General features: G+C 36.8%; 3 protein-coding genes and 1 long non-coding RNA gene across 11 annotated transcripts; 1 reads left to right on the forward strand and 3 right to left on the reverse strand.

The window, feature by feature from the left end:
• Positions 1–4,276: 4,276 nt before the first annotated feature.
• SPCS3 (signal peptidase complex subunit 3) lies at positions 4,277–12,112 on the reverse strand. The gene is made up of 5 exons (XM_054823833.1): positions 11,780–12,112; positions 9,198–9,273; positions 6,498–6,572; positions 4,926–5,041; positions 4,277–4,429 (listed from the first exon to the last, which is right to left on the reverse strand). The coding sequence occupies exons 1-5, from the start codon at positions 11,920–11,922 to the stop codon at positions 4,297–4,299; spliced, it is 543 nt and encodes a 180-aa protein (XP_054679808.1). The 5' UTR covers positions 11,923–12,112; the 3' UTR covers positions 4,277–4,296.
• ASB5 (ankyrin repeat and SOCS box containing 5) lies at positions 11,723–54,122 on the forward strand. 6 transcript variants are annotated; one of them, XM_054823826.1, is made up of 10 exons: positions 11,727–11,854; positions 15,353–15,482; positions 21,403–21,535; positions 25,744–26,036; positions 46,571–46,650; positions 47,733–47,840; positions 49,404–49,554; positions 49,690–49,824; positions 51,964–52,155; positions 53,508–54,122. In XM_054823826.1, exons 4-10 carry the CDS (start codon positions 25,841–25,843, stop codon positions 53,633–53,635), a joined length of 990 nt encoding a protein of 329 aa, XP_054679801.1. In that variant the 5' UTR covers positions 11,727–11,854; positions 15,353–15,482; positions 21,403–21,535; positions 25,744–25,840; the 3' UTR covers positions 53,636–54,122. The 6 variants fall into 6 exon arrangements, with proteins under 6 accessions (XP_054679803.1, XP_054679801.1, XP_054679804.1 ...); XM_054823829.1 differs by lacking the exon at positions 21,403–21,535; XM_054823827.1 differs by lacking the exon at positions 15,353–15,482 and having other exon boundaries at positions 11,751–11,854.
• Positions 17,509–25,641, reverse strand: LOC129205737 (uncharacterized). The gene is made up of 3 exons (XR_008576842.1): positions 25,566–25,641; positions 18,292–18,390; positions 17,509–17,954 (listed from the first exon to the last, which is right to left on the reverse strand). It is a non-coding gene; the product is annotated as an uncharacterized LOC129205737 (long non-coding RNA).
• Positions 54,123–57,893: 3,771 nt separating the features above from the next.
• On the reverse strand, positions 57,894–117,482 carry WDR17 (WD repeat domain 17). 3 transcript variants are annotated; one of them, XM_054824763.1, is made up of 31 exons: positions 117,447–117,476; positions 103,589–103,689; positions 95,252–95,380; positions 94,021–94,204; positions 92,045–92,275; positions 87,669–87,920; positions 86,811–86,933; positions 86,276–86,463; positions 84,866–85,034; positions 82,753–82,844; positions 81,502–81,584; positions 80,510–80,596; positions 79,598–79,762; positions 78,811–79,013; positions 78,535–78,684; positions 78,310–78,440; positions 76,551–76,676; positions 74,144–74,299; positions 73,794–73,858; positions 73,270–73,402; positions 71,680–71,771; positions 70,684–70,783; positions 69,522–69,661; positions 67,200–67,220; positions 66,068–66,179; positions 65,209–65,350; positions 65,018–65,120; positions 64,043–64,144; positions 62,362–62,457; positions 61,993–62,176; positions 57,894–60,325 (listed from the first exon to the last, which is right to left on the reverse strand). In XM_054824763.1, exons 2-31 carry the CDS (start codon positions 103,652–103,654, stop codon positions 60,206–60,208), a joined length of 3,945 nt encoding a protein of 1,314 aa, XP_054680738.1. In that variant the 5' UTR covers positions 103,655–103,689; positions 117,447–117,476; the 3' UTR covers positions 57,894–60,205. The 3 variants fall into 3 exon arrangements, with proteins under 3 accessions (XP_054680738.1, XP_054680740.1, XP_054680739.1); XM_054824765.1 differs by lacking the exon at positions 103,589–103,689 and having other exon boundaries at positions 117,447–117,482; XM_054824764.1 differs by lacking the exon at positions 67,200–67,220.
• Between the last annotated feature and the right edge of the window lie 6,930 nt (positions 117,483–124,412).

The raw sequence follows: 124,412 nt of genomic DNA on the forward strand, positions 1-124,412 counted from the left end.
TGGTTCTTCAGAAGGTGTGGCCTGGAGCAGCCCTACGAGCGTAAGGGGATCCAGCTGGAAAGCAGAGGGTAGTGCCAGGTGTCGTGGATGTGCATCCTTAGCACCGAGCGGGGGGAGGAAAGGGTGGGGAGGTCAGGTAGCACTTTTCACCAGATCTGAGTTTTGAAATATTCTCCTAATTATATATTTGGATCTGTTGTTTTTATTTTGAATCAATAGCTTGTAAGTCTGGATAATGCAACTGTATTGATTTAGAGGGGTTTTTTTGTTTGTTCTGTTTTCTCAATAGCTTATGCGTAGAGGGTTTAGAATTTCAATATTAGATTATTAACGTTTGGAAAAAGAAATCATAAATGCAACTCTGTTGGAGTTTGGAGTAAACAGAAAAGAGAGAAAGAGAAAATTCTATCTTTCCACCTGAAACGAAAGTAAATTAAGAATTGCTAATTAAGAACAATTATTAGTGGATAAACTAAATAATAACTTGCATAAAATGAATTATTACAGTGACACATTATTAAGGGAAAAAGAAACTTTAACAATGCAATGCCTACTTTATCTTTACCCGTGCCTCACCTCTTGAAGAAAGTGCAGATTCACAAAAATGGTCACAGGGAAACAGTGGAGGGCACCAGAACAAGATCCAGCAGTAGTTTGGCTTGTTCAAGTTTTGGATTTTTTTTTCTTAATAAAAATATGCCTGATGTGACTACTGTAATACGAGCATTTACCTGTGTGCTTAGAACAGGACTCTTCCTGCTAAAGAGCATATGCCTGTTTGATTGTTTGTTTTTGTGAAGAGTTTTAAATGTTTTTAAAAGTTTTAAACTGTTTTTAATGGAGAAAATCTCAATTTTCTTCCAAAATAAGCCAAGTAAACCAGAAGAACATTCCTTAAATACTAAAGGTTTACATAGTTATTTTGCATGTATTTTCTGACAGAAATTTGGAGTAAGATTGCTCCTCCAATACTTGAATTTTCCATCTAAATAGCTTTCATTTTACAGAACTGTTCCTGCAAAACCTCTCCTGAAATAATTTTCAGAAGCATAAAATTTTCAACATTTGTAATCCCAGGATAATGCCAGAACTCTGTTTGAATCTGGCTGTTAAGCAATATAATAGCTGCTCTAATTTCATTGTTCAGAAGAAACTTACTGAAAGAATAAACAACCAAAAGTTAGAATTCATTCATTTTCTCAATGTCAATTTTTACTATCCATAGCACCAATCCATAAATAAGACTGTATGCGCAGGGGAGCAGAACTTTAAACACAGATTTTAGAGTTATTTTCCTTTCCTGCACAGGGCTTTCTGTGCCATGCTGCGTGCTCTCAACAGTAAATGGAAACCCAGGCCACTTTCAGAGTTTGCATTTCACAGCTCTTAGACAAGAACTCCTGACTCCAGAACCTCATCAAATTGCTGCCTGAAATGCATCAGAAGTGGGTTTAGTTCAAATTTCCTACAAAAGGATTTCAAGCCTTTTCCCATTAAGTCAGTTGCTAGGGAACACACCTTTTGTACACATCACTACATAAAACATCATTATTTAGTTGGTAACACATCTAAGAGAAGAATCATCTGCCAGCAATAATATTTCTTTTTATAAGATGTATCAGAAGAGACAAGAGGGAGTACTGCCATTTGTTTCCAGAAAAGAGCGTTCTTTTTATAAATGGTTTGAGAGTTGCCACAACAAAATGCAGTAGTCGTTTTCCTTTTTGAAAGGCTTTAGAGACCAGCCGAGGAATTTGCCATCTTGCTCCCTGAACCAAGAAGAGAACAGAGCGCATCCTGTCCCGCTTGGTGGGCGAGAAGCGAAGGGCAAGCTCGTGCCATACCATTTTCCAACCCAAACTATTCTATGATTCTATGATTTAAGTGCTCATCTCTGCCAGCCTTTCCCTCAAGATAAAACCCAGTTCTTCTAAGAACTTGAACACAAACTCAGTGACAGTTTCTTCTTCATCCCTCTAAAATGCTTACCTCAAACATTATTTCTCTTCACTGGGAAAGGCTAGAAAAGCTTCAAGCTTCACATTTGAAGCTACAATTTTAGTGTCTTAAAATTCTGCTACCACCTGCTGGGAGGAATGTACCATTTTGGATGAAAGAAGGTGGATTTATCTCTGGTTTGTTTTTTTTTTTTTTTGACAGTAGATCCTTGTCTTTGTAGTTAAAGCATCTCTTTCATAGACAGCCCTTTATATTTGAGTACTGCCAAAGGAACACAGGGAAGTGGTTGAATGCCAAGCCACAAGGAGTAAGTTTCAGTAAACATTTCAGGAATATAATTTATGAATAAACCAACCACTTACTTGGCAATTAACAAAACAACTCCACAACTCTGCCCAATTATCTCTAAATTTGTTTTCCTTCTATATAACAGTATTAAGTTCTCTAAAACAGTTTTTAGAGCAATATATACATTTGATATCGAAGCACAGAAAAAATAGGATATATTTCATTGTGCTGATTATGCTAATCTGTGGAAAACAGCACAAGTTGAGAGAACTGGAATTTATGTAAATATGTTGGATACAAATGAAAAATTGTCCTAAAATATTTCTGTGAATTTTTTTTTTTTTTTTAGTTTTCACACTTGAAAAAATTGTTTGTAAAAAGACAAAGCACTTTTTGGAAATTTTTTTCAACATCTCTTTGATTGATACACCAACACAGAGAATGTACTAAATAGACACTTAGGGATAATTCACAAATATTAAAGATCCCTTTTTAAAAGCAAGTTGGCTTCCTCAAAATCCACCAGCTCTTAGGTGAAATCACAACAAAGGGGGAGACCCTGCTCCAATCTTTTGCATCTCTTCTTTTGAAAAGTTTGTCACACTGCAATTCTCATTTTTCCTAATTTTTTCCTGATTTACAGTATTAAAAAGCTCATAGTTTTAATAACAGATTCTGCTTGCTCTTTGTGGAAGTCCCCAGCACCTTCTGAACATTTGACATCTGGCAATAAATTCACTTCTACCATACTTTGTTTGGATATATGCACATTAAGAACTACATAAGGAAGGTGATAGTGGCAAGTTCTCCTCTTTCTGGATACACAATGGGCAGGAAGCACCGATCGGTACAAACTGTCCTTCTCACCAAGAGGCATCCTGACACCGTTTCTTCTTTCTGTCCCCCCAGCTATGACAAGCATTTGTGGCTGCAGCCGAGTGCAGGAGGACCCAAGGAGCAGGACGTGCAGCCGCACAGGCCACTCTTGAGCAGAGGTGTGACTGAAACTGCTGCTCACTGCTTGCTGCCTTTCCTCGTTGATGCAAATTGGGAAGACTTGCACCTAGACTCATATTCAAGCTGGTAGATCTGTCTAAATTTCTCTGTCTTCCCATGGGAATTTGTCTATTTCTTAAATGCTTTCCCAGACTGTTTTGGATAACATCTGTCCCCTTTCTTGCTATGGAAGGGCCCCTGTAATATTGCTTGTTCCAGAGGGGGCTGGGACAACTATGTTCATTCTTCCTGTTGAGCAGATCCCAATAAAAATCAAGCAGTTGCTCTGTAGACAGTCTTTCTTAAAGCTTTTCCTTTTCTTACTGACTTGTGCTTAAGACATTGAAAAGATTTTTTTGTTGTTAATTCTTCCAGTGAACTGCATTATAAGCAGTTATTAAAATGTTTTATAATACAGAATTGCATGTGGGCTACATCAATGGCACTCCAAACAAGCTCTACAGGCTGAACAACAGATAATGAACTGCAGTTTTCAAAGTAGCTGTTTGCAGGCCTAGAAAGGAGCAAGCTTACAATACTGTAAGACGCTCAGTATGCGTTTAGCAAAGTGCCGTAAAACAGAATGGCCATTTCCTTCAGGCACTCACGGAAACTAAATTCAGAAAGTGTATTTCAATTCTACACAGATTAAATAACTATCACAGTACCTCAAAAAAAACCCAAACCACCAAAAAACCACCACCCAAAAAACCCCAACAAAACCAAACAGTAAGACTATTTTCTGTTTTAAAAATGTTTATTTAAAAGAAAAGGAGATCTATACCCAGATGGGCAGGAGAAATAAAAAAAAAATAATTCCTCAGTTTTCCCCCCAAAACCATTAGTCTGCAATTTACCTTTCCCTTCAGATTCAGCTTCAATGTTTTATCTAAAAAACCTTGAACTTTCATTTCCTTTTCCTATGTTGTTAGGCCTGAGGAAAATAAGTACCTTTCACTGAAGGGTTGCATGGGATGTGAGAAGAAACCGCAATAAAATTTATTCACAATATACAAGTATAAAAATATCTTGCTTAGGATTCAGTATTATAATTTAATAACTTTTTGTTGTTTCATAGGTATCTGGGAAAGGTACAGACACATGTCCTGATCCTGTTACAAGAGGTAGAATGCCAGCATTTGGTACAACATTCCAGGAGAGAGTCAAAGTGACATTCCTGTTTCCCCTGCAAAAGCAACAAAGATTATCAGCACAAATACTCAAGTTAACTAATTTAATTAATAAATGCTAATATTAAATAAATTAGGATACAAATTGTTTTCCTGGTCCAGAAACAGTGGGCTTTTTAATTTTATGTAGTTATTTCATGAAGTATTACCTATTCTCCAGATAAGATTTTTTATTTTTTTTTTTACTGTTGCCTAACTTCTTTGGAGTTGAGTGCATCACAGAACCAATTCTACACAGACAAAAATACTGGAAGCAGAAACCCAGAAGCCTATTGCTCATAATAGCGGTGCATCTTCTAGGCTATAGAAGAAACAGGGTATCTTGTATCCCAAGGTCATCTTCTAACAATCAAACTACAAAGATGCAATAGACTGACAGAATATCAGATAGAACGTAGGTACCTTACCACAGCAATAAAACCACATATAAAATGCAAAGTATGCAAGTAAATCAAGACACCATGTATAATAATAGTAATAGGATTTACTTACTTGAGACCATTTCCATCATCGAAGAAAAAGTACTTTGACTTCATGTCTTTTAAGAACAGCCTTGGATTTTCTCCTCTCAACATGATCTTGTCCCAAAGGACCACCTGGTTTAGAGCCTAAAAATACAATTGTAATTAAGTCAGCTAGGTACCTTACAAGATCACATTCAGTCACTGGCATTTCATAGCATTATTCATCTAAAACCCTTGAAGTTTAAATACATGCTTGCAATCCAAAACTAATTTAACAAAATAATGCTTTACTGGGGTGAGGAGGGGGAATCAGCGCTACTACACACTTAAGTGTGGCACAGAATAAATGGAAGCAACAAAGAACAGCTCAAACATGAGAAAGCCATTTAAAAGTCATAAGCTTGCAAAGACTTACAAAGTATGATGGGTTTTCCTTTTGAATTGCAAAGGTAAGTCGCTTTTAAAGCGGTATTTAGACTTCATTACAAATAAAGGACTTAAATTGAGCTCTCGTGACACTGCCTAGGTATTTAACATTTCTCCAACTTTAATGGTAAAAAAAATTTCTACTTGAATTGCAAGTGTAACCTCAAGAATTGTATGAGCTATTCAAAAGACAGATCCCAAATTCTTAAATATTTGAAGCTTTATACTGTTCTTTAAGTAGTTAGGTGCTAAGCAGTCTTGTTTAGTACCTTTTAGAACAATTTAGGAAAAAATTCTCAATATTTGTGAGAACTAGTGATTTATGTGAAAAAATGTAAAAGATGAAACAAGACAATGAAGTCCCAGACCCTAATAAAGAACCCTAAAAACTATTTTAGTACAAACACAATATCCACCAGCATGTACAAAATAACTAAGGTACTTCAAAAGAAAAAAAGAAAAGTAGGGAGATAGTTTTGTGCAGCAAGTTAATAAGAGAAAACCCCAAGCCTTCACTATATCCTTGCAATGTAACCACAGTAGCTTAAACTAGAATTCAGTGGCACCATAGCAGCATGGTGTTCCATTAAAACATTTTATTTCCATAGGCTGTTACACACAGCTTGTGTCAGATCAGTGAAAAAAGCCTTCAGTTATTCAAAGTGAAATATCAATAGCAACCAATTTAAAAAAATGCAGCAAGGCCAATTATTTTGCGAAGTATGACAAGGGAACATAAATGTATTACCGGGCTACAGTAACTGGTACTGTGGCAAATCCTTCTGTGATCTATGAACAAAAGACCCACCACACCTAGCCAGACAAAAGGCCACTATATCTTGTTTCTAACAGCAGTCAACTGCAGAACATTAGGGAAAAGTAAGACAGACAAAGAGGTGAAAAAAGTAATTTACAGTCCACTACTGTAAGCGAACAAGGCATGTGTTACATTTCTCCCACTCTGCTGGGCACATATTAAGTTAGGTTTCATCAGGGTGAACTTCCCACCCTGCACTTAAACTGTCAAGAAAATAACAATCATGAAGGCCATTAAAAACAGTCCAAGCTAGTAGGAAATGCTGCTGCCTTAACTCTTCCCAGCAGAACTTCAGAATGTTAAAAATAGCTGCAGTACAAAATGGGTAATTGCTTCAACTTTCTTTTTGATACTTACATTGTTTTTCGTTGAATATTCTGCAGACAAATATAGAAACAATTGTTTAACATTCCAGTCGAATATACTCTGCAGATGTATGCAAGTTAAGAAAAATACCATATTGTACTTACATAACCTTGTATTTTTTTTTTTTACTAGATCTAAATAGACTATGATAATTATAGTGAGCTCTTACATTTCAACATACCTCAACTTACTTATAAATCAGAGCACTTCCAGGAGTTCTAACATAGATTTTAATCATATTAAAGCAACAGGTTTTTGGTTTGTTGTTTTTTTTTTTTTTAAACTTATTTATGAAATCTAACAGCTATTTCCTTCAATGATTTAAGAGTTCTATATTTGACAATGCAAGCTAGTAACCATAATCTGCTGCTAGACAATCTACTATAAAACCTGAAACATAAAAGGCAAGACAGAATTCTACAGTAAATACCTTCAAAGTGATTATTTATACTAACAAAGAACCCTGGTATCCAACTGTGGATCAAGATACAATAGCATTAAACAATACATAAATATGAAATTGGCGGAGTGTAGAGAGTTCAAAGAGCCTGTAACACCCACATTAGAGAAGTGAGTAGATGGGAAGTATTTCATATTGGAAGGGACACCAGAAATTAGCAGATTTAATTACCTGTTTACTACAAAGAAAGTCAGCTTATTAGACTGGAACAAAATGCTGCTCAGATTTTTGATCAACAGTAAAGAACTGATGACTGCCATCTGAGACTGTCAGTATAAAGCTGATATTCTAAAAACTTGTGGTTTATTTAGCAATAAAATGCACCATGTGTGACTGCTAACGAAAAGACCTTTTAAGTCACAATAAAGATTAGCTGTAACCTTTTATTTCACTGTCCTCTTTTTTATTCTATTTGCCACTATCTCAAAAAATAAGTGATACAGATTCCCCAACCAGCCTCAAAATCTGTTCTACCTTGTTCCACTCATCCCAAGACTGAAACATGCTTTTCAGCCTCTATTTCAAAAATCAAGTAGGGAAAGAAGTAATTAACTACTGTTGCTGCAAGAATAGCTGGAGCTATTTTACTTGAATATTTTTCATCATTTAAGTCAAAACAACAAACAAGATTCTGAAGATCTCCTTTGTGGGATTTCTTATTACTTGCTAAAGTTAGCCATGAATTAAGTAAGATAAAAAAGAGGTTGTGAAAACTGTCTCCTCCCCTTTCCTTTCTCTATTTTCTTTTTCTAACTGTCATTTTATTTAATTCTTAAGACTAACAACTTGTTTACATTAGTCAAGAGAGCCCATGTACCAGTATCTCCTTAAAGATTTCTTCCAAAAAAACCCCCACCTACCAGAAAGCTGTATTTTGCAACTCTACACACTGCAAGGTTTATTTGTGCCAGGCATGAAACGCTAAAAGTTTTTATAAAAACTGACTTAAAACTATTGCTACTATTAAAAGTTATTAAAACATGGAATCTTTATGTCCACATACTGCAGACTAATCCTTGTATATGAACATTTCTTTTAGAGGTCCTGAACTGCCTTGCTCTGCTTCCCCCTATAGACATTACATACAATTCATCTGCTTTAGAATTTTAGTCTCTCGTTTTAATATGTATAAGCATTTCAGAAGTAAAACTCGAGACTTAGGAGTTCATCTCTCCTGCTTCCAGCCAATAAAAAAAATCCCTTATTCCTGTGCAACACACACCTGCAAAAATCTGATTAACCTGTTTATTCAGTGTTCACAAGCATTCAAGATTTGTATTTTGTTTGGTTTGCTTACACAATGTAGTATTCTTCAAAACAGGGAAAGGGAAACACAGAGGTAAGCAATGTCTTGCTTAATACAGTGACAAAAAACAGCAGACAAGGAAAAATCCCAGGAATCTCAGCCCAGCTGCAAAGCAAGGCTTACTGTAACCACCTGAGGTAATGCATGTTGCCTTATATTTAGTACCAACTCTGCAGAAAAGCACTGATTTTTTTTTTCATATCAAGACCATGCTGCTGTCAAAAAACCTGCCCAAAACAAAATAAAACAAGAAACACCCCTACACAACTCTCTTTCCCCAATAAAACACAAACAGGGAAGCAGAGAAATACAAAAAAGTTACAAAAAGGTAACAGCAATGAGAAAGAGCCCAAAAAGTAATGGGATAAATTTTGTAGTACCTCATATACTTCCCAATGAACTTCATACAATTCAATGTTAAAGATTTGATAGTTTAACATCTTTTTATTTTTAAAGGAAGACAGGTACTTGTATGTAACTATGATGTTGCTAGAACTTAAACTCGCATCAGTTTCTAGATTCAGTACAACAGTCAAAATAGTATGTTACATAAACCCTATAATTAATTCACACCTCAAACCACCAACACAAACTTCACTTAACGATAATACTGTCCAGATGTTAAATGGCACTTCCCATTATTAGATACAGCGCACTTCACTACAGAGCCTGATTTTAAAAACAGGCATTAAAAGAAGAGAAAACAACTTGCCTTGTGTCATCTACTAGAGACAGAACAGCTATTCCAAGTTCTATTTAACTGCCCTAGCTATGTAAAATAGTACTTTCCAGTGCTTTAAATTTTAAAGACAAATTGCTAGCTTTCCTCAAGTCCTGAACACCTGAAGATTATAAAGTAACAAAAATAGATGTCAAGATGTTCTTATTTCAAAGTGTTCGCAAACCATTTTTTTCCATTAAGGATATCTGCAGTAATGTCAAATGTGACGAATCCCAGATCACTTCTTTCTCTAGGTCCAGTGAAATCTTCTACATTTTTTCTAAGACAAAACAAAACACAAGATTATCCTTTCTCATCATTTCTCTTTCATGTGTTGTATAAATTATTATTCTTATTACATATATTCCTCATCCATTTTCTGTAATTTCTTGTAAATACTTTTGGCTAAAATACAATCAACATTACAAAATAAAACCTGCCTTCCAGAAATTATGGAGCCCCAGTTTTGAATGACAGGCCTTGCCACCACAGTAGTCTAAGTTATACAAATAGCCTATAGACTTTTTCCTGCTAGCAAAAATCTGTATCTATCTGTACCTAAACTGCACTACATCTCATTTCAGTAAAGTGTGTGTTAGCCATCCCCAAACGTATAAAGCTGCTTGGACCACCGGCAGCATAGCTGTCTGCTGGCAACCATTTTCAATATTATTTCTCAGCTTTCCATAAAAAAAGTCTCTTGTGCTCAGTCTCATACAAGACACTCCAACCATTCTGATAAAACAGAGTTTATGTTTGTAGCTCACACAAGTTAAAAAGATTTCTCCCTGGAATGTATTTAAGTAGCAGTATAAAGAAAATGCTTATTTTCTTCTACATGATGGAAAATCATATCTTTTAGAAGACTTTATTACAAATCCACATTTGGAGAAATATCTGACATTGCCACACTAAACCACATTAGAAAAAGGAACTGGAAAATAACAGACACATAGCAGATATTTTCATATGTACTCACAAAGCTTATCAATTTACCAAACTTACCCTCTACAAAGTGGAATACCATAAGCAGGTTGGCAATCAGCTATGAACCTTAATTCCTCATGTAACAAAAATTGTAGGAAACATGAACTTACTAGTTACATTTATTCCAGTTTGAAAATTATTCCATTAAAATATAATTTCATTAAAATGAAGTTTAGTAATCTCAAAGAAAAAAGTTTACCAGCAGGAAAAAACACTTTTGGAGCCAGGTGTTAAGAAAAACACCACCAAAACTTCCCAATTTAAGAGTTGCTATGAATTTCCATCCCTTTGCAAAAAGCAACATCTTTAAGTAATAACTCTTATCAAGCACTTCATTTCTGAGTAACTGTCAATCTGGTGCAGTAAAGGGCCTTAAGTCTGGGGTCTGCAGAACTTCTTAGAAGTCCAAGAAAAGCAACGAAGGTGTAACACCTCTCATTAATATCACATCTGTGCATCACAGAAGGGACTGGCAAGATAAATCTTATCCAGATTAGGCATTAGCATGCTACCTCACATATGTCAAGTTCACCAAAGCACTCAAAAAAATCTGCTTTTATGCCAGTTTTATGCTGTTTGCAATCTTCAATCTAGCATAAATATGAGGTTTGTTCTCCTGAGGTATTAAACCAATCCAAAAGGAGACTGCAGTTTCCCACTCTTCATTTGCATTCATCTTCCCTTTCAAATCCTGCTGCTAGCCATCCACTGCCACTTTACCCTGGGGTGGCTCCAAAGCTCCACGAGCTGCTTTGGCTCACTAACCTCACCAAACCCAAACCCAACAAACTCATTAGTTGAGTTAAAGCAGCTCAGTAAAGTATCCTATTAGCCCCATTCCCTTGTGCAGCTCTGGTAAAGGACCACGTTGCTAGAAGCAGGCGCAAAGTCCTCCATTTTTTGGTGGCAATAGCAGCTGCTCAACTGCTTGTGCAACTACAGCCCTCCACATTATACATACTTAAGCTGACGGAAGTTTCCTGTGACAAAGTTTCCTTTTCGAAAGAAAAAAAAAAAAGTAAAAAAGGTTCCCCTGGCACAAGTTTGCATCAGCACATCGTGTCACGTTGGCAACACGCTTTTGATGTGGCATTACATATTCTACACCTGGTGCATTTCACAGGAAGATAAGCTATCCCAGTCAGTCTACTGTCACAGAGCTTGTGAAAAAGAAAATATGTTACCAGTGGAAAAATCTAAGGGAACTAATAATTAAAAAAACCGTGCTAGGGAGATAAGCCGTACGTTCATTTAGGTCTCTGCTCCCCCACAACTGCCAAAAGCAGTTCGTTCGACTCCCCTTAAGTCACCACCCCGTTACAGAGAACGCGACTGGTGTTCGCAAGCAAGCGTGCCTCGACACAACGGCCCCCAGCAGCATCTGCAGGAGGTCAGTAGTTTAACGAGCAGACCGGCAACGAAACGCCCAACGCGGGCGGCGCCGCCCCAGCTCCCGCCCGGCCGGGGCGTGAGGCGGCGGAGCGCCGTCGTGGGGCTGCCTCATTGGCCCAGGCGTGCAGCGAGGGAGCGAGGAGGAAGCCGAGACCTCGGCGGCCCCGGCCGATGCGGCCGGCGGAACGGCAGCGGCGAGAAACCTCAGCTCGCGTCTGCGCCGTCCCGCAGCCGGGCGCTGACTTCCCCCTACGTGCCCCGGCCGTTACCCGTCCCGCAGCGGCTCCTCGGCGGGCAGCCCCGGCAGAGCCGCAGCTCCCTGACAAACGCTTCCCCTCCCCGGCGGGCTGCTGCCGCCGCCCGGCTCGGCCCTCCTCCGCCACTCCCTTCCTTCTCCCCGCACTCACAGCGTGACCCGGGAGACGGCGATGCTGACGGGCACGCTGCGCTCCTTGAAGGCGGTGGTGATGAAGCAACCGAAGGTGAGCGCCGCCATCACGCTCAAAGAGAAGGCGAAGAGCGAGTTGGCCCGGGACAGCACCGTGTTCATCTCCCCGCTCGGCCCGGCCGCCGCGCCGCACAGGCTCCCAGGCTCCAGCCGCTGCTCGGAAGCGGGGGGGGCGGCTCCAGGGGGCCCGGCGGCGCTGGGACGCGGGTAGGAACGGGACGGCCGCGCCTTCGCTGGGGCCGCGGAGGAAGGGGCGCGCGCGGCCGGTGGGGAGGGGCGTGGTCTCGCCGAAGAGCCCGCCCAGCCGGGGCGGGGCCACGCGTGTCCCGCACCGCGCCTGCGCCCCCGGCGGGGTTGGGCCTCTCCCGCTTCCGCCAGGCGTGGGGCTGTGCTGAGGCGTAGTCCCTGGTCGCGGCGTGGCGGCGGGGCTGTAGCTCACAGGTCGCCTGCCTTCCGGCTGTTCCTCTGTCGCTCCCCGTGTCTACTCTTGTCACCTAGCCGTTAGTTTTGCGTCGCGATGCCCTTTGAAACCCCCACCCTCTCAGGCGTCTCTCAAACTTGGGAGTTTGGAGAAATGAATGCGTTGTGCCCTTTGGCTGTCACCTGTCAAAGGGGACTGACTTTCATAAAAGAGCCTGTACAGTGTTTCTGCGTCGGTCTGGTTTATAGAAGAAAATAATAGCTGAAGACAAGACGTACCTGCTTGGTTGTGTCCTGTTTAGCTGTGGGTGGTTTATTTTCCATTTGTGAGCCGGCACCGCCACAGCTTGTCTGTCTCCTGCGTGGCGGTGGGACGGTCTCGGTGCTCACTCACAGCCGTGGCCCCTCAGGGCAGCATGTGCTGAGGCACGTCTGTATCCCCTGGGAGTGGTCCCCGATGGAGGGCTTCTTGGGGCTGCCGTTTGATATTCTCACTGTTAATACTGGCAGTATATAGTCTTGTCCTAGTTCCTTCATAACTTTGGGAAAAAAAGGGTTGTTAAGTGCTGGAGCATTTTTTGTGAATTAATTGTTTGCCACCTGCTGTGTTTCTAAGGCATTCACTTCAGAGGGAAGTTGGTATTTGTAGCTCTGGTGGATTTGAATGGAGAAGGACTTCTGGGTGTTGGTGGATGAGAAGCTCAACATGACCCAGAAATGTGCACTTGCAACCCAGAAAGCCAACTGTATCCTGGGTTGTGTCAAAAGAAGTGTGACCAGCAGGTCGAGGGAGGGGATCCTGCCCCTCTACTCCGCTCTGGTGAGACCCCACCTGGAGTACTGCGTCCAGCTCTGGGGGCCCCAGTACAGGAGAGACATGGAGCTGTTGGAGAGAGTCCAGAGGAGGCCCACGAAGCTGATCAGAAGGCTGGAGCACCTCTCCTATGAGGACAGGCTGAGAGAGTTGGGATTGTTCAGCCTGGAGAAGAGAAGGCTCCAGGGAGACCTTATAGCAGCCTTCCAGTACCCAAAGGGGGCTTATAAGGAAGATGGGGACAGACTTTTTAGTAGGGCCTGTAGTGATAGGACAATGGGTAATGGGTTCAAGCTGAAGGAGGGTTGATTTAGATTAGATACTAGGAAGAAATCCTTTACTGTGAGGGTGGTGAGGCACTGGAACAGGTCGCCCAGAGAAGCTGTGGATGCCCCCTCCCTGGGAGTGTTCAAGGCCAGGCTGGATGGGGCTTTGGGCAACGTGGTCTAGTGGAGGGCGTCCCTGCCCATGGCAGGGGGGTTGGAACTAAATGATCTTTGAGGTCCCTTCCAACCCAAACCATTCTATGATTCTATGATTTTTGCATTTGTGTAATACAATGTAAATAACATTTGAGGTGAAGGCTTGGGTTTTTTACTTGATGTCTATATTTTACTTTCACTGGTATTGTGCCTTTCCATTCACTACTGCATTACCTATAGGATGTTCCTATTCATTTCTGCTTTGTTACATATGTACTCAGTATGTAAATCATCTTGTCTAGAAACCTCATTCAGTAGCAGGGCATGTCACTGCAATCCTTTTTCTTTACCAGATGGCTTTGTGATCCCACACCGTTCGCAGGATGAGGCAATCTTTCACCTTACTCCTCAGAGTTGGTTGAAATTTCACTTCAAATTCGTGCTAGCAAAGCTTAGCTTATGTAGTGAGGTTTCTAACTCCTTTTCCTAGGGCCCTATATGGCACCCATTCCTGCTCCCTGGACCTGCAACATTACAAGTCTGAGAACTGGGGGGAGAGACAGCCTAAAATTTCCCCTGCCCCATATTAAGTACACCAGGCCTGATTAACACAGATTTCTCAGGCAGACAACAGGTGTCAGCAGTGGTTCAGTTAAATATAACTTCCTCTTCCCAGCCCTAAGATTCCAAGGCTGTAAATACCGGGAGTAGAAACAGGAACTCAGAAATGGGGGTCTAAAAAGGTGGAAGGACTCATGGGGACTGAAGGGATAGGGAAAAGAAAGTGCGGACTGTTGGGCCATTCTGAAATACTTACATTCTGTAATGATGGTGCTGTTTCTTTTCCTCCCCTGTAACTAAAAGTCAGGTCTGTGATTCAGGGAAGAAAAATCTTTGCAGATAAAGGTAGGGAATAGAAGAAGAAAAAGATCGTACTAATGCTCTGTGTTTCCACCCAGCTTGAGTATCTGTAGCACAACTCTGTTTAGCACTATTATTAAATGTAGAATATGAAGGTACCTATGTGGACATTCCTTGCAGTTGGGAACCTCTGTTCCACTATACTGTTGATTTTTGTGTGTCTGTGCATTTGCCATAATGAAATCAGTCGCAGGAACAAAAAAGCATAGGCTCTTTAGCAATGTACTAATGATAAACTCTTTGTTGGTTTGCATCTGTAATTCTTGGCCTTCCTGATATTCCAGAAGAGTTCCAGAAACAGAGAGAGTTTCTTGTGTAAAGGTTTTTGTCAGTTTGTTATTATTTTATGTTTTCATTTGCTATTTAAATCATTAATTGTTGTGAAGTTTATGGACTGGAATGTAGTGTTACTGAAACATTGGATAACTGTTACTGAAAATTGGGTACTTTTCCCCAAAATATTTGAAGACTTAGAAGCAACAAGGAAACTTTTACTGCAAACTAGGGAACCTAAATATTTCAGAAGTTGTGAAATCTCTGCTATAATCAAAAAGATAGTTCCAAATATGAACGCTTTTCTTGTATCTACAAACAAAAGGCTCAGTTGTCTTTGCTCTTGCTTTAAGTACTTGTAGGTGCTATTTAGAGTTTTTCATTAGGTATTAAACAGCTCTGCTGTTGGGAAAAACTGAAGTAACTAAGGCAAAGCATGTAGGAGTAAAGTAGTGAAGTTTCCAAAGCAGCAGTCAAGTACCTGAAGAAGACCAAAATCAAAAGATTTAACCAAATTAATGTTAGCATGTATTTATAAGACAAATGAATAAATATGGCTGTTGCTCCTGCAGTTTTGGATTTATTTTATTAGAACTCTTAAAAAAAAGTCACTTAAAAGCACAGTATGGAGGGGAAGACAGATGGTGTAGTTTATTCAAGGTCTGATCTGTTACTGTTTCAGAACAAAGAAACCTTCTGTAGCTTTTTAATGACTGAAGTCTTGCAAAATCAAAAGAGGAGAAAAATTTTGAAACAACAAAAGCAGTTGTGAAGGATGAAGGAAGAGGATTATTTGCAATAGCTGTTTGCTGGTAAGTTCCACAGTGTTCTGTGAAAAACATAAAATCTGTTCTTTTTGTAAAGAATAGTGGCATAATATTAATTTCAGGAGTCACTGTCAGCTAAATCAGTTGTGTTAGTCTGAATGGATCAAATACTATAATTATGAAAACAAGTTTATAGAATCTTGGGGAGGCAGAAAAGTTTGGGAGACCATTTCCAAGATACAGTGGTGTAAGACATTCAGTATGGCTGAGCAGTGCACTTGGTCCCAGACCAGCAGAGCACCTAAGGCATGGCAGTGCTCAGGCTGGTTCTTACTTCAAGAAATTTCATAATTTGTCATTAAAAACTAATTGAGCAAAATGCAGAGGTGGTATTGGGAGCAGGTCTGAAATGTAGAATTCTCCCTTCTCCTGTCCTTCCCCAGAATTATCCTACTTTGGACTTGTGTTCTTATGCACTCTTTGATCTATTAATGATGTGTTCTTTTTTTTTATAGTGTTGGCACTTCAACGGGATTGATCCCAGTCAGCAGCTGATGATTAGAGTAGTCTTCTGAGAGAGAGTGGCTTGCTTGCTTTGGTTGAGATATTTCTCTTCTGATGTTTAAGTTAGTGAGTGATTCCTTTAATCATCTATAAGCAAAATGGCCAGTGTTGACGTTGACCATCAACAAAGATAGCTATGAGTTCTTTGTTTTTCCACTGAAGTCAGTTTGGTTCTAACATGATACACATAGATAGGAGCTTTGAAGTGGCTAACAGTTTGTGGTGTACAGTTTGTGAATTCCAGGTGAAGGGGTGTTAACTTCAGCCCAGGTGGTAGCACCTTCAGCCTTCTTGGGGTTTAAGTTTCTAACTAATTTTACAAGTGGAAGTTTAGGCACCTGTGGCATCTTTGGCACCTAGCTAGTTAGATGAGGACTGTATAGTTAACTTTTTTTGGTCTAAGGCCATGTCTATACTTCCTAAATTTTACCAGAAATGTCTAAATCCTTTATTGAATTTGGTTTTTATTAATTATTGAAATCTTAACTCTTTAAGAGACAGTAGCAATACACAGCCTCTTAGGCAGCCCTGGGTATGCAGATGCAGATTAAAATAAATGTGGCCATGAGCAACTTTGGGAATTTTTGCCTCTATTGCAACAGCCCCCTTTCAGTTAGCACCTCTTTTGGGTATGCTGTTTTTATAACCAGTGTGGAAAGGCTGTGACTAAGAGTAGTAGTCTGTCTTGACATCAAAGGGTTTTTGTTTCTAACTTTCTTCTCACCTCTATTTTTTTGCTTTGGATCTACAAATTACGGAGAATAAGAAGATATTTTCACTTGCCTCTGTATTCTTATTGCTAGTCCATCAGCAAGAAAGTCTCAGGGAATTTTAAATTCCTGATTTCAGAATGAACTTGATATTTTATAACACTGTCTCATTTAGCGGCATAAGAATGCTTCATCGGAGTGGCATATGAATGCTTCATTGGAGATGGAACCAAGTATTCTTGGCTCCAAAACCAACTCTAAGTATGTTTTGGAGCCCAACACAGTTCATTTTTGGCTCCTGGCAGATTTGCTGTTGCCCATTCCATGGCATGCGAAGCCATGTTAGGTAAAGTCCTCTCATACATCACTGATTCAGCTGAAGCTTTCACGCTTCATTGTGCTTTGCATTCTGTGGCAAGAAGCCTGTGTGCTACTGATCCACCTCACTCTAGTTTTACCTCATTCCCTATGTCAGTTACAAGTTCTTCATCACAAAGTATTTTTATGTCTCTTGTAAAAGCACCAAGCAGAGACTGTCATGCCTCGGCTTGAGGAAAAGAATGTTTTGCTAGCTCTGTCATGATGATATCACTTAACTGGTACCAATTTTAGTGGATGGAAAAAACATTTCTGATATGAACACTAGCCATGGGAGTCAGCGTATAGTGACATATGCTTGCAGAATAATCTTTTAACTCTCAGCCCTATCAATTTGTGAAATTGACTTTGTAATTTCCTTTTATTAATACCATTTATAGGCACCAGAATATACTTTACACAGAAAGGAGACAAATGAAACCACTTTTACTTAGTCTAGAAGAAAACCTGGCAAAATTTTGAAGGAAGTCGGTATGAAGTTAAAGAAAACCGATGATTTAATTGTTTTTAGAAACAGATTGTAATGAAGAAAAAAAAAAACAGTTAAACGATTAAAGAAAAAATAGAATACAGACTGTAATGTAGAATAAAATTAACAATTTTGAAAGGAATTCAAATTGGTGACAGAAAACATTCACAACTTAGAGATATTATTTCGAGCAAACTTTTCACTTTAGAATAATTGACAATCATCTCATCTTGATGGCATAATTTAAAGGTCTTACACATAAATAAATAAATTACATAGATCCAAAATAGTTTCATAAGTCCAGGTACTATTAATTCGAACAGCTGAAGAGGCCTGTCTAGGTTTCAAAGTGGCAGAGAGGCATTAGTTACAGGTGCGCATCTGGTCTTTTGAAAACTGTCAGTTGAAACAGAAAATTTCTGTCAAGTTCATTTCTCATGTACTAACTGTATATGTGATGAAAACCAGATCTCTACATCATGGCTGTTCTGGGATTTGAATGTTACCGATTGATTGATTGATTTAGACACAGCTATTTAATAAGAATACATGACATTTTGCAGATCATTAAAGAAAAGATTAACTGTAAAAACTGCAGAAATACCAGGTTCAGTTATATGAATTTAGATTAATAGGGTGGTTGCACTGCCCACTAGGGAAATGAGAAATAGCGAAGTTAGTTTTGTCAAGCTAGTTCAAATATCAAAAGCATAGTAGCTGTGGTACCACTTACCTGAGGAAGAGGGTGCGTTAGTTGCTGAAGAAGGAATGTGTGAAGTTCTATAGACGTGTGGTTGGTGATGAAAATACTTGTTTGGACCCAAGAAAGGAACTATACAAAGGGAAAGAGATGCAAAATGAGGAGACTCTTCAAAGTTTCACTGATGCAGCCGTATTGGTACATCAAGCCATCAAAAATTACAGCTCAATAGCTTTATTAAGAGGCGGCTTGCATATGCATTTTGACATTACTGTCCCCTCATAGTTTGCTACTATATTTTAAAAGGAGGTTACTATCTCTGTAGCAGAATGTGTGGTGGTGGGGTGAGTATATTTTTTCAATGTGAAGTCCGAAAGGTTAGTTTAAACTCATCAGTTTGAACTGAAGTGGCTGGATACCAATACACATTCCTTCCTGTTGATTTCCAGGAAGGGAGAAAGAGGGGCAGGAACCTTTAGCTGAGGAATGGAATGGGCAGCTGGAGGTGGTAACTTTTTAAAACCCCGGGGGGCAAGATTTGCTAGAGTTTGTCTGTCAGCAGTCTGTGTGTGCCTGCTGTCTGACACGTTTCTGGTTTTAGTAATGTCTCCAAGTACACACGTGATTTATTTTGGAATCTTCCTCTGTAATACTTTTAATAATTGGGTTGTGTTAGGTATCCGAAGAGGACTGCAACAAATCTGTAGGACAAACTTACTATGTTTCTTAGTAGAACTCAGATTGAATTTACTGGTAAGCAGGTCAGTTATACCTGCTCCCCTTCTGTACAGAACTTTACTATCAGTGATTAGACAGACTGGTTAAGCAGATCAAGCATGCTTGTATGATAATGTTGCCGATAGCAGGGATTGTTTGATATTAGACATGTAGTTGAAGTGGAATCTATCACCATTGTGAGAAGCAGCTATCCAGTGGGTGTGTAACAAAGTGATACAGCTTTAAAATATCTGTGTATTCTTTCAAAGAACTGAGAGAGTTAGAAAACTGGAATTTCATAAATGCTTAAATATCTGAGTTACTTTTTATGTTTTTAAATACGTCTGATATAGAGAATGTCAATTATGTCTAGATATGCTGATTAATATTTAAATCCTTGACCAGTAAACCATCCTCTCAAAATCCAGATATGCAAGTCTGTATGTTAGAACTATTTTCTAAGATAGGAGTAGTATTTTCAACAGACAGGAAAGACAAAACATCTGAATAAACCCAATTTAAATTAATTTAAAGTTAGCAATAAGCAAACTTTTCATGATGTTACAAATGAAAAGTTGCATCATTCATGCACCAGAAGAACTTGATTTGTACAGAACTTAAACTCTGTCAGAGCACTGATTTTAATACAGTGGAGGAAAAAGAATTACTACCGTATCCACCCAAAGGCATGAATTTGTACTTTCTGGAGTGGTTTGAGAACTAATGGAAACAATGTGCTACACCAGAATAGAGAGAGAAACTATTTATGTAACAAAACTTGTATAAGATAAATATGTGTGTGTGTGTGTGTGTGTTAAAACTTTTTAAATGAACTGTTGTGTTTCATAGTCATATGAGAGAAGAGGAATGGTGTCTACATAGCTGTTCAGTAGAATGAATGTCAGAAGTCAGAGCATGACTACTAAGAGGAGGAGGGTAACATGTTTTATGACACTTACTCTGATTTTCCCCTGTTATGACACTTAAGAGGTCATTGCATTTTGAAAGAGGTTTTTGGTTAAAGTCTTTAGTTGGGTCATCGGGTGACTAGCGTGAATTACGAGAACTGCAGAAATCAAAATGAAACATAACTTTGGATATCAGTTATAACTTCACGCTGCATTGTTTGTGTAGATTCTGGATAAATGTGGCATTAAGGTTCTTCAGGAAGAAAAGCTGTAAAAAGAAAATGTAGGCCTTTCATTTATTTGCTTTACAGTGTTGTGTTTGCTTCAGTTGGCAGCACAACTCTCAGGTTTTTGTGCTAAGAATATGGCTTTGTCATATGGTAAATTGGTAGAATTTTTAAGCATAGCAACAGGGTGCAGTGAAAAAGCAGTTCAGATCTGAACCAAGCTTGGTCTACTCTGGACCAAAGTTTGTGTTCTCTCACTTTTCTTCTCTTCATTCCCCCAGAACAGTAAGACAAAGTCTGTACTTTGGCCACCTCTCCTCTTCATATTTTACAAAGAAAGAATAGTGTCTAGGTTGTGCTACTGGGCTTGAGTTCCTGTTTGGAAAAGGACTCAGCAGCTGTTTGATGTCTTCCAGTCACTCCAATTTCTGAATTTCTTGTAGCTCAGATAAATATGATTTGGGGTTTTTTTTATGCCTAAGCATAGGTGCATAATATCCTCAACTTATGAAGGATATTACTTTAAAGAACATTTAATATCTTTTTAGAAGTTGTTTTTTTGGTATGTCTGTCTATTTTTGCCTTACCTTCAATAAAAACTTAAGGTAACATTTTGCATAACAACATATATGAGCAAATGCATTTTAAAATAGTTGTTCTATATGTAGATTTATTCAGTTCAAATGCTTTGAATAGAAGATAATAGAAAAAATTGCTTAAAACCATACATTAAAGAGGAAATGACATAAACAGCATTCAGTAACTTCAGATGAATGAGATAAAATTTTCAATATTGAGGATTAGCATCCCATACACCTATTAAAATACAGGTCAGCAGGTCACTAAGCAGGTCATTTTTCATTCTGAATTAGACATTGCCTTTTTTAGTAGCTCAGGCTTCTCAGCATTTTTGAGTCCTCTTCAAGCACTGTATGCTTACATCAGAAACTCAGTACTAGAACTAGTGGCTTCTTTACTGATTTTATTTAAACTCTTTCTGTTTTGAGATCATTGTTTTAGAAATTTCTTCAAGTGGGTTGTCTATGTTGTAAAAAATAATGCGTTCTTCAAAGCACCTAAGAGTTCCCATTCCTCTACCTGGCATCCTATTTCATTAAATTATTTTGTTACATTTGTTCTTAGGCAGAAGTTTCAAAACCAGGGTGAATATCTTCTTGTTTATTTTTAGCCTAATCTCATATGTGGAGAAGGACATGCAGGTGAAGTGTCATACAAATAATTCCTTATACTGTATTGCATATCTCATCTTTAAAAAATATTTTCACTTTCAGACATTTAGATGCGTCTCCAAAATACTGAAAAAAACTGTTAAGACTAACTGTAACAGAATTCATGCCATGAGTATAATTCTCTTCTACAGCCTGTATTAATCTAAGGACATTACTTTAAAAGATTTAATGAGAAGTAAGTATATTTTCCAGAACTAAAGACACAGTATATGCTATAAAGAAATCATATTTCTGAGAGTATTAGAGTCTTCAATATTAAAAAATGCCTTCAAAGACTAAATTGTGTAATTTTTCTTGAGAATCTTGCCTTACTGAAAATTCAGCACACTGGTCTTCTAAAGTGTTGAGGAAAAATCACCAGAATAAAATAAAGAGTTTATTAATGTGGTTATGTAATTAATCACAGAAGATAGAGCATACTTTTTTCTAGAAAAGTTACTCACTTAGGTTGTGGGTAGGTTGCACTAGATTTCACAAGCAGTTTGAATTAGCATAAACAGGTGCCGCTGATGAATACTTTCTTTCTGCACTTGGCCACTGCACAGTAAGGCATTAAAGGGCAGGCTACTTTGTCTGAGCGCTGGAGTTTGAAATTAACCACTTTTATAGTCATTATAAATGGCAATATTGCTATCTTAAATATACTGGTTAAGTTCTTCAGAAATTATAACTGACCAAGCTACATTAAAAGGGAATTTAAGACCATAAATTCCAGTGTTTGAAGGTTTTTAAATGGTTTTAAAATTAAAATAGTTGATTGCCAGAAATGGGGAAGGCATGCCAGAGAAATGATTACATTGTTCTTGTTTTATTTGCTGGGAATATGCTAGTATGTCAAGCTGGGGGGATCTTTGTCTGTCACAGTATTACTATGTTCTTAAAACAAAACAAAAATCGTAGTATTGTTTATCTGCAGTGTATCTTGGTGCCATTTTCCCGTGTGCTGTGATAAAACCTTAAATGTTATAATAACTTTACATGCTATTGCTTTTGTGGCCATTAAGTGAATGAGCATTCAATATTTCATTTTATTTAGGTTTGTTATCCAAATTTTGTATTAAAAGAAAAAATATTAGATACCTAATTAGTTTCAGTATTGTTTTCACCAGAATATCTGAGTGTTTTGTTAACAACAATGCAGTCATCTTCAGAATACTCCTCTTGAGTGGTCCTTTTAAACCCATTTTACAAGTGAGAAAACGAGGCAGAGAAATTTCATTCCCAAAAGTCAAAACTATGCAGGAAATGTAAGTGTCCAGATTAAGCCACTGCTCTCTTCAAGTGCTTTGATATTTGTATAACGTTGTATATTTGTTACACATTGCCGATGCATTTCTATTTGGAAGCTCTCAGTATTCTGCACTGCTACAATCGCTTCACACTGCTGTGCAATAGAAAATTTGGAACACTTACATGCCATTTTTTTTCACTCTTTCATGGCATCACATTGATTGTCAGATCCTTTCTTTATTTATTTATGCTTCTACTTTCCAATTTCTGTTACAACATATGTAGCCTTCTGTCCCTGGTTCTCCCAGTCTGTGTGGGCTTGCTCTCAGCGATTTTGTGTTCAAGTCTCAGTATTCACATTGTTGATTCTTCCAAAATGCCGTGTGAGCATTAACATCTGAACAGTTGTTCAGTTTTCATGACTGGGTGCCTGGTAGCATGGGTTTGCCAACAAGCTGTAATGGCAATATCTGCAGAGCTTTAGTAGCCTTAGGTTAGGATAAACATGGTTATTCTGTGCAGTTGGGAGAGTTTCCAGTTAAGCTGGCACATATGAGTTAGAGAGATTTAAAAAAGAAATATTATTAGGAGGGTAATTTTGCCAGCTTATTATGAGCATGTGTGAATGGAATTTCTCAAAACTCTTAATTTCTTTCATTTTTATGTAGTTTATAGCTAAGGAGGGAGATTTTGAGAGGACAGAAGACAAGCTTTGATACAAGAATAACCCTCCTCCTCAACTTTTATGTTCTTTCTAAAAGCAGAAGTTTTACAGATCAATGAGGATTTTTGAAAGATCACTTACAAAATATTACATGCATCCACAGGTTTTTATTATTTTTGTTGACCTTTTACAGAAAAATTCAATCTGAAGAAGACAACCTAACAACTGAGAAATTTCTTTTCAGTGATTTATCTACTGCAGTTATAAGAATCAGGAAAGAGTATTGTAAGGTGACAATTAACTCTGAGCGCTTCTCTTAACTCCAGCTGTTTTTATAGTAATTGTTATTTAGATTGTCACCTCTACAAAGAAAGACTATTTTGTTAATTAACCAAGTGTGGGAGAACTCCAGATGACAAAGCACAGTTACTGGATGACACAATGTGGAGTTAGGGGGAAAAAAAAGGGATCAGGTAAAACACTGTAAAGAAGAAAAGTGTTTTCCATGAGATAATTATGATTCTTCCTTATTCTGCCTGGTAGATTTGCAAAACTTAAGATGGCTGTGGAATTCTGTGGACTGCTTGAGTTAGGCTTAATAATACTAGTAGAAATATGGAAGAAGTAATAAATTCCAATACTGGATGTGTTACTAAGGAAAATATCACTTCTATTAATGATTGAAACGGAAATTGGCAGTGGTGGCTCAGAACATAATGCCTATTTATCCTTATGGAAAACATGACACCTCAATTCAGTGTCAGATAACAATGTGCCAAATATAAAAAGGGATTTTCATTTGGCATTTTAAGTACTCACTCCTGCTTCTAACTATGGTATGAGGAGAGCAGTTCCTATTCTGGCTGGATGAGAAAATGTCTATAAATGAAATTTAGAGGAAAATGCATATATTTTTTTCACAGACTAATATGGTTTACAGTGTCAGCTGCTTTTTAATTGCCTTTTCTACTTACTGTTTTGACTTTTATGCGGATTAATTTTTTTTCAAAGAAAAAGACTGAATGTCTGTTTCTCTCAAGATAAGCACAGTTCAGTTCCTGTCTGTTAAAAATCTTGATATTTATTTCCAAGCACATTCTCTTTTATCATTGTCTTTTCTTCCTTTATATAGGTTTATTTGAATGTAGTTTCCAGAAAACATAGTTTCTTACTCTAATAAATTACTCCTGGAGCCAGATGAAAAGAGGCTCTATATTTTGCCGCTTTCCTTTCACAAATATGATTTTGTATCATGTCCTTAATGTCTGCTATGCTGTTGAAATTGGGGGGATCTGGATGTGGTGACATTTGGATCATACCCTCAGTTTCTGATGGACAGTTGCCAACATTCTAAATTTTTTTTTTTCTGACCATCAAACAAGAGAAGCCAGGGTAGAATAGAAAGGATGTTTCAGTTAAAGATTGCTATGGGTAGAGTATTTTAAACTGTAGTTAAAGACAGTATTTCTTTTATTTAAAAGGAAAGGTACAAGTTTGGAACAGGACCCTTTCCTATGCTGCCACGATGCTTTATTTTAGGGTTATAGCTTGCTTAGGGATCTAATTCTGTCCTGCAGCACCTCAGCTTGTATCATGTTGTGACACCATCATTTACTCAGTAATTACTCACCTTAATGGAACAATTTGTACATAACTGCCGATGACTGAGTAATAACTTTATGGTATATAAGCAAATTAATTCTTAAAAAATCTGAGGAATTTAGATTCCCCTCTCTAAAACTGGCCAAGAAATAAAGCCTGTCATGCCATAGGTTTAAAATAATATGGTGCAGCGCAATTAAATGTGTATCATAAGCCTTAGAAATTTTCCATGTTGTATATTTACCATTGCATTTATTTAATTTTAATTACATTTTAATTAATTTAAGTTTAGATGCTCTGAGACCTTATTTATAAAAATATCTAGGAGTTTGATTTTTATAGTCTGAATACTGGTTTTTGTACAATGCTATAAGGCTAGATAGTTTCATTCAGCCTGAAGAAAATAAGAGACTGTCAAAGTTGGTATAAAATCTCTGTTTCTTTATTAATGTGTATTTCAAGTATTTACTGATGTGGTTCTAGTTTTGTAAGGAAAAAAACAGTGGTCTAACATAAAATGAAGTAGCACAAAACAGTAATTGTACTTAAGAAGCAGAAGTTTTTCAGCAAAAACTGATTACCTGAGTTACCTAGTTTAGTACATGAAATTGTAGTTCTTAATAATAATACTTTTGAGAGCCTATTTTTAAATGTGTATTAATAGGGTAAATAAATCAATTAGAAGTACAGAATTTGGAATGAAACAGACCTTTTAAGTGGAACAAGTACAATCCAGGGTCTTGGAACCTGTGTCTGTTATATTCCGTCCCACTTGAATATCACCAGGCTAGCAGGAGCGGTAGTGAACTCAATACTATGTACAGTATAAATAATCGTCATATTTTGAGCAGCAAGCATCATGACCAGCTGATATTTTCTTTCCTCAGGACCAGTTGTTCCCAAGAGTGCGTGGCTGGAGCCATATGATCTTATCAACACATTTGAGAGCCCTACCCAAACACTGAGAGAGATTTTGCTGCAGCAATGACTGTCATAGAAGAAAGTCGCCCTTTTGCCCAGCAGCTATCCAATGTCTACTTTACTATACTTTCCCTTTTTTGTTTTAAACTTTTTGTGAAGATCAGCCTCGCTATACTTAGTCATTTCTACATTGTGAAAGGAAACCGTAAGGAAGCAGCAAGGATAGCTGCTGAATTTTACGGAGTTCCTCAAGGACAAGGTATATTTGTACTTACTATCTTATCACTACTGTTTGGGGTTTCTGTTGTTACTGTGGTTTTTTTCCAGGTAATTATTTATCTGCTAGTCTCATTTATATTCAGTTTGTCAAATGATATGTGTGGGTGTTTTCTGTAGTTCTCGCTGTGTTTTTTTAAACAAACTATCTGAAGGAGTGTTGTTAGATTGTTTAAGCTTTTTTTTAAAAGGTTATTAAGTTCAGAATAAAACTGAAGCATTACAGCCAATGTCCTGTTAGGAGAGAGGCCTATACTTAAGATGGCTATATTTAAGATTGCCAAATACTTCCCAATCTAAGACAATTTTCCAAATTGCTTCTGTGGTTCCCCAGCTTACCCATTTGTGGTTGAAATTTTCCATGCTTGGCATGTGATTATTTTGCAACGCTTCAGTGAAACTAGTCCAAATATTTCTGAGAGTTATTTCTTGATTAAGTTAAAATTTTCTTATAATAATTTATTTGAGAAGATATAGTCCTTCTGTACTTTGAATTAGTGTCTTGGCACATATCAGGAAGCTTACTGTTTGTCAGGGTGAGCTTTGGGACATCTATGTGGAAATCTGTCAAATTTTACTAGGTTGAAAGCTGTTGTGAAAATTCCTTTTTCTGTTTGCTCAAGCAAAACTTTGGCAGAGCTGGGCACTACTGTTCCCCCAAGCTCATCTATGGTGAACCAGTACCATTTTCATTCTGTTCTTTTTCTGGGTCACAGAATGCAGAAAACATTCTCTTCCCGAATTCGGTGTCCTAGTGCATGACTGAGCCATGGTTTTGCTCAACTTGGGATCCCTGCTGCCTCACTTGTCTTTGATTGTTCTTCCTTGTGTTCTGGGATGACATCAAGTTTGAGTTAGGCAATGAAACAGGAAGACTTGTCTTGCCTCTTACCACCTTCACCACTCATCCCTAGGTACCCTGAACAGCAAGAAATAATCCAAGTTAAATGCAAAGGGGGAATGTGTAGAAACGAGCCAGAAACAATTTCAGATGTAAAGATCTTTTCAATCTTCAATGTTGGGACAAAAGTTAGACATTTTGTATGTATGTATTTAAATTTGCAAACCAGAGAGCGCAGCTTACATCCTAAAGCAGGAATTAGCTTTGCAGAAGATTATATGAGGTGGATCTATATTATGTGTTCTCTGCACAATTTAGAGAGGAAGTTCTGAAACCCAGGGTTTTTACAGCTGAGTATGTTAATCATATAATTTGAACTATTACACGTGTGCGTGTGTGTGTGTACAGATATATATGTATGTGGGGGGTGTGTGTATGTATGTGTACTCATTACAGTAGGATGGGAAGGACTGACTGACTATCCCACTGGCAGAAGTACTTGCAATGAATGTGGTAGCCCTCACTTGAAATCAAGAAAATTTTTTTGTCAAAAACTGCTGGCTAGGTCTAAGGCAGCTCATTCTGGGAAGACTGAGATAGAATCTAAAGAAGGAAAAAGACTGAGAAAAACTAGAGGGAAAGAAATAACATGCGTCAGGTTGGAAAATAAAATAGTCTCTACAGTGTTACCTGTTGCTGAATCCAGAAGACTTTAGTTTGGTCATTCATCAAATATCTGAACTATTGTACCTAAATAAATGTATATTCAGCGTTCTAGTAGCTGGCCCATGCAAAAGAAAATCTATCGCTCTTGCAGGTTACTGTTTTGCTCAGGTACCAGAAGTTTATATTGATTTAAAGGCTCAAACATATGGTAGAGTTTCTGGTTTTCTGCTTGGTTTATTAAAAGAAAATAGTTAATGCAACTATTTTGTTCTTAAATCGTACTTTTTACAACCAGACACCAGTGCGTCTTAATTTTTCACTGCCCAACTTGGCAGTGTTGGGGTCTGGATTTGGAACAGTCCTAAGCAAATATTCAGCTAATCTTATATAATCTGCAAATTCAGCCATTTTTTCATGATTAACAGGACCAATCCTTGCTCTTTGGGATGCAAATAAGGCTGCTCAAAGTTACTATTTTATCTCATCTTTTCTATACCTTTGTTCTATGTTTGTAGAACGGGGCATGATACTGTCTCAGCTCACACCATGTTGTGGGATTTGGTTTGTTTATGTTTGTGAAATACAGTACAGAGATACCTCAGCAGACTTTATACAATATCGTGTACAAAATATCCCGTTCAAAGTAATATCTAGAAGATGCACAATAAGTAATGCGAATGTACAGGTTGTAATGTTAACTGCTAAAATTAAATACTGAGTATCCTCCTAGTTAGTGATCCTGTTCTGTGTTTCTTATTAAATAATAGAGAAGCCTCAGCAGAAAACAAAAAACCCCAAACCAGAAAAATAGCCTATCATTGCCCAATTGAAGTTTATAGTGTTTCAAGAAGTAATTCTAATTAGAGGAAATGTTAGTTTTCATTTTCTAGTTTTAACCTGATTACATACTCTTAAAATTCTGTTAGTGCTGTTATTTTCAGTTTCTGTGTAATACTACAAAATTGCTTTTTGCTATTACAATGACTTGGCTGGGATAGAGTGCTATAGTTTTAAAGAAGAAAAGAGCCTTTGGAAATAATGCGCTACTAGGCACAGGCATTATCTCATGTTTACTGAATTGAGCTCTTGAGTTAAAATAAGCCTTTCTTTTATAAATCCTGTATAATTGAGGACATTTTAAGTACTGAGTACTAGTACTTGGTGGAACTCCTTTTTTCGAACTGAAAATATATAGGTCAGTACAGGATTTGAGGCCCAGGGATCACACATTTCATGGCTGACTGTTTTGTGGCTTGTTCTTTGTTGAATACAAGGAGACAGCTTTACCCGTGACATTTGCCTACTGTGGTCTTGTTGCTAGATATTAGTAGTGAAACAGGTCATATTTTGTTCCCTAATATTTTAGGAATATGTTCTCTCCGGTATGGATAGTCACTGATCTACTGTGTTGAATCTATCCTTTGGATGTCATATGTATGTGAACAGCTGGATAGGGATAGAGTCCCAATAATTAATTAGAAATTATTATACTGTGTATGTGGCATTGAAGTATAAGAACTAGATCAAAGTTCAGCATCAGCTAAGACCAGAAAAGTGCATATAAAATCTCTACTAATTATAAGTCACATTAATTTATTTACTTTTCTTGTGTACAGCTGAAAGGCACCTTGATAGATTAGTTGGACACTCAAGGGTCATATATACATGTGTTTTCTGGCAAATATTTGTCTAATCTGTTTTTAAAATGCATAGTGATTTCTGCAGTGTCCTTATGCAACCAATTACAATTTTTGCTATTCTCATCACTAGAATGCTTCCCACTTTCCCCAAGGCCTACCTAACACTTTATTTCTGCAAACTAAATACATAAAATAGGATTAAGGAATTTATAAGTTTTCTCCATGTGTGAAAAGTAATCCGTTTAAAGACTATTGTCATGCATCTTCCTACCTCTACCGTTTTTGTCTTTTCTAGAATAAATTCTGTCCTCGTAAGTCTTGTTTTTTAGACCTGGAATTACTGTAGTTGCTCTTGTTTGGACTTGTGCCAGTTCATATACAGTTCATAGACATCTTTATTGATGTCTAATTCCCCATGTTAAACAGAGTGCTCCAGCTGAGACTTTATTAGTGCAACCAGTGGAACTATTAGTCATATAAAAGTGGAACAGTTATGTCATGTGCCATATATATGATACCCTATGTAATACCTCCTGGAATGATGCTTGTTTTTTTCCCCCCCCTTTTTTTTTTCCTTCCTGACAGTAAAGTATTAAGGATATAGTCTGTAGCCTGCTATAAACCCCATGTTAAAACAGAGTCGCTGTACTGTGCATTTGGTTTTTCCTCTCTAAGTGTAATACTTTGTATTGGCCTACAGCTAACTTCATGCTCTTGATAGCAGAAAATTTCTCCATTTTACTCAAGTCTGTTTTGAATTTTTTCCTCTGAGCAGTTACAGCACCTGCAGTTTAGTGTCATCTACTGATTTTATAATAATAAATATAATATTCTATCATCCACAATATTAAAAAAACTGAGCAGCACCACATGCAGGACAGAATTCCGCGGTCTTTTACACTTGTTTGAAGTGGATTAAAACCCTATGTCTTAATAAACTATCAGAACTGAATTCTTTTTTCAGTGAAGTCAGTGGTATTACTACCATAAAAGAATTAAGTGAAAAAGGGATCCATTCTATTCTAAGGGTCTCATTTACTGGATTGTTTTTAACTTTGGCACTGATTTGGTAAACATTCGTATACACATACTTGCCCCATTGAATTGAAAGGGACTGATTAGTTGTTTAGAGCTAAGTGCTTTGCAGTCGGGGACTATAGCTGTGTTGTAAATAGGTTATGGTGCCTAGCTTTTCTTCTTTTATTGTGTTGAAGTGAACATGTATTTATTCATTACACTACAAAATTCGCAAAAGTCAACATTTTGTTCATTTATTTCTTTGTGGAAAAAGTCATAGCACATATACATTTATTCCATTTTAAAATTCTGTGCCCTACAAACTGACCTACAACAATGAACTTAATTGCAAATTAGCTTTGCGTATAACCAGCCCCTTAGAAGGCTATCTGCAGTGACAGTAATCTGCACAGTAAGATTTCTTCTCTCACTGTGTTTCCAGACCTGTGAAGAGTTAACAACTCGGCATTTTGTACAGCTGTTGCTGGATACAAACCGGAGGATCCAGAGCAACCTTTAGACTCTTGCTACTATACCAACTAGCTGGTTGTATCGTGAAAGTGCTCTGTATATGCAAGTGCTAAGTTGGAGCTTCAGCTGAGTTTTATAGTTGAGTTGCTTTAGGATGAGGTAGTAGCGCTGTGGTATGAAGTGATTTCAAAGTGTAAGTGTGTATCAAATCTTAAGAGTTAATTCATTGTCAGGTGTTTTGGATCTGTAAGATATAAACTCTACTGACAAATACTGATAAGAGCTTGGAAGAGTTCATACTTTCATAATACAGATAACTTTATAGAAGGAGGTATAGTTCCCATTCATAAACTTTTTGTAAGGCAAAAAGAGTCTATTTTATCAAAATTAAACCTGATACTCAGTAACTGCCAAAATGCCTTTAGCTGCAAGCAGAAGGTGGTATAGAGGAACTTTCTTATGAAAGAATCATTTTGCAGAATTTAATATAGCATAAATGACAAACAACTAGTCATGTACTTATACAGATACCTGAGGTCTGATGCACAAGCTAAGTAGTTCTGACAACATAAAATTCTTTTTCTTTAATATCCTATTTTTTAATTATGTCAACTGTCTTTGCAAAAAACCCCCTATACTATTTAAAGTAGTATTTGAAGGTTATTTGAAAGCCGAATTTGTATTTGTAGTATTTGAGTGTAGCTTCTCAAAATATATTATAGTATTTTTGCGGAACTGGAGAGGTGAATATGCCCTGATTTCTTCTAAGTTTAAAAAAGTCTACTCTTGAATGAACATAGCAAGCTCTAAGCTACCTGTCTTTGCTGTATCTGCCTTGGCCGGGCATGGTAGGAATGGTCAGTGTACTAGTTATTCCTAGTTACCCTAAATTGAGCCATCCATGGGATTGTGGTAGTTCAAGACTGGAGTCCCCATTTCCTTTCATGATTATGAGACTTGAACCCTTCTGTTTCCTTCTTTTTCTTGTACTGCTTGGGTGGACCCAAGAAACTAGTCCATTACATGCAACTCATAAATAGGAGATAATGCTATGGTTCACTGTTAGAGAATCTGCAGTTTTGAAAGCTTGATTACATTTTGAACTGTAGCGAATGATTAGAGCAAAGTTTTCCTATTATTTTATTCTAACAAGTTGCAATTGATAATGTCACTCAGCAACAGTTGTTAGGTAGGGACGATAGGCACGAGGCATTTTCTCAACTTGCATTCCACAGAGATCACAGTTCTATTAATAAAAGCCATAGAAGACCTCTACGAGCTTCCTGGATACAATAGAGATTCGTTTAGTAATGATAGGAATATTGTATGGCATACCTATTCACCGTACCACTTGGTGTAAGGCACCACATTTAGCATTTGTTTTTCATATGCAGCACATAAGCTAATGGTGTAAAAATGCTTAAGTTAGTGGGAATGTTCTTTTTTGAAAGTTCAGAAGGGAGGCTTTTTTGATGGAGCTCATCACCTTCTCTTATATGCTAAATAACTTTGCCTAGTATGACAAATAACTGCCAAAAAAGAGTCATACTTCAAAATAAATCTCAAGAAGACACTTGCTTAGAATGAAGCAAATGACACCACATATCAGCAAGATACCAGAACCATTCTTCTCTGAAGAACATAATCTACTTTAAAGGGATTTTGGTGAGTTATATGATGCAACTATACTGGCATGGCCAGAGCCTATTTGCAGCAACAAAACCCAAGCACATCTGTTGGCAAACATTGACTCTTCCCTCACCTTAAAGAAAATCTCTGAGGCTACAGAAACTTCTAGTGAATATATCTGCTGGAGCCTGTTTGCATACTTGCTTCCCTCAAAGGAACTGAGATACCCTATCATGTGGATTCCTTTGTGTTTGGTTTTTTTTTTTTTTTTTTTTCTTGCTTCTATCTATATTTGTATGCCAGGACCTCCTTGAGAAGAGCATCACCACCAGCTGTATTTTATGGTCAGTGTCCTTTATGTGTGCCTCCTTGAAATGTGTGTTTTCTAAAGATGGTCCTTAACTTGTCGCCAGCCTAGGTCCTTTTGGCTTGCTTGATGTGCGCAGCCTTAAGTTAACTCACATGGAAATCCCCTTCAATTGATTTATTTTTCTGGATTAAATTAATAATAAGCTTTTGTACTGCAAACAAGTACAAAATGAAACATTTTGAACTCTGATGTAGCTTAAAACCTGGATTTTTGAAGGTGCATAGCAATAAGACTGAAACATGATCCTAAAGAAAAGCTGCTGGGAAACTCCAGTACTGGATTGGGGCAAGCTCAAACATGCCATCTGCACTGGTCTTTTTTTTTTTTTTCAGCAGTGGGGCATAAGGCAACAGGGGAAGACCAAAATAGCATAGCTCCCTGAAGGTGATGTTCCTTCCCTCAACCATAAACTTGTTATGGCCAGGGTCCTGCTATTCACACTCCTCTCTTGTAGGGGATGTTCTCAAACATTTGCAATGCAGGCAAGCAGCGAGTGAACTTCTGCCAGGGCTAGATGATGATGGCTTTGGGGGAATGCACTACGTGCCTAAGTACTGAGCTCTATTCATGATTGCAGCAATGCTGGCTGGTTGGTCATAAATCCATTATGACATGCTGCATCTGTTGCACTAGTGGATGTTCCTCTTTGCTATGTCTAGAGTCTTTCTGGCAATAGATATGATCTCTCTCTTTATGGCTGTTCTCTCACAGTAATTGGCTGAAGATTCCCTCTGTGGTGCTCTATACCACTCCCGTGCCGACTACTGGTCTCATGCTTTGTGTCTGTCTTCTCTGTCAGTATCTGAAGCCCAGGCCTGCTTGGTAACTGATTTGGCTAGCTTCATCAGCATGACTGCTTGATTTGTTTTTCTTTAGCCCATATATTAGCAAATACTCTGTGTTACCACTGCCTGTCTGCATGAAGAGCTCTGGCGGGTACACATTGCAAATCCACAAGCCAAGAAATGTAGTAAATGTGTCATTGTTCCATATTTGACTTCTGTGGTGGCTGAGACAGAGAGAATCATATCAGAATTTTAAATCTTTTCTAAACCTTCCATTCTGATTCTCAGCATCCAAGGATACAAGGCCTAACTGTAAAAATCTCAGGGGAAAAGGTAGGAAAACTACCAACCATCCATGCTGTTGCTATCTTAATAATAATAATAATAACAACAACAATAATTTGGATTTCCAGCTAAGAGACAGTAATGATACTGTATAAAGAGCAGGAGTGTGTAACAGGCTTTTTTAGTGCTTATAGTGGCATAGAGAAATGTCATTTTATGCTTAAATATCTAATGACATTTTAAGTATCGTCTGTGTATCTGCTGGCATTTGTCAAGATGTGGACAACAGAGGAGTGGTTGGTGACACCTGGGTAATGCCTAAGCTTCTGGTTGATTGCTAATGACTTACAATGTCATTGTATCAGCCATGAAATATGGCTTGATGCAAGAATTTGGTTTTAACAAAAAAAAAAAAAAAAAAAAAAAAAAAAAAAGCTGTTCCAGTCCTTTCTCTGTCCTGCTGTTGGAGCTTTATCGCTGTACTTTTATGGCGCATTAACCTTCCTTAGCATTGAGCTGGCACTGCAGGATGTAACCGTGGCCACTGCGGCCTTTTAGGATGCTAGTTTTTTGTTGGTAACCATGTTTCTGTAATTATTTCTAAAACTTGCTTCGTCTTGGCTTCTCCTACAGGGAGGAATGTTCAGGATCTTTGCTGGCTCATTTCTGGCAATGTCAAATGACAAGCAACTCTTGGGCTACTGGCACTGAGATCCAGGGAGCCTGTATATTGTTTCAGATTCACGGTTGTGGATCACATCAGCAGGAAAAGGCAACTTCTAATCCTGTTCAAGACTTTAGTCTGCGAGGTTCCGTGCAGTTACTGTGACGCCATAATAATCCTGGTCATAAAAGTAGAATGAATCTGAGAGTACGGAACACTTTGGGAAGCGAGGTGGCTCATCAGTTGGCTAGCTTGAGGAGGGTTGTACACTAAACGCTGATCTGTGACATTTTAAAATAGTGCATTTTTTTGCAGTTTTTCTAAGATAAGTTGTTGTTATTGGAGTTTGGACTGTACTGCATCGAGCTGCATCGTGTATTGAAAGGTGTGTGGGGTTTTTTGTCGTTGTTTTTATTAACACAGTTTTTTGTGTATCGCAATTGCATCTTATTGCCTTAAGAACATTCTTCAAAATAGAATGAGTTCCCCATTGAAAAGGAGGAACAAAAATTTCTTTCCATTTTTATTCCCACCTGTTAAGACCTGCTGCCCCTGTAAACTCAGAGCTATTTACTGACATAGAAATGTTGAAACTGTACGGACATTTCTTTTTATAAAAATCTGGATAAAAAAGATTGTGAAGGAAATCACTTGAAAGTTTCCTTTCACAGTACTTCCCCTGGATTATAAAAGTTGAATAGAACTAAATATTAGTGAAAAGCAACATAGTGGATTATTTGAAGCTCGTCTGCTAAATTAAGTCAGAGTTCCAAACTCATCAGTAAAATCTCCCAGTTTCCTTACTCTGAGACTCTAGTGTCTGCCCCTTCTTCTGGCTGCTTTTTTGCAGGTAGCTGCTTTGCTTCCATGAATAACTAGAATATGAATGCTGTCCTAATAGCTTGAGTACTGAGGCAGGGAAAGTAATGGCCTACTGTGTTTTCTACGTACTTGGATATCTACTTAGATTTCTGTTATAGATTTTCTGGTGGATTTTGGAAGTGTTTGAGTGTCTTCTAGAGAGAAAAACCTGAGGAACAGAATCTGAGTGTCAAGCCTAAGTATTTTCAAATATTAATAGTTTTATTACCTAATGAAGTCAAGAGATACTGATTTTTGTTTTGTAGCTAGTGTAACCGAGTGCATGGATGGCTGACATGAGGAAGATCACACAGCAATTCCATGTCAGAGGTGGAAGTGAAATAGCGAGTTCTTTAGTCTTACTCCACAGTTTTAACTGTATGTTCATCTCATCTTTATATCAACATCTCAATTATATTTTTAAGACATTTCCAGTTGATTTCTGATGTTGGTCTAGCTTTCACTTTTAATGTACTGTTTTAATAGGACATTTTAGTGGCTTTTGCCCAGAGGATGAATAGTTGTGCCTAGCAGAGTTTAGTGCAAAGTTGCTTCTAGACTCCTGAATGGGATAAGCTTTCTTTTCTTTAAAGCATGAAAAAAAAGATAGTGCATGTTTTTATGCATTGCATTCTGATGTCCTCCAAAGTATTCAAAGTAACTTAATAATAATGAGTGGCAAGTGTCTAGGGAATAGAGATACTTTTCCTAGTACCATTGCCTTGAAGGTGGCAGATTTTGGGGGTAGTCCAGCTCCATTGGTAGCTCATTGCTTCCTATGCAGTTCTCCGGACATGAGTAAGCAGGTGCTGCTGACTCCCTTGGGGGTCTTCCGCTTTGAAGGCATGGCAGCTGTCTGTGTATCTGCTGGTTTCCTTGCTCCTGCAAGTCACACTTCTGAGGCTAGTAAAAGAATAATAACCAGGGGGGCTGGAATATTTATGGAAAGCAAGTTGTATGAACTTCCAGGTTTGTTCCACTCCTCTAGAAGGACACAGCTTCATTCTCAGCTGACAACCTCACCCACAAAACTCCTACAAAAACATGTAGGTCTTGTCTTCCCAGCCCACTGTAATTCTAGTATTAAAGTGATATAATGTGCCCTTTTGCAGAAGCTCTGTTCAAGACTTAGCTGCAGAGTCTGATTGGTGGATGTGTAAAAGTGTTTATTTCAGCCTGTGAGATATTCTGGTTCATTCAGCTAGATAAAACCTCAGGGAAAACAACTTTCTGAGAGCAGCATAACGCCTGGGAGAGTGCAGTTGTATTCTCTCTTGCGAGAATAGCAGAAGCCCACCTGCTTCTGTTCTGTAAAGTGTGTAGCACCATTCCAGTAGGGCAGTTCTCATGTGCTGTAATTTCAAGGTGAAATTTGCAACTGCTCCTTCTTCTTCCCCTTACCCCACCTAACTATAAAACCAAGAGGGGTATAGAGAATTTCATTAAATACCTGTGTATTATTTCAACATCTTAGGGATTAATTTCTGTCAGGTGCCTGAAAAGAGTAGTACTAATGAAACCCAGTAATGCTAATTTCCTCTAAAAAAGTTTACAAATGGCTACTTTTTATATCAATAGAAGAGCATAGTGAGGAAATACTAGAAAGAAGTGGCAGGGAGGTAAAGGCAGCATCTTAACATGTTGTTAGTACAGAGAATTCACTGTACTCTTTATGCATGCTGGAATTTTATCACGGATTGCTTCTCCCTGCAGATTTCTGTTGTATAGTATCAGCGTGATACATAGTAACAAACAAAAAAAAATTGATTGCCCTTGTTTTTGTTATGATTTAAAAAAAAATACTGACTTGTGCTTTTTCTGACAAGACTACAGCCTTACTTTGATAATGGGATCAGACTTTCAAAATAACCAGAGAGATTTTTTTTTTTTGTTTTGGTAGTCAGACCATGCTTTTATTTATTCAGGACATAGTTTCTAGTTAACATCTGTAGGCCACCTTGTCCCCTATTTAAAACAAAACAAAACAAAAACAACAGGAAAGAAACCCCACACCACAAAAACCCAGAAATACTTCATAGTTTCATGGGTTCTTCTAATTCCAAAGTCTGTCTTAACTGCAAGTTACATATGAGTAAAGCTTGATGCAGTAATAATTATTGTTTCTATTATTAAAAGAATTGCCATTCTGATAAAACAGTTTTAGTTTTTCTGGTTTAGGTTGCTTCTTATTCAAGCAACAAAGCATCAAATATTTATGTGTTAAGAATCTGTTTCTTTTTTGGTTAAATGATTAAAAAATTAACACCTTCTTTCCACTTAAATCTTGTAAATAGTTAAGACTCATGTCTGTAGCTAAGCTGATTCTTTCTCCGTTTTAAAAATAGAAAATGCTAGAGCAGTTCTTCCCTTCCCCCACTATGTAGTCACTAGTCCAAGCTAGTAAATGTTACTGAATGGATTTCAGTGTTGTAGCCATTCTACAGCAAGTACAGCAAGATCCTTTGTGAAAAAGCGAAAGGAGGAGAAAAGGTAGTAGAAATCCATTTGAGGACGTTCGTCAGACCAGAGTACCTGCACCAATGACAGACAGGCTTTCCTCGAGATACAAATAATGCCAACAAACCCTGCTGCTCAGAGGAGCCAGAAACTCCCCAAAAGACGTGTAGAAGATATAGGGGAGCGTCCTGCGAAACGAAAAGCTAGCTGGGGTGTTCTGACCAGCCAAGGTTAGTATAGCAGCCATTTCAGAAACTGTGTACTGAAATATGCTAAGCTGACCCAATTTATGATGTTCTAGCTCTAAACTGTTTGTTTGGTTTGGGGTATTTTTTTTGTTCTTTTTTTCCTAGCTGTAATATAAATGCATTCTTATGTTAGTGGCACTATTGTTTTGCATGGGTTAACACAAGGGTGTTGAAGCTATTTTTGTTCTTTCTGCACTCTTATCAGCTGATCTAAAATACCTTTTCTTGTTTATCTGCCCTGTTTGTTTTATGCAAGTGTTTAAGGCTTGACTTACCCTGACTTTTGCTGTCCTGTCACAAGGTAACCGGATACTGAAGGCTAATCGTTTACAACAGGGAACTGGGGAATGAAAGGAGGGGGAGGAGTAAACCTTACGCATAACTACATGTAAGGAGAAGTTTAGAGGTAGCTGAAATAGGAGGCAATTGAGGAACTACAGGTGACAGAGTTCTTGTCCTGTGCTCAGATACTAAAGACAAAGATATAACTGTAAGGGTTTGCATAGAGGAGTACTTAGGAGATATTTGAGTTGGTGGACACTGATGTTTTCAGCAGTAAGGAACAAACTCTACTGTAAAACAAGTGTTTAGGACTGCTATTGTCTGTGCCATATTTTCCAAAATTTTTCATAATACAAGTGTGTAAAAGGGAGCTTTGAGTAATTGTGAGAGTCTAATAAGACTTTTTAAAAATAGTGGTCATAATTCCAATTAATATTGACCATATCATAAGGCTTAGACTGAAACAAAAAAGAAAATAAGGAAATCAGACTTGAAATTCTTGATAATATGGTATCAAATGAAAAACTGGAGATGTTAAAATAGTCAAGGAAAGGAGGATACAGGAAAGAGAGATTTGATATATTGTGCATAAAAATAATTATGAATTTACCATGTGAAACGTAGCTATATTTTATAGGAATCAGAGTTATTCTTCAAATACCTTTTCTAATTTCCAGTACTGCCAGTTTTAGAATTAAGCATTATTCAAGAATTTAAGCAACAGTTACCATAGCTTCCCAAGTAGTTATTTGAATGCAATGGTACTGTAAGGTTGTATTTATTCATCAGTCTTAATATGCAGTGTATCTTTTACCCTCATCTTGTTCACCATTCAGGCTAAGATTTCCTGATCTATTGTAACTTTTTTATTTATGAACATTTTGGTTAGTTAGGTTGTTATTTCTCAAAAAACTAGGACATTCTCTCTCAGACAGAAAAGAAGTTTTACAAAAGTTTATCGATGTTAGCACTAGCCACTCCTTGATATGGTTCAGGACTAGACTTGTTTACCATTCTTACAAAGAAATAGCCACAGTTAGTCAAGTTTTGAAATCTTCAAAATCACAATAAAATATGGAAAGTAAAATTTCCTGAAGATTCCATATTAACACAGTCCAGCTGCTTACAGCTGCTTTGTGATTGCCGAACTGGGTGTACACATTTACTGATGGACATCCTGAAGTACTGAGAGACTTCTCTTGGAATTGAGGGTCTGGTTGTTGCAGTTCACTTGAATAACAGGTATATCTAATACCAGTTCTGAAGGAGGCTCTTTTCTTCCCTCTCTATTCCTGTCCATGGAGGTATCCAAACCTGACATCCCCTGCAGAGCAAAGAAAGAGGAAGTCACACAGCAGTGCAGTATGTAATTAAATATGCTGATTAGAAAATGGACTAAAAGTGATGCAGGGGGTGGAATATGTCATAATAAGATTTGGTGGAAGGGAGAAATGATAGAGTCAGGCTAGGTAAAGGTCTTCAGCCTAATGGCATCAAGATCCACAACGCGGCCATTGTACCAAAATTTGGATGTGGCAAAAACGGGCACACTAGAGCTAGCTTTGCTGCCCAGCTGGCTACTGCCTTTAAGACTAGGGATTATACCACGTGCTGCATTCAGTCTCTGGCAGGCTGGGAAAATACTGAGAATACTGGAAAAATACTGGGAAAATTGCTTGCAGTCTGGATTAAGGCTGAGACTGCATTTGAGGTGCAGAATTATTCCAGGCAGAAGTCCTCCAAAGTCTGAACTCAGCTTGGAATATCCATACGCTTTTTCTGTCAGCTTCTACTTGGGAAGGCCACTGAAAAACCCTTACTTTGCTTTAGTGACTTGTCCAAGGAACTGATAACAGCCTGAGTGCTACCAGCTGCTCCGCATACTCAGATTAAATCTGACGTGGGTCTAATGGATTACTTAATTTAGAGGTCAATGTGATTTTACACCTTGGTGCTCTGGCTATGGCACATAGAGTTTGAAGCTACTTTCAGCTGGAAAAAATATCCAGCCAGTTGTTGATTCCTCAAGAAGATGGAAAAAACCCGAATGCGCATGAGCAATGGGCAGGGGAGTTGTGGCTGTGCTTTCACGTGCTGGGAGAAGGGCCTGACACACTTCTTCCTGTGTGTGCAAGGCCCGGCACAGAGTCGGCAGCAACAGCCGCTGCTGCCATTGTCGTTACCGTCGCTTTCACGTAGCATAGCGTTGCTTCTGGTGGGACCCAAATGAGTTGTGTTTGGATATTGGTATTGTGGGTTTTTAGGATTTTTAATATAGTTTAGCGGATCATGGTTCTGTGTGAAAACTGTTAAACCGTGATGCCAAAGCACTCAAAATTTAGGAATTGTTAAAAATAATGTTGCCTGTGCCATGCTGATTTGACCCTCTAATGTTTTATAACCCAGTATTTGACAACACAGTCACATGCTGTACTTTTCCACAAAGCCTGCTTCCTTGGATGTGCGAGATGGATGATGTTCTGAGAATGCATTAAGTTTATACTCAGAAATAATACACCCTGTGTTTCACTGTGTGTTGCAAAGGTTAGAAGGCATGTAGTGAATGGTAGGAAAAAGGGTTAACTTTTTAATGTCTCTAAAAGCAGATTCTATTCATGTCTCTGCTGTGGCACCTGTGTGTTTTAAGACCAACCATCAAACCTAAAAGTTTCTTGACTGATCATGGTTATTATTATCTAAAGCTGAAATTTCAGAAGCTCAAAGCTCTCATAACCGTCATTAAACTATGCTTTCAGTGTACACTCTAATGCTTAAGTACTCTGGAAAAAATAAGCTATTAGATTGGATTTACAATTTAAGCATTAAAACTCTCTGTCTTTTGGTTCCTTAGTTATAAAATAGTATGAGTGGATGATGTTATGAAAATAGATTCAGCAAGGGGTTTGAAGTATACTTTTGTTACTGGAAGAATACCATGAAAAAGGCAATATAAAATTAACAATATTATAGTCAGTTTATGATTTGGATAGCACACCTTAAAGAGTGAGAGATCCTGCTAGATGTGGAGACACAAAATAATTTGAATGCTAACTCATTCATTGAATGCAACACTGGAATGGCAAAACGAATGTGTGGTCATGTAATATGGGCATAGCATAAACAGAACTGTGTTGGGAAAACAAGTTTAGTTTGTATGGTTTTCAAGAGTAGGGATCATTGGCATTTGCATTTGGAAGGAAATCCCCAAATTTTGAAATTCTACATGATGATAAACACTGGAAAGAATATTGCTTTATACCAATTAAAGTTTCATTTTTTGTATGCGAATGTTTATATATTTATGTGTATAAATTGTTATATAATTTTTCAGTCAGATGAAAGCAAAGATTATTTGAAATATTGAAATTAAATATTTAAATGCCACTTGAACTACATCTTCTCTCTCAAACATATTTTAATCATTCTGATTCTTCTGGACTTCTTCAGTGTTGATTGTTGGAATTTCATTTGTTAAAAAGAAGTAGCTTCTGTTTTGCTGGTTATATTTAATCATAGTAGTTAAACTCCACAGATGCAGTCCTTTAACTTTTAAATCCTTGACTTTAAGATGCTTTCCAATAGTTTTTAGCATCAAATATCAATTAAGTAGTTGACACACTTCTTTATCCTGCAAAGGCTTTCGACAAATGGGTAATTTTATAGTGCCACAGTAAAAATCTGTTAGAACTTAATTACATATACAAACTGTCAGGCAGTTGTAACAACTGGAGTGAAGTGAGTCCATTGATCTTGGGACTATAATGTTACAGAGTTTTTCTGTTACAGTTGTTGCTCCTGTCTGTTGCTTCAGTTGCCACAAACTGAAACACTCAGAATGTATCTTAAGGAATAAAAAGGAACAGTGATGAGCTTCATACATAGCATTTGTTGGTTTTGCAGGTGCAACACTTTCCAAATAGTCTGTGTTTGGCATCTCCCAGTAATAAACTGCGGCAGGCTTCTGTTGCAGTTCTTGTCTGATGATACTGCTTCTTCTGAGGACGAGGACACGATCTATTTACCCTTAGAGCAGTATTTTTCTAACATGCGGAAGCCTGGTGTACATCTTGTCCCAGTAAAGTCAGTGAGAAGACTTTCATTCATTTCCAGTTCTGTTTGTTTTGAAAATCCAACTTTTTAATGTACCTTTTATAGTGTTTGGGTTTTTTTAAGACTACACAAAGTTTTGGAAATAATAATAATAATAAAAAAAAAAGGATGGGATGGCTGGAGTTAATGACTTTTAGGAAAATATTTTAACTTAGTATTTTACTACTATGATCATTCCTGATCACAGGAATGACTTACAGGTAATTGCAGCTAGATGTAAAGGAGTGAGGTCTGTAGGAAAACATGAAGAATATAATATTAATGCCTTAGAAAAGGATCAAAGCCAGAATTGTAAATCCCCATTTTAGGGGATTTTTCACTGCTGAGAACAGTTATCAAACCCCAATTTAACAACCAAAGAATTGTTTAGAAGATAACTGAGGCAACAGTGAACTGCTAAAAGGAAAGCATAGTTCACTGTATGGATGAAATAACTTTTGAAACATGTTCAGAATGTCTTTGCTTATTTCTTTTCTAAGTATATTATGACTAAGTAGTAAAATAACAGATGAACATTTGGCAGTGTTTCCCTTACAAATCTATGTACTAATGCTTATTTTTGAGGATACAAAACTATGTGTCTCATTGCATGAGGTTAAAAAAGGAGGAGTTTGTCCTGCAATTCTTACTCAGCTCAAGGTTCTCTTGATTTCACTATGAGTTTCTCTTGTGTTGCAATTCCAGTTAAGCTGTCTTGGAAAGCAAAGGCACAGATACTGGCACTTTAAAAAGTTGTTATGTTAAAAAAAAGAAAAAGTGAAAAATGAACAAAAATGGCCACAGTCCTTTAGCATAAGAAAAGAAACTGGCAACTTGTATGTGCTTATGTCTTCAAAGCTGTGTTTCCTGAAGGGCGAAAGTTCATATTACAGTGAGCTGCTGATGTCCTTCCAAACATAGCTGCAGTGTACTGAGAACAGGCCCAACTACCAAGAACAGATTTTTTTTTTATTTTATTTTTTTTATTTTCCAGATTGAAAGAAATGAGTAGGATTTATAATTGCAATTGGTTGGAAGTGCCATGGGGAGATGGAGATTTAGGTATTGTATGATACTTTGTAATTTTTTTTTAACTTTGCCTGTTAATACAGTGAGTATATTTATTCTTTCTTGTTAGTGTTTACAAAGCAATGTAGGCTGCCCTTCCTGGTAAACTATACACCAGAGAACTTGGAACTAATGTGGCTTCTAAATATAGTTAGAGATACTTTGTATTCAGCATCTGTCAGAGACTACATCAGTAGGGAATTAATGCATTAACAGTTTTGGAGTAGGTTATGCTTGCTAATACTGCTATTACAGACAACAATGAATGAAAAAAATGCCCTTATTTATGTTCTTATTAATGCTTTCTGAGTGAGAGACATAGAGTTTGTAAATTAGCAGAAGGCAGCAATCCAGACAAAGAATTTATTTTGACACCTCTGATGTTTACTTATGATACATATTTATTTTGAACATATTCTTGTCCCTGTGGTATTTAATGATGAATTACTATGTTTATTGATAAATCAGTTGGAATTTGAAAGTTTTTTTCCAAACTTGGTTGCCACAAAATCTTTCTGCAGCATTTTGCTTATAGATTTTATTTCTAGTAGAGATGATACAAGCATTTTGTATTTAATGGATTTAGCAGAAGTAGCTAGCTGCTGGGTGTCTCCACATGAAGATGGGGATATAAGGTGGGTCTAGAGGCAAAACAGCTCACAATGGGATCTGGCATTGTTTGATTCTCAAATGTCACTGGAGTAATGACATTAACAGACATTCTTCTGAGCAATCCAAGAGGAAAGGAGGTGAAGGAAGGAAAGGTTGAAAAAAAATGTTGCTTTCAGATTCTACCTGTATCTTTGTTGGTTTTAGAGTTATACATGCCTGCAAAAATGTTGAAAGTGTGAGTGTATGTAATGGTCATAAAAACTTCATGACACTTACAATTTTATTAGATGTTTTTTCTACATAATAGATAAGTGTCTCTTTTTTTCCTGTTAATTTAGGAGTAGGATAAACTATCAAGAGAGAGAAGTTCTGATCTGTAGAGACAGGGGGACAATTTTCAAAAACAGTCTCTAAATACAGCTTTTAATTATTTTTGAGGAATTCTTTGTAGCTGCCAGCAGAACTTAATGGATCTAATTCATTTGAATTAGAATGACTCGAGTGCTGGTTCAGATACTACTACAGAAGAAGGAAAACATTGCTCAAAATTCTCATAGTGATTGCACACATCCAACCTACAATAGAATAAATATATTTGAGCTTATTGGGATGACAGAGAAAATACTGATTTTTGTGAAAATCAGGTCATTTTAAGATTTCTGACCTCAGTTTTTGTAGTATAATACCCCTTAAAATCCCCATCGCTTTGTGTATGGGGTTTTTTTTAGCTGTTATTCTGACTAGCAATAAAAATTGCAAAATGCTACGTTTAATAAACCTCAAGTAAAAGGTTTAGGGAATGATGTGCATGCATGTACATACACATGCACACACAGATGATCAGAGCTTAGTGCAAATAATTCTGAAAGAGTATTGGAAGCTGAATCTTGCCTGTGCTCCATCTACTCCCACAGATAAAAGACCACAAGGAGCTTCACAGATGCTGGATACTCTGACATAATATAAATCTCCATGCATTTTTAAAATCAAGTTTACAAAGCTTTAATCTCCTATATTTTTTAACTTCTGTGGTCAGCTTTAAATATTCTTACAATAATTTAAATACTCAGCTGTGCTTTTGTTTGGCAAAGTTTTTTATCTCAATAGCATCCAGTGGAGCTGAGTTCCACAGTGTAGTTGTATGTTCTGTGAGAAGATACAGTCTTACATCTGAGTAAGTTTTAGTTTCATTCACTAACACTTCTAGGAAAAGGGAGGTTTTATCTCCATTTCCATATTGTGCACTATTTCATATCTTCTTAGCTATGCCCTGATTTCTTTTCAGGTTGAGCAGTCTTAACCTTTTCGGTCATTCTTCCTGTGATTTGAGTGGGTTGTTTATTGTAACCAAAAGCGTACTTTCTGAAACAGGCTAGTGGACAGAAGGGATCCAATAGGAAAGAGAAACGGGGTCTATTTCTAGTGAGTAGTTACCTTAGAGCTTAGACCGATGATTGCCAGGGATTGAGCAATAGCGCTCTCATTTAAAATTCATTGCCTTGTCACTAAAATGCAGTAACTGGCTTTGCAGGCAGTCCTGGTCCATTGCAGTGGACAAAATCAAACGTGTTTGTGTGCTCGAGATTCAGCTGCCGTCGTTACCAATTCATCATACTTAGCTAGTTCTCACTACGTTTCTTCAGGGATTTTGGGGGGCTTGATATAACTCACATGAGTGATTGTATTAGCATTTTATAGTTCCGATGATTTTCTTCTTACAGGAATAAATACTGGTAATTCATAATATATTTTGAAGATGGTTCTTCCTTGCACGGTCTCTCAAAACTTAATTTGCAAAATTCATACAATAAATTGGCATCAGCTATGCCTGCAACCCTGTCTGGCTAGAAGAGACCTGTCAGTGGCCAGTCTTCTAGAGGAATGGGCAGGTTCTTCATCAGGACCCACAGGATAACTCTGGGACCTGGGGTGGGAGTTAAGGGCGGGGGTATGTGTGTGTTGTTATGGTTGTTTGGTGGTTGTTTTTTTTCCCTTTTCCTTTTTTGGGGGGATAAAGAAATGAAAATAAATGCCAAACCTTTACATTAAGCATATCTATCTATTTTTAGTCCTAATAGCCTGTTTGAATGATAACTTAGACTTAATATAGTATTTCTACTATAGCAATTTTTTTAGTGTGATTCTCATTGTATTTTTGAATTTTTGAAGCCTATAAATTTCTATATGCCAGTTGCAAAAATAAGTTATATGATTTTTTTTTAAATAAACTACGCAAAAATAGAAGTGGAAAATACAGCAATTGATTAATTTATTAAATCAAATTACTGAAACCAATATATATATATGTTGTTCTCTGTACCACATAATAATTTATTATAGATGTTGACAGTTAATAATAAAGCAGTTTTTATTGTCTAGAAACTGATTATTTGAAATACAGTCTCTAAAGAGAAAAAATAATTGCATAGGACAGTTGACTTCATTCTGTGATTATATTTTCTTCTTTGCTCTATGCATACCAAAATCCTTCTAATTCATATGGTTTACTCAATAAATGTCGTTATTATATAGGTTCTTGGGCAGATCGCTCACCTCTGCATGAGGCAGCCAGTCAAGGACGTCTTCTTTCTCTAAAGACTTTATTGTCACAGGTGAAGGCTGTGTTCTTAAAATTGCTTTAATTTTTAATGTTACTTAATTTCTCAGCATAGATTATTAATGCAAATTTAGTATGCTTTGCTTTTTTCACTTGAATTTTTCTGAGCAATACACACTTAAGAATTTTTTTATATGATAAGAAAATATTTGATATATTTCCTCTATATGTTTTAAAACTTCCCCCCCCAAAAAAAAATAATCTTTATCAAAGCTGTATCTAAATGTATATCAGTCTTCCCCTCTTGCACAGTATAAGTCAATGTAGTTCCAGTGCTTTAAGCCCTGAGGTAAATAGAACTAGTCAGGAACATACTTGTTAAGCGGAAGAGTCACTGAAAGATCCTGGGTTTTGCATATTTGCGATTTAAAAAAAATATGTTTTGTTAATAGCAAAGGGAGAGAGTGTAAACCGCTAAATTTTAATATTACAGTATTGTCATATTAGCTACTACAATACTGAAAAATTATATGATAGAATACATTTGATGAAAGCCAACAGATGCAATCATCTACTGCAGAAAATGTCAAGGGCTTGATGATTTTATCAGTCCAAGAAATGTTTTCCTTGCTAAAATTCATGGCTTTAGATATTTCAGACCTTCAGTCAGAGAATCGTAGAATCACAGGACAGTTTAGACTCAGGGCCCTGTTGAGTTTTAAAGATTACCTTGAGTGGAGATGCCCCGACCTCTCTGGACCTCGTTCCAGGGTTTCGCTGGCCCCACAGTGACTTTTCTTTTCATGTAACTAATTGGAATTCACCATGTTCCAACTAGTGTCTGCTGCCTTTTGTCCTATTGCTGTGCATCTCAACAGTCTGTTTCCATCTTCTTTATACCCTCTATATCCTATCCCTATTTCTGATTTTTAAAAAATAGCTGACAACTTATTTTATTCTGTTATATACATTAATTGAATGAAAGATTCTTTTTATGCTCACTGAAGATTTATTTATTGCAAGTAGAGATTTAAGCCTATTTAGAGTATTGTAAATTATTCATTTGAACAGTAATGTGAGCAAATAGCTCTTAACAGCTTTTGTATGATCTTTATATGTCATTCACGTCTTGTTTAGGGGTACAATGTAGACACACTAACAATTGACCAAGTAACTCCACTTCATGAAGCCTGCCTGGGAGATCATGTAGGATGTGCAAGAATCCTTCTTGAAGCAGGAGCAAATGTAAGGGGTATTTTTTTTCGTATATGAAGTCCAATGCTAACCTTGGTCTAACTGAGAGGGATATATTCCTTGATTTTATTTTTTATTTTATTTGATATTTCTCTCTACTCTCCCTATTGATTAAGTTGATTGCATTTAATTACAATAAGCTACCATCTGAAAGCTAGCAAAGGAAGGGGATGGGTCAAAGACACATCCTCAGAGAGATGTTAGGTTAAAAGAAAAAAACCAACCAAACAATCCACATAATTATGTGTATAAGAGTAGCTATCAAACCAAAGAACAGTAACAAGGAAAATAGATGGGAGTTGGGCAGATACTGAGACAGAGTAATGAACTGGAGAGAATCTGCTAGCAGTATGTCAGTAGCCTTATTTCTTCTCTGAATTTCATTACATTCTTTCTCTTCTAAAATATGGAATACATCCTTCTCCTTTACTGGTTTCCTCTTGCTTTGAGTGGCTTGCAAGAGACTGTTCTTTTAATCTCCAGAATATCTTTTGTCACACTGCACCTTTGTGCTCTTCAGATTTTTTGCTCTGAGTACAAAAAAAGCACTTGCTCTTTTCTGTACTCCTGACACAAGCTATCTCTTATCCCAAAACAAACAGGGAACCTTACAGACCACTTTCACTACAATCTCTGCTGACATCAGAGTTCAAATGTATAGTTTCCCAAATCTCTGATCTTTGTGATGGAAATATTTATTGTCCTTACAATTCAGTTTTGAGAACCATGTAGAATATGTCTATGTACTAGAAAATACATAAATGTTTTCCAAAAACAATTACTCTCCACTTCAGCCAGCACAAGTATTCTGAAGATAAAAAACTATAGATACTATAAACAAAACCATAAGAACAAATTTCATTTTCCTATCTGAATTTTTTTTAATACTTTTAATTGTTTCGGTGGGTTTGGGGGGTGCACGGAAGAGGATAGGCCGGAGTCCTGGAAGGACCCCTCTCCAAATACCCATGCTCCTTCCTTTGGTATCATTAGCCCTCACAAATTTGCCTAGTTTATCTCCTCATTCTCTCACAGAGGGAATATTCAGTTAACCAGTGAGGTGGTTAACTGCGAGCCTGTACTATTACCTCTATCTCCATCCTATGAAATACCACTCCAACTTGGAGATTAAAACCACAGAAGAAAATGGCAAATAACTTTCACATTTGATGTGGAGTTTGCATTCTTGACAGAGCTGTGGGGAAAAGGTTGCCATTATCCCGTTACAACACAGAGTACAGATTTTCTGTATCAATGAAACAAACTAAGTGCAATGACTTTTGAAAATTATTTACTGCCCAGATGTTGATGGGTGCTCTTTAGTATTCCAGGTGTATTTTGCTGTATTCCACATAGTTTAACAAGAATAATAGTAAACTGATTTCAACTGAGAGGTGCGGTGAGAGGAAGACAGTAGCACAAGGACTCAGCAGTTAAGCTACATTATTCTAACCAGTAATTTTTTTTGTATTTTAATGCAATTTCTAACTATATCCTGTTTAAAAATTTACCTTTCTTTCAATTCTGTTTTTAAGTATTTTTTATATATTCTAGGTAAATGCTACAACAATTGATGGTGTGACCCCTTTATTTAATGCGTGTTCGAGAGGCAGCGCGGCATGTGCTGAGCTCCTCTTAGAGTACGGTGCCAAAGCTCAGTGGGAGTCCTGTCTTCCGTCACCAACTCATGAAGCAGCCAGCAGAGGTAAGAAATTACGTGCTGAACAAACGTGGAGCAGTTGACGAATGTCTCGATAATAGCCTTAAGAAATGTGTGCGGTTTTGTCTCTGAGACAGCTTACTGAAGTCAAGCAAACTTTCTCGTGCTTTGTACTGACAGGTCACAGCGAATGCCTGGAGGTACTGATATCCTGGGGTATAGATGTTGACCAAGATCTTCCTCATTTAGGAACACCTCTGTATGTAGCATGCGTTTCACAGCAGATTCATTGTATTCGAAAGCTTCTTTATGCAGGTATGTCGTGATTTAAATAAAAATATTACTAGTTTGTAAAATAAACATACTGTACTCGCCTTTGAAGTGAGCTGTGCTCAATCAATGCAACTAGAACCCTTGCTTGCAGGGTACTTCTAAGCTTATTCTGTGATGCATGTTTTCTTATAACAACTTACTATGTCTTTCACTCATAGCAAGCATGTGAGGGGAAAAAGGAGTGAGATCAGTAAGAGTGGGTGTTCCAGATTTTCAGCACCTACTACCACTTTGTAGATGTTCGTTTTCTGTCGGAAAAACAAAGATAAAAAATCAGCTGTGAGAAAGGAATTTTATATAGTAACCATTGAGCTTTCAACAGAATTTTTATTAGCGGTGTAGTCCCACCCTTTTTCATTCTTCAGCATGTTCTGACTGATCTTTTTACAAGGCATAGAGGCTGAGCTACAGAGAGAAGAGGTAAGGTAAAAGGTATTTGATCCTAAATTTCACATTACTTATTTAATTGACGGAAGAGGGATGTTGGAGGCCCGCTCTGTTTCAGCACAAGTCCAGGGACACATCGACACAGCTAAACATTTGCTGTGTTTCAAGTAATGAGATACAGGGCTTTTGTGTCCTGTAAAGCAAGGAATGAAAAAATATATATAAATAATTACAGGCTTGCTATCATTGCACCAGAATTGTTTTTCTAGCTAATTGCAGGTTATTTAGAGCTTAAGCAAGCAGTTAAATTGTTTCTCATTAAGTCAGTCTCCTTGTATGATTAACTATCCTATTTCATTATTTTTATAATTAAGAAAACTGCAGAAGTATAATTAGCATATTTTGGGATTCAAGTATTGCCATACATTAGAAACAGTCACAGAAGGGCATATTCTACATTCGTTGGTGCCCTGAAGTAGCAAAGGGTATGTAAATTGAGAATATAGGTAACTACTTTTGTTAATCTGAATGTTTTCATATTTGATCGGTTTATGAGAATGTACTAGAAGTTGACAAGCAAATAGACAATGAAATAAGCCAGAGAATGACACTCTGGAAGTATTCTCAAATTGTTCATAATGAGAAGCGTGAGTTATTCAGGCTTCAAATCTAATTGCAGGCTTGTGATATTATTGTGATATTATTGTGATATTATTGTGATATTATTGTGATATTATTGTGATATTATTGTGATATTATTGTGATATTATTATATTTTATTCAAATGGGAACTAAAAAGGCAAAAATTGTTGATTCAGGGAGAAAAATTGGTACAGAAGCCAATTTTTGGTCTCACAGGATCCGTAATGCTTTCTTAAGAAGTCTGGGTTTTTCTTCTGCTAGAATAGCCTAGAAAACTGTTGGACAAAGTCAGTTTTAGGGAGACTAACAGCTAACCTATAAGGGAAATGCTTCTATACTAGCTAGTTTTGTTTAACTCTTGTATGGTTAATTCTTTCTTGAATATGAATATATTATTGCAAATTAATTTAGTCTTTTAATTTAAAATAAATTAGCAATTCCTTATTAATACAAAAGTGTAATAATTAGAATTCTGTGGATTGGGAGAATTAATGGTTTGGGTTTTTTTCCATGTTAGCTGTCTTGACTGTGTACCCCACCTTAATTAAAATTAAGTCCTTTATAGAAAAATCCTTGATAAAGATTGGATGGGAATCTATTTCAAACCCTTCGCCAGCTTAAACTCATGAAAAACTATAAAGCATCCCAGTTGTTAGATTCCTTCTTGAGGTGGTGTACGTACAAAAATATAAATACTAAGCTTCAGTTTAGTGATTCTTTTTAAAGACTTAAATAAGGAAAGTATATTTTTATGTAGTGCGAATTTTCATAAACATGTACTTTTGTATAATTAGGGCAACAGTGATGCTCACATGACCCAATTTGATTTTTCTTTTCCTTCATTTTATAAAGTATTTTCCTTCAAAATCTAGTTGTGTTTAGGTAATAAAACCTAGGATAAGTGTGTGGGTTAAAAAAACCCACTCTGATATGATGAGCTATAATGCTATGCAATAAAATTAATCAAGTGGCTAAATTCACTGTGGTATTCTAGGACAGTGGGGGTTTTGTTTGTTTTGTAACATCATCTTTACTCAATGACAATTTTAATTAATCTCTTCTTACATCTCTTTATGTGCATCTACCCACTAGGTGCCAATGTGCAGAAAGGAAAGCATTTGGAAACTCCACTCCATGCTGCTGCCCAGCATTCTAGTACAGAGATCGTAAACTTACTCCTTGAATTTGGGGCAGACATAAATGCCAAAAATACAGATTTTGAGAGGCCTGTTGATTTAGCTGCTCCAAGCAGTTTAGTGGAGAGACTGCTGCTTATCCATGAGGGTAAGTTTTACCTGTGCGCTTTTGCAACTGTAACTTGTATTCTTAATCCCCACCCCCCCGAAAATCTCCATCAACCCAAACAACTCATGTTATAGAAGCTAACATTGTGCTTTATCAAATTAATATATTAACATTCAGGAAAATACCTTTCTAACTATAAAAATACCCACTAATATTTAGTCGCAGGCCAAAGCCTGTTGACCAAGCAGCATCAGAATTTATACAAGCTGAAAAAGTATCATCTTGTGTTTATTAGGTGTTTACACAATTAGACATTAAAGCTACATTTGTATTGGCTGTTACAGACCTTGTTAAAAAGAAACAGAATATTTCAATTTCAGATTAAAAATATATTTAGTTTTGGCCAACTGTCCCAATATTTTTAAAAAATATTTTTAAGTGCATATAAAGCACTTTATTTTGATTGTAGGCAAAAAGTATATTAAGTTTCATTTTCTAAATTTTCCTGACTGAATTATAAGTACCTGAGAAATAGGAGTCGACGCTTAAGAGTCCCTTAAAACTCTTAAAGGTCTGTTGCCTTAGAGAGAGAGAAAATATCCCCCAAGGGGTTAGACTGACCTATGTACAGTGTAAAAATAAGCCACAAGACAAAGGCAGGAAATAAGCAGAGAAACTATGGCAATAACCATGGGCATCTTTTTAGAGGTGAACTGACAATTAGCATTGATTAATGTCTTCCTCCACAAAACATCTCTGTAGTCTGAATGCTGTTAAAAAACATCCCTAAAACCAGGTGGTTACCACAAAATTACCAAGGCTAGTAGGACTTTTAAAAGTTACAGCAAAGATGTCAAAAAAATGAATTGGCATGAAATATGTATGCCAGAGAAAGATAGCAGGGTGTTAATTTTGAGGGAGCAGGGAGACATCGAGGGACAAAGGCATTACCATGAACTAGTAAGACCACTAAACAGGGTCGAGGATCTCAGGGTATGTTGCCTGCTTATTCTTGTTGCAGTGATGCATTGATGGTGCCGTAGCATGTATTTCACCTGTTCTATGAGTAAAAAAAACCCAGCAAAACCAACCTACAGGTTTTTAAAGTTGTTGACATCAGATATTTTCTGGGAGCAGGTTTTTCATTTAAAAACACAAATTGTTTGCTGACCTGACCTTGCTTTTTTGAATATTTCCTTGATTATTAATAAGGTTTCATGAGCCCTAGTCTTTATCTTTGAGGGCAAAAAGGCAATGAAGGAAAAGGATAAATTTGTAAAATGTAAACTTTTTTTTTTTTTAGAAATCCCATTATTATGCAAGACTGTTGTAAAACAACATACTGGCTTTTATAGTTGTATAATTAAACTCCTTTCTTTTTTTGTTTGCAGCCACCCCATCTTCTCTTTGTCAGCTCTGCCGACTATGTATCCGAAATTACATAGGAAGAGCTAGACTGCATCTTGTGCCACAACTCCAGTTGCCAACAATACTGAAGAATTTCTTACAGTATAGATAAAATAGTAATTAACTTTTAGAAACTTGAATAATGAGTACTTTTTCTTCTTTCTGTTTATTGTACATTTTATCTGAAGAACTGCTGGGCGGATACAAAGCCTTTTGCATATTACTTAAATAAATATATGTATCTCTGACACCTGGCGTTGGTATATAATAATAATAATTGGGAGCCATTCAGCAACTGGTACCAAGGTGCTAACAGGGCTGAATTGAATAAGTGTGCTGATACTCTGGGAAATGATTGTATAGCTTAGCTTAACACTTACTAAATAGCTTTAGTGCTGTTCATTTTAATTGTATTTATACTTTTAAAATCTGTTTGACACACCTGAACCACAAAGAGTTTCTTCATTATTGTTTGTTAAGTTTGTCAGTTTGGAGTCATTATTTTATGTGTTTTTAAATTTCTATTGTTCGTGTACCTATAAATACTTGGTGATAGGTGCACTGTATACATTGATGAAAATAAAACAAATAGATGTAAATTTTTCTTCTTTTTCTTTATATAGATAAGTCATTAGTGACAGTGAGAAACTTCCTTTAATTTTCCTCACTGCCTGTGCTGTGAATTGGAATTATGCTGCTGTGAACATAATCACAATTTTTTCAGCCATGCACAGTTTATAGATTCTCTGTTTATTAGTACAGTTAGTAACTTTAAAAAATCCAGAGGAATATTCCCCAAAAGCCTAAATGCTGAGATACTTTTGATCTCCTCTTGTAAAACAGAATTCTCTGGGCTCTTTCCTTATCTGTGCATAACAATGCTGTATCAAAACTCACGGGCATATTAAATAATGATTTGCCTCAGAGGAAAAATTACCCAACTCCAAAGAGTCACTTTGGCAAGCTGAGCACCCAGAATGCTCTAGCAGGCATTTCTGTGATCAGGTTGAAATTTTATTGTTCAGCTCTAGCTAGAGAAGGAGTGCTGACATTAGAAAAACCCAAAGGACTTCTGTCTCGCTCATGCTCTGGCATGGTGAGATGATCAGTCATGTCAAAAAAGGTGGTCTGACTACTTCATCGAAACACAGCACTCCTTCTCTCAGCCTTTCCATTTGGTCGTCCTTTGAGAACAGATTACTTCCTCAGTGACTGATACTCCATTCCTGCAAATCGAAGCACGGGACACTTGAAAATTTATGACTTGCCCTTGGTGATTCACCCTCTTCCATTCCTTTTCAGTGACTCCTTTCAGTATTTATGTTCCTACTGGAAAGATGGTAAGTGAGGAACTAACTGTAGAGGAAGTTTTCACAGAGAAGAATGCTTACTCAGTTGCTAAATTATATCCACCTAATAAAGAAGCAGCTCTCTGACACCTGCCCTTGTAATCTTAACTTGCTCCTGTTCCCTGTAAAAACTCCAGTGAGGGCCTCTGCTGGGGTCCCTGTAAAGTCAGATGCAGCACTAAGAGGAATTGCTGAGGAGTCCATAATGTACATGCTCTGTAATGGTGCAAGTTGGGTGGTTTTGGTTTTCATCCAAAAACTGGTAATTTGTGGTTTTGTGTATAATACCATTAGTGTGATGTATAATACCATTACTGTGTATCACTTCAAGAAACAAGGAAGTGCCGAGCCAACCCTGGCACTGTTTTCCATGTAGAATGAGATCATTTAGACTCTCACCTTCAGGTGCGCACAGCGCTTTTTCAAGTTTGACTTGAGGAAAAGTGTTATTAAAAAAAAAAAAAAAGCTCCCTCATTCTATACAAGAAGATTAGTTTTCAGCAAGCACGGCTATTCTGCAAAACACCTGTTTGAAACAAAACTAGATTACGTTGGAAGGTTTGCTGAGAGTCACATCAGAGTCTGTGTCGTCTCATTGCAAATAGGCGTGCTCATGCTCTCACGGCATCTGCAATGTCTGTTCCCACCATTCCCACTGATCCTTGCCGTCATCCAAAGAGCAAACAAGATCATCTTAAGAGTTTACAGGTATTCTCTTTAATTCTATGGAATGGTAGCCTAGCTAGAAGGGTCATCCAGAACTAGTTTACAGCAATATTATGACTTCAATTCCAGGCAAAATGCAGTTGTCAACAAAATCTTTAATCTTTTGCTACCAGATAATTATATGAAAATAGAGTCACTTTGGCAACCTGAGCCAAGTTGGATGGGCATCACTTCTGTTACTATGTAACAGGGACAAACAAAATAGGGAATGGATGTTGTTGCCCTGGCAGGGCTATGTGCTGGAACAGGTCTCTGGCAGATCAGACCACGCTAATGCCACATACCAAAAATACGTAGTAATGAAATACCTGACATTAATGTTTGGTAACATTCTTTCCAAAAAATGACCCCTTGTTTAGCCAGAAATGAAAGGAAACAGGCTTGTTCCTCTTCTTATTATGTGTTTATACAACGAGGCTCTGATGGGTTGAATTCTTAATATGAAATAAATGTTAATAATGTATTCATTAGGAACCAGGATCTGAAGCAAACGTGTAACCATGTCAGAGCACTGCTCAACTCTACTACAGCACACCCAAGTTTGGAAGGAGCCTTCTTTACTGGCTGAAGTATCTCTTACTATATGAATTATTACAGCAGCAAAAAAGTATCGGGGACATTTTCAGAAAACTTGTAGTGTAGTATCTCGATGCTGCAAAGAAATCCAGCCCTGAGGAGACACACAGAGCCGGTACCGCACCGGCGTCTCAGCACAGGGAACACATTTGCGGTGCGTTTTTACGCCGGTGCTGCCCCCCGCGGGGCCGCTCCCGCCCAGGGGCCGCCCGGCAGCGCCCGCAGCCCCGCCGGGGGACGGAGCCATCGCCAGCACCGACCGGGCGGCGGCGGGAAGGGGGGTTCTGCCCCGCCGGCTGCACCCAGGCGCCGGGCCGGGGGGGCCCGGGAGCGGGAGCCGGTGCCAGAGGCAGCGCCCCCTTGTGCTGTCTCGGCGGGGGTTCTCCAAGGGGTACCTACGTGGTGGCGGAGAGCCTGTCGCGCTGCTGCCCCGCCGACGTCCAGAGCCTACGGAATCACACCCTCAGAAGATGGAAGTGCTTTAGCTTTAGGTATATATAGGGCTACAATGCTGCTTTCATAAGGAAAGAGGAGGCCTTCTTCTACTATCTATCTGTACAATTGTACTTCCCCCCCCGCATGTAGATTCCTCAGAAAGACGAGGCAAATCAGGTGTTTATTTCAAAGGAAACCAGCTGAAACAAGCTGGCAGCTTCTGTTAAGATGGATGCTTGGCACCTCCCAGGAGGCCACCGAAATAGATCAGCCAGAGTGGAGCTTTGAAACACAAATCCTATTCTAATTACAGTAGTGTTGACTACATCATCAACCACCCCAAAGTTAAGTTTACTGTCTGTTAGGGAACAATCCTCTTTTATGCAAAAAAATGGAAAATGTCTTTGAAATCATCATATTCCAAAATACAGCTTTTGTTATTATTCCTTAATTCCTGCAATACTGCAATTTACTTGTGTTTATAACATTGCTTTGCCTCATTTTGAGCTTCATTTCTTCCTAGAGCTGGCTTACTATTTTATCAGTGAATTTTTCTGACACAGATGTTACTGCTACAGCATTAGAAGCCACAAGGCAGAATTGTTACATGTGAAGTTTTCACTATGTCTGAAAGTGTACTTCACGTCTGCATATCTCCACCTATTGTGCAAATGCATACTGGTCTTCACAACTGCTTTTCTAAGTCTCTTCCCCACCCTGTGTTTTTATTAATTTTTATCTAGACAAAGATGATCCTGGATTTCATTTCCTTCCTACATAAACATGTAAGCTTCAAGGGTTGTTTTTTGTTTGCTTGGTTTTTTTTTAAAAAAAAACCTCACAAACTAATGCCTATTCTGAAAAAAGTATCTAGTTTTGTTTTCTGCATAAAGAATGGAGTTTCTTGCATTAGTGTCTCCTTAAATTGTTGTAATTCTGGATTTACCCAATGAAGAAATTCAACAACGTGGATTTAAAGTGTCATATCTCATTTCAAAGGCAGTCTTTGCTATAGGAAGAGTTTACAGCATGATAGATTTTTCTTGTTGTTTTGGAACCCACCTGGCAAAGTCCCACATGTGACTGCAGCCTGTGAAGCTTATAAACAGATTCTTTCAACATAACAACGAATTTGATGTTGTAGGGATAAAGTGATGTTAAACTTAACTGAGATTTAATAGTAATGGGAAAGCACTAGCTGTATAGCTTGATAAATTTGTTCTGTAAAAGTCATGTTTCTATTTGAATGAAGAGTCAAACAATCATTTGAAGACAAAGGATTCTTTAATATTAAGGGGAAATATCTGTATTTGACTAGCTGTGCCAGACAATGAAGTCACACATTAGCAAACAATCTGAAATTATTTTTGAAAATGATGAATCTATAGTTTGACCGTTGCAACCACAGGTGTAGCAGTAGACACAATTACAACCTTTCTTCCATGTTCCCCTCACTCACCACATGGGGTACAACCACCTTAAAGAAAATGCAACCTCATTTTATTCACAATGACTGTTACTTGGTGAATTCCCAACATAAAAAGTGCCCTTTGGCTTAATTTTTGTATTTCAGCAATGAAGGAGTTCTTAATCCTCACTCTCCAATTTAAAGAGGCAGTAGATTTGTCTAAGATTCCATGTTAAGGCACAATTTATGCACAACAAATTGATGTGGTTATACTACATATTGTAAGATATTTAATCTGTGAAATATCAGTAAAAATCCTTAGGACACAGCAAAAAATTTTAAATTTAGTAGAGTGGTAGTTGAGTCAATCATTGGTCATGGGGCTGCATGTTCAATTCCTACCTTTGCTCTCCAATTCTGTATTAACAACTTCTACACATAAGGTTGTACAATTTACGTGCTAAGACATAGCTATAGTCTTTCATTTGACAGAAGAAACCCATCAGGTACTGACTGCTAGAAAATTCTTTCAAAAACTATGAATTTTTATTTGTGAAATCCAACTCTCATTCCCCAAGCTCCACACAGTTAAACAAAGGAAAACATTTTCCAAACAATACCTGCAAAGAGTAAAACATTCTGTTCCAACATCCAAAGTATGTACAAAAATGTTTTTGTAAAGGTTACAAAACAGCTAAGCTTTGCCCCCAGCATATTCTTACACCAGAAACCCTGTAATAATACTCTAGAACATTGACAGAATGAACTTTTAACTTTTTAAAGAAAAATACCCCAAAAATGGAAATTTTTTATTTCTAATCTCCATCCCACCTTTCCAGCACAGTGGCATTGTTATTTCTAGTTAAATGAGGGCATTGCTTACCTCTATAGTGAGGATTTTGTTGGACAGTCTGCTAAAAGAGATCTTGTGTTATTTCCAGTTCTACAACAGTTTCTCTTGAAATAGTTCTGCCAATTTTTAATTGCAACTCTTTTACATTTTATGTAACTATCAGGATTTTTAAATTTATTCTACAGCAGCAGCAAAAAATATAACTGATAAAGAAGATTTCTGATTGTGTGGCATCAATTAAGCTAATAAAGAATATTATAACCATGGCATTTTTTCTACAGGTAATTCTGATTATAAGAATTATTAGTAAGAATAATTATTAATAAGAATAGGCATACGATTTGTCTTATGATAAAATTATATACTAGACACAACTTTAAAACTTAAATATTCTTAGTATCCTATTGCCATAATTTTCTTTCCATTTGAGCACAGCTTTAGTAAATAAAAATATATGCACAAGTATTTACTTCTGGTCTGTCATACCAATATGTATATATTTATAACTAATACAAAATGTAAAAAGAAAACAAGTATTTTAAATGTACATAACATTTAAATAATTTCAATACATTTGCTGTTTGTTCCTTACAAACCCTTTATTTAAAAAAAAGGTTTTATAAATATATTTTAGCTTCCAGTGAAAGTATAAGGGGGACAGTTGCCAAAGATGAACTTATTGGAAAATAGAATTTTATAATCTAGATATTCAAATATTCAAACCTATCTAAACAAAACATTAGTAAACATCTTTGTACTGCTATTAAAGCACAATAACTAATGGATGAAAAAATAATTTAAGAACTTTTTAAACTTTACTTTTGCTATAGAATCCTGTGTGTAAAAATTAGTTAAAATTAAAAAGGGGGACACAATGTGTGAAACAGCCACAGGATCCCAGTTATTCTAAAAACAGGTTGCAGTGGCTGTCAATAAAGTCATTCTATTATTATGTATTTGAACGTGTGTTTATGGATTTCACAGTTTGTTATCAGTATTGTGATAGTGTGCTGACAGTTGCTTACTTCCTTTACAAGGCATCTGTTTACACAGAGTTGAGTGAAATACGTCTATATTGTCTGACAACGCTATTCTTATTTAAAAAAAAAAAAGAGACATGGCTGTCTATGAAGTTAAGACTTTTTTTTTTCTTTGGATTCTCAAATAACTTTTTCTTTGGATTATCAACAAATCTTTGTATAGAAATCCTTTTCTTGTTCTCATTTTACAATTTTCAAAGTCCAAGTAATTGCCCTTTGACAAATCAAGGTTAAATCCATATTAACCTCCACAGCGTTATTTTAAGTACTACAAAGTACAGAGGAAAGCACCTCATCAAAATGGGTTAAGTCGTATTCCTGTTCCTAGTGGTGAAAAAGGATTCACTTTGGCCCACATCAAAGCATCATTCAGTGAAACAGCAGATTTTCCATCTTCAAGGAAGAACACTGGACCCTGCACAGCAAAAGTGTTTGGGAAGGGAAAGAAAAAGAAAGTACACGTGTATTGTGTAAAGGCTACCGCAACAGAGAGCACAGTTTGGTTTATCTAAGTAGGACATGAAAGCCTGATTTACAACTATCATCTACATTCGTGCAAAAATTGTACCCCACCACCTTAAAGCTTTGATAATAGTTACACATTATAAATACAGTGAACTTGTTGTGTTCCAAAATCTGGAGACCCAACATTTCATAAGTCTTGAATTTTTAGTTTTTTAATAATTGTAGTATTTTATATAAGTTTGTCATTTATTCCAGAGTTAAATTTAGCCTGAATTAGAGTCTGAGATAACAAGTGTTATTTCAGAGTACTGTACATATTTCATTGTATCTGTCACTACCTGCGCTGATCTGTGCAATTCCCAATCTACAAAAACACCATGCCTTCATGAATTGTTCGAAAACATACAGTCTACATGCAGTCTGCATAATAATTTCAAATGTACACTATGGAAAGCAAGAAAGACAAAATACTAGTTTATCTGATGGAAGAAGAGCTATTTGCCAATTTCTTCATTTAACAAAATATGATCTCAAAGCCGCAATTTAGTTTAAGTGCCTTCTTAAAGAGCCATGCTCTTCGAACTCTGCTACTTAAAACTTGTAAACCCAAGCAATTAGGCTATACCTCAGTATTAACTAAGTGATTTGTGAGTTGCTCTACATGCCTAAAGCAATGACTCCTAATGTTCACTGATCCAGAAATAAGGATATTGTAGATGACAAGGCAGTGATACTGTATTTGCTATTCTTGTTGAACGGATTCTAAGCAAGTGTTGAGAGCATAGCAAGAGACCATTGGTCTAATGTGCAAGTGCTGGCACCAAGTTTTCTTTACACTAGATAGTGTGCAGTTGTGAATTTTGTTTACCTCAAAAATCCCGCTAGCGTTTTGCAATCTCCAATTTCTGATGCAAAACCATCCCTCTTAATCCCTGAGCAACACTGTTACTCTTTGGGCTGGCATCTTGCACTGGACAGAGGAAACAGACTTAGCCTCATGTAAGAGAGTAAATTCACACCGAGGCACTGTCTGGAGACAGGAGCCTGAGAGCAGTGTTTTCAGGCTCCGTCAATTTTCCTTTTATGGAAATAACAACCTATACCCAAGAGGTGTTATAAGGATTAGTACTTTTTGATTGTTAAGCTCTATGTGAGTGATGAATACATATATTTGAATATTTAGTCTTCAAATATTGGGTTTTAATTAATCATGAATTACAAGTTTTATAGCATGCATTTCCATAATGATAAATATTAACAACAGAATAATGTTAGTATGTGGTTGAAAATAAATACTGCCTGCTACCACACCACAGCTTGAATAAAACCCAGGAGATTAAGTTACCTGCACTTTAGAACATTTGGCAAAGGAAATCTGTCCTTCCCATGGAAATTAATACAATTTGAATTGGGAAACTAGGCAATTATTTGATTGGACAATTCTTCTACATAGCCTTTCTTATATAGATGTCGTCAGCAGTTGTCCTCTAACTTCTGCTACTGTGTGTGACAACAGGGAAAACATTTTTCCTCCCAAATGATGGGAAGGACCTTAGATTTATGGCAACCTCACAGATAGTCAATGCTGTCACTGAGAAAGAATGCCTGAAACCGTACCTGTATCCTTAGCCCTGTCAAACAAGAGATGTGAACATCTGAATGACTGGGAAGATTTGATCCAGTGACATAGTCTGGCCCAACCATTCCTTTCAGAGGCTCCTCTTTTATTCGTGATATGAGCATCGAATACACCGTCCTCTGCAATTCAGATGGTGGGGTGCATGGCAATTCATCAGTCGGCCTATGAACAAAACACACTTGTTTTTCAACTATACATCTTAATTTGTGTTAGAAATTAAGAGCCACAAAGTACTTATGTTTTACATTCATATTCAGATTTTACCAAGGAAATAAATACTGTATTTACAACTAAACATTTAAGTACTAATAGTCTCATTCATGGTAATTTTAGATTTTTCCACCTACTTGTTGAATTGAGTACAAGCTCTCCATGCATCTAGTTCCTCAGAAAGCTGTTCAATTTTCAAAGGTACAGATACTTCCCGTCTTTTTAAAAGCTGACTGAAAAGGAATGCAAATAATTAAAGTCAAAATTAATTCCAACAATGAATATTTTCTTAAAAGAAAAACAAGATAGTAGTATTATAAAACTATTTTTGATTGGATATGGAAATTTACAAAAATGAATTGATCCTTCATGATAATCACTACATTAAACCTTAGAAATATTAAATTACTAAATATAAAAGTATACCTTTTCATTTAAGTTTGATTTTACACCTTCTTATTTAAGCTTGTCTTTAATTAGCTCTATTTTTTTCTTTATATTTTAGCAATGACAACTTTACGAAAATTAAGGGACCATTTTGCCTATATATAGTAGATATAGCAGTAGATATGATAAAAATACAGTTAGAGTAACATGGTTCAATGCACGTTCTGGGACAGCCTTGTTTCACCTGATCACTTGTGGAAAACCATTTCAAAACCCTTGCAAGTCAATCCATTTTTTATTTATAAAAATATAATACAAGGGACAGTTACTACTTGACCTAATTCATCAAGCTTCCATTTGTGCTGGGATGCATTAAAGATATACAGCTTAAGCATATAACTGTCCAGTTCAAGACAGGCTGGAACCTAAAAATCTATTAAAATATTGGGCAATCTGAGGAAAAAAAAAAACCAAACCAAACTTAGAGTAATATTGTTCTGTGGTTCTTTAAATCCCAGGAAAACATAAAGCTTGACAGCCAAAGTATCACAAACTGAGTCTCAACAATGGCTTGTAGGGAGTTCTGATAAAATATCAGAAGGTGTAGGAAAGCTCACAATTCTAGTAAGGTTTGAAAGGACTGGACAATATATATGCAACATTTATTCTTGATGAAGAAATAAATGAGCTGAAATTGTTAGCAAAGCTACAGTGGTCAGTTAAAGCAGCTAGTGGAGCAGTAACAGCTAGAACACCACCAACACAGTTTGAACTATGAAATCAGTGACAACTTGGAGCTGACCATGCTACCCAGCAAATCAGGATTTGACAGTCCCAAAAGGATTTGACAGTCCCAAATTGTGAGGGAGAAACAGAAATTACCTGGATAGTAGTATTGTTACCAAACCAGACAGAAAAACTAAACAATCGTGGTTATACTCTGAGGAAGGAATACTAAAGTATTGTATGTAAGCCTATTTTATTTACCAGATAAGACAAAGATTATTGATCTTAATCTTTCTCCATTCAAATCCAAGTTGGTCTGTTCAAGTTTGGCCAAGCCGGATTGGGCTGGGTTAAAGCCAACTCTGGTCAAGTCAAGTGGGCTGGGTCAAGTCAACCAAGTCTGGTTGCATCAAGTGGGCCAAGACAGGTCATATGAAGTGAGCGAGGTTAAGTTAAGTGGGTGAGCACAAGTCAAGTCAATTGGGTCAGGCTGAGCTGGTTCAGGTCAGTCAAGTCTAGTCAAGTGAGCCTAGTCAGGTGAGCTCAAGTCAGGTGACTGGCTGGGGTTGAACTGGGTCAAGTGGGCAGGACTAGGCCAGACTAAGTGGGCTAGGTCAAGTGTATCAAAGCCTGGGAATGTTAGGCATTGGCATACACCGTAATAGGGACTGAGATTTCTCAGTGTTACTGAAAACATAATATTACCTTGTATACTCATAAAGTGCAGGTACAATGCTATTGTACTGTCTTCTGATAGCAAGCAAAGCCCCAACGTAACCACATAAAATCAGCAACTCATTCCGAAACCTATAAATGGAAAAGTATTAATCATTAACAAGCATTTGCAAAAACATTAAACCAAATTCATATTCAAATTATAATTTTAAAACCTAATTTAACCATCCATCTTTTGTGAAGAATATACATTTGCTGATTATGCTTACTTTCTGTGTAATGTAATCATTAAAACAGACTCAATCTGCTATATATTGATCTCAATTACTAAATTTTAAATAGCATATACAACACAGTTATTAAGCACAATCATGTAAAGTTACAAAAACAGTATCACTCATCTCTTACGTGATAAAACTCCAAATGTAAATAAAATTGCCCCACATATTAGTGCGGACTTCAGTTTCACCAAGTGTCCCCACAGGCCACGGATAAATGTTGAGCTTTTTGCTCCTTTTAGTTCTTCACATGCACACTTGCGCAGGCACTCAGGCCTAGCTGCAGCTCCCTGTCATAAAGGTGAACCACAGTTATCCAACTATTTTAGAGTTAATTCTGAGAATGACAGCTCAAATTTCCTTAACACTTTGACATAAAAAACCATATTATGTGTGGTACCACTGCTCTTTTTTTTCAGGAAGCTGAAACCTGATCAGCTCAAAATCAGATTCTTCAAATGGGACCAACATTGATTCACCCATTGTAAATTCCCCACAAAGAAAGAAGCAGTAAAATATCTTTTTTCTTCTTGCTAAACCTTGAAAACTTAGGAAAATTCCACATTCTGTTCTCTAGATTAGGAACTAGCCTGCTTGTTGCAATTTTTTTGTACCCGTCTTCTGGTAAACAAAAAATTATACTAACAGTGTGCACATGTATTTTTTTAATTCCAAAAGTTCCCTGTAATGAAACTTCCACTTCTAAAAGTAAAGAAAATATACTCACTCACTACATTTATGCAACACTAATCGTTCAGTGCGTATGTAACTTAGCAGATCAAGATATGGACAGACTGAATCTAAAGTCCAATCTGAGCCACAAAGTTGTTCTGTTGAAAAATAGAAACAACAAAATCTCAAGAGACAAGCTATACAAATGACTGATGCTTTAAAAGGTTTCTTCATCCAAGTACCTACCTTTCACGTATTGAATGCCAATAGGGAGAGCCTTTTCAGGTTCTGCGCTTAACAGATAGTACTTTATAGTTTCAAATATATCCCCATCTGCCTGAATTGTCTCTGCCAATCGCATACATTCTTCTACATCAGGAAGATTGCACTGGAAAACAAAGATTTTGCCAAAGAATCATTGTCACGTTCAAGCAATTCTCTAAGATGCCGAGAAATATTGAAGTTCGCACCTAACAATAAGATCAAACTCTCTCTGAAAGAAGAGTCATTGTTTCAAGGGCACACTTGCATATAATGTGCATTAAGCCATCTACATCAGAGAACAACACAGGAGGAGAAGGTTCTGTAACTTTATTTAAGCAGTATCAGTTTCCATTGCTAATGTTTTTGTGAACTATTGCTTAATAGATGTGCAGTCCAAGTTGAACATTAAGGGAGTTAGTGGAGCAGACCCTTCTGCTGCTGAAGGGGAAAGGGAGGATTTAAGGACATTACAGAGATAAGATGTAAAACAATTCAGGATAGTACAGAAAGCTGATCTGCCAAGACATGATTAGGCTGCACTTTAGTGGTGATGAAGTTATACATCATACTGATAGGTAACTCTGAAGATCATAAGCTACTTCAGGAAGTACCTTGTGTCATAGAAAGACTACACAGAGTAAAATTAAAGAACTAAAGTTCTTCTTGTGCAATACAGAAAATAAAGTCAATGAAGACTAAAAGAGCAAAAATGAACATGTAACATATAAGAGTGTGACAAATTCATTTTACAGATTTATTTGGTTTTAAATTTTCTGAAATTAGTAAACAAATCAATACATAACCTCTTCATAGCATTCAGGTAAATTCTTTTTCATTGTACCTTTTCATGCAGGTCATTTATTTCTGCTACGCATCCAGGATAAAAAGCACATAGTTTTACTAACTGCAGTTTATTATCAGGAATCATCATAAGAAGATCAGCTGCTAAATCCCTGCACAAACAGAAGATGAATGTTATTACTCTTGCTGGTTTGCAATGGGAGGAAACTCTGTTTTCTCTTTTACATTCCTTTTATAACAAAGGGTTTTCTGAAAAAAGCTATTATTTCCAGAGAAGAGCAGAAGCAACCTCAGTCTCTAAGACTATTTTGGTGCAATAAATGAGGCTTAATCTATTAATCTTTTTTGAGAAGTCATGTGTTAATTTTCCATTGCTTTAGTTGGTTGAATTAAACAGCTACAGCTGTGCAATCCTCAAGCATCAGAACCACCTCAAAATGAAATGGAAGAATATGTGAGCACGGATGGGAAGGAAGAGTAGGACCTATCTAATTTGAAAGAAGGAAAGATGTTAATGTGGCTCTGTGTCATGAAACCATCCTCAAACTTCCAGGCTTCTAGAGTTCCATGACATCGGCAAAAAGCACCTCTCAGTCATCGAGAATGGCTAGCGCTTCTGTGACATTAAAAAAAAAGAGAGATTATACAAGGAAAGAATGTGATACCTATTTTCACCCTTCTGAAAGGAAAACTGTGTTTTGGAAAACTGTTTTAGCAACCTGACATTTCTATTCCTAACTTTTTTTTTTTTCTATATTCCTATTTTTTTACCATTTGTTACCCCCTCAACACAACAAGCAGCTGGAGGGAACAAATGTAAATATTAATAAGTTATTTTGAAACAATTATTCTATTGAGCTTTTAATGACTGGTTATTCCAGTTGTTCTGTGACTCTTCTACTCATGCAGACATCATTTGTCCTGTGACTCACAAAATCGACTTGCCCCTGTGTAAGGCAAAAAGTCTACTGAGTTGCCCTGGATTTTCAGAATGTGGTCCTTGTCTTAAAAATGTTCAAGTAAGCTACTGTCCAATATTTGCAACTGCTTTCTATCCCACTTTCAAGTATTGATCATAATTAAAAAATTAGACCACTTAGTTTAAGCTTATTTTTAGCATTAGTAAAGTCACAAGCTTTTCAAATCTCTCTTTCTATAAACAAGCAAAATACCTGTATCCAAGTGATGGAAAGCTAAAAAGAAGACATTGAAACAGTAATGAACAAAATTTTGGTTTGTATTCTTACTTTACAGAGGAAAAATCTAATAGAAAATAATTAAACTACACCAGCAGATCTAAGGGTCAGGTTAACCAATTTTGTTTAACAACAACAACAAAATCTTTCCAATGCCTTTTGACAACCTAAAGAAGCTAATGCCAAAAGGTCTTTGGAAAAATCTGTTACACTATTACCATGCAATAGCCGCTTTTCCAAGAAATAGAAAGGCTCATTCAGTATATAGTATATTTCACAAGTTCTTAAACTATTTTCAAGATCAGTTACTCACAGGTACTCATCTTCATAGGCAATTTAAATATTTTTTTAAAGTGAGTAGAAATTGCTCAGCCAAAAAACTGAAATCAAATGTTCATTTAAAAAAAATCCAAAGAAGCCTTCATATAATGGTCTACAAATTGTGTTACCTGGAATGTTTTTTTAAGAATCAAACTGAAACCACTGTCAGTAAAAAGAACAAAATCAAGTGACTGAATACTGCATATGCAGACTCAGCATCTCAAGTAGAATACCACTAGCCTTCTGAATAGCAGAAAGTTGCTTTTAACAGTGTTTAGGTGCTAAACATAATTAAAATGAAAATGGTGTTCTTAAAGACTCATACATTTTCCCAAGGCTGTAGATTTGGAAAGATGGGGAAGGGTATGAATGTTTAAGTTTTGACCTTTTTGCTTGGATTTTATATTTTTAGAAGTGCTCTAAAATATAAAATCCAAGAAAAAAAAAAAAGACAAAACCTCAAAAAACATTCCACCAATAACTGATTTCATTACTAACCCATCAAGGTCCTTTTGGCACTCCCTGAAGTATCTACAAGTAAGTTTGTCTCTACAATGAAATGTTTCCAATTGATGGATATCCCTAAGCATAACAACCAGTAAAACCAAAAAAGGGAGCCATTCAAATATCAGAGGCCCTTGAACTCCAGCTTCCCCATACATGATCTTATACATGCAGTGGACCAAGGGGATTTTGCTGTGCCAGTAGCTCCATGTTAAGAGATTCAGGAATACCTGATCTTTTCCTACAGAGTAGAAAAATATTCTGCAATGGCTGCAAATTAGAATCCAGGATTGCAGGGTGTACCTGTAATAGGTGTTCAGGATAGCATATGAAACCCACTGACAAATCCAGATGTATACTTGGGCAATATGCAGTACGCCAATTTAAAATTTTATTCCGTATACCCACGTAGACTTCAGTGTACACATGCTGTAAGTCTGCAGAAGTTTTATGTACATACAGGTAAATGCCCTACTATTATAAGTATTTGTTACAGCACCAAGATCAGAACAAGCTTTTGTTATGGAACTGGAAAAAATATACACTGTATAAACAGCCTTGTTAGAATTGGTGCAATGCAGACATGCTAAATCATTGCAAAAACCAAAGCAGTAAATCATTCATTTCTTATTTTATCTTTTTCTACACCACTTCATTGTCTAAGGCTAAATGCTCTGTAGAGAGGAGTTCCATTATGTTTCTCTCAGGCTACCTCTAGATGCTTAAGCAAATACCAACTGTAACAAAAAACCTGATGCTCAATTGCAATATCTGTTTAAGCACACATTTTCTATGAAATGTTAATTCTGAAACACCTGTACTGCTGCCAAATATACCTTAAAATTATTTTCTGCTTTTCATAGGTAGATAAAACACAGACCAAAACTGTATCCTTCAAGGTAAAACCACTACAAGGAGGAAAAGAAAATTTAGCAGTTTCCCCTGTATGCAACAGGGAAATGACCTACTGCAGAATTAAGTAGCAATCTTGTTTCACCCTTAAATCTTGTCACCTGTCTTGTATTCCCAATACAAAATAATTCCTCAGTCTCTTAGGTTTTCATATTTTTCAAGCAAGTACTTAAAAAAAAAAAATCACTTCACAGATCCTGCTTAAGCTTCTGTTCCTTTTGACTTTATAATTCAATTCTAGCTTTACTTTGTCTGAAGCAGGCATTTTCACTCAGTACTATGCTACCTATTGCCCAAGTATGTAGGTTTTTTTCAGCAGGTTTCATACTGTTTGCTAACGACTCTTCTCTCATTTGCAATGCATACATAATGTATTTTGAGATTAGAGCAGAACATTTGTATGCCCTGTGCTTCAAAGGTCTAATACAGCAATTCTTATTCAAGCAGCAATTCTTATTCTATCTGCCAGTGGTGGTTTGGTGTCTATAAGTTTCAGAATGAAACATCTTTATCATTTTGTCAGGGGAAAAAAAAATCTTCTTTGGATTAAGAAATTCTTACCATGTTGTTACTGTCATACATTTTCTTGCTAGTAATTCTAGGGCATAATGTGTTGCTTGTGCTGCACTTTCTCCTAAGACAGTACCCACACTGATTGCCAACTCCAGTTCATTTCCACGAATCAGGTTTGCCATCGCAAGCTTGCTCAATGAAAAAATTATATCATTAAGGGACACAGGCATTCTGGGGGATTCACCATGTTGAGCATATTACATTCATTTATGAGACTGCTTTTTACAGAAGGAAAAAATATGCATTAACTAAAGCAACTTTATAAAATTTAGGTCTCTTGAATGACTCAATAATTGTGCACCATGTGTTAATGAGTTTCTAAATAACCAAATCCATTTCCTTTAGCAGAATCATTCCTTTATTTAACCAAAGGGGTTACATATACATAAAATACATGATAGCAATTCCTCCTAGGCTTAAGTAAGGGCGCTAACTTTCAGAGTACATATTTTCCCTCTCTTTTGATGAAAGGAGACTCAAAAAAACCAGACAACCAAACCAGGAAGGATCTCCTGTTTTTACCCTTTCTGGGCAACTGGAGATGCTGATAGGCATAGAAGAATATTAAAGAGTAAGAGACTACAAAACAACTTGAAACATGTCTATTTTAAAATACAGGCATTAACTGATAATTGCTTTTTCTCTGAACAGCTCATTAAGATGGAATTTTACTCATTTTGGGGGATAAAGGAGGAAGAACATGTTGGGTCAGCAACAACAAAATCCAGAGAGAATGAGGAAAATAAACAATTTGCAAAACTACAAACAAAATTAAAACCTAAAAAGGTTTCCTACGTGTCAGCCCTACTTTTGTGCTGAGGGGTAGGGGTTTTTTTCCCCTATTAACTTCACCATTTAGACTGCAAATTCTTCAAGGCAGAGATTGCATCTTTTGTAGCACAATGGAGTTCCAGTTCTGAATGGGTCTTTTGAGTCACCATAAACAGTAATTTAACAGACTCAGGGGAGTTTTGCTACTAACTTCAATATTGTAAAGATCAAACTCTCTATATGAATATATACAAAGGAAATACCAAGTCTAAGTAATACATTTTAGAATGTGGTACACACATTTTAAAAAAATAGTTACTGTGTGGAGATGTAAAAAGGAAGTTGGCCTTTCCATAGTTAAATAGAAAAAAAAAATTACCTCTATATTTTCAACAGCCAGATGGCAACATGCTGCAAGCACTGCATGGCCATCCTGGAAATACCATTCTGCCAGTTCTTTACTGACCTTGTGCAGGAGTCTGCAAAAACAAAACATTAGTTCTGCAAGGTCACTAAAAGGTTGGAGTTCTTTGGCTCTTAATTTATATAGAAGTCACCACATTTCCTTCTGTACCCTAAAATTTCTATGTTTGAGTTACAGATAATGACACCACTAGCTTTCAAAATGCAGTTTGAGCTTCATCCACCAATTATGTTGGTGCGTATTCAGGTGGATCAGTTTCTCAAAATCTATCTCAAGATGGAAATGTCTCTTCAGACTGACAGAAGAAAAATCAAATATTTGAATATTCATTCTGTACCAGTGAAGCCTGCATAAATATCCAATTGCTCAAAAACTGCAAGTGCAAATGCAGTAACTACACAGCCTCCAAATTACTTTCGTTACTACACATATAACTTGACAGTGTGATTCAGGCTTTTCAGTAGTTCTAAATAAGAAAGATGCATGGTTTCTTTTATGAGCACAGACAATGAAAATAGGGCCATTAGTGTACATTGTCCAAAACTTCACTGATGATAAACAGTGAAGCTTCAGGAGAAGATGCATAAAACAGAGTCTCACAGATACTTGTTAATGCTAGATCTTTCTCAATTTACCAAAAGTTCTAAGTAAATATGATTAAACATGTAGCATATTAAAGTGCATAGGAATGCATCTTAAAAAACCAAGCAAATGACAAGAATCTTTATAATACATGGAAAGACCCATTTGGTGCTAGGAGGCAGCACAATGGGGGAATTATTCACTGTAGCATCAGTTAGTAACTCTATCAACTACGTAGCAGAAGATGTAACATTTTGTTGTCAAATTTTACATTGCTGATGCCAAATTATACCACTAAGGTTTGTCTCCCTTCATGACTTTACATTCTGCACTGAAATGAGGCATTAGATGTAAACTAGAACAACTTACTCGTTATAATCATCTGTATTGTTTCCATCAGAATTTGAATATCCACTTGTTGTGGAGAGTGGTGACATTTGTATATTTCCCTCACAAGCTGCCTAGAGGTGAATAAAAAAAATGGATTAATTCATGCACCAACCAAAATGAATATGAAATGTGATTTTTCAACAACATAAAAAAAATAAATTAAGATCTATAGAAATCCTTCTAAAGACCAGTTATAATAAAGGAAATGTTTAAACCAAAGAACTTACTTATAGCTAAATCTTAGCCCAGTTTTAGCCAGTCATACAAGAAATTCTACAGAAGCAAGAGACCTCTTCCTTCCTATGAATTTGTACAGCATTTTTCCAGCATTTGAATACATTTAAAATGGATAGTGAGGGCTACCACCTTGATTTTTACACCCTTAGGAGCAAGTGGCTATGAGTGAAGGATGAACTCCATAGACACTTCTCAGTAGGTATACCAGCAAATCTGGAAAGGTTTACATTGTGGCATAAGCTGAACCTTTTTTGTGTCTGGCAATAAATTATTTCTAACATTAAATGAGAAGTCATCAGTGTGGGTTAAAAGGCAATTCTTTCATGTGCTTTAAGGTGTAGCTGGGATAACAACATTAAAACTCAGGGCTCAGTTAAAAGTGAAAAAATGTCCTGTTATTTTATTGCTTAATATTATCTGATTAAACCTTTGAGACAAAGACTACTCTATGAATTGTAATAAAAGCAACCCCTGCAATGTGTCTCTCAGAAGAAAAATGAAGATCATTCTAAAGCTTTAAGGTTTAAACATTATAACTTGTTAAATTTAAGCATACCTCAAAGTTAAAATCTCTGCACAACTATTAGAAGAACAACAACATACAGACACACAATTTCTAAAGGATAAATTCACAGGTATTATTGAAGTTCTTACCTCTGAAGGCAATTGAACTTTCAAGGACAGGTAGGAATGACAGAATGTACCAGGGACAAGTCTTGATAGTTTGTTAAATAAACTATGTTAAGTATGCATAAATTACTCAAAAAGGATAAAGAAACAGTGAGAAAGAGTGAAAAGTATCAGTCTCGCATGTATTGTGCGCCCTTTAAACTTGTGTTTACATTAGGAAGCAGACAGAAGATACATACTTTTGGTAATTTCTTGTGCTTTTTTGCATTCATTTAAAAGTTTGAATTCCTATATTGATTACTACTGCAACTGAGCAGTTTCACACAAAGATTCTACAGGAAGTAGTATAACCAAGACCTCAGTAGAAATGCAAGAGAAATCCTACATGTCTTAGACGTCAAGGGCAATACTGACTGCTAAAATCAGGTTAATTTTCTACTTCAGCCAAAACCATATACATCAGTTTTCATTATGGGCATTTGATTGCAATATAGAAGAATCAGGCTTAAAATCTGTAAGCACGAGATACCTTCTTATGATGTCTGCATAAAATCTGGCCAATAGGATACGTAAGTAAGGAGTAGGGCATCATTAGCCATATTGCAAAAGTGAACACAGCTAGCCTTTTAAATATGCTTGTCATCTTCAGAGTTAGAAAGGAATAGCTAAACACATCTCCTGCACTGTTATACGTAGTAATACCTGTGCGACAAGCAGCGCCTCTTTAAGCTGGCCTCTTGAAGTAAAGAAAGAAACTAGTTTCTTCACATCTCCGATAGCTATACAGTATGGGATGACATCATCGTTTTCTTCCTGAATTAACTGATCAGCTCTCCTAATTAAACAATTGAATAAACAAACAAGAACGATCTACATATATAATTGATCATTAAACTTATCTCTATGGTATAGGTATTAGATGAAGCCATATAAAGTTCATTGAAACCCATTTGCCTTTCAAGACCTCAGAAGACTTGCAAACTGTGGATACTGCACTAAAGAGTTTTCAGTTAAACTTGTTATTTATGCTCAACCCTTTAATTTGATTCCTGTACACAAAGTCATTGTTGAAAACCCCAACAGTTCCATCCCAAAGGTTACTGAACAAAAAGTAACATCACTAGAATGCTGCAAAAAAAGCCAAGTACAACTGATATTAGTATCCATCCTTCCTACTTGTCTGTGGACAGAACCTACAATTCAGCATCATATTTTTATTACCTTACCTTTGCGTTAATTTCCTCCAATATTTCATCGATACACCAGGTGCAACTGAGAGCGCTTTGTCCCACTAGAAGAAAACAGCAATACATTTAACGTGACCATTTTATTTAGAGAAACAGCTGTGTTTTTTAACTGTTTTCATGTTTCTCCCATTAAAAATAAATTTGTGAAGAGGTTAAATAAGGATGAGCTATGCATTAGACTGCATAGTTAAAAATAATATAAAAATGGAGCAAGATTACTCTTTTCTGGACTTATGACCCATTTTGTTGCTATCCCATCTTTGCTAGGGTAGCTGGTTTTCAGAAACCTTCATGTTTTATTGTTCTTCAATAATGTTCTGACGTTTTACCTCTCCAAGTTCTACCATTAGTTCACAATATCGCTGAATTTGTCCTAATCTTAAATGTATTTCTGCAGCTTCTTTAAGCCTCTCCTCTTTGCTTGGTGCACCAATACCACCTCCAAACTTGGACATTTTTACTGTTGTCAGTTCTTGTGCCTTGGACTGAGGGGGGAAAAAAAAAGTAAAAAAAAAAGTAAAAGTACAATTTTCTGTGATGAAAACAAGTTTTCTTAAGAATGAACTACAGTCAAACATTACAATGACATATAAAAGTTACCATTTAAGAAACAATCCTTTTGAGAAAAGGCTAATTGGAAGAGATTACAGTGAACTAATTAGAAGATCTTACAATGAGATTACAGATAACTTTATATTGTTAAAGTAACTGTGTTAGTGTTTTGTTGCACACATATGTTTTCCTCCATTATCTTCCTTTAATCTCTTTTTTTAATAATTTTTTTCTCAACCATTTTCTCATATGTAATAGTAATCCACCCAGATGTCCCTCATAAAAATCTTGATGTTTTTTAAATTTAAAAAATATTTATGAACATAAACCATACAGAGCTGGAAATTGTACTTATTACCATTATAATGCTGTCCAAATAAAGAAAGAATAAAGAGAGTAGGCTCGACCCGTGTCTTGATCTGTCATACCCTTTTAACCATGTGATCAATAAATGATTTATATACCTAACCACTGCAATTTTCATATTAGTTGAAGAAATAAGACTAAATTTCTCCATCTGGCAGAGTTTGAGAAACAAGCTGCAACAGGATTACATTTAACAAAAAAAAAAGTAAAAGGACTTCACATTTCAAGAATTCTCAGTTCAACTGTCTATCATCAATGCACACGAGATGGCGTTTGGCTATTCATGGCTTTACAATACCATATATGGAACATGGAAGACAAACTGCACATTCTTCAAAGTAAACTGCAATGTAGACCAATGGCAGCTGCTGAAAAAGGCAAAGGATCTGGTGTTTTTAAAACAAACTATGTTACTTTTTCACTTGGCACCTCTATGTCTTTCACACTGAAGACTCCAGTGTATCCCCTCTGTTTGCCAGAAACAGAAAAATATACTTGCTCTAGGTCCCTACTTCATCCTGAAACGTCTAGGTGCTGCAATGCCACTATCCAGTTTCCTAAGGAAAAAATGGCATTAGCGGCCATACACAAGCAGCCAGCATAACCTTACCCCTACTTTCTCTTAAAGCTCTCAAGCAAGATCCTGAGTCAGCAAAAAAAGGGGACAAAATGCTTTTGATTAATGCGAACACTTAATCCAAATCCACAGAATGATCAGCAATTGCTGTAGCTACTCTAGGTCACCCGAGTTACAAATGCATGAAGTTATGTTGGAGGGATAAACAGACTGCTTGCACTGCATGAGTCAAGAATTAATTTCTTCTTCTCAGGCTAACTGGCTGAGAAAATTGGGTTTAGGACACACAAACACCCCTCCCAAGCTTCATAGCAGCTGCTCTGCTATGTTAACAGTTAATATCACCAATAAAAAAAAAAACAACAAAAAAAAACTTTAAGTGATCAAAGAGTGTCCTACATACCTTCTGACTCTTGAGAGTCTGTGATTTCATAAAAGAGACAGCCTGCAACAGCAAACCAGGTGATACCTGGCAGGCATTTAGCCCTGGGAGTGGCAGGTGGGGAGTTACGCATTTCCTGATCCATACCAATAGCTATTTTACCTCTATTTCCAACCCTGTCAGAGTATGGGATTCTTTAGTATCCCTCAGAAGTCCCTGACAGAAACACATATCCCCATATTCTGCACAAATTGTATGTCTAGTTGCATATTCATATACGCAGCTACTAATAAGTTTATAGTCTAGTACTTCACATTTCACGTTCACATCAGAGTCACTCTTCAACTGCATATCTGTATTAATGACAGGTTCTTGTTTTTCCACTTCTTCCAGACAGCTACAGTGCACATTTTTGCTGATTCTCCTCTATTTTCAGACATGACCTCCCCTGCCCCTGCATCTTAACATAACTACAAACTTCATGATTATACAACCAAATAATTTGACTTTGCTGAATATAAAAGTATGGTAATATAATAGGGAAGACAAACTCACTTCATAGCTCAAGCTGTAATGATGCTTGCTTTGCAATTTCTTTTCATTATTTTGGAAAATGCTTTTCTAGTTAAAAACCATAATCTAGCATTTTAACACTGAGTATGCATGAAGTCACACAGACTTCTCTAGATGCTATTGTTCTAACAGACCAGTATTACACAGGGAACTGATATTGCACAAATATCTTTGGACATGAAATAAATTGTGACCCCTCTGTAAAGCATTAAATGTTATTTTTAAAAAGAACGAAATACTGTATGGATAAACAACCATTTTCACATACCGTTAATGCTTCACTTACCATTCTATATCTAACGAGATGTTTCATATGCATAATTCCTTTGCAGTAGTTTTGTGGAAGCAAACTGTCATCCTGTCCTTTTATCACAGCAACTAAATCCCATAAATTTTTGCAGCCTCCTGGTGGCTAAAATTGTTAGGAAGAAGAGAGTTGTATTACAGTAATGTTCAAGAGAAAAACTTGAACTTATAAAGACATTGGAAAACATTTGTCAGTCAATTCCAAGAAATACAATTTCAGACCATTTCAGTATATTAGAATCTTTATTATGAAGATATGAATTAGTTCAAGATACTACAACTCCTTCAGTCTTCTCAACGATTGTGAAGATACAGCAAGATCTGTGAACGTAAGTATTTGGTTATGTGTGGACAGAGTTGAGGGTTCGCCATTAGAGTTTTCCGTTTTGCTCCCAGAGGACTACAAGCTATCTGGTGGCTACTGCTGGTATAAAACAACATTCAGCTTCTGGGATGCAGGAGCTGCCCCAGTACTTGTTTACCATTTTCTGTAAAGCAAAGGTGTGGGCAAGGTAAAAAACAACTTCAAGGCTCGACTGCCACAATCTGGTTTACTAGCTTGATATTAAATCTTGAAATAGACACATACAGTATCACTGCATATTCACAAAATCTTACAGGCTATCAAGGTGAATTTTTTTTTTAAATAAATTTTAAGCATTTTTGTTGGGTCTACCATTTTAATCAATCTTTCTGTGGAACTAGAACAATGGTTTAACATTCAATGAGGTCTAGAAGAGAGTTATTAAAACCTTAAAAAAAAAATAAAAATCATTAAACCTTTGACCTGAAGGAGCTTTTCTAAGAATAACAGGATTACAAGTTTAGAAGTCCAGTTATTTCTGAGCTGGTAGACAGTATAGGATCCTGCTAGGAGGGGAAGAAAAACAAAAAAAAAAGTCCAAACCAAAACCAAAAAGACTATTCCCTCTTCTTACAGTCCCTTAAAGCTCTTACTTGACTCCCCATAGTTTTGTGATTGAGAAATACTCTTTCAGCATTTTTAAATCATACACTTCAATCCAGCTAGAAATCAAAACAAATATTTTGGATAGACTAAATCCTTGTAGATCAGTGTATTGACTTAAATTACAACAGTGCTTGACACAAGCTGTAATTCCAGGTAATTTTTGTCCTTGTTCTACCTCAAGTTCAGCTCCTAGGCAGGTAAGCACTCACAGTGACCCTGTAGTTTGTATTTTTAACTCTATTGCACTGAGAGGCTGCAGTGATTTATAGGAAATACTACTGTGCAATGGAGCAAAGGCAATAGATGAATACTGGGGCATGGGTCATCCACATCTACAGCTCCTAGAAATTAATACAGCAGTTTTGGCACAGAAACTTGGGCAGTTCAAACCTTATTTGTAATGAGGGTGTCCCTTTGATGGATTAAAATTTAAAACTCCAATGTAGTTTGATAAAACCTGCCTTTTCATTTTCTTCAATAGAAAATTCTTGCCAAATCAAACTTTTACTATGGAAAATTAAATTATCTAACCTATTTCACTTTGTCAAAAATTGGTGTTCGCAACTAAACCAATTCAGTCATGGACATTTTTACATGCAGAACTGTTAAGAGATAGAATTGATTTCTGCATATTTTCTGAGCAGGGTCTCCCCTTAAGAAAGGGAGGAAAAAAAATGGTAGAGAAGAAAGAAATTTCAGTTTTGGAGATTGACTTCAGAAGAGAAAGTCATGCAAACTGACAACATCCTTAGGTTTGCAGAATACTTACTGAAAAACATTCTGAAAACCACCTTAGTTTTTTTCCTCGAGGATTTCCTGTCAGTTTTTCCACTTCTTGTTTAATATCCCTGGAAACTTTACCACACAGCAAAGGAGGAGCACCAGATTCCACAGCACGATCTAACATACACAAAGATTTATATATGAAAATTTTAAAAAAAAAAGTATAGTAACATACAGAAAATTAAAACAATGCTATATTCAGTTTTCTTACCTGTATTAGCAATAATCTCATCCCAGCATCTATCTGCTAAAATATTTATTTGTAGAGGGTTTATGAGAGGTGTCAATGACCACAGTCTCACAGTGGAGTCACGAGAGCAAGATGCCATAGTAAATGGACGACTAGGATGACATGTTAAGCCTATTAGACAGGAAATTTAAAAATGTAATTAAATAATTAAGTCTATCTAATAACCAATTTGATTAAATTATTTTATACATTTTAAAATATTTAAAAATGCATTTCAATACAGAAAAAAAATATTACCATATACATCTGCACCATGATCATAAACTGTGTCCAAACATGTTCCATCTCTTGTGTCCCAGACTCGAATTGTATAGTCCCAACTGCCGGATATTAGAAGGTAAGGAATTTCAGGATTCCACATCAGTCCCCGTACTGGAGCTGTATGTCCACTAAGAACATTTATACAAGTATCCTGTGTATAATCCCATATTCGAACAGTACTGAAACAGGATAAAAGAGACCTATGTCCATCAAATCACCTACTGAAATATGATTATCTCTTCAGCAATATTCTAAGCTTCAAATTTATCATTATGTTTATTTGCAATATGTTTATAGAAGTTGTAATAGAAGAGGTTGGAGCCAATGCCCCAAAAAAATGTCATCAAACCCAACAAAACAGAAGCACCCATTAAAAATCTCCACAGATTCTACTTAATTATACTTTTGAAAGACATCAAATAAGAGCACGGCTTACGCCCATATCTTTAGACTTAATGTAAGCATGTGGTATCCACCTTGTATCATTCCTGGGAGTAACAGGTATCAGTCACTGACTCTACTCTTGGGAAAGCATTTGGAAAGTTGTATTGCTATAGCAGTTGTGACAATTATCCTCCTGCACAAATACTGTATTAAGCTAACAACAAAGTTACAGTCTGAATCTGAACAAGGCAGAGATTTAGCTTATTATATTATTCACAGAGTTTTTGAAGGTGCCAGCACCAGTATGACTGAAGATATTAAGTTTCTCTGTTAGTCCTACTTGAGATTTTAAGTTGTCTAATAGTTCGGAAATACACACCCATCATCAGAGCCACTGCAGAGGATTCCTTCTCTCAGGGGAGACCACCGTACATGAAACACCTTTGCAGTATGTCCTGTAAAAACTTTCAGTGGCTGATCTGAGCTGGTTGCCAAGTAGTAAACACGAACATTTTTATCTTCACAACCAGTAGCTATCATATCTCTGCAAAATAAAAGTAGTAAACTCTTTGGTCACTGCAATCATCGAAAGTACTTACGTTTTTTTAGTTTAAAATAAATATGATGTGTATTTTGCAATGTAATTTAAAAATATGTTATTTTTGCTTCTCCTTTATCTCTTTATGATGCAATTATTGATAAACTAATTAAATGCACTACATCAGAAAAAAACTGATAAAGATCCATTAGTCACAACAGGGAATGGCATTTGCACTACAGTCTGACCAAATACCTAACACAACTATTAATAGTTTGAAGTGCTGTATAATTGTTTTATGACAAAAAGTTCTCATGTTATTAGGAATAATCTGCAAAATTAATATATATCACAGTGTATTTAGTTGCCTGCTTTATCTGTAGCTTATCAGTCATTAGAAGGAAGCTAATCTAAACCCCCCTTTCCTGGTATTGAATGTTTGCTTTCCCCCCTCGCCCCCCCCAATATATAGTTAGCCAGAGATTTATTTTTTTTTTCCTCCCATCAATATGAAAAGATCCTCTTTTGAAAGTTAAGTAGTCCTTGTCCTACTCAACACATTGACATGCTGGGCAATGAAACATACTACTGGGAATATAGAGCTGGTAAAGACATATCCTACTGTGGAACAGAAACTATTTCAGTGCTCTAATATCACAGTAAATATCACATTCTAAATAATTTTGTGTTACTTTATTGGTAATAAATTTAAATAGTAAATATTATAAATTCTTTCAGCTAATTTTCACTTACTTGTTGTTTTGACTCCAATCACAGCCAAACACTGCAGCTGGATGTTTGTACTTGTGAAGAACCTTGCCGTCAATGGTTCGAATAATACTGAAATCAATTACAATGTAATATTATAAGGAAAAAAGCATTCTGAGTAGGCTATCCAAAAGTCGTTTGACTCTGTGCAAATAAGCCAGATAGTAAAAAAAAGTATACAGAAAGAAAATTATAAATCTTTATTCCCACAGCCCCTCAACTACAAGGCTAACTATGTATTTCCCAACAAAACATTTAATTGGACTTCAGAGTCCATGTTCCTTCAGAGGGGCTGTCAAGATGTCCACTGTGGTGCCCCCCTCCCTGAAAGAATCCTCACAGCCCAAAATCTAAAGTTGTAGCTATGGCTTTAAAGTACAAACAGACCTTTAGAGATTGAAAAAAAAAAAAATTTGATTGATTGTTTTCTGAAATTCATGCTCGTGTTATGTTTGAACTGCAATAACAGGTAGCAAAGGAAAAGAATGAGCAAGGTTTTTAAAATGTATTGGAACACAATACATGCAAATTTGTTCTCAATGGGCACTTGCAAGTTTTTACAAATAAACTATTATACTCCTATGATAGTACAATTACAATTGCTCTGTTCTAAAATAGTGATTCCTAGTCCTTGAAATAACAAACTTAAAGAAATAAATAAAACTTAAGACAAGTACGGTGGGATAGCTTTTGAAAACTGTCTTCCACATCTACAGATAAGAAACCTAGAAAAATACTCTTGGCTACATAAAAATCAATGTTTAATTTCACTATCAGAGTGTCCTAGACACTATTCCTTTTGCAAACAGTTCCTTTATTTTTTTCTTAAAATCATGAAAAATATATTCTAAAAAATACAGGAGATTAATATCATCTAGTAAGAATAGCTTTAAAATTAATCATTGATAGTACTGTCAAAGTTTACTGACTTGAGAAGTGGATTTACCAATTATTTTTTTTCTTCCAGTAACACTCACCAAAATCCATCACCGCTGCAGGTTGCTATTCTTTTGGAATCTTTATGACTCCAGGCAATGCAGAAGATTCCATTCTTTCCATGCTTCAAAAAATGCAAAATACCTATCAATAAGAAATAATTCACCTCTTTTTTCTCTCATCTCTTGACTCCTTTATTTTATTCTCCTATGGGCTTCAGCCCTTTTCTCCCAGTGAAGTATACTGTACAAAACCACATTATAATGAGTCCTCAATATAGCTAGGATAACTGAGAATCCAAGTCCAAAAAATTGGGACTGAACAGAGACACAGTAAAACTGCCATACTCTCCAGGATCCAAGAGACAAAACTGGGTTAAACTGAAAAATGAGCAACCCATAAGTATATGAACCTGAAGCTTGAGTAAAGGTTAGCTACTTGTTGGAATAAAAAAGGTAGTGGGCATGAATAATTGTATTTATGGTATGTGAAAATTTAAGTGTTGTGTGTATCAGGACAAGTGTTTGAGAAAAGATGTTTAGTAGCAGAAGTGCAAATCTTCTGAGTGCTAGAACTCAGGAACTCTTGAAAGGATGTATGTATATTTGTTTTCTGTGCTGCCCCCCGCCCCCTTCTCTGTCTTCTTAAACAGCGTCCTTTATCCTCTGATGCAGATGCCACAGTTAATTATGTCTGTATAATCTGAAGACTACAGCTACATACGAAGAATACACAAAATAGTATAGAATACTACACCACAGTATTAAACAGCTCCTTCTGCCAATAACAATTATGCGACTGTTTCAGGACTTGCAAACGCTTGTATAGATTTCAGGTACTACAAGGCAAGATTCTAAATAAGGCACACTGTTTAGTGTGCTGCAAAATGAAGCTGTATTGGTCTAGACTTTAGGGACTGAAAATTTTTTCTGGGCCATATGTTTAAAAAATACAGAACATGATTTTACACTTTGGTACCCAGTTTGAAGTCTATATGTCCACATACCTTTACATGTTTAAGAAAGAATCAGCTATGCTTTTGCTGTGTATCACTACAGGACTAATTTTAAGACAAAGGAGACCATCTGGAGTTTCACCATTATCGTGTCACAAACCCAGTCTGATGAAGTAAAAGTACTTCTGCCTCAGAGATAAATTGGTACCCACATAATTCTTTATCATAGCACCTTTTAAAAACATATGAACTTAGACTCATCTTTATTTATTGGCACTAGAGGGAATGACTAACTTATATTTCATATAGACAAAAAAATTATGTAAACTCATCTTACCTCACTGAATCTGGTTATCATTTTGCCTTTTGGGACATCCCAGATGAAGCCACCATTTCTGGATGTTGCACCCGCTATGCAGTTCAGATCTCCTTTAGAGAAAGATATTTGTAAGATCTCACAATAAGATCACAATATTCTTTGACTAACACGTTTCTACTTTAAATTCAAGAGATGTAATATAAACAGAAAACATCAGTGGCACATAAACAAGAGTTTTTCATAGCTTAAGGCCAGCATTTGATACTAAGTCACAAACACCAACTTCAACAAAAGCCTGACCTGCTTTTCTACATTCCTATTTTGAGGAACGGGTAAAATAGAAGTTGTATTTTTATAAAAACATATTGTCAATGCCTGCTGAAAGTCTTGCTGTTAAGGTGACAAGAAAATAATGTTCATGATGCATATGACTCACACTGAAAGAAAGATACAATTTCAATGTTTCAAGCTTAAATTTGTAGCAACTAGAGCATTTTCTTTTAAAGTTCCCTACATATGAGGACAAATCAGGAAGAACATGAGAGAACATGTAACAGTACTTTGTTTTCTTAATTTTGCACCACTGCAGCACCTAAGCCATCAAGAACGTACTTGAATCTGTAACCATACTCCACAGGGCAGAAAAGCTGAATATATGACTCCATAGTGAAAACCTGAAAATTGAATTCACATCTAATCCAAAAGCCAGCAAATTCTCCTTACCACAGTGACCTTCTATCTCAATATAGCTATACTTTTCCTAAATAGCTGTACGGCACATTTATATATAAGTTTTGACTGTGATTTTATACCACACTTCAGAGGCAGAAAAGGAAATCAAAGCAGCAGGAGCCTAGAAGGGACATATATGAGATGGAAAGATTCAGATAAGAGAATGATAGTGAGAAAAAGAAAAAAAAACAAACAATAATCACTACATTCAAAGGTCTTTTGAGACCACATGCAAATACAAATGGTGGCATGAATTGGATTATATATTAGGAATGAAGATAAATGATAGTACAAGGTAGAGAACTCTCTAGGAGTAAGGGATGTGAAAGAAGCAGGAGAAGTTCTGTCTGGGATTGACAGGAACTTTTGAACACGATGGTAAGGAACTGAAGTTGAAGCATATGCTTCCAGTTAGCTTAAAACTTACTTTAAAAAAAAATCAGAATGCAAGACTTGAAAAGCACCCCTCCAGTGAACTGTTCTCTCAATGTGAGATACTACTACAAACTGAATTTAAAATTCAAAGCAAAATAACACGAGAGAAAACATAGTATTTCATATTGCCATAATTTCCAAATAGCAAGATCAATTATTCTTGAAGAGGAACAAGTTGCAAGAAATGAAATGAAAATGAAATTAAAAAAGTGTAAAGTCATTTCACATATGCAAACTACATGAAGCTTCCCATCACAGTATTTTTTTCCTGTCAGCCATTATTTCTTAAAGTTTTAAAGCATAGGAGAGAAAGGCAGTGAGCTGAATTGTTTACACTTTTTAAAAAAGGCATCTGCTGTCCAAAGAATTAAAACACAACAAGAAAGCCCACCTATCATCAACTATTGACATTAGTAATTATTAGAAACAGACTCCCAGGTTCACCTAAGTGGCTTGCAGAACAGTTTTAAGATGAAAAATTCCCACTGATTTCACTGACTTCTCTAAGAAAAAGTAGATGCTTTGCACAAAAAGTCCTCCCTATTCTAATAAAATAAAAGCAGAGCTCTTCAGTGATTAGAATCTTACACAAAGAAGGGAGGGAAAGATCTAAACACATACGTTCCACTTTTTCAGCACAAAACAGAACCTGAATTCCTTTAACCAGCTGCTTCCCATGCAAAGAAAGCCTTTCATCATCTGCATAATGTAATGCTAAAAAGGCTCCGGAGATTTTCCTCCCTCCTTTCTGACTCAGTATGAAATATTGAGATCATTCCTCGTAAGACTGAGCCTCAACAAGGTTTGAGGCATTGAATTCTGCAGGCTTCACAGATAATACTTCAGTTGTGTTTAGATCTTACAAGATACCCTTCTAGCTAAAACTAATACTTTTATAACACAAATTGCTGCTAGTCAATGCTAATTCAAAAAAACGTTTAGACCTAAAGCAAAACAATCTTACCTGGAGCCCAAGAAAGGGAATAAATAACCCCCTCATTACCAGGAGATGTGTAAACCGCTGTTAAAGTATTTATGTCCCAAACTTTTATTGTGCCATCAAATGAAGCTGTAGCAAGAAGATCAGGGTTATCAGGTTTGAATTTGCAATCAAAGATGGTCTCAACATGTCCCTTAAATGAAACAAATATTTAATCCATTTTTATTATATTTGCTTTGTTTCCGAAGTTCAACTTTAGCTCAAACTCTAAATTACATTGTATTATAACCTGTCAGACCAATTATGAGTTCCAAAAAAACCTGGCTCATCAGTTAAAATTCAAAGGCATAAAATAGCTTGGACTATAACACTCCTCCCTTTCATAGATCATTAATAAAGACAGAAAAATTCCGCCCTGAAACAACAGGGTGATGCAATGCCAGGGACTTGTTATCATTTTCCATTGGAACCAAGTTGCTAAAACACAGAATTTAAAAAGCTAAAAAAAACCCAAGAAAAATTAATTTTTTAAAACAGAAATAATTTTGGCTTTTAGGTAAAAAGTATATGACTTAAATAAAGCTTTGTATATTGATAATGTTCTATGAGTTTTCTAGTATTCCATTGAGCTATGTCCTAAATACAGTCTATGCTCTACTGCAGTTTAAACTTCAATCCATTAGAAAATTTCACGTGTCAATTTCTTGTTTTCTAAGAGATGCATTTGTAGAATTTAACTTGACACACACATGAGAAATAGATAACATGCAAGATTTTTTTTTTTTTTTTAGCCTCAGTTGCTTTACAGGACCAAAACCATCAAAAATGGAAAGAGAACACCAACCAGCAGCCTCTATTCAAATGTGTGGAGTAGAGCTGAAAATTATTCAAGTTTTTCCAATGAAAAGGCAAAGGGGAAAGAGGTAAAGAGAAAAACCCTCAAGAACAACCAAAAGCTCAGTGAAGATGAGGCTCACCTAATACATGATAAACCCAGTTTTGAATTTCTGCTTCAAAGAAGGCTTAATAATTCGGGTTTTGTCATTTTAAACTGAATGACCTCACCATCCGAGTTGCATATATTTTCTCTCTGATTTGATTAGAACTTTTATTCTGGATTATATGAAGCCTTCCAGATAATATTTCTGAGAAGGCCATCAAATTAAAATTTCAGTTAAAACCAAAACAAATAAACTTTAAATCTTTATTTCTGAATGAAATCTGCCAGAATACTTCCTACAGGATTCAGTCTTTTGCAATGAAGAATTACTTTCAACTTCAGAACTGTCATTTTTTACCCTGGAAATGTAGACTCTTTTTAATGACAGAAACTGTTTTACAGTGCTGAGAAGACTTCATTCTCCATTTTTTGCTGTTGGAAGAAAGTGTATAAGCCAAATAAACTCTCATTCCAAAACCAGAGATGAAACATACCAAATCTCTAAGGAAATCCCACTTTCTGGCTCCCATGTCATAAAGCCCCACTCCACCATCCATGAAGCAACAGACAGCATGACCAGGAGGAAGAGAAAATGCTTGGTTTTGGGTTAAAGTTGGAGGAGGAACAGCCTCACTTGTTGAGGATGTATGGTGATTTTTAGTAGGATTCTGTGATGAACATGCTTAATAAAATAAAGCAAAACATATAAACAGGTAAAACTTTTTTATTTTTTCATTTAATAATAAGTAACAATTATAAAGAGTAAATGCTCTGTATTCCAATGAAATTAAAAACAAAAGAAATGGAGAATTCCTGTATGAAGCCTGGCCTGCTAAAGAAGGACGTTAATAAGTGCTTAATCCTTTACACATTTGTCTAGTCCACTGGCACCAGAGGGTACTTTGTTTAATTAAGAACTATAGAGCCAACACAAACTTAGAAAGATTGACTCGGATATAACAAGATTCACAAACAAGATTTTCTTAACTTGCAGGCATTGCACTGAATAACAATAAAAATTACACTTACACTTCTTTTTTGGAGGAGAATTTAGCACATGCAAACCGTGGAAACCAGTTTTCTTCAATTTAAAATTATCTATAGGTGTTGTACGTGAAACATTCCAAATACGTAACACACCAACCTGAGAATCTGAGGTTTAAAAAAAAAGACAAACAACAACATACAAAACTATTTCTTTGATTTATTATTCTCTTTTTACTGTACACAGAGGTACACAGTTTAAGGACTGATTTAAACAAAAATACTACAATGAATTAAACTTAGAATCCTAAGAAGAATTTTATAGGCAGGCACTGTCATCTCCATGGTAGTATCACTATCATGAGCAATAATGATTATAATTAGTTATTTCAACTTCAGTAGATAAACTCTATGGAACCTGTCTCACTACATAATATTCTCACAGTCTCACTTTCCTTATTCATTAGTTCTTCAACCTAAGCACTAACATCTCTGGTGTAGGAGAGAGGCAGGAAATAGATTTTTTTTTTTTTTTAAATCCTTCTAAAAATAGAAAAAGAAAAGCTGGGGAGCAAGAAGGGACATTCATTAGTACAATGCACTTTTATTCCTATTTCCAAAGTAACTCTCATATTTGTTGCTAAAGTGTGCATGAGGAAAATATTTAGTATAAAAAATATCAAGTCATTTGTTTATGTACCAAACAAACACAAAATAGGAAAAACTGCTCATTGCAGTTTTCTGTTCTTCTCTATAGTTTTATGTTGGGTTATTTCTGTACAACGCATGTATGCTTTTATTTGTAGTGATATTAAGAAACAAAGATCAAACTTGAAGTATCAATTCCGAAGACTCAGTTCTATATTTATTACCTTTGTATAAATCAGGAAATAAAAGGCTTACCTCCAGTTATAAACATTCCAGGTGCACTAGAAACCCAGGCTAAACACTGAACAGATGCTGCTGCACTGGGAAAATGAAAAGTAGTGATACAGGACAGAGATTCAGAATCAACTAGTCGAATACCATTATGTAAATTAGCGACAAGAAGGTAGTCAATTGACAGAGGGTCCCACTCCAGCGCTGTAACTGGATCCTCTTCATCTGTTCCTTCAAGAGCCTCTGGTCTTAAGACGTGTTTCTGATTTTTAGAACCTTTAAGAGCACAAGAAAACAGACTATTTCAAAATGAAATCAAGTAAATCTTCTCCATAGTTACAAGGTTTGCAAACATTTTTGTCTCTCCCTGAAATTTTTAGTAGCCTGCTCTACTGTCTCCACCAGTGAAACTGATGAAGCGGGCTTTGCAATATTTGACTTGAAGCAGTTCTGGCTCTACCAGATCCAACTTTCTTTTTAACACAGCAGAAAATAAAATAGTTGTCAGGTTTATTAACATAATTTTATACTAAAGAAAAGAACGTTAAATCATATATATTGCCCTAACAATTTCCACGAGCAAAGGCCTGTAGCACAGCCTAAAATACAAGTTATTTGAGCATAAGTAAATCTGCATATCACAGCAAATACCAAATAAAGGCAGTACGAACTGAAAAAAAAAAAGTAGCAGTCAAAAAAGTGTTTATGAAGTGCCTTTAGACTTTTTTCTTCCTCAAAACTATGTGTTCAATTATGAAGCATTCATAGATTTTGAAGCCAGAAGAGTTCATTAAATATCTAATTTGACACCTGCATAACAGAAGACATATTTCGCTTGATGATCCATATTATTGAGAACCACATTTTTTAATATAATGTTTATTTCCCACTTTTTGTTTTTATGGAGAGCTGGCTCTTAGTTTTATAACAGTGTACAGTCCAAATGAATAATTAACAACATAGATCTGTATTTCTGAAGTTGTGATCTTGTATTAAAAAAAACAAACTAACATTGTACCCCTTTTCCAGAAATAATCAACTGACATCTTCCATTATTCAGTTTTCAAATATAATTTTTAAATTTGATAATGCAGAATACAATTAATTTGTCATATTACAATAAATGCCAAGACCTACCTATACTCCTTAATGACTGATGTAGAACAAAGGCTATTCCAATACATACCAAAAAAAAAAGAGTGCTGAAGAGTTTGGGATTCCCACCTTTAACAATGTCCGTGGCTTACATTTCAGTTCAGATTTTTTGTTGAATGAAAATTAACATTCAAATGAAAACAAGGAACTGACAACAAAGCAGAATTGTCATTTTTCAGTTATCCTTTTCCAGTTAGCTTTACAAGAACTAAAGGTAACAAGTCCTCAAGTGACCAAAGCCAGTCACGTTCAAACACTTCAGTCCCAAGAAAGCACAATCAGCTGGTGAGGGAGTATGGATATCTAGGAGCTATACCATTTTACCTGTGCTTCACAAAAGAGTCCGGAAGCAAAACTCATGGAAACCTTAACGGTTAAACTTTATTTTCCATTAAAGACATCAGCCCTGTGAATCATGCAACTGAGTCACAGGTCATTTAAGTAAGCTTTGCTTACTTTGAGAACAAATGAATGGTAAAATAGTACAGAACACTCGGCTCTACATGACTACAGTGTATTTCTTTAAAAATAGGATACTTACTAATCTTAAATCCTTGCATATTTTTCATCAGACTAAATGTTCTGTTACATTAATGGATAGTCTGGAGTTAATTAAAGTATAGCCACAAGAGAAAAAGTAGATAACGATAATGAAAAAAAAGTTGTCACCTACGAATTATGTGGCAGTGACTCACACCTAAATAGAAAGACTAGAGCCTTCAATGACTTAATCATACTGAACTTTCAAGCAATTAACAGGAATTTGTGGATGTTCAGGTTCCACAAGATAGTGTTTTATAGGATAGTATTTTATTTCTCCTACTAAAGGACTGAAACCTTTAAAAGTTAGGAATAGGATTTAAAAATTTTTTTTTAATTGATTTCTCTTTGGTGACAATCTAAGTTCTGGTCCAATAACAAGTCATGGTACACATTCTGACATGAGGTAGATAAGGGCTGAACTTGAATCTCAAAAGTAAAAAATCAGCTTTCTATTCTTAAAAAGTACCAATTTTTCATGTTCCTCACCCTGCCCCAATTTTCTTTAATATAGGGCCTATATTCATCCTACTGATACCACTTCCTTCTAAGTAGTGTTATTTTTTAAAAGCTATCAATCAAAAAAAAATCAGGTGAATTTTAACTATAAATTGCAAACTAGAAACACGCAGTTGATAAAATAGGTAACTTGGATAAAACCACATTTTCAATTATATATAAATGTTAAGATACATATTGAAGTAATTTATGAAAATTTAACTACAGTAATGGTATGCATATATTATGGTACAATCTACTTTTCAGTATTACCTCATTTTGAAACATATTTTAATTAATTTATCTGTTCACCAACATTTTTGTTATCTATTCTTAAACACACTTATGTTTTTATTGAAACAAATTCTTTGTCTTTTTCTAACACCATAAAGAAAGCAAGCTAAAAGAAAACTAATACCAGTCTGCATTCTTTCAAAGTTGTTATGATTATTCTTGTAATTAAGACAATAACATTGGAGTAGAATCCTTTGAATTAAAATACTCTAATTTCTTAATGCCTGCAAGTCTGGGCTTTGAATGGCAGCTGGAGTAATTTTGAGAAAGTGAAATTCTAAACAGTTTAAAAACAAAAACCTGAAGAGCTCATTTTTAAAAGCCAAAGTGCAACTTTTTTTTTTAAATTCTAAAGAATTTGTTAAGTAAAAGTAAATTCCACTGCTTAAATCCAGGATTTCCAGTGAAAGAGTTCTGACAAATATTTTCACCCAACTGTGTATAAACTTTCAACTCCTTATTTCTCTGTTGGAAACCAAGAATCTTATATAAGAATAGGAAATAAATTTTATGGTTAATTTATTTTTATTTTAAAATTACCTGAATGAATATATATAATATTACAATAATAATGAAAGCTATCCTAAATACAGAGATAGGCAAAATTTCTGTGATAATCTGAATTCAAGTTCAAGCTGATGCAGTCGTTTTTTTCCTTAACAGTAATGGATACATTAGCAGAGGGCTACAAAGATGATCAGGGGACTGGAGTATCTCTCGTATGAGGAAAGGCTGAGAGAGCTGGGTCTGTTTAGCCTGGAGAAGACTGAGAGGGGATCTCATCAACGCTTATAAATAAAGGGTGGGTGTCAAGAGGATGAGGCCAGACTCTTTTCAGTGGTGCCCAGTGACAGGACAAGGGGTAACAGGCACAAACTGGAACACAGGAAGTTCCACCTGAACATGAGGAAAAATTTCTTCACAATGAGAGTGACAGAGCACTGGAACAGGCTGCCCAGAGAGGTTGTGGAGTCTCCTTCTCTGGAGATATTCAAAACACATCTGGACATGATCCTGTGCAACCTGCTCTAGGTGATCCTGCTTTAGCAGAGAGGTTGGACTAGATGATCTCCAGAGGTGCCTTCTAACCTCTACCATTCTGTGATCATTCCAGATAAAATTCATGCAAAGTCTCAGTTCAATACATATTTAGAGGTTATCATATTAAAACAGATTTTCTTTTCCCAATGCCAATAATAATTCAGTCAGTGCTACTGAAGCAAGGGAATCTAATCTCTGTGACATCTAGACTGACAACTTCGTAGAGTGAACTGAAGAATAAATTTTGCATAATGCTATGTAAAATCAACACAATATTTAAAGAACATTTTTTCTTACAAAGATGAAATTCAGTTTTTACTGGAGGAAAAAGTAGCAGCCAGAAAAAAAAAATAAATGAAATAATCCACCTAATACAGGTACCTGTCTTTGTATTTTCCCATATAGTCTTTGACAGAAAGAATCATTAAGATAATGTGAAGTGTGACAAGAGGTTCTACGTTCAAAAATACAGAGGACTCTAGAACAAATGCAAGCAAAGAAAGACACTAAGAGAAAGATTCAAGTCCGTCCATTCCGAAGAACAATCTTGCTGGGAAATATAGTTCAGTAGAAGATTATGGCTGTTATCATACCCTAAAAAAACCAGTTTATTGTACTTGTTGAAAGTTGCAATGTTATGTTGGTCACAAAAGGGAGAAGATATAAAGAAAATGTTTTGCGCTTTTTGTCTAAAGAAAATAAATTTTTGTGATATAGAAGGAGTAGGAATACTATGAACTAAGAACAAGTTTTATATATGTGCATACATTATAAATTCTAAATTAAAAAAGTGCACAATTACACACATATACAGAAACAAAAATAGGAGATATATATTATATAAATGAAAATTTTACTGTATCAGTTTTTACCTGGCTGAAAAATAGATAGGCTTCCATCAGTATGTCCAAATACTACTTTTCCTTTTTTCTTTGGATGCCATCTAAACAGACTGATATCTGACAAGAAACTATGTGCTTCTCTGTGTACAGTTACCCCGCTGTCAGGTCCTGAGATAGTCCAAATGTACAATGGACCTCTGTGAGACACAAATGCAACCGCATCACCTGCATTCCAGCACCAGCTAAGTGACGCAGGAATTCCTGAAACATACAGGTAAACCTTATAAGAACCAGGATATGAAATTCAGTATATTACTGCACAACCCAGTATCAGCATTTGTCTTTAAAAGCTGTAGAAATAATTACTCTTCTACATAAAAATGATCAGACTGAAATTCAGTCAACTGTGCGAACATCTTATGGTGTAAAAGTAAACTACACGTATCCAGAGGCAGGAAGTAGAATTATTTCCCAAATTATTTTAGTATTACTTTGATGGGCTGTATTTTATGATATCTAGACTTGATTTCATTAGTACCAAAGACAATCACACATATGAAAGAGGATAAGCCTGATCCTGTAAACAACACTTTCATTCATTCACAATTCCATTCACCATTATGTTTTACTGTAATTATTTGTAACTAAGCTGGTAAAATATTGAAAACTTTAAGATGTCTATTTTTGCAAAACACAATGAAATTTAGAGATAAATATAACAGAGGCAGATATTTGTGACACAATTGGAAAGCTAGCTCTGTAATCAAACTGAACTCTTGATAGCTTCCTTCTGGATATATGACAGTTTTAATTCAATTGCCTAACACCTAACTGTATGTATTCCAGTTTAAGGATTTTGACCTTAACATCTCCAACCCTCATTATTCTCATAATTTAATAGTGTCTCTCTGAAGGAATAAATGACAGTAAGACAAACTCCTCAAGCTGAAAATTCAAACTATTTGTTATTAGACACTTTGATATGGCAGCATCGAAGCAAGTAAAAGCAGAATAGGAGGTTTTAACATATTATCCTAAAAGTAAATTAGCTTTTAAAAAGTTTTAAATAACACTTCTTTCACACATAGACATTGGCTGAAGTGGCTTTTTAAACAAGGATTGTATTGAAAAAAAAAGTACCAGTTTTTATATGAATGCATAATCTGATACAATATTCCTTTCAGAATTGATCAAATCAATGTCTTCCCCCTCCCCTTATTCCTTTTGCAGGATACGCAAGATTTTCAGAGGTATCCTAAGTGTTCTGGAACGAACAGAGTAGGGAGTCCTAAAGTGTCTTAGAAAGTCCAGAGATACTGACTCTTCTTGGTTGCACCGGTTTTCCAAGAATGCAAATGTAGGAGTCAAGGACATCTGACAGAGATTGTAAGAACAGAAATACAGGTACTGGTTTTGACTGAAGGGAATGAATCAGAACTAGGCAGATGGCAAACACAGACTTTGAATCCTGTAAACTACTTCTACAATCTCCTAACCAGCAGTTTCAAGTCCTGAGAGAAGATGTAGGTAGACAAGCATGAGGGTATTTAAACAAAAAATGTTTTTCAAATTCACTAAATTTATACTCAAATCTGTTGAAGGCTACATTTTATTTGTTTTCACTTCTGTAGAGTTGTTATGAAAACACACAAGGTTTAAAATGTAATTATTTAACCTTTTAAACAGTGATGAAAAAACTAGGTTTTCTTCCTGCTCAACCAGAAATCAATGGCAAAGTAAATTCTTGAATTGGTCGAATACTTTAGAAAAAGGAATAACTTCTTTCTTTACCAATTACTAGATGGTTCAGAGCAATTTACTCAAACATACTATCATTATCTTCTAAAACAAACTGCAAAAAATCTGACAGGAATAGTGTTATGCAATTATTAAGCCTCTGGCCTACTTGGAAACTGCTGAGAATTTACTCTATATCAAATATTTCTGATACCAGTTGATGAAAGAGCTGTACGGATCAAATAGATCTCCATGTCTGAAATAAATACCTTTTGTATTGTCCAGCTTGGCCACAACTTTCTGTTCAGTCACATTCCAAATAATCACTAAGCTATCTGCACTGGCACTTGCAAACATGTCAGGATTGTGGGGACACCAAGATATGGCTGTGATTGTCTTCTTATGCTCAGACATAATTGCCCGGAGCTTGAATTCATTGTATTGGTGATCCAGCTAAACAAAAAGTAAAACTCATTTCAGAAATACATATTCCATAAACTCATTTTAAGTACAATTGGATTGGAGAACAGTTCATATAACAGTATTAGACTTACAGATGTGTCAGTACCTCACATCTCAATAAATTAAATTCTCATACATTTGACTTGGACAGAAGAGTTGTTAAATACTCAATTAGCCAAACCAGTATTAACAGTCTATCCTCTTTTCACTTATAAACTATTATATTCCATTAATAAATGTACTCAAACGCAACCCTAAAATGCTTTATTTATAGGCATGGTAATAATCAATCAGTAATCGGCAAGGGGTTAAACAGGACAGAATATGAAAATGAGTTTGAAGTCCTTCTCATTTCTTAAATCACTTAGTACAATTAAAAAAAATAAAAAATGCCCAAACCTGACACAGTAAATTTTGTTTATTTTAATCCTTCTAGCGGTATAACTCATGAAGTTAAAATAAACATACTCTTTATTTCCTGACATATTTCTCAGTCTGAAAATTTCACATGTCACAGCATTTCTAGTTTTTTGTTACTTGTTGATGTATAGCAACTGCGAGCTTCAGAAGACCACCATGCTGAGCGGTTCAGAAATTAAGAAAGTAATAACTTGTGGATTCAGTTGCCCACCTTTCTTTGGTTTGGAAGAAGTCTGCACAGTGGATTAAACTACTTCAAAAAGACTACTGTTACACTACAGCTTCAAATGAAACCATGGAATTGCTTCATTTCTCTCTCAGAACCCGCTCTTCTATCACTGCACTTCATCTCAAGTGTTTGCTGGACCGAGAGCCTGTCTCATAAGACTAATTCTTGACACAACTTCAAAATAAAGTTTGCATCAATCTTTTGCAGTAGTTGTAACAAGGGGAAAAATAATTTGGAAGGAATAAATGGAAGATTGAGCTTTACATAAACACCCCTCAGCAGCAATCATACTTCCAAAAGCATTGTAGAAACATTTATTGAAAGGGTTCAAAGTGAGATAGGCAACAATGTAAAAATGTAACTAGTCTGTTAAATAAAAATAATCTTACCTGATAAATATAAATAGCAAGGGTGGCACAATAGGCAAATCTGTCGCCACTAGCAGCACATACATCCTTGTTCCATGGCTGACATCCAGCAGCTAAAAGTCCCACTTGTTTAACCTGTGACATTTTTGCCTTTAAAACACAAATTCATTGACAGCAAGATGACAGAATGTTAAAGAACAGAATAATACATTTTTGTTCCCATAAATAACATATACATATGTACCTTAAAAATATAGCTAGCCTTTATGTTTTAACAGCAACATCTTGTGTTTGAGGTACAAATAACTGTAGCTGAAATAAAGCCAAGCAGATGTTCACAGGCTTCAGTGCTACACAAGAAAGGGATTTTACTGCCATTCACAGGAATTCATTTGGGAGGAAAAAAGGGGGGGGGACAGCAGATGAAAACTTGAATGGTTCTTGATTTGTACTAGCTGAAGCTGTTCTTAATCACTTTCATTTTCTTCTACAGTCTGGTTCAACACTTTCTATATTACAGTGTAATGCCCTCTCTGCTCTTTTCTTTCCTTCATCCCCCACAAAGATAGCTAGACAAAATAGACCATATGCTAATACTTCTGTTTTAAGTTAAACAACATGTCTACAAAGGTCTTCAAACCACTTGCATAAAACTATGCTTTACTTATTGTCATAATCGTTTTAGGAGAAACTTTCTGAATTTTCTTAATAATTACTGTTTAACAAAAAAGTTGAAGGAAACTGTATAAATAAAAAACAGAGCTTAGTATAACATTACTGTATAGCAAACTATACCTTCACTGTCCAGAACAAGTCTCAAACTACAAGCTCTGCTCAGAAGGAGGCAACAACCAACTTTAACATAAAAACACAAGAAATGGTTTGCTAGGCCAGACCAATTATCCACCTAGCCCGTATTTTATTCACGATAATGTCAAAACGTTACTTAGAGCACAAGTCTAGCCATTTTTCTATGATCTATTTACATACTCTACTACAACCAAGAATGCACACATTTGCAAAGGTATTGTTAAAATGTAACTCCTGGGTGGGTTGTACAAGATGATCTCCAGAGGTCCCTTCCAATCTCAACCATTCAGTGATTTAAGAAAACGTTCAAAACGAGCCTTGTTACATTTACAGCAGACTAGTCGGGAAGGCCATCAGTTTTTACAGAAGCTCTGAATTCACTTCGAAATCGGTCTTCATGTGATAGAAACATCCCCAGTTAAAGCCAATTGTCAACTGATGCAATGCCTGCTCCATCAACCCGCAGAAATAATTGTGGCTTTACCATCACTACAGAAGGCTCTGGTGGCCACACAACTGTAACTGATGAACAGGTGGATCAAAGTCTGCCAGGGTGGTGATGCAAATTGCAGAACAACATCCAAACAGCTGCAAAAAGGATTCCTCACTTTTGCATAGAAGTTAAATCAATTCAAAGAAGGCTCTCTGAGCACAACTGAAGTACTACCCATACACAGCATATTTAGATAACCCACAGCTGAAACCTCTTCATATGTATGACTTCATCTGGGCTAGCAGAGAATCCTAATACAGAAAAGCAGTTGTACTTTTGTCAGTGAGAGTTCCTGCAGAAAAGAATCCTCATGTGCAGATCGGGGAAGGACAAGTCTCCTGAGTTTCATTGTATCACTGAGTGCTTCAGCATGGGCTCAGGTAAGGTTCAGACATAAAAATTTACTCCTCCAACTATGTTATAGAATGTCTCATTTCAGGATGTGTCTATACTGTAGATAGATTAATGGACTGAGGGACATTACGTGGAAAAGCATTACATGGAGTATGGAGGGTAGGAGATCTTTAGGTCACAGAGCTGAGACTATAATCTTTAAAAGACAAGGCGTTATGTTCAATTTACCAAGTGTTAGGTACATTTTCAAGCCCCACAAAGGAAAGAGAATTAAAAAGAAAAAAGGAGACTTAAAACATAATCAAGTATTTTAAGGGAACAACTATTGATTAAGTGCAGGGGTTAGTTATGCAATGCATTGCTGTGTAATGCCTTTAGCAGAGATATGTTGTCTGCAGATCACTTTCCACCCACTTGACATCAACTGTATGGAGGGAAAATATTTTTCTCAATGACATTAGTATTAAGTATTGTACAAAAGTAAGGTAATAGTGACCTATAGCACCTAAGGGACTCTATCAGTCAATATTGACAAAAAAATTATAAATATTAACAAAATTTCATTTTAATGCATGAATACAAGGGATGAAAATGAAGTTGAACGATCAACTTTATCTTCCATTTTTCTTATCTGCTTGGGGTATCTACTTGGTTGATAAGTAGTAATGAATAAATTTAAGAAGCAACCTCCATGAGATTATAAGTCTCTCTCTTTCACTTTGGAAAGTGTGAAAGAAAAAAAAAAAAGAGAGACACTTATTCTGAGTGCTTCTTTAGGAGAAGATCAGGATTAGATTGAATGTTTGGGACTGATCATCTCAAAGATATCACTGACTGTGGTTATAGTGCTTAAAAGTTCTGACTGAGTTCTAAATGTCTAAAGAAAATGAAGCACCCGTGTTTAACCTCTGAAAATTTTGATAAAGGGAGACTGTACAACAACAGAAATATACAGAAAAACAAGTTACAGCTCTGGTACAGACTGGTGCTTTAGCCATTAGACTCCCTCTTTGTCTCTGCCAACAATATTAATTATTCTGATTTCTGCAGCAAATAAATTAGAGATTCTAGAGAGAATAGTTACATAAACTGCATCGACTTACAGTTCATTTGCAATCCATCTCATATTATAAGCAACACGAGACCCATAGAAAGAAATTTATCTTATTATTTAAAGAATCATCATCATCACCACAAAGTGACAAGAAATAGTCTCCAAATTTCTGATTTTGCCATTTAGTGTTCTTTTACTGTCTAGTAAAATTACAAATTCCAGAAGTCCCTTCTGTGCAACTAAAGTATCAATCACATATTCAGAAATATTTGGATTTGGGGCATTCAGAACTGCAACACAGATTTTCTCCAGTCACAATGAAAAAATAACTGACACCATTAACAACCACTTTTCCTGAAATTAAAGTCATCTGTTAGATTACATAACAATTTACTAACAAGCAGAATAATACCTGGAAGCAAAACTCTTGGTTTCCGCTCTTGACTCCAGGGAAAATGATGCTTAAAACACTAGGTATGTCAGCAAACAGATAAGGAACATTTAAAAAGCCATGGTGAAGTCAAAGTGAATTAGATGTACAATATTGGATTATCATAGGTTTAGTTTGTAGGTTTAATGCATGTAAGATTGATTAATAGATAACATCTCTTTAGATTGTAAGAGTGCACAAATATTTATTTCATAGTAATAACAGAGTTGTCTCATTTTCTACAGATCCTTTTTTTTACGTTCTCATATGGGAGCTAAGAGGTTCCTGATTTGATGAAGTTTAATCTGTAAGAAAATACTGTCTTAAATCTTGTTTAATTTGTGGTTTGATTACAAGTAAAATTGTTTGTAAAGTTTATCTCTTACAGATGCTAAAACAGAATACCACAAACGTTTCTTTCAGAGTAACAACAGATTTATCTTGTAGGATTCTGCAGTAATCTGTACAAAAAAAATTTCCTGTTAATATTTTCAGTAGGTCTTCCTTTGTGCCTTGATATAAGAGAGAGAGAAGTTATTCCTGAATACATGAAATCTAGTCTATAGGAAAATCCTACTGTAAACGGCTGAGAATAAGGAGGATTCCAAGCCTAAGTGCTGAAATCTAGAACAAAAAGAAAAAGGTCCTCTACACTGGTTTTACAGTTACCATGATCACACAAAACAGACTAGTGCTTTGGGTTTGGAGATAGTAACACTACCAGTGTTACTATTTCCATGTTTTCCAAATGCAGCCGATATATAAAAGCCCCTTTATTTTTATTTTTTTCATGGCATCAGGACATCTACATAGTTGAGGGTATTTTAATGGTTTCCAAATGCATATGTCCCTGATTAGACTTCAGGCTTGATTAATCATGACCAAGAATCATTGTCACCAAATGGCTATAAAATTATTTCAGCTGAGTTCTAAACGCATGTCTGTAAGATTACTGGATATGTCATTAAGTAGTGTATTTGAAATAGAACACCACATTTGTCTTTTCTTTGTTCTACATTTACATTAAAAACAAAAGATAACTTTAATATGTTTTTCAAGAAATTCACCAACAGAAGACTCATTCACAAGTTTAATTTAAAACAATCATTTCTGATAATATACTATTTTTCTTAAATTCTGATATTCTAGTGAAAACATCTCCTAAATAAGATCAGCATTTAGATAAAAAAATGCTGCTTTGTGATATATCATTATTTCATTGAGTTAATAATTTATGCTGAAGAAGCATTATTAAACTTGGATTCTTCATGTAGATTTTTCCTATTTAAGTATATGTAAAAAACCTACATATGTAAAATATTCTGAGCTGTGTTATAGAAAGGAATTTGCACTTTATTTACTAATATTTGCTGGTTTAAACTTGTTACTATTTCCTGCTCCTTGTTAATAGCCATATACTGTTTTACAAAAAATATTGTAATTAAGAAGCATTTGCTTCAAAATTCAGTACAATAGTATCTAAAAGAAGAAATTACAATTGTGTGGTATGCTGTTATTTTCTTGTAAGTATCTGCATTAGAGCAGTTTCCTGCAGATCTTTTCAGACATTATAAATTTCTGTTGAACATACTTATAGTATAAGGGAGAAAGCAGCATTCATCAGAACAGCCTGAGTAAAATGGCAGAAAACTAGAAATGCAGTATTACTGAGTAAATATATATATGTATGATTTCACACGTGTTGCATTTTTATATTTTTCGTACTTTGTTAAAAAAAGCATTTTATTTCAAAACAAGGGATGTACAAGTAATAATATTGGACTCTTAAGTATACACTGAAAAAAACCTGTGCATGTAAACAATGTACGACACTGGGAAAGCTATCAAAGGATGCCCACAGTTTCCAAGGAGATGAAGGGCAGATGGAGGACAACAAAACCCTTTCTTTTCAATTGGCATGAGCAGCAACATTCTAAGTCCTTCCTTGTTGCTAAATATAGAAAAAAAAATTAAACTGAAATTCTGTACACCATAGAGTTAATATTTTAAAATAACAACTGAATGGACTAGATACATAGACATGGCTATATATCAATAACTTAAAGATAAATGCCTAATAATCCCTACCTTAGCATAGGTATCATTTTTTGTAAAGCACTTAAGAATTTCCATGTTCATTCCAATACCTTGCAGCTCCCAAAAATGCAAAATCTTGCTCTGGTTGTAGAATGAAATCACTTTACTTGACAGATGAAGGAACTAAACCTTGATGTTCACAGAATAATGCAGTTACTAAAGGATGCAGGAGAAAAGACTGAGCATTGTGTCGCACCACACACACAGAACGGCAGTGTCAGTAGCCTGGCAACTGCAGTTCTTTAACAGGCACCATTTTAATTTTAATCTAAATCCTTTCTCTCTGCTTCAGATACTCAGTGTATTTCCTTGCTCACTCTATTTCCCAACTGTACTACAATGATATTTGCAGAATAACAACAGCTCTTTAAATCCATCACTTAGCATCCTTTAACTATCAAGAGATGTACTTGCATGTTATAAGTATTCATAAATTTATAACCATCAAGCACAAGCAATAACATATCCTTATATTGTTAGCGATTGCGGTCCATATGGTGTATGACCTGTCCAAATGAGTACATATACAATATGGCACACAAAAGTGAATATACAGTATCTGTATGTTAATCAGCATCCTTCTGTATATATAAATCCCTAGTTTCTGAACAGCTATATGTAGTAAAGTGTTAGTGTCTTATGCTCCTGTCCATTCTGTTGTCACTATCTTCCAATTAAGTTTCGATGTTTTCTTATGTGGAAAGCTTGCTGTCACTTCCGTATGTTTGACACATAAAACTGTTGTATCTCATCCAGACTACTGTCCCCAGGTACACGTATTTTTGTCAATACGTCAATGATAATGTAATAATTAAAGATCTTCTTTAGTGACATAAAACCATATCTCCTTAAAGACGTCAGGTATATTTACCTGGAAACCATTGGAGATGAAAGTGTGACCTGTGAACCATACTGTTTCAAATTCATTACCCTACCCAATGGGACCAGGTAATGGACAATGAATTTATCTTGTTAAAAACATGAAGGTCTTCAAACATACCAAGAAATCTCTGTGTGTCTGCAAGACACGGCAGAAACTAACTTCTTCCTGACTGTGCCTGCCTCAATAGCACTAAGTCTCATGTAAGACCATGAGCATAATTAGTACTAGCCCTCTTCCAATAGGGCTGCAAAACACCAAGAACATTATAGCCATGTTAAGAAATTTAATTCTGATTATTATGTCCAGATCCATGAAATAAAGGATAATTGGAAATATTCTGGTACATATGCAACTTAAAAGCCAATAGACAAATTCAATTTACTAAGACTAAACAAAGTAAGGAAATTTCCAAAAAATTCACTGTTTCTGGACATTTTCTAAATTCTATTCTATGCTATAAATATATTTAAATGTATTTATATGTATTACTTTATGAATCCGGGGAATATCAAAAGTAAAAGTAAGCACATCAGAAGATGAGAAGAAATCTTACACTATAAAAACTTTGACATACGCATATTGTCAAAGATCAGGTGTCATGGATTTTAATAGATCCATAACAAAAAAGGTTAGAAACAAAGAAATAGATGGCAGTGTCATATTTCAGTTATAATTTCTTAAGAACCAGATAGCTCGTATCAGTTGAGCTGCTCCCTTTAAACAAAAATACTTCCTTACTTTGCATGGAATACCACAAAATGCTAAAAAATTTTCAGCTCTTGATGTGGACAATCAAACTGCAGTTACTACTCTAGAGACTGTACACACACTACTTCAAGCAACTGCTTCTGGGCGAAAGATGAGCAAAGACTGACTACATTAATTGTGACAGTCACAGTGTAGAATAATTATGTAGGTTTATGCATGTACTGCCCTAAACACAAGTTAACCCCTTTATACTCCCCAGCAGGATTTAACCTAGGTAGACTATGGCTTGTTAAAGTGTCAGGTTTGGCTGCTAGTTTACCACTAAGAAGTACAGACAGAGAGTTTGTATGCTACTCTGCAAAAGTTAGAAAAGTTTTTTCTACTTTTGTATACATTTCATGGTGCACAGATAGTCTCTAGCTACTGAAGAATCAGAAAATGTACCACACGCAAGAAAAGAGCGCCTTGGACAAGGCTTTGAATTTCAGCAAGATTCTTCAAAAACACCAGAAACCTTGGCTAGACTCTTGCAACCACCATTTGCAGATGACATTTGCTAGTTTATCATAAATCAGGAATTGTTCAAAATGAGTTACCTCTTGACACATCTTGCACCTGAATCCCTGATGAGTAGCTATTAAAAGATAACTCCACATCTGAAACATTCATATCATGAGTGACACGTAAAATGAGAACAGTGGAAAAACATTAAAATATACTAGTTTTCAATACTTATGAGCATATAACTGGCATAACCAGGTAATACATAATACAATTAAAGCAGCTGCTGGCCCTTATGTTTCAGTACCATCTCCTGCATTCTGATTCAATAGCTGAGAATATACTATCAAAGTGAGAAACAGAAATTACAAAAATATACGGTTACATAAAGGAGCCTGATACAGTGAAAGAAATATGACTTATATTTACTTCCCACCATAAATCTATGAAAGCAGCAGAAGATGAAGCTTGCCCAAGGCATGCACTTAATAAACACTAAAAAAAAAATAATCCAACAGACCCTACAAATGTTGCTATAGTAACAACTCCTCCTCCTTGGAAAAAAAATGTTAATAAAAATACACAGATATCCAAGGTATAAATTGGAAATGACCCTAGGTGAATTTAATATCTCCCAAATATTTTTGTTCTACTCTATTACTGCTTATAATTATTTTAGTTTACTCCATGCACAGTATAGTAACTCCTCCTAATAAAATAAAATTAAATGCTTGATTTCTATCTCATTACATAAAGAATTACTACTCCTTAAATTATGCAACCTAAAAAAATGCAAGTAGGTGGCCACCAAACTTCCAATATCTTTTATCCAGCTAGCAACATTAATTTTCAAAAAACTCATTTTAGATGTACTTATCTATTATTCAAGACCTCATTAAAACTACTAAAAATCCCTTCTTAGTACCACTATGGACCTATTACTTTTGGTACTAGTAATAAACAGCAGCTTAAAGAAGAAAAATATAAAGGAAGTAAAAGAGAAAAATATTAATTTAAACAATTCTTACTCGTTGTTGTCCTTCATACCAATCATCTTCATCAAACCAGTGGGAAATATAAGTCATCCAAGCCATGACAGAAGGCACAGTTGAAATAAAAAATACAGAACCTGAACATACGTAAATACAATGAGTCCTATAGTAAAATTTACTCAAAACTACAACAAGTTCCCCAAAGATCAGATCTGAACTCTGTCATACAATTCTATATTAATAAGCTTTACATTCATAAATATATAATCTGAAATACTTTTAGCAGCAACTTAAATGCTATATGTATGGGATTCTGAACTGGAAAATAGCAATCAACACTAAAACAATTACTAGATTATCTATTCCAATATTTTAAATTAAAGCAGGTTAGTGCTTCAAGCTTGATTTTACAGTGCTTCTGAGCTCTGAAAATGAGGTGCTGAGTCATTCTTATTTGTGTCCTAAAAAATTATTTTCCTTTTTTTCCAAATGTACTGTCTATAAGAAATGTGGTTCATTGCACAAAAGCTTATATTGAAATGTAAAATACCTTCAGAATCATAGGGAGTGATATGTTTTGGTTATGTAGGGAGTGGTTTCAACTGGCACAGTAGGAGGGGCCATGATTATCACAAGTGCCAAGCATCTTATGTTTAACATTTTTTAAAAAGGTAAAAGAAAAGAAAGAAAAAAGATCTGAATCTCCATTGTTCGCAGCCAGCAGAGCCTGAAGGACTCATCTACAGCCACCGGCGCTGACTGGAAAATTTAAACAGTCTAATTTTCACCAATTCATCGGAACGCATCTGCTTCTTTTCTCTCCCTCAGGAGAGTTTCAGATTACCTAACTGTATTTATTCCTTCTGCAGCTAGTTATCCTTTTCTTGTATGCTTCAAAGTTTCACAGTGCATTATACCAATGAAAACAAGAGGTAAAAAAGAGGCATAAAAGCTGTATTGCTCACACCACAATTCAGTGCTGCAGCAGCACACTTCATCAGCTGTGCTGTTTAGGAGACATAATTACACAAATCTTCCTGACTACATGGTTGCAGCAACTATCAAATCCTAAACAGAGATTATGGAGACCTAAAAACCCACAGTTTCTTAAGAAATCTAGAACCCAGACAAACTCTGCCTTTCTGTACTAGATTAATAAGCTGTTTCCCAAAATTTGTAATATAATAAATGCAAAAGCATTTAAATGCAAAGACTGTGAAGTCAATTGTTCAATCAAGAAATAAACGAAGCCAAGAAGGAAAAGAACAGCTGGAAATACCACATATTAACCTAGAGTTAGTGGTTAACAAGACTTACCTTCTCCAAAGAGCAATTCAGTGTCATTACAAGTCCTACTCTAGCACACATCATTTCCATTAAAGCTATTGTATAAGCAAGCTACACTCTCAGATCCACAGCAGGGAAATAAAGAAAAGCAGCAATACCTTTGCTTTCCAATCTCTTACTTGGAAATTATGACACCCAAGGGGAAAAAAAACAAACCACATACAAAATAATACAAATTTAAATCAAGACACCCACTATATTTATGGGAAGTAGCATTCCCAGATTAGCAGATTTTTTTGTGGTTATACAATCCTCCAGATAAATAGATACATACAAAAGAACATACAGAGGAACTTTCCACCATAGTGATGAAATTTTTCACATTACTTGGCCTTTGAGACTTCGGTTCAAACGTAAACAATGCAAAGTGCACAGAATTGCATGGCCTCAAACTATATGAGAAACACAGGGTTAATTCAGACACCTCTATTCATATGGCTGAAGAAATGCCTGACCATATCCATGGTCTATGACTAAACGATAAAAATGTTACTGATGTACCACCCCTATGAACAAAAATTTTACAATTTGCTAAACAAATCATATCCACATTATTACTGCTTGTTACACCTCAAAATCACAGTTTCAAACAAATTAATACTATTGCATTTTAGAAAACTTTTGCTTTCGCGCTGTTCTGTCTCTATAAGAGTACATGGCATCATTCAGAATCGTGAGCAAAGTATTACATGTAGTTCAATAGTAACAAATCTGTTTGTTTTACATTGTGGAACAACTATAGGTGTATGTGAACTGAATTTTCTAGTCTCAATACCAACCTGTTAGAATAATGAGTCTCTCAAGAGAGACTAACACTGTGGTTAACATTTAGCTCCAGGATCACCAGGGAAGCAAGGGGTAAGTGAATATGGATACAGTATTACCCTTTCAATAAACTGGTGATATCATCAGCTCAAAGGTACAGACAATTAAAATCTTCACAGGACAGCAGATGGGAACTTAAACTGCTAAAAACAATCCGTTACAATTACCTGTAAATAAAGTAAAAAGCTTTGTACTAAATTATACTTGAAAACTAAAGACAAGAAAGACTAGAAGCTGCAAATGCATAATTGTTCCATTGTATTTGTTTGCCTATTCCATTATTCATCTCCAGCTGCTGAAAAAACTATTATACTATAGGTATAACAATACTCCAGTGGAGGATGAATGAAACTCCATGTAGTCCATGCTCCCTTCCAGCTTAAGATATTCTAGGATTCTATGATCAAGCCTATGCTGCAGACATTTCACAATCCTCCCTTTGGAACTAGGTACTCTCATTTCAGTGAGTGACAGAATCATTTTATGCTTTTAAGGGTCAGGACCTAACTCCTAGAGGGAACAACTCTGGTAAAGTAACTACATTTAAGAAACTCAAGTTGTTATGCATGTGCAATAACTAATATGTAAATATATGACATGATGACAATAATGTTATCAATGTATGTTACAAGTCAAAAAGGTCTGTTACTATTTAGCACTCACAAACATTAACTTATCATTTGAGGTGGAAATTGCAATAGCTACCAATGCTACAATATAATATGTATTTCCCTAGAAGTTTTATAAGAACATACTTTAGAGAAACACAAGATATCTTGCTGGGCTCAGCAGTTCAGCTTTTTTACATTGCCGTGTGCATTTTAAAAGGCAAGTGAGATATACAAAGAAGCCAACTAAAAGTATACAAAAATTAGCATTCTAGATTTAATGCTGTTCTAGGTCATTTCACAATGCTTAGCACCTCCTGCATCCACAGTCATATTAGCACATATTCAAGTGCATTGTCCAGACCATCCACAGCCCTCACCAAGTCCCACTGTCACGCTGAGTCAGCATGCTCAGGAGAAGGTACACCTCTACAACTCCAAAGAGGCAGTTGGACAATATAGGACCATGGACTCTGTTCTCTCCCCTTCACATAACTGTGCAGTCTTTATTCCTCATCTCTCAGTCTGGAATCTGAGGGAGACTTTCCATCAGGAGCTGGGCTCTTATCTGCCTATGGGAGATAACAGGGAGCAGCACGAGTAGGCTACTTTGAAAAGTATGGAAGCCAGGAGCCAAAGGTGACCTCAAAGCAGGCAGGGGGGTGACCTCACTGATGAGTTGCACAGTCCCTCAGTACTCAAGAGCAGCAGAACAGGTCCAGTGATGGTAACCAGGTTCAGCTGATAGTCCAGTGATCACCAGACAAGTTCACAGTGTCAAAGCAAATCCGAGCTGAAGACAGGAACTCAGCAAGGCAAGGTCAGGAGCAGCAAGGTGTTAAGACCAGACACAGTGTGGCTGTGGAACAGTTCAGGCAAATACCGAGGCAAGGGCCTGAGCTTCAATGCAGCTCTAGAGCCAGGAGGCAGAAGGTGCACAGATGGAGGCCCAGACAAGCTCTTTCTCCTGACTTCACTGTTTTCACACAGTCTGACCCACAGTTACACAGCTGCACTGTAGCAGAGCTTGTCTTGAACACAGACAGTTAAACTCCTGGCATGGGGAGGAAAGAGGGCAAAGATGGAGATTGCAGAACAAGAGTTATGGGCTGGTAAGGCCAATTAGAGCCTGCGCATTGCTGGAATGGAAGATGCAGAACAGCAGCACTCTTGATGCTATATCATGATCAGGTTAGAGAGTCTTGTAAGCTCACAAGAGGTCACTACACTGGCATTCTGATCTAGAAAGAGCCTCAGTTTGAATGCCTGTGGCCAATTTTATCTTCTCACAGTATAAGAGTCATGGGAAGCAGCTGCCACTGGCAGAATTACCTTTGAGAACCTAACAACATTCAACTAGCCATGGATTCTGAAAACTTCCTCTGCCCACCAAGTCTCTGGTGTCCTCCACCCTGGAAGGTTTTCAGTACACTGTTGGAAGAAGACATGAGAACTTCGTTCTAGAAGATGATTTCTCAACTTCACAACCCCATGTGAGTTTGAGTGGGGAGAACAGACAGAAGTGGAACAAAAGATGGTCCACAACGTGAAAGCTACACTGTGGAGATGGGGAGTGACTGGAAGTGGGGAGCTCGAGAGTATATCAACAGCTGCCTAGATGCTCAGTGAGCCAGGACCATGAGCAGAGAGCTGGATAAATGGCAGATATTCCACAGCTATGAGCTCTGAAACCATGAGTTACAGGGATTCAAAGCAGCCCGCTGTCAGGAGGAAGAGTATAAACTAGAAGGAGATGGATGGAGTACAGGACGTACCGTTACTCGTATAAGGCATTTCCACTTATACATACAAGCAACTCCTATGAGGGTTGTAATGCATGTAGCCAGCACAATTCTAGGATCTGCTATCACAAGCAGCTATGTACCACTGTAGAATATAGCAACTGAACAAATAACTTTTGGAATCCTTCACATACAGTGTTGATACTGGGAAAAAAGGTCTATACTTTATGCTAAACATTTAAAACAAATTCCAGCTTTACGAGTTGGTAGCATGAACAGTCTCAGAGATATTGAGATTGTAAAGGAAATTTCTTCTCAAGTTTATGAGCATCATCTATCAAGGGTAACAGACATTGCACATATTCACAAAACTACTGTCTGAAGAACACCGTCTGAAGTGAATGGATCAAACCAGCCACCAATACAAGCTTCTTTAATCCTTATTGGGATTCCTAACTCAAATCATTCTCAGAAAAGTTAGATATTGAACAGTTCAACATGATTTCACAATTAGAAACGTCTTTTAGCTTCAGGTAGGAGAGGAATTAATTCCAAGTGAAGAGTTACTTTATTGACGATGACAACCTTCAATTACCTTAAGTGTAGACATTGGACAGGACAGAAAGCCCATACACTATGAAATTTCCTCTAAGATATGATCCAGCAGGATTAAAATAGTAATTGTGTTTTGCCAACTGCTTTTAATGATTCTGCCTTATATGATAATAGGAAGGATGTGCAATTTGAGAATAGTGACAGTTAGTGGAGGTTACGACCTCCACTACCACAGATAAACCAGCTGAATACTTAGCCCTAAAGTTTGATTGGCTAGGCATAAACACAAAAAAACGAGAACAGTCAAAAGGATAAAATAGAAGTGATGTTGTAAGCTGTGATGCTTTAGGATAAGAACATTAAAATGTGTGGTTCAAGATCAGCACTACAAAGGTCAAGAATTACAAAAAATCCAAACAAAAAATAATCAATGTTTATCTTCTATTTGTATTTGATATCAAAGTTGATTTCACTTCTGGATACTTCAGTGCAGGTTTTTTGGTTTTTTTTTTAAATGAGAGTATGCTACTACCTTGCTCTCTACAAAGATGTAAACTTGTAAGAGCCTGAAAGGAGATGCTGAAGAATAGAAAGGCCTCAATCTCTACAAACTAAAACATATTCCTAAATATAACATAAATATATAGTTTACCTAGAAAAGAAAGGATAAAATATTACATCCGAAAATAATTAGCTAAATGTCATTGGAATGAACAAGCTGATACTATTCTCCCATGTTATCTGGCAATACCTGACGTCAGCAATATATTTCAGTTATTAAGAAATATCTTCAAGAAGGGAACAGAGGTAAGAAATCTCTCTGTCTTGATCCTCCACTTTTGCCACCATTTGCTATTATTTAATAATCTGTAGTTGATATACTGTGCCAAATCAACCATTCACTTTTTTCCAAATACATTTCTAACCACTGTTTATGTTTCTGTTTAAATCTTACACAGAGAAATATTTAGACATTTGCCTGTATAATTTCTTTAAAAAAGTCAGATTTGATGTATTCTTGCCATAATTCAGTAGCATTAAGTATGTTTCAAAATTAAGAATTATTTTCAATTAATTGAATATATTTATACCTCATAGAAATTGGTATTTAGTAAATTTGTCTGCAGATTTGCTGTACCCAATTCCATGACAAAATTAATTCTTTGTAAATCCATGTAGACATTATTTCATAATATGCCCCATCATAGCACTAAAAATTATCTACCGAATGACTATATACTAAAGATTAACATACTACAACTTTACATTTTCTCTTTTGATACATTTCAAAGCCACAAAATTTATTACAGGAATTAATGTCTTCATAACAACAACAAACTCCAAACAAAAAAACAATAAAGAACCCACACACAACAAAAAAAACCCCAAGTACAAAATGCTTCAAAAATTCTTTAAATTACATTAATATAAAAATTTCATTATTTTCATAATTTGTACAGCATTATGTTAATACATTACATCAGTATCTCTAGTAAAGAAATCAATTTAAAAGAAGAGGTTTATATATATAAAGTAAAGAAATAAGTTTAAAAGCCTCAGGTTTTATTTATTAATTAGTGCTTTAAAAACCTTTACATGAAGAATATCCTAAAATAAATCCCAAAAATACAATGTTTACAGTAAGGCTGTGTAATAAGCAATCATAGGATAATGACACAGCAGACTTATGTCTCAGTGCTCCTATGTCATATGAGGTCAGTTAAGAATTTAATTTCCCCCTACTCCTCCCAGGCTACTAACAGTACAAACACAAACAGGGCTCTAAATGGTTGTCCTCTTTAGTTTTTTCCCCTCATTTGCTCTTTCCCAACAAGCTGTATGGATTTATCAGGACAAGATGACATACAGGATAGCCAGGCCACCTTACAGTGATTAAAATAAGCTGCTAGTAACACATGTGCAACACCATTATCATCACCAGATCTGCAATAGGATGAGACTTTAGAACAACCTTCCCACAAGAGTACAAGGTCAAAAACATAGCTACTTTTAAGATTGAGCTTTATCGGTTTATGGAGGAGATTAGGCTCTAGCTGCCAACAATAGCAGTAGATTAGACTTGATCACGTATCTTCCTAAGGATGTTCCATAATTGGATCTTGAAACTTTTATAGTCTTCCTTTTTTTTTTCCCCTAAGAAAATAACTTTAACTTCTCTTAAGAAAAAATATAAATGAGTATGTTTATGTATACAGTACCAATGTTAGTATGGCTTAGCAGATGCTTCCATTCAAATTCTGTAAAGAATACATAGTGCTTTTAAGAAAAGGAAAAGTTAAGTATCTCTTCGATTTTCAAATTCCTTGTTCAAAAAAGACAAAATGGGCACGCTACATATGTATGGAGAAAAGTTATAACCTTATTCACAAAGCTATGTCTATACTGAAGTGCTTATCTCAGTTTCATAATCATTACACACATAAAGGGATGCCATCCAGAGGGACCTTGACAGGCTGGAGAGGTGGACCCGTGCGAACCGCATGAAGTTCAACAAGGCCAAGTGCAAGGTCCTGCATGTGGGTCGGCGCAATCCCAAGCACAGCTATAGGCTGGGTGAGGAATGGATTGAAAGCAGCCCCGAGGAGAAGGACTTGGGGGTATTGATTGATGAGAAGCTCAACATGAGCTGGCAGTGTGCGCTTGCAGCCCAGAAAGCCAACCGGGCTGCATCCTGGGCTGCATCAAAAGAGGCATGACCAGCAGGTCGAGGGAGGTGATCCTGCTCCTCTACTCTGCTCTTGTGAGACCCCACCTGGAGTACTGCGTCCAGCTCTGGGGGCCTCAGTACAGGAGAGACATGGAGCTGTTGGAGAGAGTCCAGAGGAGGGCCACGAAGCTGATCAGAGGGCTGGAGCACCTCTCCTATGAGGACAGGCTGAGAGAGTTGGGATTGTTCAGCCTGGAGAAAAGAAGACTCTGGGGAGATCTAATTGCGGCTTACCAGTACCTGAAGGGGCCTACAGGAAAGATGGTGAGGGACTGTTTATCAGGGAGTGTAGTGACAGGACAAGGGGTAATGGGTTCAAGCTGAAGGAGGGTCTATTTAGATCAGATGTTAGAAAGAAATTCTTTACTGTTAGAGTGGTGAGGCACTGGAACAGGTTGCCCAGAGAGGTTGTGGATGCCCCATTCCTGAAAGTGTTCAAGGCCAGGTTGGATGAGGCTTTGGGCAACGTGGTCTAGTGGAGGGTGTCCCTGCCCATGGCAGGGGGGGTTGGAACTAGATGATCTTTAAGGTCCCTTCCAACCGAAACTGTTCTATGATTCTATAACATCTGGATGTACTCAAAGCTGAAGTGCCCTAGTTTCTGGGGAAAAAAAAAAAAAAAAAAAAGAAAAAAGTTGTTCACTCTGTCAGCAAACAGTTAATACAGCAAGAAGGATGTTGCATGTACTTTTTCTATCATGCTCATAAGTTTTATCTATGTCTAGCTAGATTGCAAGTCATTCCATTCTAACATGTTCTTCAAAAACATCTTAGATTATAATAAATTTAGATTATAGTAGTGCAAATCCCTGCCTGGAATGATAATGAACACATTTTGAAGTAAACATTTTAATAATAATCATTTTTCAAACTATATTTTGCTGATTTGGATGTTAAATATAAATAAGTACTATTATCTTAAGTACATTTCTATGGCAGAGATAAGAAAAAAAAAAACATTTCCTCGGTATATTTAAGTTAACGTACCAAGAACTTTCCTTAGCAGAAAAAAATTTCAGCATCTGAAGCACAAACAACCCCACAAAGTAGGTAACTTGAAAGTAGGCAGAAGAAAATTAATGAAAAAAGAAGAAATAATTCTCTTTGTGAAGCTCAAGGTAATATTTAAAATCCCTTGGATCTTGGTCATGTCCCTGTGCTATTTATCATCTGTATGTATTTGTTAATGGATTTGAGAGGTTGAATAGCCAAAGTGTGGATGACATCCAGCTGTATCTCATCTTGTACAAACTGTACCCTCTCACACATCTGTTAATACTAATTTTCCAAATTTGGAAAACTAGTTGAAGCTGGACACAGGCAAGAGTGACTTGATTTTATTGGCAAAACAGATCAACCATTGAAAAATTTGTCTCCAAGATAATGTTCTAAAACACAGAGATTTTCTGCCCTAAGAATTTTTACAGAGCAGCCAATTTAACATTTCTGTTCAGACACTTCAGGGGCCACTTGGGCTTTAATAACCACAAAAGCAAAAAGAACTCTGAAAAAAGCATACATCACAACCACCTCCAAAAAAAAAAAAAAGAAACCTCTAACTGCAACAAGATTGCACACCATTCTCTGGAAATCTGAACCGGATACAACTACATGCATGTTAATATCCAGCAGGTTAAGTATATTAAAAAAATGCGCTGTAGGTTAGTAACAAATGATTACAGAACTCTTCTCAACACTAACCTCACACTCAAAGTAAAGTCTTAATTTCTCTTTCCTGGCATTTAAACTTATGTATGAAATTGATCTTCAGGAACTGACATATGCCCTTTCATTTTCCATCATTATCAATCTCCCACTACAAGTATTTTCAGACAATAAGTAACAATCTGAAAAGGAACTGATGACAATAAAAATAGTAGCAGTAATTAGTACTCTTAGACCTTGATTTGCCTAGATGGAAAAAAAAAAACCCCAAACGAACACAACTCTAGCGTAAGAACTCAAAATGATTCTTTAACCAGATTGAAAAAGAGAATATAGAAGGTCAAAACCAAAGAGACCAGGGTTCAGACTATCAATAAACTAGGCAATTTATGTCTCATTAAGAAAGAGAAGACTGAGTAACATGCAAAAGCAGGTTGTCTAATGGCACAATGTTGTGGTTTAATCCCAACAGGCAGCTAAGCACCACCCAGCCGCTTGCTCGCTCCACCCCTCCAGTGGTATGTGGGAGAAAATCAGAAGGGTAGAAGTGAGAAAACTCGTGGGTTGAGATAAAGACAGTTTAATAGGTAAACCAAAAGCTGCACACGCAAGCAAAGCAAAACAAGGAATTCATTCACCACTTCCCATGGGCAGGCAGGTGTTCAGCCATCCCCAGGAAAGCAGAGCTCCACCACATGTAACGATGACTTGGGAAGACAAACACCATCACTCCGAACATCCATGTCTCCCCTTCCTCTTCCCCCAGCCCTTTATATGCTGAGCATGACATCATATGGTATGGAATATCTCTTTGGTCAGTTGGGGTCAGCTGTCCCGGCTGTGTCCCCTCCCAGCTTCTTGTGCACCCCCAGCCTACTCACGGGTGGGGTGGGGAGCAGAAAAGGCCTTGGCTCTGTGTAAGCACTGCTCAGCAGTAACAAAAACATCCCTATGTTATCAACTCTGTTTTCAGCACAAATCCAAAACATAGCCCTGTACTTGCTACTGTGAAGAAAATTAACTCTATCCCAGCCAAACCCAGTACACACAGGTAAATGCAAACAATTATATCTAAGACAGAAACAAAATAGGAGATCTCAAAACATATAAATTGAAGGGACGGGATAAACTCTATCCCCCCAAAAAAAACCCTGCAAGTAGAGATGATTGGTTTCAACAGACCATGAAATTTAGTAAAAACTACACAACTATAGTACAACAAAAGGAGACGGAAAAATCCTTATAAAATCAGTCAAATATTGGATGTAATAAACCATAGGAAAAGTATGAGCCATCAACAGGATGGAACCATGAGAAGGAAAGATGTACAATGTGTTAGGAAAGCTATTTTCATCACAGAAGGAAGCTGAACACCATTATACCAGGCACTCATGCACTACATTTGGTTAGCATATTCAAGAGAGATGGATTTAATTTTTTTAGATACAGTGTTTTAAAGTAATGAAGAAAGGAGGTGGTAATTACTAGAGATATAGAAGTGCTATTTAAATCAAGATACCATACAGGCTAAGCAGCTGGGTTCAAATTGGCCATATAGGCTGGAAAGTAGATGAAAGTTTCCATACCTGAACCAAATTTCTAGTCAGTAAAAGCATTAAGAGAATCATTAAGTAGGGAAAAGGCAAACTTCACCAATAAAAGACCTATAATACACAGTCTCCCCCCCCCCCCGCAATGACTTTTTCCACTTCAACAACTGATTCCAAGAGCTGGGGGTCTCCCATCATCAAATAGGAAATTAGACACTGAATGGAAAGATTCATTAATGATGAAGATTTTAGAAATTACTGATTATCAAATTGTGTGGTTACACATAACTTCCCACATAAAACTGGACCAAGTAGCCCAAGTGAAAAATCTAACAAAGAGCCTTAGCAGAGACAATGGTGCAGTCAACGTCATCACCACAAATGGTAACACCATCAAGTGACAGAAAGAACTGGAAGAGATGAGTTCCCACACTTCATGACAAGACAGTCTTGAGAGCTACTATATGACATTGTTAAGAACATAAAAAAAAGTCAGCAAAACTGTACAAGCCTTAACTGCTAATGTAGTGAACCCCACTTGTAGCAGCAAAACCAACTTCTCCAACTTGTGCTAGAGCAGGATAAGGAAGAAATGGCCCCAATGGATTCAACCAAGGTGTACTTATTATAGGACTCAAATGGGGAAAAGAATACCATACAAAGCTCCTGTCCTTCTCCAGTGTCCAGAATACAGCTCAGCTGCTACCATAAATATTTGCTGGCCTGAACGACACTATGTCACCAAATTGCCTATACCCTACAGATGAATTCTCAGTTCTCATTGCCAGTTGCTATAATTCAAATGTTATATTGATGTTTACTTCTCTTCTTGTGCTGTCTATCTTTTGCCTTATCTAACAAAATATGCAAGCTACACAGTATCTTCACCAGGATTTGCTGAGGTAACTCTTACTGTCCGCATCAACTCTGACTCACAGACTGCAGGAAGAGGAAATAATGCTTTCCCTAAGTTATCATCTCCTATTACCACTGCTAGAAATAAAATACTGGCCCACTGAGTTAAACAGACCATTAGTCAAACTCAGTGAGGACTCTCCTATGTTGCTCTTGCTATGTGGAAACATTCCTCATAGCAGACAACTAAATTACAAGTTTATCATTGTGTTGTTGGTCCTTTAAATAGCCAGAGCTACTCCATGAATCAGAGATTTGCTGTAATAGAACACACAGAATGACACTTCTGGAAGAAGACTGTAGACATCTTGTCAGCGAGAATAATTAATAAGTTACCAAAAAAAAAAAATCACTAAGTAAAACAATACTCCCACGATATTTTAAAATGTTTGCATTATCTGTATTACTCCATACATACTCCATATTACCTTTGCAAGTTCTTTAGGTCACCATGTCTTCACATGGGTTACAACAATTAGCCAAAGATTACTACAGTCTTAACTGAAGCTTTTGAACAATTCTTATATGCAAAACATAAATAATGGTAACACAAAGTTAGCTTGACTGATTTGTGCAAGGCACTTGTTCTCCAGTAGAAAACTTAAAATATAGAAGCAACTGATACAGTTGTGCCTTTAATCACAAAAGAATTTATTTGCAACTGGCACAACCTAAGTGAATTTCCCCTATTTTAGGACTACAAAAAAATTAGGGAGTGCAAAGGTTAGCAACTTGAACTTAATTTAAAACAAAGGGAAGTATGCCTTACCATGAATAACAAGCAAAATAATACTTTGCTAAAGTTTGAAGAACATCTGATTGTTTACTATCTGTGTTTATCATCAGAATTCTTCCCCCAAATGCTCTTACAAATAACAGTAAACTGCATAATGTCACGACAAATTTTTTAAGAGAGGCATAAAACCAGAAAGCTCTACACTCTTAACATAGAAGGGACTTAAACTCTAGAATTAGTTAGAAAAAGACACAACAAACTCCCTAGCCCATGACGATTTTGAAAGACTGAGTGCATGGCCAGCAGAAAGATATTCTTGAAACAACCAGTTTTTAGGCTGGAAAGGGAGATTTCCAAGTATTTATGTTCTATATAATGGAGTGGTTAAGCCAATTATTAAGAACACTATGGTCTTCATCAAATTTAAAATCGAGGATTATGATACATAATTCTACAGCATTCTAAGTAAAGATCTCAAGTGGACTTTGATTGCATGCATGCCAGTTTCACAAATTGTTGTGTGACCATTTCTATATAAAGCAACATCTTTTAGGATATCAGAGAAATTAAATTAACAGAAAAAAAATTTAAATACTTATTTCCTCATTTGTGGAATCTACTGTCTTAAATTTGTTTTCATAAGCTTTGTTTGCTTAGCCAGTAGTTTGCTTTTGTACTTGAATAATTTTTTAAATTTTCTAAGCTTGTTTTTGCTTCCCCCTCCTACACTTGTCCCAGTTGGGAAAAGCATTTGAAGTATAAACAAGCCCAAAGCTCTCCCTCCCTACGGAGGGCAGGCGTTTTCCACACAGTTTGCTTCTTCCAGAGATTGCTGCCTCCACGTTTACTCGATTTTAAGTTTATGTTTCCGCACAGGCACGTTTGTACAGAGATACGCATACAGTAGAAAAGTCCCGAAACCAACGCAAAAACCCAACAATACCGCCAAGCCCACTCCTGGATACTTCAGAGAAGCGCCCGAAGCCCCGAAAGCTACCCAGGGCAGCTCCGTCCCCAGGCCGCAGGTGGGCGCGGCCCGGCAAAGCTCCACGGAACCGCCGCCCGCGGGACAACCGGGCCCGCACCGAACTCCACCGCCCCAGCCGGGCCGCCCCTCCCCGCCCGCCACACGGCGGGGCAAGAAACGCCGCACCGCACGCCTCCCGCCCGGCCGGGCTGCCAAGCTCGGGGCCCACTCCCCGGTGGCGGCCGCCAGCCCTCACCTGTCCTCCCGCAGCGCCCACAGCGCGTCCGCCGCCACCGCCGCCGCGCAGGGAGAAACCAACCCCGTCTCCCGGGCAACCTGGCGGGCCCGCCCCCGCCGCGCGCTCATTGGAGGGAGACGCCGGCCGCCGGCGGGCGGAAGAGGCGACCGCGTTACTTAGCAACGGGGCGGGTGGCGCGAGCCCTACCTGAGGGCCCCCTGAGGAGCGGCGGCCCGTGGAGACCCCAGCGGCGGCTCGCGCCTCAGCCGTTAACGGCCGTGTCAGCGTGACCTGGGAGACACTGAGGGGCGAACCCCGGCCCCAGCTCCGCTCTTTCGTGCGGGTTTCGACCGGGTCAGTAGTTGAGGAGAGGTTTTCCAGAGCTAGCAAGCCGCCTTCCCCCTTACCGTGAGGGGATCAGAAACCAGTGTCAGGAGGGACGGGCAAATTGCACCCGCTCCGAGGACCTCCGGGGAGTGCTGGCCTCATACCCCCGGACGACGCTGTTGTTAAACTGAGCATTTTAAGATGACATGAATTTTGAGCCATTTAGCTATAGCTGCGCCTCGTTTGTAGAGACCATTGCTCCATGCTGAGGGACTGAAAAGAACTGCAGACTATTGTGTTACACACTGACTAATCCCATCAAATCCGAGTCACAAAATGCATTCCACTGGTCCAACTCCACCAGCCTGGCGTCATCAGGTACATACCTGGGCTTTTAATCCACAGAGATTTATTGGGCAACATCTGCTTGTTTTTCTCTTCTACTTTTTCCATCCTCCAATTGTTTGTGCAGGTTGGTGACCTGCAGCGTGGAACTTGTTTACCGAACGTCTGTTTTTCCTTGAATTATTTTCAGACAGAACAATTTCCTGATTCAGTTCACTACATCTCCATCAGTGTGTTTGTGTCAATGCAATGAAAATAATGGGGAGGTAGCCCGTGAATTGTGGAAATACAACTCCAAATATGGTTCTTGGTTTCTTTCATTAAAGCTTACTCAACCCTCTGTAGCTGGTATTTATGCATGCTCAAATAATAAAAAATGTCATCTTACTCTGTTCTCTGGACAAAAAGTATCTATTGCTTGAGGAGATCTGTCCTACAACATAATTCCTGACCTTGCCAATAGATTCTTCTTTAGCATAAGGAACTGGGAAGAGGTAGATAGGGTATCACTTTGTATATGATTTACTGGGCAGAAAATGTACATCTCCAACACCACCTACCAGCGAAAATTTTTGCTGAATTTGCTTCCTTCCTTAGAAGCTTATGCTAAGTTCTAACCTATATGATCTTCTTGAAGACTGTAACAATCATACTTGGCCATACCAGAAGTCCCAAGCAGTATATTCCATATCCAACAATAATCAGTACAAGAAGTAGGTGCAGAGACAGTAAGGAACAAAGACTTACAGCCTTTCTCTCTTTACATTATGCCTTTTGACAATCATGAATTAGGGACTTTGTCATACGAAAGGTCCCACAAGCACTATATTCCATCTCCAGCAAAAGCTTCTAGTGGAGGTAGGTGCAAAGAATATAAGGAAAAATAAATGTATTATTTCCCTCTTCGTATTATATCTTTTGGCAATTTTAAACTATGAGACTCTTGTACTAAATGTTGCATTCAGATCATGGATATGTACCCCTCCACATTTATCTATCCCCCTAAACTTTTGATCTCCAAAGCATCCCACCACATTGAGTTCTATTTTTAAAGTCCTGCAGAAAAGCATCTGCATTTGTTATTTTTAAAACATCCATCTGGTAATCCATGTGCTGCCTTTTTAATGACAGGTAGCAAATAATAATTTTCCATTCAATTTCTGTGTGTCATTCATGCTTTCATAGCTGTTTTCAGCCATCCATGTGACAGGTTGAAGAGATCTAGCCTATTTTGTCTCTTAGATAAGACCTAATCTGTAAATTCAAATGACCATCCTTGTTGCCTTTCTCTTATCTTTTCTAGTTCTACTTCAATCTTCGAGATAGGGTGACTGGAACTGCCTAAAGATTATTCCTGGAAAAGAGGTGGTTTGTGGGTCATCGGACAGGTTCATAGGATCATAAGATAGTACAAGGGGATGACTCAGATTAGAAGGGGCCTTCTCAGACAATCTAGTCAAACCTCCTGTTCAAAGGAGAGTGAGCTATGAGGTCAGACCAGGTTGCTCATGGCTTTATCTCGGTGGTCCTCTGCTGAACTTACTCCATTTTGTTGATGTCTTTCTTGTGTTGAGGGCCTAAAACTGGATACAGTATTACAGATGTGGTATAAGAAGGGCTGAGTAGAGAAAAAAAAAGTTAAATATGTATAACAGAAAAATGTTTTAATACCCTTTCACATATTAAGGATAGAAAACTTTATTTAAATAGGACTACTCACATTTGAGTACATGAAGTTGTAATTTTCTCTGGATTCTGAGATTATATTTAGCACTGCAATCTGTTGTGTTTTATTTTAGTTATTCAGAAAAGTAACACAATTTTTACTAACTACTAGGATTCTTGATTAATCTAGGCATACATAATAACTTTGCATAAGGTGTCTTGCTCTACCACACTACTAAGAACACATCCTACTTCTAACTTCTCTGTGACTTTCAGATCAAGAAATCTGAGTATCATGGTTAAATGTGCCAGCTTATTGCCATCCACGTCCATTGTACACATTCTTATCTAGAACATTAGTTATAGTTAGCAGCGCCTTTGGTTTTCACAGAATAATTTCTTGTTCTTCCTCAGTTACTGAAAGCTAAACTGAAGTTTATTCAGCTAGTTGTTTCTTTTTCTTACCAGAGCTATGTATTTTCTCCTGCACTCATTAAAGCAGGATAAATTTATCCCAACTATGAATAATACAATCAAACAAGTAGAAGTAGAACTTTAATTTCGGTCAAAAATTTCAATTTCCATCATATCTAGAATCAATGGGTACTTAGAATTTTGGTAACTTTCATTTTATTCCTAGGATGTGACTGACCTCTGGTGGGAGTTAGCAAATATTATTTTATTGTAATTTCTCAGTAAGAATGTTTTTTTCCACTAATGATTCTGTAATACTATTAGCCTGCTGCCTGGCAGAGATCATATGCTTTTTTACCACGTGCTAACTGTCAAATTACATCTAGCAAAGGATTTCATGTAGAACTCAGGCTGATGATTATTTTTCTCCATTCTTGCTGAGAAGTGCTTACTGAAAGGTGTCAAAAGAAGAAAATACTTGAAAGAAGTTTCATTCATTACACTCAGTTCATGCAGTTGTTTTATTAGATGCATACAGTCTCTGCTGTGGCTAAAATCAATAGTTTTTAATAAGGTATTTTAAGTGGAGGAGCTGCCACCTTGCAAGTCCTGCTGATGTTGTCCGTTGGTAGTTACAGCATTAGGATTGCATCAAATTAATTTTGGGAAATGGAAAATCTATCACAGAGTCCATCATATGCAAAAGAGATCAGACCAAATCTGAAAGTCCCACTTGCCCTTAGTGACTTGTAAATGGTAGATTTTGAACACAGGTTCTGTGGGACCTGATGAAGTGCAAGCTGACAGACTCTTCCTGGCTGATAATTACCAGTAGTTTTCAAAAAGCAGCTTTTTCAGCAACGTGGGATGCTCACTACTCCAAACTGGCTGGCAGACAGGCTCTAGTTACAAAATCCAGCACTGGGACGAGATTCACGTTCAGACTGGGGCACTTACATTGAAGCACTGGACCAGTAGGTATGTAAAGTGCCATTACCATTAATCTTTCATAGAAGCCCCACAAGATCTTTCACAGTTTCTCACAGAGCACTTTGGTTTACTAGAGACTGAGTGTTTAAGGTAAAATGAACTGTTTTCTGGGATCTGTTGTCTGTATTGATTAGATCATTATTGACTATAACAGGAATTTTAGATACATAAATTTAAGCCATCTGAATCCTTCCCCAGATATTTACTAACAGAAGACATTTAGCTTAGTTAATGCCACCTTCCTGCATTGATCCTGACCATTGCGTATCACAAAGCTACTGGCCCATGTAACGCTGAACCTGAGAAAGCGCAGACCTGTGCTGTGCTGTGCTGCACATCCTGCCCAGCCACCAGGGACATGCAGCAGAGCCACAGGCCTGTGCTGTGCTGTGCTGTGCTGTGTGTGTCCCGTGGCTGTGGGACAAACTCAGCTCGTAGCAGAGGAGCATGCGGGCTGCTCCCACTTGATATTGGTGATTGCCCCACCTGCCTGGCCTTGCCTTTTTTTCTAAAAGTGCAGCGAGAAGTTCTCTGTGAGTATCCTTCCTGTTTAACAGTAGAAATTATGAATAGAGTTGTTTTCTTGTAAGAAAATCTTATAGTAGCTCAAATGACCAACGTGGGGTAACCCCTTCTACAGGCAGGGTCATGCTGTATGCTGATCAGAGGCCCATTCGATGCTACGCAGCTTAGGGCTCCCAGCATCTAAAAGGAGGTAAAATTATCTGTTTTATTCTCTCTTTATCTCTAATAAATAGCATTTCAAATGATACACTACAGAGTCTGAGTGCCTTTCTATTTGGGTTCGTAATGGACCAGCATCTCCTGGTGTGAAATACCTCGTTTTCTGATTTTTTTTTTTTCAGAAATATTTGTGGGATTTCTAGCTTACTGTGAAAAAGTAACATTAGAGGTGTATTAATGCTGTTAAACCAAATATTTTAGAATCAAAAAAGTGTTCACACTGATTTTGTTCCCTTCTCCAGGTATTATACAGCTGCAGCTGGCTTGGCAGAATTCCTTCAAGATGGAAAAAGCAAGGAGCTGGCAAATGTAATGATGTGTTATTCCTTTTATTATAGACCAGAATAGATAAATTTTACAGACTGGAATAGAGATTCGCTGAGAGCATTATGCTTTTACACATCTGTATAGGAATGAGCTCTTGCAAACAGTACATACAAGTCTCTGTTAAAAGCAGTGCATACTAATGTCAGGATATGTGCTTGGGTCATATAGCAGTCACTCATATCTGATGATAAACCCAAGAACCAACATTTCTAACTCTCCTGCATGTTACAAAACATGTACTCAATGGACCTACTGATTTAAAAGTACATTGTATTCTCCCTCTTGCTTGTTTCCTTCCTTTCCTCCATACTCTTCTTCAGAGAGATAAGGTGAAAGAGAGATGGGTATTAACTGTCCTATTATTCAATCCCACTAACACCACCTCTTATTTCACAGGTAGCAATCATATTTTTCTCTCAAATGGTTTATCTCATACACTTCTAATTAAACCTGAAGCAATTATTCTCATCTTACATTAAATCCTGTGAACTAGCTTGCTTTCTTTTGTTCTGAGTATCTTGGCACTAATTTGAACAAATAGATAAAGAAATCATAGAACCATTTGTGTTGAGTCAGAAGCTACGAGTTGCTTATGTTTTATAATAACTAGGCATTCAATTTTTTTTTTTTTAATTTTAGATAATTGCGGAAACCAGGAGTAATTTCAGGTCTTTAAGGACAAACAACTTTTCTACTCATTTTCAGTAACTCTTTGCTGGTAGAAAGAAGATTATATTGTCAGGTCTACTGTAACTATTTTGTATTGGTTTCAATTTATCCTTACTCATGCTGCAAACTCTTAACACAATGAATTTTGGTAACCCCAAACTGGGATTGCAAGAAAACACGGCTTGAGATGCCATGGGAGAGGACGAGATGCCACAGGCCAGGATGAGGTGTGGTGGTGCTCGGTGAGGTGGAGCGAGTCCCAGCAGTGGTGTAAACACCTGGAGGGGAGAAAGAAATCATGATGGGGGAACCACTGGGGGACAAACTCCTCCACATGCCTCCAAGGGCAAAGCCTCTTCTGTGGCAGGCAGGAGCAGGGCTGGCTGTGCCCTTACAGACCATCATCATGTCTCCCTTCAGGGTGCTGTGCGAGGCTGTGGCTTGCATAGGAGTGGGCTGGTGTTTGCTCCAAACCAGTGTCAGGCTGTGGTGGGTTGACCCTGGCTGGGGGCCAGGTGCCCACCAGAGCCGCTCTCTCACTCCCCTCATTCACTAAACAGGGGAGAAAAAGTATAACGAAAAGCTTATGGGTCGAGATAAGGACAGGGAGAGATCACTCGCTAATTATCGTCACGAGCAAAACAGACTGAACTTAGAGAGAAAATTCATCTAATTTATTACCAAGCAAAACAGAGTAGAGGAATGAGAAATAAAATCAAATCTTAAAACACTTCCCCCCACTCCTCCCATCTTCCCGGGCTCAACTTCACTCCCAGCTTCAACCTCCGCCCCCACCTCAGCAGCACAGGGGGATGGGGAATGGGGGTTACGGTCACTTGATCACACGTTGTTTCTGCCGCTCCTTCATCCTCAGGGGGAGGACTCCTCTCATCGTTCCCCTGCTCCAACATGGAGTCCCTCTCACGGGCTACAGTCCTTCATGAACTTCTCCAACGTGAGTCTCTCCCGTGGGGTGCAGACCTTCAGGAGCAGACTGCTCCAGCGTAGGTCCCCCACGGGGTCACAAGTCCTGCCAGCAAACCTGCTCTGGCGTGGGCTCCTCTCTCCACGGGTCCACAGGTCCTGCCAGGAGCTTGCTCCAGCGTGGGCTTCCCACAGGCCACAGCCTCCTTCAGGTGCCTCCACCTGCTCTGGCGTGGGGTCCTCCACGGGCTGCAGGTGGAATCGCTACACCCCCTCATCCTTCCTCCATGGGCTGCAGGGGGACAGCCTGCTTCACCATGGCCTTCACCACGGGCTGCAGGGGGATCTCTGCTCCGGCGCCTGGAGCACCTCCTCCCCCTCCTTCTGCACTGACCTTGGTGTCTGCAGAGTTTCTTACATCTTCTCACTCCTCTCTCCGGCTGCAAAAGCTCTCTCTAGCTTGTTTTTTTTCCCTTCTTAAATATGTTATCACAGAGGCGCAGCTTGGCTTGGCCTTGGCCAGCGGCGGGCCCATCTTAGAGCCGGCTGGCATTGGCTCTATCAGACACAGGGGGAAGC

This window comes from Grus americana, chromosome 4 (assembly GCF_028858705.1).
Source record: "Grus americana isolate bGruAme1 chromosome 4, bGruAme1.mat, whole genome shotgun sequence".
In the NCBI taxonomy this organism is placed as follows: Eukaryota; Metazoa; Chordata; class Aves; order Gruiformes; family Gruidae; genus Grus; species Grus americana.

Bases quoted from the DNA above. Each gene is read 5' to 3' on its own strand.
- SPCS3 (XM_054823833.1), bottom strand. From the start codon at position 11,922: ATGAACACGGTGCTGTCCCGGGCCAACTCGCTCTTCGCCTTCTCTTTG. The intron at 5,042-6,497 runs GTAAGTATCAAA...TTGTATTTTTAG, and splicing joins AATATTCAACGAAAAACAAT to GCTCTAAACCAGGTGGTCCT. The intron at 4,430-4,925 runs GTAAGTAAATCC...TTGCTTTTGCAG, and splicing joins GATGATGGAAATGGTCTCAA to GGGAAACAGGAATGTCACTT.
- ASB5 (XM_054823828.1), top strand. From the start codon at position 25,841: ATGACTGTCATAGAAGAAAGTCGCCCTTTTGCCCAGCAGCTATCCAAT. The intron at 47,841-49,403 runs GTAAGGGGTATT...TATATATTCTAG, and splicing joins TTCTTGAAGCAGGAGCAAAT to GTAAATGCTACAACAATTGA. The intron at 49,825-51,963 runs GTATGTCGTGAT...TCTACCCACTAG, and splicing joins TCGAAAGCTTCTTTATGCAG to GTGCCAATGTGCAGAAAGGA.
- WDR17 (XM_054824763.1), bottom strand. From the start codon at position 103,654: ATGGCTTGGATGACTTATATTTCCCACTGGTTTGATGAAGATGATTGG. The intron at 86,934-87,668 runs GTAAGCCTTTTA...TTTAAACCTCAG, and splicing joins TGGAATGTTTATAACTGGAG to ATTCTCAGGTTGGTGTGTTA. The intron at 85,035-86,275 runs GTATGTTTCATC...GTTTCATTTAAG, and splicing joins GGGATTTCCTTAGAGATTTG to GGACATGTTGAGACCATCTT.